General features: G+C 35.3%; 4 protein-coding genes, 1 long non-coding RNA gene and 1 pseudogene across 12 annotated transcripts; 2 read left to right on the top strand and 4 right to left on the bottom strand.

Moving 5' to 3' along the window:
* Positions 1–17,175: 17,175 nt before the first annotated feature.
* On the bottom strand, positions 17,176–21,012 carry LOC100790165 (probable xyloglucan glycosyltransferase 5). Its single transcript, XM_003550082.5, has 5 exons — positions 19,736–21,012; positions 18,795–19,103; positions 18,410–18,700; positions 18,145–18,258; positions 17,176–18,017 (listed from the first exon to the last, which is right to left on the bottom strand). The coding sequence occupies exons 1-5, from the start codon at positions 20,453–20,455 to the stop codon at positions 17,370–17,372; spliced, it is 2,082 nt and encodes a 693-aa protein (XP_003550130.1). The 5' UTR covers positions 20,456–21,012; the 3' UTR covers positions 17,176–17,369.
* A 23,721-nt stretch (positions 21,013–44,733) lies between these two features.
* LOC100788049 (DNA topoisomerase 1) lies at positions 44,734–107,892 on the top strand. Of its 6 annotated transcripts, none has more exons than XM_006601013.4 (23): positions 44,735–45,046; positions 45,160–45,690; positions 46,318–46,682; positions 48,405–49,056; positions 49,218–49,304; positions 49,630–49,676; positions 51,261–51,370; positions 51,463–51,563; positions 73,919–74,011; positions 74,682–74,765; positions 75,776–75,859; positions 76,359–76,427; positions 81,021–81,080; positions 81,353–81,424; positions 81,996–82,103; positions 82,273–82,349; positions 83,198–83,281; positions 94,155–94,266; positions 94,372–94,461; positions 104,024–104,089; positions 105,489–105,584; positions 106,256–106,385; positions 107,537–107,892. In XM_006601013.4, the coding sequence occupies exons 1-22, from the start codon at positions 44,951–44,953 to the stop codon at positions 106,382–106,384; spliced, it is 3,213 nt and encodes a 1,070-aa protein (XP_006601076.1). In that variant the 5' UTR covers positions 44,735–44,950; the 3' UTR covers position 106,385; positions 107,537–107,892. The 6 variants fall into 6 exon arrangements, with proteins under 6 accessions (XP_014625127.1, XP_006601079.1, XP_006601080.1 ...); XM_003551110.5 differs by having other exon boundaries at positions 107,461–107,892; XM_006601015.3 differs by lacking the exon at positions 107,537–107,892 and having other exon boundaries at positions 45,166–45,690; positions 106,256–106,773.
* A 1,091-nt stretch (positions 107,893–108,983) lies between these two features.
* LOC100787522 (U-box domain-containing protein 52) lies at positions 108,984–114,663 on the bottom strand. 3 transcript variants are annotated; one of them, XM_041010999.1, is made up of 8 exons: positions 114,415–114,663; positions 114,112–114,320; positions 113,915–114,002; positions 113,047–113,362; positions 112,020–112,121; positions 111,505–111,933; positions 110,138–110,893; positions 108,984–109,318 (listed from the first exon to the last, which is right to left on the bottom strand). In XM_041010999.1, exons 2-8 carry the CDS (start codon positions 114,227–114,229, stop codon positions 109,253–109,255), a joined length of 1,875 nt encoding a protein of 624 aa, XP_040866933.1. In that variant the 5' UTR covers positions 114,230–114,320; positions 114,415–114,663; the 3' UTR covers positions 108,984–109,252. The 3 variants fall into 3 exon arrangements, with proteins under 3 accessions (XP_040866933.1, XP_040866934.1, XP_040866935.1); XM_041011000.1 differs by having other exon boundaries at positions 114,438–114,663; XM_041011001.1 differs by having other exon boundaries at positions 114,490–114,663.
* Positions 114,664–117,912: 3,249 nt separating this feature from the next.
* Positions 117,913–121,377, top strand: LOC106796758 (uncharacterized). Its single transcript, XR_001385742.3, has 5 exons — positions 117,913–118,356; positions 118,444–118,510; positions 118,599–118,664; positions 121,108–121,186; positions 121,286–121,377. It is a non-coding gene; the product is annotated as an uncharacterized lncRNA (long non-coding RNA).
* Positions 121,378–124,218: 2,841 nt separating this feature from the next.
* On the bottom strand, positions 124,219–127,902 carry LOC102665958 (valine--tRNA ligase, mitochondrial 1-like; annotated as a pseudogene).
* Positions 127,903–128,640: 738 nt separating this feature from the next.
* LOC100786980 (pollen receptor-like kinase 5) lies at positions 128,641–133,232 on the bottom strand. Its single transcript, XM_006601012.4, has 3 exons — positions 132,525–133,232; positions 130,509–131,144; positions 128,641–129,543 (listed from the first exon to the last, which is right to left on the bottom strand). The coding sequence occupies exons 1-3, from the start codon at positions 133,171–133,173 to the stop codon at positions 128,876–128,878; spliced, it is 1,953 nt and encodes a 650-aa protein (XP_006601075.1). The 5' UTR covers positions 133,174–133,232; the 3' UTR covers positions 128,641–128,875.
* Positions 133,233–144,179: the final 10,947 nt, after the last annotated feature.

Below are 144,179 nucleotides of genomic sequence, written 5' to 3'. Positions count from 1 at the left end.
TTTGTGAATAATTACTTCTAGTTTTTCATGAGGGAAAATACTTGTATTTGGGGGCATGTCACTCGATTTGGAACTCCCTTGTGACTCAGGCTAATCACCATGGGAGTGGGGGGGGGGGGGGGGGGGGGGGGGGGAGGGGTGCCTGTGCATGATGAGGTGACCTCGACACTTACTGCCTATTTTTCCTAAGTGTGAGTGTCGCGTAGACACACTTAGGCTATTTCCTAATAAATGGTACCACATTGCATTTGAAAGTTAGGTCAAATGCATGCATCATATTGAGCATGATTGATTGGAATTGTGGAAACATTGATGACTAGTTGTTAAGTGTATGTTGAACTGATGGATATTTGTGTATGATTATGGTATTTGTTATTGTTTTCTTGCTAATCATTGTTAATTGATATTTTGATGATTTCTTTTATAATAAATTCACCCTTGCAATTTTTGTACCGTGTGGTTGGTACCTGTAATGATCGCGAACCTTCATTCGTGGGAGCAGATGAACAACAATAGATGGTGTTGAGAAAGATTCTTTTGTTGGAGCCACTAAGACGACGTAATGACGTTGAGATTATTTTGGGAGAGAGTTGTGTTTTGTTATCAACTCCTCTGTAGTTGGTTCCGTAATTCTCTTGATTTGGGCATGTAAATCACAAAATTAGATATATGTATAAACTAATTTACTTTTTGTCATGTCAATGATGTATACTGGTTAATATATATACATATTCATTTATAGTGTGTTTGGATGAGAGAATTTAAAATTTTGAAAAATTTTAAATTCTAAGAATTTCAAATAATTCAATTGAAATTCTTTTATTTTCAAAATTTTGTATTTGGATAAAAAAATTAAAATTGTGAGGGTGAAAGAAAATGAATGCAAAAAGAAGAGAAAATATGGTTGGTGTGCTTCCAAAGAAAAGAATATTAATGTGGCAAGGGGAGTCACAGGGAAACCAGGACACAACAACGTACATCACCATACCCAACCACAACATTCAATCAATGACGCAAGGCATGGCCCAGGCCCTCTGTGTCAGCGAGCACTTCCATCACGTGATAGGTAGTGACGACTGCTTCCCTGACTGGCTGGTGCAGTTCTATGTGTCCCACTACCCCCACACCCGATCAACGCTCAGTGAACTCAGACGGTGTTTCTTGAAGAAGATGATCATCAACGTGAGGGAAGAGTCGCGAGTTCGAGAACGGAATTTCAAGAACTTTCAGGCAGAAGAGAGGATGAAGGTTATAAAGAAAATACACAAACATTTTAGAAGGTTCTTCTATCAAGAATACAATTTCAATTTCTCACATTTTAGAAGGAAATTAAAATTCCACATTTTTAGTTGCTTAAAATTCTGTTTTAAAATTCCAAAAATTTAAATTCTTCATAAAAAAACATCCAAACAATGAATTTTTGATTGAAGAAATTTAAATTTTCTGATAAATTACTTTTCTCAGTTAAAATTCTCTATCCAAATGCACTCTTAAGTATTTATGCATTGTTTTGGTGAAAGTGTCGATGCAAATGTCTTTGGTGTTTTGATGATGATCATGATGATATGATGCAATTGATGCAAATGGGCTTTTCAAGTTTAAATTCAAAACAATACTTCAAGAATACAAGTCACAACATCAAGATGATCACTAGTATATTAGGAAGGGAATTCCTAATTGAATTAGCAAAAGGTTTGGCCAAGTAATTAAATTAAAAAGTGCTTTTCAAAGGATTTACTCTCTGGTAATCGATTACCAGAGGATGTAATCGATTACCAGTGGCCAAATATGCTTTACAACAGCTACCAAAAATTTGAATTCAAATTTTAGACTGTGTAATCGATTACACAATCTTGGTAATCAATTACCAGCAGTTAATAAACGTTTTAATTCAAATTTTAAAAGCTGTAATCGATTACACAAATCCTGTAATCGATTACCAGACAAGATTTTCAGAAAAATATTTCTAAGAGTCACAACTTCTCAAAAAGTTTTTACATGACCACCAATGGTCTATATATATGTGACTTAGAACACGAATTTGCTCAGAGTTTTTCAGAACAACAAGTGTTTTTTTCAGACCAATCTTTAATGGAGAGGGTTACCATTACTGGAAAACCCGAATGCAAATTTTTATTGAGACAATAGACCTAAATATTTGGGAAGCCATAGAAATAGGGCCTTATATACCCACCACAGTAGAAAGAGTTACAATAGATGGCAGTTCATCAAGTGAAAGTATAACAATAGAAAAACCTAGAGATAGATGGTCTGAAGAGGATAGAAAACGAGTACAATACAATTTAAAAGCCAAAAACATAATAACATCTGCCCTGGGAATAGATGAATATTTCAGGGTTTCAAATTGTAAGAGTGCTAAGGAAATGTGGGACACTCTTCGATTAACACATGAAGGAACTACAGATGTTAAAAGATCTAGGAAAAATGCACTAACTCATGAGTATGAACTATTTAGAATGAATGCAAATGAAAATATTCAAAGCATGCAAAAGAGATTTACATATATAGTAAATCATCTAGCAGCCTTAGGTAAAGAATTTCAAAATGAGGATCTCATAAACAAGGTGTTAAGATGTTTAAGTAGAGAATGGCAACCTACAGTAACGGCCATTACTGAATCAAGAGATTTGTCTAACATGTCCCTTGTCACTTTATTTGGAAAGTTACAGGAACACGAGATGGAATTATTGCGATTACACCAACATGAAGAAAATGACAAGAAAAAGAAAGGAATTGCTCTTAAAGCATCATCCTCAATTCAAGAAGAAAGTGATCAGGAAAATGATCCAGATGATGATGATGATCTAAGTCTTTTTGTAAAAAGATTCAACAAGTTTCTTAAAGTAAGAGGAAATCAGAGGCGACCCAATTTAAAATCAAAGAGAAGGACAGAAACTTCATCCTCTACGTTAAAATGCTTTGAATGCAATCAACCTGGACATCTGAGGGTTGATTGTCCCATCTTCAAGAAAAAGATGGAGAAATCTGAAAAGAAAAATCTTAATGAAAAGAAACTGAAGAAAGCATACATCACATGGGATCAAAACGATATGGAATCTTCTGAAGATTCAGAAAATGAAGAGATAAATCTCTGCCTTATGGCTAAAAGTTATGAAAGTGATGAAGAGGTAACATCTTCAAATAACTTATCTATTTCTTTTGATGAATTGCAAGATGCATTTGCTGATCTGCATAAAGAGTCAATTAAACTTGCAAAGTTAGTTTCATCTTCTAAGAAAACAATTTCAAATTTAGAAAATGCAATTTCAAAATTAAACAAAGAATTAGATCATCTTAGAAATGAAGTCTCAATTTCTAAAACAAATGAAAAAGTTAATATCTCCACTATTTCTGACAAGAAAATATCAGATTCTTGCAGTTGTTGTGAAAAATATGAAAAAGAAATTAAAGAGTTGAAAAATTCACTTGCAAAATTCTTATAGTAAAAATAATTTAGATGTTATATTAAGTAAACAAAGATATGTTTCCAATAAGAATGGACTAGGGTATAAATATGAAAAACAACAAAAGTTTCATAAAAACTTCTCTACTTCCACACAAAAATGTAATTCTAATTCTATTACTTGTTTTTACTGTGGAAGAAGAGGACATGGCATATCAACTTGCTACATCAAGAAAAATTACAGCAACATTAAAATGATATGGGTCCCAAAAGGATCCTCAGTTTATACTAACATACAAGGACCCAATAAAGTTTGGGTACCTAAGTCAAAAACTTGATTATGTAGGTATCTTTGAGAAAGAAGTGGTACATAGATAGCGGATGCTCAAAACATATGACTGGAGATGCATCAAAGTTTACACATATCTCTCCAAAGAAAAGCGGACATGAAACATATGGTGACAACAACAAAGGAAGAATCCATTAAGTTGGTAAAATAGGTACAAATTCTTCAAACTCCATTGAAAATGTTCTACTTGTTGAAGGCCTTAAGCACAGCCTGCTTAGCGTTAGTCAATTATGCGACAAAGGCTATCTAGTATCATTTGATTCTCAGAAATGTCTTATAGAACATAAGCATGACATTAATATAAAGCATGTAGGACATAGAGTTAATAATGTTTACATGATAGACTTAAGCATAAAACTAGAAAACAATCATTGCTTTCTTAGCAAAGATGATGATCCACGGTTATGGCATAAAAGAATTGCTCACATAAACATGAATCACTTAAATAAATTAATTTCAAAAGATTTAGTAGTTCGTTTTCCTAAATTGAAATTTGAAAAAGATAAACTATGTGATGCATGTCAAAAGGGCAAACAAACAAGAGTCTCATTCAAACCTAAAAATGTTGTTTCAACCACTCAACCCTTACAATTATTACATATGGATTTATTTGGTCCGTCTAGAACCATGAGTTTTGGAGGAAATTACTATGCCCTAGTTATAGTTGATGATTTCTCTATATATACTTGGACATTATTTATTATACATAAAAGTGATGCATTCCAAGCATTTAGAAAACTTGCTAAAGTTATACAAAACAAGAAAAATCTTAAGATTGCATCCATTAGAAGTGATCAGGGGGGTGAGTTTGAAAACAAAGATTTTGAATTATTCTGTGAAGAACATGGTATTGAACACAATTTTTCTGCACCTAGAACCCCTCAACAAAATGGAGTTGTTGAGAGGAAAAATAGGTCATTGGAAGAAATTGCTAGAACTTTATTAAATGATACTTCTCTTCCAAAGTATTTTTGGGCTAAAGCGGTCAATACTGCATGTTACATCATGAATAGGGTCTTAATAAGATCCATTTTAAAGAAAACCCCATACGAGTTATATAATGGTAGAAAACCTAATATTTCTCATCTACATGTTTTTGGTTGCAAATGCTTTGTGCTCAATAATGGTAAAGATAACTTAGGAAAATTCGATGCAAAATCTGATGAAGGTATTTTTCTTGGTTATTCATTACAAAGCAAAGCATATAGGATATATAATAAAAGAACTATGAATATCGAGGAATCCATTCATGTTACCTTTGAAAAATCTAATGCTATCTTGTCAAGAAAGAATATGCTAGATGATATTGCAGATTCTTTAGAACATATGAATATTCATGAACAAGATTCCAAAGGAAATGATAAAGGAAACAATAAAGATCCTCTAGAAGAAGTCAAATCCAATGATGAACTTCCAAGAGAATGGAAAGCTTCAAGAGATCATCCCCTCGACAATATTAGTGGTGATATCTCAAAAGGGGTAACAACTAGACATTCTCTTAAAGATTTATGCAATAATATGGCTTTTGTATCTATGTTTGAACCTAAAAATATAAAAGAAGCCATAATAGATGATAACTGGATCATTGCCATGCAAGAAGAACTGAATCAATTTGAAAGAAACAATGTGTGGAAATTAGTAGAAAAACCTGAAAATTATCCTGTCATAGGAACAAAATGGGTTTTTAGAAATAAATTAGATGAACATGGTATAATTATTAGAAATAAAGCCAGGTTAGTAGCAAAAGGATATAATCAAGAAGAAGGAATAGACTATGAAGAAACATATGCTCCTGTTGCAAGATTAGAAGCCATTAGAATGCTCTTAGCATATGCATCCATAATGGATTTTAAACTTTATCAAATGGATGTTAAGAGTGCTTTTCTAAATGGCTTAATTCAAGAAGAGGTATATGTTGACAACCCCCTGGTTTTGAAATTCCGGATAAACCAAATCATGTTTATAAATTACAAAAGGCTCTTTATGGTTTGAAACAAGCCCCTAGGGCGTGGTATGAACGCTTAAGTAATTTTCTTCTAGAAAAAGAATTCTCTAGAGGTAAAGTGGATACCACATTATTCATAAAGAGAAAGCACAATGATATTTTGTTGGTTCAAATATATGTTGATGATATAATTTTTGGATCCACTAATGATTCATTGGACAAGGAATTTTCCCTTGATATGCAAAGTGAATTTGAAATGTCAATGATGGGAGAACTAAAGTACTTTCTGGGATTACAAATCAAGCAAACTCAAGAAGGTATATTCATCAATCAATCAAAGTATTGCAGGGAATTGATCAAAAGATTTGGGATGGAAAGTGCAAAACACATGTCTACACCAATGAGCACGAGCTGTTACTTAGATAAAGATGAATCTGGTCAGTCTATAGACATAAAACAATATCGAGGTATGATCGGATCTCTTCTCTATTTATCTGCTAGTAGACCTGATATTATGTTTAGTGTATGCATGTGTGCTAGGTTTCAATCCAACCCCAAACAATCACATTTGAGTGCAGTAAAGAGAATCATGAGATATCTATTAGGTACAATCAATTTAGGATTATGGTATCCTAAGAATTCAACATGTAACTTAATAGGATATTCTGATTCTGATTTTGCCGGATCTAAAACTGATAGAAAGAGCACAAGTGGAACTTGTCAATTCATTGGATCGGCTCTTGTCTCATGGCATAGTAAGAAACAAAACAGTGTTGTTTTATCCACTGCTGAAGCGGAATATATTTCTGCCGACAGTTGTTGTGCACAGATTTTATGGATGAAGCAACAATTATCTGATTATGGTATTCTTCTTGATCGAATACCTATTAGGTGTGATAACACTAGTGCCATAAATCTATCCAAAAACCCTGTACAACATTCTAGAACGAAACATATAGAAATTAGGCACCATTTTCTAAGAGACCATGTTCTAAAGGGAGATTGTTTGCTAGAGTTTGTTGATACAAAGAATCAGCTTGCTGATATCTTTACAAAACCTCTCCCAAAGGATATTTTCTTTTCAATAAGAAGAGAATTAGGACTTTTAGATCTTAGTGATTTGGATAGGTAAAGCTTTATGATTGATTGATTAATTTACTCTTTTGATTGATTGTTTATATGTTACTTTGATTGATTTTGTTTAATTCTTGTTATTATGATAGAATTTATGTATTCCTGTGTGTTTTATAGTTGAATAATTGATTTAAGTGCATTAGTAGTGATGATTAATCATATTAGATGTGTTTAGAATAGACATAGATATTTTTTTTAAGAAACTAGCCTAAGTTATGGTCTGGTAATCGATTACCATCCATTGTAATCGATTACACAAGAACAAACAGCTTGTAATCGATTACAACATCCTGTAATCGATTACCAGAGGGCTCATTACTCCTGTAATCAATTACCAAGCCTTTTAATCGATTACAATTCGTCCTCATCTACAAATATTCACGAAATCAGAGCTGCTGCGCAACCACAGCCTCCTTTCACGTCTCCTCCATACCTAAAACTTCAAATCTTCGAATCTCACTCAATTCTTCACCAAATTACGTCCCGTAAAGCCCAATCTTCCTCTTTTTCACTCCTCTTTCACTTCCACCGGTTAAAATCCACTAAAACTTCATCAAATGGCAGAGCCATCGAAGAAGAGAAAGGGATCATCCTCCACCACCGCTGCTGCTGCCCATCGCCGCCACGGACCATCCGAAGCACCCACAACACCTATTCACCAATCTTTATCATCTCCAAGATCATCCACATTGTTTTCTTCCGATGATCAGCGTCTACGGTACCTCTCTCAATTTTCCTCTAGGATCATCTTAGACCCTAAGTACCTAGATGTAGAGTTCTTTAATGATGAAACGTTTGATTGCTATCAAGTGTTTCAAAATTCTGGCCTTATTGATTTCATGTCATTAAAATTGCCATATTATCCTGAACTTGTAAAGGTCTTCTACTGCAATTTAAAAATTCAGGATGGCATTATTATTTCTGAGGTGCATGGTATTCCTATGGTCATTGATCAGTCATTGTTCTTTTCTTTAACTAATTTACCCAGTCAAGGTGCACCTTTTGAGGGCACCATTGTTGATGACTGGAAATTTGATTATTTGAGTCATGATGCTCATCGTATGGTCTGCAATGATCAAGCTGAAATGACCGGTAGATTGCTGGCCGGGTCATTAACATTTGATAATCGCATCATGCATTATATAATTGTTAGAATTTTGCTTTCTCGATCTTCAAATTTAGCACAAGCCTCTGAGGAGGATTTGATTCTTATGTGGGCTTTTCTTACCGGTCGTCAGATCGACTGGGCCCATTTGGTTCGGTACCGAATACATAAGGCATTACGGGCCAATGCACCTCTCCCTTATCCATATTTGATTACTCTGTTTCTGCGTCATTTTCAAATTCCGCTTGATGATGAACCATTTGTTCAAGTCAAGCGTTCCTTTGCAATTGGTGCTGGTGCCGTGACTTCCTTTGGGTACCGTAAAGATCGGAATGGTCAATGGCTGAAGAAGGATGCACTCCCTCCTCAAGATGAACGTACTCCTTCACCTCCTCCTCAGCGCGATGATTCAGCACTCATGAATGAAGTCCTCTCCGAATTACGGGGTCTTCGTTCTTATGTTGGTGACCGTTTCGACTCATTAGATACACGCTTTGCCGGCATGGACATTCGCCTCACACAACTCGAAGAGGATGTAGGATACATTCGTCAGAGTTTCGATCTTCCATCACCACCTCCACCTTCTTAGAATTTAGTTTCTAATTATATGTCTCTTATAAGCCGTGTATTTTGGCTGTTTGGTTTCTTAGAGTTTAAATTATTATGTTAAGTACTCTATTTATCTTGTAGAATTTGAATTTCCAACTTTTATGCTTTGATACTTTGTGGTTTGGTTTTAAATTATTTGGATTATGGTTTGGTTATTTCTCATTTGTGAGTTTAATTGCTTATGCCTTACACTTTGATGTTCATCTGTTTCTATTCCATTATTATCTCTAGTTTACCTCTCAAGAACTTTGGCTTTTTGATGTTGCCAAAGGGGGAGAAAAATGGGGAAGAAAAGCTTAACAAACTTTGCAAGCAAGTGATCATAAATTCCAAAACATAGGGGGAGTAAACGTAAATTTTATATATATACAAATGTTTGTTGCTTGCTCTTGAATCTTGATTTCAGGACTTGTATTGTCATCGTCAAAAAGGGGGAGATTGTAGATGCAAATGTCTTTGGTGTTTTGATGATGATCATGATGATATGATGCAATTGATGCAAATGGGCTTTTCAAGTTTAAATTCAAGACAATACTTCAAGAATACAAGTCACAACATCAAGATGATCGCTAGTATATTAGGAAGGGAATTCCTAATTGAATTAGCAAAAGGTTTGGCCAAGTAATTAAATTAAAAAGTGTTTTTCAAAGGATTTACTCTCTGGTAATCGATTACCAGAGGATGTAATCGATTACCAGTGGCCAAATATGCTTTACAACAGCTACCAAAAATTTGAATTCAACTTTTAGACTTTGTAATCGATTACATAATCTTGGTAATCGATTACCAGCAGTTAATAAACGTTTTAATTCAAATTTTAAAAGTTGTAATCGATTACACAAATCCTGTAATCGATTACCAGACAAGATTTTCAGAAAAATATTTCTAAGAGTCACAACTTCTCAAAAAGTTTTTACATGACCACCAATGGTCTATATATATGTGACTTAGAACACGAATTTGCTCAGAGTTTTTCAGAACAACAAGTGTTTATTCTCTCAAAAAGCAAAATCGTTTTATCCTCTTAAGAATTCCTTGGCCAATTCAATAGCAATTCATTAAGGAATCATTTGAGTGCTCTGATTGTAAAATCTATCTCTTTCAAGAGAGATTAATTCTTCTTCTCCTTCTAATTCTCTAAGGGATTAAGAGACCGAGGGTCTCTTGTTGTAAAAGAATTCTAAACACAAGGGAAGGATTGTCCTTGTGTGTTTAGAACTTGTAAAAGGAATTTACAAGATAGTGGAACTCTCAAGCGGGTTGCTTGGGGACTGGATGTAGGCACAAGGGTGTGGCCGAACCAGTATAAATCTGAGTTTGCACTTTCTCTTCCCTTAAACTTCTTTATTTATTATTGCTTTATATTCATATTCAAATTGTTTTATTTGAATCAATATTTAAAAAGTTCATTGTTAAGGGAATTTATAACTTGAATAAAAAAGTCAAATAGATTTTTAATTGGGGAAGTAGTTTGGGATATCTTAATTCAACCCCCCCTTCTTAAGATATCTGAGGCCACTTGTCTAACAGAAAGTATATCGTGAAAAATTTACTCTCATTTTTCATAAACAAATTAATGGAGTTTTCATTTAAAAATTGAAATTTATGCGTTTTAGAGTTATGATATCGTAACGATAAGGCGGGTCATTACAACTCATGCAACACAATGACGACTTTCGCAAAGCAACGTCAAGACCTCTCATGCTCGCAATGTAGTGACTACTAAATGGAGATTCATGCGGTCAAGTGATAAAAGGCAAGAAAATCCCTAAATTATAGCAAAATCAATAACACCCCAACTGGGTAAACAACATTGGCAATTGCCAAAAATCATTTGGGGATCCCAAACAACTTATCTATGAAGCGATATAATGGTCTGGTCATGATAGAAGTATGTGGGTAGTGGCTTATTGTAACACAAGATTTGCAATCATCCTGACCTAAAATGCGGAGTCACCTATACTTCATCCATACCGACAAAGTCCATCCTCCACTAATCTCTCCCACACTAGGTATAGGGTCCCACCAAGCAACCCCAAACTCACGTGTGTACTTGCCAACACAACCGAAACTATTAGAGCACAACATGCACTGCAACAACAACATGGTCAAAGCCGCGGACTCATGGATGTATGCCTCTACACATCATCATTAAAAACAACAAGAGCCACAAGACAAATAACTCTTGTTAGGTCAACAAGGTGCAATACTTATCATCTTTCCATCAACAACAAAGTCCTACAAATAGAAATCCCAAATTGAGGATAAGTATAGGTTCTCCCATAGCAACCCCTCAACACAAATTAAGTTCTCAAAACAACTTTTCCAACAACAAGTTGAGCCACCACTTAGAATAATATGACTCAACCAGAGGGTGTAATTAATATTTATTAATCATTAATTCACTTGAATTATATTACATTAGTTAATATTCTCAAAATGATTGAAATATAGTTAGAAATCAACGAAATTACCAAAAAGTCAAAGAAAGTCAACTTTTACTTAAGTAGGAAAAGGATTTTAACTTATTTTCATTAATAGAATGTCTTAATAATTATAAAAACATAAATCTTACTTATGAACTTTAAAGATCAGATTTCCATTGCAATTTATGGATTATTTTTCTATTGCGATTTTTGGATTATTATATAATGATTTTTCAACTTTCCATTTTCTAAAATTTTCAATTTATGAGACTTCAACTTTATATGTCATTTATTTCACAATGTATTTCTACATTACCAGTAGCCAGACATGTCAAATTTCTACAAAAATCTTTATAGAAATACACACAAAACATAACCACAAATTCTTAATTAATATTTTATCATTTAAATTAAATTAAATTTTCTTTTCAATTATTCAATCGATTATTCACAATTTAAAAAATACAGGTCTTACAACAACAAATGACAGACCAATTTATACTTCAATTGCTCACCTTTTTAATCCTTTTCTTTTTTAGGTAAATTATTTTTTGTTTTATTTGGTAACATTCAAATTTTATATTTTTCTTAATCCTTTGCATTTTAGTACTTGAATTTTGTAGTTCTGGCCAACATATTCATTCGATAGTTAAACTTTGCATGAAAGTAAAATAGGAAATTTGTTTGCCCCCAAATGGTAAATTTGTTCTTCTATGACATCCATATCGGCTTAACTCTCTTTAATAATTTGAAATAAATTTGATATATCCAGCAAAATTTCATTTATGTTGCAAGTTGGTTTTTCTTTATTCATATCTCTTTCAACCACTTTGGTTGACTCTAGGTGCAAAAATGCTTCAACTATTTTTTTTTTTTTTTTTGCATTTCTCTTTCTTTATTTCTTTTGCTTTTTCACCTCAACCTTGTACTATTATAGTAACAGAAATGTGAGGCTACTTTTTATTTTCTTTCGTCTTTTTTTTTCTTTGTATTGTTCTAGGTTGTGTGAAAGCTTCCTAGTATTTTTTTTAACATTTGGGAATGTGTGTAAGGCTATTGATATGAAATATGGGGTTTGATTCATTTTCCATCTAAAGTTTAAGAATGGATGAAGTTACAATTATTATGTTTGGTATTGGTTGTTATAGCACAAGGAAAAAAACCATTCAATAAAACAATTTGACCCCTGGATTCTATGTTGAAATTGACATAGGTTGGGTTTTGGTAGCATTTGTAGTTAAAATATATTCTTTGAACTATTTAAAGATTTTCCATCTTGACAATGCTTTTGTTCTCTATATTTGCCTAGAACTATTTCTTTTTGTACATATATGATTTATGTTTTGTGATTGGAGCATTGTGATGAAACAAGTGTATTAAAGCAACGTTAGGGCAGGATCTTGGAGTGGGTTCTTACACTCAAGATCCATTTTTGCTAAGATCCAATAGTAGAGACAAACCTAGGATCTCCATGGTGTAAGAATGGGTCTTGCACAAGAACCCTCAAGAACCCTATTAATGTGACTGGTTGAACAGGTTTGGGAGGGAAGTAACGAATTGAAGATGCAAGGGAAGAATAGCAAATGAAATGGGTTGAATCAAAATAAAATAAGAACAAAAAATCAAATCCACTAAAAAAAAACAAGATTAGTTCATCCAATAAGATTAAATCAAATAACATGAAAAAAAGGTTCATGAAATGGGTTGCATGCTACATTCCGACGAACCACCGTAACAAGAGATCTTCTCCGGTATATGGCTTTGTTGCATCAGCGAAGGTGTGGTGATTTGACAACACTGCCGCATTACCTAGAGAGAGAAAAAAAAGGAAGGGGAGCAGGGAAGAGGAACGGTCTTGACACGGATTGGGAAAAAATGTGAGGGTGAGGGGAAAGGGAAGGGGAGGCGTAGAGAAATAAAAGGAAAGGGAGAGGGGAAGAGGAAGGGTATGGATGCGGATTGGGGGGGAAAGGCGAGGGTGAGGGGGAGGTTGAAGAGAAAAAAAATTAAAAAAAGTAAAATTGAACGTTGCATAAAAATGAACATTGGAGAACTGAACGTTGGCTTCCAAAAAAATTATTGCTGCTTTTCAATCAATAGACAACTAGTATTGATAATTTTTTTTAGTCTATTTATAGTAGATTGTGTTTTTTTTAATATATATATATATATATATATATATATATATTATATATATATATATATATATATATATATATATATATATTATAACCTATAATTGAACATATATTGTTGATATTTTGCATACCAATTCTCCTTATCATCCTTTATTTCTCAATCTCTTACTTGCAATCTAATCTCTTACTTGCAATCTCAATCTCTTGCTTTAGTTTCATCCTTAATGGATCCAAATCAGTATAATTGGCAAGTTTATTACAATTTTTTGCAAAATTATTAACTTCTTCATTCGAACGAAAATTTTCAAAATTCTTCTTCATTTTTCCCCTACTTGCCACCACCACCATCAATGAATGCTATGCAAAATAATCAATTCCTTTTCATCGGAAATTCTCAAAACCCTCCTCCATTTTTTCCCTACTTGCCACCACCACCACCAGTGAATTTTATGTAAAATAATCAAACCCCTTTCATCGAAAATTCTCAAAATCCTCCTTCGTTTTTCCCTATTTGTCACTACCACCACCAATGAATTTTATGCAAAATAATCAAACCCCTTCCACGGAAAATTCTCAAAGTTCTCAAACTTTTCCTTCAACACCACAAAAAAAATCTTCCATGTTTCGTAAGCCTCCCAATAGTTCTAATGGTCCATAAATTCCTTCCAATGATGACGTTGAAACACAATTTCCATAATTTTCTACTCAAATTGGGCTACAAAACATCACACTAATGGAACGAGGAAAGTATTCTACAAAAAAAGAAGTTGAGAGTTTTCTTTTCTATTGAAGAGGATACACATCTTATTAGTTTGTGGCTTAATGTCTCAATGGATCCAATTATTGGTGATGGTCAACCAAGATGTTATTTCATAAGAGTAACAACAAATTTCGAGGGGAACTATGGGAAAGAGCAGTGAATCAACTAAAATCACGATAGCAAAAAATTAATCTAGGCGTGCAAAAGTTCAAGGGTCATTACAAGCAAGTTGTATCATTGAAGAAAAGCGGTTGCACATATAATGATGTCATGCTTCATGCATATGCTATTTGGAAAAGGAAGACGAAGGAATCGATTTTTGTTTGGAGCATGCTTGACGACTTCTAAAAGATCAACCGAAATGGTTGGACCAGTTTATTGAAAATGACTTTAAAAGGACGAAGATTTCCGCATTTGGGGCATATTCATCGTCATCTAATTCAAAAACACTGATAGAAGATTCTAAAGCTGACATGCCGTCTTTAATTGTTCGTCCAATGGGTCGAAAGGTAGCCAAAAGGAAGAGCAAGGGGAAATGGGTAGGAATATCTACCAATCTTGTGGACTTGACTAGTGTGAAGGAAGCAATAAGGGAAAAAAATATTCTCAACGTCAAACTAGAGTCTTAAGGAAGAAAACATTGAAAAATAAGTACTACGACATTCTAATGAAGGACATATCTACAATGTTCGAAAGTCAACTCCAAATACTATCAAGCATTTTGTAAAATAATTAGACGTAAACTAGGTATGTAGTATTAATTTGTTAGGTAGTTTTAATTTGTTGTAACTGTCTTTTTAAGTTGTATTTTTAGGAATCATGTTTGATTTGTCTTTAAAAAAAATGGTAACCGTTTTTTCATTTGTTTAACTTTTTTTTATTTGTGAAACTTAATCGTTATAAAACTAGCTATAATGAAACTATTTGTTGCATAAGTAGACGTTATGAAACTAACCGTTATGAAACTAGTCATTTAATTTTTCTTTGATATTAATGTATTGCATTTTTATATTATCAAAGTTATGTATTTTTCATTTTTTTAATATTTACTCATAAATAAAAATTAAATTTATGTTTATTTTCCCATTTCTTAATATTTATAATTTTTTTCCTTACATGTTTTATTAATTAAATTTAATTACTTAATTAATTATATTTAATTAAATAAATATTTAAGGTAGAGTTCATGTAAAACCTATTAAAATTTATCTAAGATTCTAAAATAAGATCTATTAATAAAAAAAATAAAAGAGATATTAAAAAATCTTCAATCCTGCGTGATCTTGGAATAAAAAAAATAATATAAGATACTAATTTAGGATCTCCCACTATGCTCTTATCCAAGTCCAACCCAACACTATACTTTTATGTTTGCCTGCCAAAGTCGTAAGAATATGCATTTGCTCTCATTTTTATCATTGAACGTAAAATATATGATTTTTACAATTTTAAATTAGCATGTCTATGGTGGAGACAATTATTTTCAAATAAACAATCACAAGAAGTCAAGTCAGAATGACCTTGAGATTACGTATGTCACAATAAGTGTTTTTAAATAATTAAAATATCTGATTCAATTTTTTAATAATTGAAAAATTGAATTGAAATTTGAATTATAAAAAAAACTAATTATATAGTTAATCCAAACTAAAAATTTGTCTTTAATTATTAAATAATATAATAATTAAAGAAACAATATCATTTCGATTCAATATAAAAATCATAAAACACCTTTGTAAAATAAGAAAATGCATGTTTACTAGAAAAAAAAGAATTTAATGCTCATGAATTAGTTTTACACCATTATTTAATCATAAATTATTATTTATATGATTTTTTAAGATAATTATTATAAAATTCAATAAATTTATCATATATAATATTTTGTAATTGAATAATTATGTAAAATTACTTTAAAAAGTGTATAATATATTTTTTAAAAGGATATATATAAACTTATTTCAATTTTAAAATGAGGAATGAAATATAATATATGGTGGATTTTTTTTTCCTTTTGAAGGTAATTCGATGTCATGTCTTAAATATCCTTTAAAGGTAGTAAGCCAATTCCATCCTGAACCGCTCATCACTCACGTGGCATCATTACCATACAAGCATAGCAAGTACCCCTCATTTCCTACTTAGCTGGGTCAGTGATGTAGGAATCGGTTTAAAAGACAATGAATCTATTAGTGGGTCCAAATAAAGTATCAAACCACATGAGCTTGTCTCTTCTATTTGCTTGCCTACATCACTTTGGTTTATAGAGCCTTGATTCGTGCATGTAAAACAGGCAAATTGCATGTTTACGAGAAAAATAATTAAAACCGTTTTGTCATGAATCTAATTCAGCTGGTTTGGTTGATTAAATTATTGTTGTGAATCTTGATACTATTTATGCAGATTGCATGAATTGTTGTGAACCCTTTAACACTATCTTAGATTATTATGGACTAAAACTGTTTTTTTTTTTTTTATATAAGGTGTTTTTTGTTTAAAAAGTACTTATATTCATTTAAAAAGTGTTCTTCCAAGCATACATACATGGAGATCAAGTATTTGATTGCAAGTTGAAACAATTAGGTTATCTATTAACTATGTTATACTATGTTAATAACTAAAACTGTTTTGATTAATAAAGAAAATTTAAAAAACAATCAATTGCTTAGAACTAAATAACTAATTATGAAATAAAAAATTATCAATTAATTCGCAATTGAATTTTCCTTATTTGAAACACATTTGGTTAAAATAATTTGCACCACTGGTTAAGAATGAAATGAATTAATGGTATTTTATAATATGTTATACTACCACTAATGATGTGACTTTATATACAAGGAACGAATAGGATGGGTAAAATGGTTAAACTAATTTGCACCATAATAAAGACAAAGGGTAAGCTGATAAAATTAAATTATTAAGACTAAGATTAATTTAAATCAACTATACTTAAATTCAAATAAATTTGGGTGAATTTATATAAACATAACTAAAATTAGAACAAGATTGAAATAAAAAATAAATCAATTCACAAATTGTGAGTAGGGGGAATTAAAATTTACTTTTTTTTAGATAAACAAGATGAATTGACCGAAAGATGTAGCCTTTACCAAATAGAAGGCACCTATGGTTCAAGAAGCATCAAGCAAGTTTGGGTTACACTCCACTCAGACCTTCGGAATTGTAAAATACTAAACTTGAAGATAGACTCCCAAATCTCATTAAAAAAAAAAAAAGACACTAACTATAACACAACTTACAAAAATGAAAATTTTTCCAGTCTTATCTATAAGCAAGAATTCAATATAATGACCAGGTCTATATTTGAAATTTGGGATGAATGGTGTGAGAACAGAAATGATAGAATTCAATAAAAGAGAACCCCTTTCTTTTACAACATTGCTTGTTTTGCAGCAAGAATATGAAGCTTATTTTCTTTCCATTTATTCTCCTTTTTTTCTTGTTTTGAATCAAAACTAGCTCATCTGCTGCCCAATTAGATCAAGACCAACAAGGAGGAAAGTCACTCCTTGGAAAAGAAGATAGTAAAAGTGAACTCCTTGTGCAGACAACAGACTCTTGACAGAAGCTGTGAGTAAGAGGAATGCCAAAGTCAACTCTTTCTTATATATTTTGTTAGCTTTCTTAACAGGTTTTCCACTTGTTTCTTTATGTTCCTTACTTTGGTTTGACTCAACAAGTACACGGTCAGAAGCTCCTCTATGGATCTTTTGTTGTTCTATTATTGACTTGGCTTCCCTTTCTGCTGCCGCCACTAAATCGGACTCTGATGACCTGCCAGCCTTCTTTGTGACAATCCATTCATAAGAACTACCCAACTGGAAGAGTCCAGAGATCATGGCATTGAATTTGGTGACAGACATGGTGTTTTCAAAAAGAAGGTATGGAACAAGAAAAGGAAAAGATTTCGGGGCAGGAAGAATGTTGAGGAATGACATAAATACAGGTATATAGCAGATCACCCATAGAGGAAGCTTGGCCTCCGGGACGAACATGGTTAAAGGAAGAATTATGCAAAATAAGGTGAAGGAGTAAAAGGGAAGAATGAGTTTTCTCAACAGAAAGAATAGCAGTATTAAATTCCCTTTCTTCCATGGTGATATCTGCAGTTAAAGAGAATTGAGGTCCTTTAGGTTGTTGTGTATATTTAAGGAATACTTGCAAGTTAGCAGAATTTGTTTTCACTTATCATTATTCTATTTACTACCTTTAGCTGAGTAACAGATATACCTTAGATCTCAAAATTGCTGGAAGACACAATCTGAAAAGTTGCATTGGACCGGAATGCCACCGGTGCTGCTGCTTCCTATAAGCTTCATAGGACTCAGGAACTTCACAAAGTACCTGAAAATTTACGAATTTGAAGATTTCAAGAGTAGTTTAGTTAAGCAAAATGTCACATTAGCATGTATATGAATACTATTCTAGTAGCACTATAGTATGTACTGCAAAGAATGGAGATATTAATGGACAAACAATTCTCATCTATGATTACCTTAACATCATTTACAAAGATAAATTTCCAGCCATTGAGATGTGCTCGGACGGCAATATCCATATCTTCTACGGTGGTCCTCTCGAGCCAGCCCCCGGACTCTTCTAGGGTCTTGATTCTCCAAACACCAGCAGTTCCATTAAATCCAAAAAAGTTGAGAAATGCCCCATTGACCTGCTGTTCTACCTCAAAATGGAAGCATAAGTTAATGTTCTGGAGACGTGTCAACAAGTTCTCATCCTTGTTCACAAAAGCCCATCTAGCTTGGACAAGGCCTAATTCAGGATTGTCCTGTAATAGAAGACGGGCATATGCATTAAAAATTACGCTAAACACAGATTTACCAAGAATCTTTGTTGAATATGTTTGGTGTTCTCTTCTTAACCTTGAAATATGGCACGGTTTGCTTAAGAAAATCAGGATTTGGTTGGAAATCTGCGTCGAAAATTGCAACAAACTCATAGTCTTTCACATAGTCACAGCTCATTGCAGACTTGAGATTCCCAGCTTTATATCCCGTCCTGACTAAGCGATGCCTGTAGATTATGTTGATTCCCTTTTGGCTCCATTTTGTGACCTCAGTCTTAATTAACCACTGTATGCTCTCATCATCCGAATCATCAAGTACTTGAATTAGTAAACAGTCCCTTGGCCAATTAATTTGGCATACTGCAGAAATAGACTGCTCATACACCTGCATGAAATCAGCACAAAGGCATAGGATTAAAATTCTATCAAGTGAAAATCATGTGTTGTCACTGATTGCTTATTAGAGTGACATACTTACAAATGCCTCAATACTACACATCACCCCCAACACTAATAAGATAAAGACTTATCTTGTCAATTATTAAGTAATGCTGTGTATTACAGAAACTGAAAATAAGGAGCTCATTACTCTAAGATGTGTAGGCTTAAAAAGCATTTTTTCTTCTAATTCGAGATGACATTTGCATAACAAGTTATATAGCTTCTTGAGACATTTTCCAAATCTATTCGAGTAAATAAATACAACAATAATCTTATCTCACTAAGCAAGGTCTGTTACATGGATTACATGATGATGTCATTAAGCTTAGTTACAAACTAAATTAAATTCTTAGGGATATTATGCATCATGAGATCTCTTTTAATAATTTCCTTTAATGTCCTTCCTGATCTCCCTCCACCCCTTTTCATAGGACTAAAAATCATGTAATCTAGTCTCTTCAATAAATAAATAACTAAATAAAATTTATATATTGAAATTTGCTGCTACATTAAATAGTAGCAACAGCTTAAACTACCATATAATGGACAAGAAGAAACATAAGTCTGAAGTCTTACCTCCCTCTCATTACACATGGGAATCTGAACTAGAACCATGGGATGGTTACACGCAGATCCTTCAATATCATCAACCTTGAGGGCATCCCCGTCAATCTTAGGCTTAATCCTCTTGTATTTTATCCAAAAGCACCCAAAGCAAAGCATCATACGGTCCACTGACTGTATAAGGAACAGAACAATACAAAACTTTGAAAGTGCCTGCATTGGTGGAGCAATGTACTCGCCACGAAAGGTCAGCCAAGCAACATAAACCAAGTACATCAGTCCTTCCAAATCCACAGGGCGAGGAATGTGCAAACTTGGATTCCCAAAATGCCAGCCTTGCAAGTAAGCCACCACCTCAAACACCATAACCACCAAAGAACTCACAACGAACACCTTGATGACCCTAAACAGAATCTTCCCCTTCTCCAACTTCTCACTCTCCAAGGCCAAACCCTCCCTATGAATCAACCTCTTCCCTATAGCTCCCATGAAAGACCACAAAACTGTGGCAAACCAAGTTACACAGCCAATAGCATGGTAAGCCTTGAGAAACAAGAACCATGTGACTTGCTTAGCATTCTTGCCACGTGTTTTCTCCACTGGCATGAATGCAGCATCAGCACCATTAATCTCCACAACAGAGAAAGTAGGGTTCTCCATTGTGACCACAACTGGGGTACCCTTTTGAGTCTCCTTCATCCACCTATTGGCAAAATCAAAGCTTGGAGCCATTTCCACACAGATTCACACTTCCACACAAAAACGACTCACTACAAGTCTACAAGCACACATAGCATTTATATACACATACATACAAACAAGGACTCAAGACACCAACTTTATAGATCTTTTTCAGTGAAAAAGACTAAAGACTCAGATCTCAACCCCCCCCCATGAAAATGAGACCAATCATTTTGTGGCAACAAGTAGCTAGAAATTCCAACTTGGTCCAGAAGGAGAACCACCCTCTTGGAGGTTCAGCATTTAATAAGTAAATGCTGCTGCAGGCACACAAAAAGTGAGAAACGTGAACTGAGTGAGAAGGGGCTTCTTTTGTAGTGTGGAGGGTCTCTAAAAGAAAGAAAAGGGTACCTAACATGGGAAAGCCACCATTATGAGGGAAGGTATCTCTATCTATCTGCAGCTGTAAGATGCTAGTAACATCAAGTGGGTTTACTCCAGTTAACTAATTCCACATTCCCTTACCCTTTTGAGTTTTGACTCTAAGCATAATTTTTTTTTAACAAAAATTTAGGAGAATTGGGTCTTAGGAATTCAGCAAGGCGACGCATGCCTCAAGACTAAATGCTTAGAAGAGTATTTATATATTGTCTTCCAAGAAATTTTTTACATTGGCAGCCAGATTTGAATCAACATTCTTGTAAAATGAGTTAGTCAGCATGAATTTATTTTACAATGTGAGTTTTATGTGAAAACTGCAAAAGTAATAATCCAAATCAACCAAGAGTTAACTAGGGGAAAAACACATGGAGGAAGGAAGTTTTGAGAACCGAATGAGTAGAAGAGAACAATTCTTTTCTTTCTAAGGAATTTAATTCAATTGAAATAAAGACCATTGGTCTACCCACTAGCTAGAATGAGTTGAAAATTCTAAGTACAATTGATGAACTTTACTAAAAGTGGCACCATTCTTCTTCTTTATTTAATTAGGATATTTCTTAACTTCTAAAAGTCACGTACTGATGGCCTGTTCGGATAAGTTATTTTTAAAAACAGTTCTAAGAAAAAAAAATAAGAAGAATTAGATGAGTTTTTTTTTTATAAATTAAAATGAGATTTTCATTAATGAATTTATAATTTTTTTTCATATAATTTATGAAACGAGAGGAGATCCACAAATTAACTAAGAATTCATTTTAACTTATAAAAGAACTCATTAAAAAAATTCTTATCTTTCTTCTCCTATAAGTAATTTTTAAAGAAGCTTCCCCAAACAAATTTATCACTAATTTTTTTCTGAGAGTAAAAACCATACGTATTGCATTCCTTAAAAGTTTTTTCTATACCCACACGATAAGAAATGAAATCTTTCACACCCAATATAATTAAAGAATCCGACTATCTAATAGTTGTGTCGAACTTTGTTGATAATTAGGGTATAATAATTAATGATTAAAGATCAGGAGATTTATGTTAAAGAAGTACTAAGTTTGGATTGTATAAACACGCATAAATGATTAAAATAGAAATTTCTTAAATTTATGTTATTACTTAAAGAAGTGATATAACGTGACTACATAACTTAATCATCAATAATAAAATATAACAATTAATATTTATTTGTCTCACTCTTATGTAAAAAAAATCTTCTTATTTAATACTACTCTAAAATCTAGGTATATAAACATGTTAGTTATGTTAGTTTGTTTTATTTAATGTTCATTATATAAACTAATTTTAAAATTATTATCTTACCAATAAATTCATTCTATTAAAACTATTAGCTTTCGATTTTTTAAACAAATACTTTGATTAAACGTGAGTTTAATATGAAAACTGCCAAAATAATCATCAAAATCAACCAAGAATTAACTTTGAGAAATCCATTAGATTCGGCCAGGTAGTAAGGAGTTTAAGTAATAGCAAGAGTGAAGAATTAAGTTTACTTCGCAAGAGTGAAGAATTAAGTTTACTGTTACGCAAAATTATATTTTTGGTCCTCCACTTTTACTCCAGCTTCGCATTTGGTCTCCTGCTAATTTAATTTACAAATTTGGTTCCCCATTTTTATAAATCCCTGCAATGTTAGTTCGGGACGTCCCAATCGGACATTGATCATTAGCCGCAGACGTTGACTCTCACGTGTCAACGTCTGATCGGTTCTCTTGAAAGACTTGCTTTTTTTTACCCAGCTGTGGTAAAATTTATTTACGCTGACAAGAACCCTAACCCTAAATGAAAACCCTAAAACATATGTAATTACAACAAAGGTTGAAGACAAAGCAAACTAAACCCTAGTGGCAGTCTTACTCGCCATCGTCGTCCCTCTTCCGGTTCCTCTTCGCAACAATGGTTGCCGCCAAGAAAACCGTAAGCTCTCTCTCCCTCTCTCTGCAACCGTAAGCAAGAAAATCGTAAGGGGAAGAAGCAGAAGCAAACAGGGGTGAAGAAGCAGAAACAGAAAGAGACCCATCTTTAGTTTTTTCTCTGAAACTATTTTTCTCGTGCGAAGAGGTGTACCCAGAATCTGGGTTCTGTTTGGTGGTGAAAAATTAGGACTTTGGGGGTTTGCTGAAGAGAGATTGGAAGAAAAGGTGCGAGCTTTGGCGATGGTGTTGGGTTTGGGTTTGGTGGGAGGGAAGGATTTGAGGTTGCGGAAACGGGTTTCAAGGTGGGAGGGGAGAAGGGAGTCGTCAGTGAAGGCGGAGGAGTTGATGGTAGAGACTTGGTCCAGAACAACTGCGTCTTGGGCCTGTGAGATTATTTCTTCGATGGCAGAGTCGTTGTCGGTGTCGGAGAGGTCGTAGAATCTCATCATTGTTGTTGTTGTGTGTGGTTTTGTTTGATTAAGGTGAGTGAGTGTTGTTGTGAATTGTGATCATTGGAAGTGTGTGGGAAAAGGAAATGGAAGAGGGCAATAGCAACAAGCAAAAGAAGATTCTAGACATTAAAGAGCAACTCGAAGACCCTCACCATGCCTTTTTTCTTTTAATTTCATGATTTATGACTTTTTTTTAAGCTTCATTGTGTTTCTGATTTTTTCTTTCCTTCTCATTTATCAGTCTGAAGATTCGTTGGTGGAGTTGTTGCGGAATCTAGCAGACATGGATATCACATTCCAAGGGTTACAGGATTTGGTTAGGGATTTTTAAAAAATTGGTTTTAAAATTTGTGGGACTGGGTTAGGGTTAGGGGGAATTGGGTAAGCCTAAAAAATTTTCATCACATATGGGTAAAAATTTTCAAGAGCCTATCAGACGTTGACACATGACAATCAACGTCTGAGGCTAATGGTCAACGTCCAATTGGGACGTCCCGAACCAACATTGGAGATATTTATAAAAATGGGAGACCGAATTTGTGAATTAAATTATCGGGGGACCAAATGTGAAACTGGAGCAAAAGTGGGAGACCAAAAGTGCAATTTTGCCTTATTGTTATTAGGGGAGAGATACACTCCTGTCTCTTTGCCTTTTTTAAATAAAAGTTAAAAAAAAAAAGTAAAAACATCATAGTAGTAAATAGTTATTAGAAAGGAATAATAAAAGTTTAAAAATAATAAATGATAAAATTGTCTATGGACACAAAAAAACATCTATCCTTTATTAACAGAATAGAATAAAAAAATATATGAAGAAAACACCTGATGGAAGAAACTTTGGAGAAATCAATGAGTGGAAAAGAACAATATTTTTCTTTCTGAGATACTAATTCATATGAAAGTGGCACGATCCTTTTTTATTTATCTTTAAACAAAGATAACTATTTCATTGCTTGAGTAATAAGATGAAAGAAACAATTTGAAATATTATCAAAATGATGGACACAATTAAAAAAAGTCAAGAAGTCTTTACAAGAAAATGAGTTACTTAATTTATCTGTCTTATGATAAAACTCACCAATGAATTAGGAAATACATTCAACAAAGTGACAAGATATTTATTAATACATTGATATACCAAAGCATAATAATTGATTATTAATAACTATAAACTAGATATAGATAAACATGTTGGTTGTATTAATTTGTCTTTCTTTGGAAAATTTCCATTTTATGAATAAAACTTAAAATTATTAACTTGTTTACAAGTTCATTTTACTACAACCACTAACTAACTAATTAATTACTTCATCCTTTTAAAAATCAATTTAATTACAAAAAATTAAAATAAAAACAATATTCTTTTAAGACTTAAGATGTTACCCTTTACTCAATACATAAACGTAAAGAAATTAATTTTAATTTATTATAAAAGCGAACTTTTTATATTATAGCCAGTCTTACTTTTTATTTATAATTAAAAAGTTGTAGTGACAGCTCGTTAACATACTAGATTATTTTAATAATAATTAACTAACTATATGTAACAAACTCTAATGATAATAGAACAATCAAGTAGGGACGTGAAAAAAAACTAACAGTGTGCAATGATCAGGAAGGGAAGATTGGAAAAAAAAATCTAACAAATTCACTCTTTTTTTAAGCTTCTACCAAATTGAGTCCTACTTTAACAATCAAATAGAATCATTATTAATAAAATTGATCCAATCATCGACTCAGTCGAGACAAGATCAACTAGTGGGATAACTTATTGATCCGGTTGCTTTAGTATATATATTAAAAAATTAAAATATATATAAAATACCTAACAAAATGTGATTAATCCATATTTTTATATTCTAAAATTAAATTCATTGTTATAATCGAACTATAAATATTATATAATCATTTATTACTATAAATTATTTTATGGGCATTATCATTAAATAACGAAGGAAATTATTATTTTTTCAAGACTAAATACAAAAGTTATCAAATGATCATAAACAAGTTTGGTGAAGACGTATAAAACACATAAATATTAAATCATACTATAATTAATGTTATAATTAGTTATTATATATTTGTTGTTATCAAGAAAAAAGAAAATAATATTATAAGAGCATATTATATGTTATTCAATAGTTAGTTATTAGCAATTTAACATGTTATAGGAATCGTAAAAAAAATTCAACTAGGTCAAACTGGACCAACCCGAATTGGGTCATTGGATTTCACCAAACTAGGCCAAATTAGGTATATCGCATTTTTGTTCCTACAACTTAACTAGACCGTCTAGGGTGCTGAATTTTAGTTGAATCAGTCCGACCAGTCGGACTGATCTAGTTTTTATAACTATGAGTTGTTCAATTTTTTTTTTACAAAAGTTTATTGTTCAAGTATTTTTTAAGGAAATATACTTATGCAATTTCATTAATAATCAATGAGAAAATATAATGTAGTACTTGATAGAAGACATGACTACTAGCTTGTAATCTTGACATTCTAGTTAGGTTATGAGCAACATGATTTGTTTGTCGTCTTATAAAACTCAGTACTGGGTTTGGAAAAGAAGAAAAATATTTTTTTACACTTATTGATTAAAACTTGAAATTCTGAAGCTCCGTGAGAGTTGTTGTGTAAGGCATCTACTATTATCCTTGCATTCATTTCAATATCCACCTATTGGAAATTATAATCTTTTAGCCATGACAGTGCATGTAAAAGGCTCCAAGTCTCTGCTTCAACTGGGTTCAGTGAGTTATACCTGATTGCGGTCTTGGCCACTTCGAATTTTCCCCATTTGTTCCTAAGGCAAAGATTCATCCCAAATTGATTATGCTCCTTGAAGAGTGCAACATCAATGTTACACTTCACATGTCTTGGTGGAGGTGGGGTCCAAACTACATATTGTTCTTGGTGTTGGTTGATTGTTGGTGCAGCGAGGCATGCTTGCTGCCATTCAAATAGGTTTTGGTAAGCAATGGATACTGTCATAGTTGGAGAAGTGTCAATATCATGCCACACCTTGTCATTCCTTAGATGCTAGATAGTCCACAAGATAGTGGTCAACGTGTTGTAGTCGCTATCATCTTTAAGGGAGGCAATGAGGAGAAAAATAAGCTCATGTATACCTTTTGCCTATTGAACAAATTATTGAATTTTTGGCCAAATTCCAAAAGCTAGCCAAACCAAGATAACAATGTCACAATCAAAAAATAGATGCCAATTGTTTTTTGAATTATTTTTTGCACAAAACTCATATTGATGGGCATTGTACTCCTTTTGAACGTAATCTCACTCTTGTAGGAAGGCAATTTCTTTCAATTCTCCAAATGAGGTGCTTGACCTTTATTGATAGAATAATCATTTTTAGTTACAATTTTCAGTTAGAGTGTTAGTTAGTTTTGTTAGTTATAGATGAGTTGTCATTAGCTCTTAAGTTGGTTGCAGTTAGTTATAGTTGAGCTCTATAAATATATGTGAGCAATAACACCTTCAGTAAGAAAGCTTCTATTAATCTAAGATCTAACACTTCTATGAACTATGTGTATCTTTTCTTCTTTGCAAAGTTTTCTTGTTTTATCTTCATCATGAACCAATATAGTTTCATTATAGTATTAGAACTCTTCATCTTCAAATGAAGAGCTCTGCTGTGTCACTCTAATTCCTTTATCCATTGTTCTTTGTTTTTCATTTTTGAGCTTCGAAAAACCTTGATTCACTATGGTGAAATCAATCAAACCATAAATGTTCATAGTCCCTATTACCTACATCCAAGTGAGAATCCAGCGATGGCACTTTTTTACTAGTTCTCAATCCACCAGATTAGAATTCATGGAGTAGATCTATGTTGACAGCCTTAAGCGCAAAGAAAAAAGTAGAGTTCATTGATGGAACCCATTTGCAACCTTTAATGACCAATCCTCTACATTTTTCATGAAAGAGATGCAACAATATGGTGATTTCATGGCCTGTTCATTTAGTCTCAGCTTCAATCAGACAAAGCAATAGATGTTAGGAAACACTTGAAGTCGCGATATTCACAAGGAGATTTGTTACAAATTTTGGATTTGCAGCAAGAGGTTTCAACAATTAGACAAGATGATTCTTCAATTACTTATTACTTTACAAAATTACGCATGATATGAGATGAGTTAGAAAATTATAGACCAAATCCAATATGCACATGTGCAACAAAGTGATCGTGTGATGCTTTTACTAGTGTAATGGAAAGAATACCACAAGATCAAGTTATGCAATTTTTGCGTGGTTTGAATGATCAATACAGTAATGTTAGATCAAATATTTTGATGATGGATCCTTTGCCTCCAATACCTAAAGTTTTCTCATATGTTGTTCAACAAGAACGACAAGTGCTTAATTCCAGTTTAATTAGAAATTTGAATTTTGAGGTTAAAGGGAGCACAATTAATGTTGCTAGCTCAGGTCCAACACCAATATGTAGTTATTGTGGTGGAGTTAAGCACACTATAGATGTATGATATCAAACGAATGGATTTCCCTCTTCTAGAGGACGTAAAGGATGTAGAGTTTCATATGGTAGAGGAACCAAAATGTGTAGTTATTATGGTAAAAGTGGACACACTATTGAGGAATGTTACTAAAAGCACAACTATCCTTCAGGACACAAGTTTTGTAATAACAAAGCTACAATTAACAACATTGTAATATGAGAAGCAGAAAATAACAGTGATGGTGAATAGCTAAAGCAAGAAAATGATGATCTTTGTTTTACAATTACACAACAATTATATGAGGCTTTGATGGCTTTAATGCAGCAATCCAACCTTAGGGCTTCATCCTCTACAACTCATGTTAACCAAATTAGTAATTTTCCACAACTCAATGTATCTGTTGTAGGTAATGTTCTTCCTTTCATTTGCACCATATACAAAGAAAACATTGCGACCTAGATATTGGATTTAGGAGCAATCGACCATCTTTCTTCATCTTTGTCCTTATACAACACATATAAACAATTAAACCTATTATAGTCAGATTACTTATAGGGCAACAAGGCTTAGCCACACATTCAGGGACAATAAAATTGTATGAATCATTATCACTTGTTGATGTCCTTTACCTTCTCAGTTTTTCTTTTAATCTCATTTCTATCTCCAAGTTGGTTCACCTTTGAATTATGAACTAACTTTCCTCTTTAATAAGTGTTACCTACAGGAAACGAGCATCCTAAAGAAGATTGGTTCAATTGATGTGATTGACAGATTATACAAGTTGGTCATGCTTTATGTTTCTAACATGATAACAGCTAGAACCACCAACGATGTTGTTATGACATCTTCTGTAATAAAGTAGCAATAGATTTATGACATTTTCATTTAGGGCATGCATCTTATGATAGATTACATGTTATGAAACAATCTTATCCCACTATCTTCAATGATAAATCATTTGTATGGGATACATGTGATCATGCTATACAAAGAAAGTTACATTTTCCCGATAGTGATTCATATGCCTCTAATTCTTTTAATTTGATACAAGTTAATATCTGGGGTCCTTGTGCCAATCTTTCCATGCATGGTCATAGATATTTCTTTACTATTGTTAATGACCACACTAGATATGTTTGGGTCTTTCTCATGAAAACTAAAGCCGAGACACAATCTCTTTTAAAAATGTTTACTACTCAAGTAGAAAAATAGTTTGATACCAAAGTAAAATCCATTCGGTCTGACAATAGTGTAGAGTTTCTTATGTGTGAATTTTATGCTTCAACAGACATTATTCACCAAACATCTTGTATTGAGACACCTCAATAGAATGCTTTTGTTGCGAGAAAGCATCAACATCTTTTAAATGTCATTCGTGCTCTATTATTTCAATCACACTTACCCCTTATGTTATAGTCTTTTGCAGTAATACATATTGCTCATTTAATAAATTATTTGCCAACTCCTTTTCTAAAAAATATTTCACCATATAAAAAATTCTATGATAAGCCTAATTATATTTCCCGTCTTAGAGTTTTTGGTTGTCTATGTTATGTTGGCACTTTACCTGCTCATAGAAAGAATCTTGATTCTTCAACTATTCCTTCCCTTTTTCTTGGGTTTAAACCCCGTACCAAATGATATGTTACTTTTAGTCTTCAAACTAGAGCCATAGAAGTTTCATAAAATGTGATTTTCTATGAGGATTGTTCTCTTTATTTAAAAACATCATCTGTTGATTCCTCACCCTTATCTTCCTTCATATTACCTTCTTCCAATATCACATATGATGATTTATCTACTGAAGATACTTGCCAAAATGACATTCACCAATGACTCACCTTTACCTTCCCAATCCCATGAACTTCTTCCTTGTTGTTCTAATCAATAGAAACAAAGGCCAACAAGGTACAATGACTTTCATACCACTTTCACATTTGTTATTACCACTCATACTTCAGGTATTCACTATCCCCTCTCCTTATTTATTTCTTAAGACAACTATCATATCATAGTTTTGTTATGTCTATTTCCTCCAATGTTGAACCCAAGTCTTATATTGAGGCTTCCAAATCTGATTGTCGGGTAAAAGCTATGCAACAAGAACTTACTACTTCAGAATTTAACCATACATGGGTTTTATCTGATATACCTTCACACAAAAATGCTATTGGATGTTGTTGGGTGTATGAAATCAAGCACAAACCTGATGGTTCAATTGAGCTCTACAAAGCATAATTGGTAGCCAAGGGCTACACTCAAATGGAAGGTCTTGATTACATAGATACTTTTTCACTGGTGGCTAAAATAACTTTTGTTCGCTTGTTACTTGCACTTGTGGCTATGAAAAATTGGTACCTCAAGCAATTAGATGTCAACAATGCATTCCTAGATGGTACCTTAATGAAGAATTTTACATGATGCTTTCACCAGGTCTCCTTCAAAACTAGGCTAAGTTTGTCGATTACAACATTCTATTTATGGCCTTAAGCAGGCAAGTCACCAATGGTATGCAAGTTTGTCTTCTTTTTTTATTTCTCATGGATACACTCAATCTCATTCTGATCATTCTTTGTTCTTAAATTTTTGGGACTGAGTCTTATATGGTTGCATTATTAGTCTATGTTGATGACATAGTACTCACTGGCAATGATCCGTCTGAAATAGTTCACATCACTGAAAAACTTGGCAAAGCTTTTAAGATTAAAGATCTTGGAGATTTAAAATTTTTCCTTGGATTTGAGGTTGCCGAAAGTAAATATGGTATCAATATTTTTCAATGAAAGTATACTCTTAAGCTTCTATATGATGTTGGCTTTCTAAGATCTCGTCTTGTCAATACTCCAATTGATCACAACACTAGAATTCATCATGATTCTAGAACACCGTTGTTTGACCCCTCATCTTATAGGCATTTGATTGATAGATTAATCCACCTAACTAATACTAGGCATGATATCACATATGTTGTGTGACACCTTAGTGAATTTGTTTCTCACCCAACTATTGCTCATCAACAAGCAACAACTCATATTATTTTCTACATCAAGGGTGCTTTTGGTTCTAGTTTCTTCTTTTTAGCAACTAATATTGCTCGACTCAAAGCTTTGAGCAATTTTGATTAGGCTGGCTACATAGACACTAGAAGGTTTATTACTGGTTTTGTTGTTTGCCTTGGTTCTTCTCTTATTTCTTTTAAATATAAGAACCAAGCAATTATCTCTCAAAGCTATTGAAAAGCAAAATATCATGCTCTTGCTAGCACTACTTGTGAACTACAGTGGCTGACTTACTTATTGGAAGACCTTTGAATTCCTTTTGTTCGACCAGAACTCCTATACTGTGATAATTGTTTGGTTTTTACATTACTATCAACCCTATGTTTCATGAACATACAAAACATATTGAGATTGATTGTCACATTATTCAAGAGAAACTTAATTCTGGTCTCTTGAAGTTACTACCTATTTCTTCTACTCATCAACTTGTTGACATCTACACTAAGGCTTTTTCTCCTAGTGTTTTTTAGTCTTTTCATTCCAAGCTAGGGATGTCTAATATCCATTCCTCAGCTTGCAGGGGGATATTGATAGAATAATCATTTCTAGTTACAATTTTTAGTTAGAGTGTTAGTTAGCTTTGTTAGTTATAATTGAGTTGTCATTAACTGTTAAGTTAGTTACAATTAGTTATAGTTGAGCTCTATAAATACATGTGAGACATAACACCTTCAGTAAAAAAACTTTTATTAATCTAAGATCTAACACTTCTCTGAACTGTGTATCTTTTCTTCTTTGCAAAGCTTTCTTCCTTTCTCTTCATCATGAACTAATACAGTTTCATTAACCTTTGGTGAGATATTTAAGGACCAAAGTTGCTTCCATTTACCTGAGACTTTATTTGATTCATCATGATAGGGAAAGTCCATTATAAAGTGGTATGTAGAATGCACAGTGTAGTTACCATCACGTGTGAGCTTCCAAATCCTGATGTCATTGACATTGACATTAATGAGGGGGATATTTTTTTTATCTGGTGAATTTCATCAATGTGGAATAACTGCTACAGTAGATCATCCTATCAAACCTTATTGTCATGGTAAATGAGAAATTGGACTTTCATTTCTTCAAGACCATTTGGTGTTGGGGTGGTTACTAAATGATTGTCTATGTTTTCAACCAAGGTTGTTTCCATATTGTAATTGAATTGCCTCTGCCAAGTCTCCATCTAAAGCCTTCCCTTATCACAACCTGTGAAGCAAAGACTCTATGCCAAACAAAACTTGGATTGTGCCCAAGATTGGCATCCAATAAATTAACATTAGAGAAATATTCAACTTTGAACACTTTAGTAACCATAACATCTGGGTGTGAGATAAACCTCCAACCTTGCTTCCCTAGCATAGACAAGTTAAAAATGTGTAAATTCCTGAAACCCATCCCACCAAATTCTTTTTTAAAAGTTAATCTATCCCAACTTATCCAATGTATGTCTCTTGAATTATTTTTTGATCCCCACCATAAAGAGTTCATCATTTTTTGCAATTCATCTTCTAGAGTTGAAGGTAAAAGAAAAACACTCATGCAAAATGTGGGAATTACTTGAGCACAAGACTTACTAAGAGTTTGTTGTTCAAGATTATCACAATAGAAAATAGAACACATTTCAACCTATAAAGTGAGAAAATAAAAGTGTATTTATTTTTATTTTAATTAAAGCATTTTGTAACTTTAATTAACTTTAATCAATGATGAATATTTATTTGTTCTGTTACACATTTGTCTATTATATTCCCTTAGGTCAGCGACAGTCACGCACCGCAAGCGGAATTAGTCTATAACCTAGTAGGTTAAAGGACATTTGTGGTCTTTGACCCATGACAAAAATTTGTGTACTTACTGTATATTTTTAAAATAAAAAAACACACTTTTCAATATAAATCTATTATTGAGATTAATTTGAATATACATAATATTTATGATTAACAGTTCCAATTTAATTATAAAAAAATACACTTTTCAATATAATTATGCACTTTTAAAATAATTGGAGTCCGAATTCCTTAATTATGTATGTCGTTACCAACAAGTTTAAGTTACACTAGAGATTGATAATGTCTACCCGAACCTTATAGGTATCCGCAAAAATATCTACAAGCAAGATGGGTAATTACTCGCGTATTGGGACTAGGTATGGGGATGGATATTCACCAATATTTTTTTATTCGTAGGAATTGAACACGATATCAATGAGTCTACAACACTCACACACCTACATGAAAACTATGGAACACAACTAATGTAAAAACCAAAAAGAGACATATGAAAAAGTGTCTCACGGACAACTTTCCATTTGATTTCAAGAGATGTTTTATTTTTTGTTTGTCCATAGGACACATTTTTCATGCAAATTTCATCTTGTTTATGTCCCTTTTAGGTCCAAAGATAAAGTTAAGGAACCATATGAGTAATTTAACCTAATAATAATGATATCCTTTTATCAAACATTTGTCAAAGAAAAGAAATCTCCATTGTTCAAAATCCTCAACTCTTAGTAGAATAATAGTGTTGGTGGAGAGATTATAAATGGTCACAAAACTTACTCAAATGAAAGCTTCTATTAAAAAAATCATTCAAAAAAAAAGATTCTCTTAAAAAATATAAACAATACATTTTTTAGCATTCTTTTTAATATATTTTTATTACTAATATTAATTAAAATTTATTGAGATTTATGAAATGATGTGAGTTTCACAAAATTATTTTAAAAACCTTGCTTGTAATTTTATGTTTTCAATAACTTCAGTAATATTTGTAACGACCCATCTTCGTTACAAAATTATTATACTAAAATAATTTTATAACTATTATCATCATATGAAAATACCTACATTTTTCCCCACATATAACACATAGACATATACAAGCCTTCCCTTAGTGGTCATCATTATATCATAAAGGTACTAAGTCTAGCTTACAAATTATAAATATGTGTGTTTTGCATACAATATCAAAATGGTCTTCTTTTAGAGGACATTCTCAATAAACAAGTATTTATGCATATGTCCTAAACTAGTCTCAATACTATATACATATTGATGTGAATCTTACGGGGCGGATCACTTGATAGAGGCTATGGAGTTTTGGATGACGCCACTTCCAATGAAGGAAGATAAGCCAGGGTAGAAGAAACAAGGATTATCTTGATAAGTCGGATATTGGTTCAACAAGGAACTCAGAGAGAAACTCTCACCAAATTTTATCAAATGCCAAAAGTTTTTTTATTCAAAACAAAAACCAATACTTATAGTGTATCTGAACAAAAAGATAAAAATAGACATGGGCCTTCTAAACAGTTTGGGCCAAAATTACAATAAATAAAAATTATAACTAAAAAACATATTTAACTTGGGCCTTCAAATTAATCTGGGCCTTTAGCAACAATTAATAGTCTTAGTGTCTCTACCTCTGGGCCTGCATCATTCTCCACTTGGACATTCATCCTTCTCCACTCGGGGGCTTTGTCCTTCTCCACTTGGGCCTTCGCCCTTCTCCACTTGGGCCTTTAGCCTGTATTTGTCCAGTTTCAGAATCCTCATCACATATGTATATATAAGAACATATCAAAAAGTGGGATCTTAGTTTAAAAAAAGGTGGGATCTTATCCCATCTTCAACATCTACTTTTGCTTTAGTCACGGGTGACCCGAGAACCTGAAACATCACCACTATATGTTCATGTGACATCCACATAATCATTGCAGTCATACAACACAAACACAAGGCACAAGGATAAGCTTATATACAAAAGGAATATAGATTGTTTAAAGAGGTAAAGTTATGAGATAATTCGTTTAAAAAGGAATTTTTATTAATCAAACAAATCATGAACTAAACAATATCATTCCATAAGGCAATCACAACTATACTTTTATCTCATATGTATTTACATCATGTTATGTCATGCAGACTCCACTCAATGGAGATTTCTACAACTTTTGGGCGGTCCCCCATAGGCCCAATCCCCTAACATGGTCCCACTTTCTAACAATTTAAAGAGTCCCTTGAGTTGACCTTGTGAAATAAGTATGATTTTATTGAATATAAATAAGTATGGATATTGACATACCCCTTTAAGGTTTGCAAGACCTTCTGTTAGCCATCACGAAAACCTCCAGCAGTAAGTTGAGAGCCCACCAAGCAATCTCAACTTGAGTGTCTACCCACATGCAAGAACATGTATGAATATATACATCTAAACAATTTTAATACCACAAGTTTCCACTATGTTATAAATGTTGGGGTTTGATGGTCTATTTTTTGAAATTTTCTAAGAGACCATGAGCAGAAAGTAAATCTCATCCCATGGATCATGCCTTACACATAAATCAATTAGGCATTAGGACATACCTTTGTAGCGTGCTTTCAAAGAATGAGTTGCTCTATATCACCAAGCGTCGAAAGTACGATGCCTTTACTCATCCACAAGAGCAACAATCGAAACGGGAAGGGGCAAAACCAACCAATATTGTTTGGGGAAGAAAATATACATTCTACTTATGAATAAAAAAAAATACTATAGGGGATTTATTTATTTTTTTCTTGTAATATTTAAAGACATTTTTCTTTGGGGGGGGGGGGGGGGGGGGACACCCATATAGGGTAATGCCTAGTTTTGCCCTTGGAATTAGGGTCTCGTTGGTGTTAGTCGATGGTAAATGCGTAAGAATTTGGTGTGACACACTTTATATCTCAATAGTGAATAATGAATTTCATGTTGTGTATCAGTTTCATCTCTCTCATATATATAAAAGAGTAATTTTATCCAAATTTCAATTAAATCTTATCTTTATCAAATCTTATTTAATTTAAATCTATAGATAATTATCTTACAAGATATATATAGATAATTAATTAAAACATATCTAATTAATTATCTCATCAAATTATGTCTTATTTAATTAAATCTTATTTTATTAACTAATTAATTAACTACAGAATAAATTAAATCACATTTAATTTATTCATTTGCTCCAATTGATTTCACTCTGTGTGTGGCCCTATATGCTCCCACTAGACTAATAATAATATTATCTTGTGATATTATAGACAATGATTGACATCTAGGAGTGCATCATTGCCACCTAGCCCATGAGAAAAATTTGTGATTCAATTTCAACATTACCACAACCATTTTTCTCCATATAGTCTTTGTCCCATCATCCAAATATTTTGATCGAACACGAGGCATAAAAGTATCATTCTCGCTAAGTTTGATTATCAATTTCTTGATACCCAAGTGGACATGTAAACAAAAATAGATCCAATATCTCATATTGGGTCATTTTTGTATGGCCACGCATATATCGCGTCTCATTCTATTGAGAGGCCCACAAACATAACTCTTGTTATGTAGGAGGGACAAATCTTATCTACATCACTTACATCGCTCAATATGATGATTCATTGCAGGGCCAAGTACTACCTTTATGATCACCCTGTTACGGATGACATTTAATAACATTAAAGCTTACAACTCTACATGCAGGAATCATAGTGACTTCAAGTCAAAGGACTACTATCACCTTATGGGTGCCATGAGAAGCACTTATGACACTTACATAACTATTATGAAGTTTTCTCATAGTAAGTCTATCCAATATAAATATTACTCCTAAGGTTTATAACTGTGTGTCGACTTGATATATCATATCCAAGACCTATAAGACGTGTTCATTAGTCTACTCACACAATAGCCTTAATACATTATTGTTGTCTTTGTCAACAATAATACTTGACTACGAATACTTTTAGAACAACATTTCATTGTTCAATGAATCTCACAATCAATTCTTGGTTTATTTTCCATCGAATGAATCACCTATTATGAGGACAATATTATACTATAAAACTAATAACATAATAATTGACATGCCTCATATATACAAACCATAATCATGATACAAATATAGTCTAAAATGGATTGACCACTAGGGCTAAGTCCAACAATAAATTCACAATTTTCTTAACAATACACTTACGAACCCATTTAGCAATTCCATAAGCTCTATGATGCATTCCACACTCTAAATCCTCACTCTCACTTGTCATCAATCCTTAGAAGATGTGAATTTCCTACCATAGTTCTAGAATTCAATTGTGACATTTTCATAATCCTCATATAATAGTGAAATTTTCAAATAAAATTAATTTTAAAAACAATTTATAAAGTATTTTGGTTTTTATTTGCTTCTACTTTTTAGGCAATGGTCGGTACTAAAAATATTTAATTGAATAAGGTTTTCATGTTGTTGGATTTGACAATCAATTCTTGAATTTTTTTTATTCTTTTTTACATGAGTACTTAATATATTTTTTTATAGTAACTCAAAACTCATATGCTTCAAAGCTTTAGGTGAGATTCCATTATAGCATTATGAATTGATGATCCTTTGAAATGAAATGACTCTTTTGAGATTTGATTTCACTAACAAGCCTAAATTTTTAAAATCTTTTATGAGGTTGAAATACAAGAGATTGAACAAAGTTAAGAAGATAACTAAGTAATTATAGGATAACTTGGCAGTTAAGAAGCCACCACTGATTACTTCGAGTTTTTGTCTGTTAAGTTGGTAATAACTCAGGTTAGAAGTTTTGTGGATAAATTATATGTGCTTGTTTACTTTCAAAGATGCATTTTGATTGTATTTTATTTTCTTAATTTTTCTAATGTTGCTTTTAAACTTTAACTGTCTTTTTAGAATTGATTTCATTTTACAAATTTGATGTCAAAGTTAGTTTATTAGTGTTGTGTTTGAAAGTGAATAATTTCACTTGACAATGGTAGTGTTGATAACAATTAATAGACTACCAATGTCTTTTATTACCTATTAGTGTTTACATGTCTTTTGGCCTTTTGAATTTTTTCTCCCTTATTAATATATCAATTATATGTAGCTTCTAAAAGTGAAGGTTGAGATTGTGAAAGCTTCCAAAAATTAAATTTAAGAATGGGACACCTTCACTACTCTTTTAACACCTTCACTACTAATGAAAGCATGGATCATAACAGTAATGAAGCGAAGATCAAAAGTACAATTTTACACCATCTCTATAAGAAGCAGAGACAAAGCCCTTATTATGAATATCTTTGTCGCCCTATTTTAGATTTGCTTTCATTTATTTCCAATGGAATCATAGGTGTTACTACCAACTCAAAAAAAATTATTTATTTTGTGTTTACCTCACATTACTTTGTAATGGAATTAAAGCCTCTGATGCACTATTACACTATTATTAGTTGCTAAAGATGAAGACCTATTTTCTCAGGATGATGATATTGGTGATAGAATTGAGAATCTCAAAAGTAAAATTTCTAAGCTTTACGCAGCCAAAATGGCCCATCCCTGATGCAAGTAGTTGGAATTAGAAGAAGAGCAAGAAAACTATGTTAACTATAGCAATTGGAATGTATTTTTTTTCTTTAGTTAAGATTGTATTAACTTATTCAATCTTAAACTTGTTATCCACATTTGTTGACTTATAAATAGTCATTAAGGAAGCATTACTCTTGGATGATTTTTTTTCTTTGTTTATAGCGTAAGGTCTTAATACTTTTTAGGAAAAAATGACAAAATCCTTTGTTTTAGAGTAGAGTCTTCATTTATGTGTTACATTATATATTTATGATTAATTGAATGTTATTTTGAGGACAACCATGTGCGTATAATGGTTGAATTAGAGTAACATCAAAATAAACATTTGTCATGTCATTTGATGAAATAATTTTACTTATACCAAGAAAATCATGCACACTACATTTACTAGTTAGTTATGCGCAAAGTTAATGTTACATTAGTAACTTAAGTGTTTACATTTGATTGAATTTCACTTTACATCCAAACTTTTATTAGAAACTACAAAAAAAAAATCTTAAATGATTTGATAAGTGTATAGTGCACATGTTAACTCTTCCTATTGTTTTAAATTTATGTACACCATATGATGAATATTTGTGTTCATGTTATGAATAAGGTGGTTAAGTCTAGAATAAATAAATGTTACCTTTTATCATTTGTTGTTGACTCTAACCTTTCTAATATTATTATTCAAAAGTTACATATAAATAACATTTTCTTTAGTCCATGCCTAAAAAACTAAACTTTTATGAGCAAAGCTTGTATCACGTCATCTGAGGGAATAATTTTACTCATACAAAGGGAATCATCTAAGCTATATTTATTGGTTAGTTATGCGCAAAGTTAAGGTTACATTAATATTTAATTGTTTACATTTGATTGGATTTCATTTTAAAGCCAAACTTTCATTATAAACTACAAAAAAATGATGATCCTAAATGATTTGATATGTGTATAGTGCACATATTAACTCCTACTATTGTTTTAAATTTAGGCATATCATTTTATGAAAAATTGTATTCATGCTATGAACAAGGTGGTTAAGTCTATAATAAACAAAGATTGTCCTTTTAGCATTGGTGGTTAACTTTAACTCTTATAATATTATTACTCAAAAGTCACATGTTAACATGATTTTCTTTGGTTCATGCATGAAAGACTGAACTTGTATTAACAAAGCTTGTATAATAACATTGAGAGAATCATTCTAATGTACCAAGGGAATCACATAAACAATATTTATTGGTTAGTTATACGCAAAGTTAGTATTACATTAGTAGCTTAAGTGGTTACATTCCTTTGGATTTCATTTTACATCTAAACTTTTACTGGTTAATTATGTCCAAAATTAAGGTTACTTTAGTAACATAAGTGGTTACATTCGATTGAATTTAGTTTTACATCCAAACTTACAATGGTTAGTTATGTCCAAAGTTAAGCTTACTATTACATTCAACCGTGTAGGTTGCTCTCAACCAATTATTGCATGACATATATTGTGATACGCATGGTCAATATACTTACTAATTGAACCAAAACACGTTAAAGAACTTTGCAGAAGCAAATAACACAAGAAGGGGGGATTCAATTATGTTTTTAGCAATTTAAAACTTTTCTAAGATTAAAAACATGTTTATCATCTAATGTAGTTAAACCTAAAATCACTTAGAAAAGTATTGATTCAGACTTTATTAGATAATGAGAAAAATAATTTTCTTTGTAAAACAAAAAGAGATATAAGATCTAAAAACAAATTCAAACCCTTTGTCAGTCCAAGCAATATAAATAAGCATACAAAGAATTATACTAGTTCATCTTAATCCTGAGACTACTTTCAGTTCTTGATAACCACAAAGTTTTCACTAACTTATCAAAGTTACAAGTATTGTTCATTGCCACTTTTGGCTCTTAAACTTGCAAGTTCTACCATAAGCTTGACTTAAAACATAGTTTTCTTTGTCCTACCAAGTCAATGTTGCCTCTAAACAAATCAACATGATTTGTTAGAAGATTGCACACTTTCTAAATATGTGATTGTCTTATAGACAAATATATCACTCAACACTTTTAATCTTTTCTCTCAAGGTATATAAGGTGTTTTGAGAGCATAATATTTTTACAAGAATTTATAGAAAGTTTTACATGAAAGAATGAAAGAATAAGATCATATAGTTGATTTATGTTTTGTTTCTTATTCAATATATAGCCTTCATTTCCAAGTATTTGTTATCTCACAACAGTTGAATTCTTCACTCTGATCATTGTCTAAAGTCTTGAGTTCTTTAAAACATTTAATGCTTGCATTAAATGCATGTTTCTTTTTCATGAAAAGTCCATGCTGATAGGTTATTGCGCCTTGCACTCTAGTAAGAAATTCATTCTTGAAAGATTAAAATTCAAAATTTAGTCCCAAAAGTGTAAAAGTGTGACAAACTTATCCATCTATTATAGTTAATAAAATAGCTTACGTAACACTAAGGGACAAATTTGTCACAAAATTGATTGTCGATGTGAGCATGCTGAATAGATTGGATGAAAATGTCAATAAGTTATCATTATTGGATCTAAATGTCAATAATTTTTTGTTGTACGCAAATGTCAATAATATTTTTTGGATAAAAAATGTTAGTAATTATTTTTTGGACCAAAACGTCAGTATGTTTTATAACAACCCGCCTTGTGGTTACAATATCATTAACACTAAAATATGACATTTCAGTTTTAAGTGAAAAACTCCATTAATTTGATTATGAAAAATGGGGGTAAATTTTTCTTTCACAATATACATACACCAAAAATGCATAAATGCTTATATATATATATATATATATATTATAAACCATGATACATCATTCACATGACATGTAATTTAGTTTATACATGTATCTAAGCCTAGGATCTACATGTACAAATAAAAAAGAATCAAGTAACCAACTACAGAGGAGTTGATAGCCAAAACATAACTCTCTTCCAAAATAATCCCAACATCATCACATCGGCTTGACGACTCCAACAAAAGAATCTTTCTCCACTTCATCTACTGTTGTTCATCTGTTCGCATAAACGAAGGTTCGCGATCATCACAGGTACCAACCATAAAATACAAAATTGCAAGGGTGAGTTTATTATATAAAAAGAAAATCAACAAGCATCAGATGATAATGATTAGCAAGAAAACATTAACAATAACCATATTCATTCCCAATAATCTATCAATTCAACATACACTTAACAAACTAGGCATAAACTTCTACACAATTCAAATCAATGATGCATGCACCTAACTCAACTCTCAAATATAACATGGTACCATTCGTCAGGAAATAACCTAAGCGTGTCCACGTGACACTCTCACTTAGGAAAACTAGATAACAAGTGTTGAGGCTGCATAGGAAACTTCCCCCCATGGTGGTTAACCTGAGTCTCAAAGAAGTTCTAAACCGAGTAACATGCCCCTAAGTATAAGTATTTTTCCTCATGAAAAACTACAAGTACTTTTTGACAAAGTTTATACTATTTTCATGTAGTATGAAGTTTGAAACATGAACACCATTAATGCATTGACCGTGAATAATTAAAGATTCTAAGTCATCCCCTTCTCTCTCTAGGGATGCTTAAAACTCTTTAACCATTCTATTTTCCCACCAGGGATATCTAACTTGGTCACTGCACCCCTCATATACGTACACAACATACATCCATCATAGTGGCATTATCAACATCAACATCATCATCAACAACATCAACATTATCTCATCTCAATATCATCATCAACAACATCAACATTATCTCATCTCAATGATATTATCAACATCAACATCATCTCATCTTAATGATATTATTAACATCAACATCATCTTATCTCTATATCATCATCAACATCAACAACATCTGATATCATCATTATCATAAACATAAACATCATCTCATATGATTATTATCATAAACATCAACATCATCTCATACCATCATTATCACAAACATCAACATCATCTCATCTCTATGTTATCGCATTCCACATATATACATATAAATTTCATGTATGAGATTCACACTCCCTAGTTCTTCAGACATCACAAGTCTCATACAACAACAAATATCATTCGCAAATTCATTCATTAATAACAAATACATCACATCCCATTAGTAAAAAACTCAGTTTTTCTTGAAAACTAGAATGCACAAGGACAAACATACATCTCCATAGTTGGGTTCCATAACCCTAACTACGGTATCAAAAGTTGTAAACTAAAAATAAACCACCCTCACTTATCGATATCTCTCTGTCAGCTCTTCTTTGTGTCGCTCACATGTCTCTCACGTTCACGTCCGTCGGTCCAATCATAGAGCTCTATATACCAAATCAAAGACAATTTAGTATAGATTTCAAGGACAAAGTTATTATTAATTTTTAGGGTCAAATATCCATCTGAATTAAAAAGGGGCTAAGCGGTGTTTTGGGGTCTACATCAAAGAGATGCCATTTTGAAATTTCGATCACACTAATGTGACCGGGGTTCAACAAATGTCACAAAAACAACATCAATTTTATAAAATGGTAACTTTTACAACGTCTCATTTCCAAAGTTTTTTCAAAGGAAGTGTAAAAACATCTTATTATGGTGCCCAAATCACAAGAGATACTGAAAGAAACTCAAACTAACTAGGAAAATACAAGGGATTCATGGTTACCATGAAGAAACCACGAAGGAAGGGTTGAGAGCTATGTTCTCTACTGAATCCTTGAGGTGAATTTTGAAGATTCTGTTCTAATTAAAGCGCTCATCTCCGTGCGGTAGTCCGGTGGCAAGCAATAGCGACTCGTAGCAGTCACCGGTGGTCGTGGGTGGTGGTGGAGGAGTTTCTAAGGTTTGGGTGAGAGTCTAGAGAGAGATGGGTGAAAATCGTATTTTTCACGCTTGAGAACATATTTATAATTTGCAGATCTCGCTTAGTGAGCTTGTTTCGCTGAGCGAAATTCAACTTTTGGTGTTGAGTGCAATTTCTCTGCTAGCTGGAATTGTGCTTAGTGCGCTAATCTCACTAAGCGAATTATCTCCTCGAGTTGAAATTGCGCTTAGCGCACTTGTCTCGCTAAGCAAGATGTTATTTTGCCAATTCCAACGGTAAAAGCATGTAGACTTGGGTTAGGATCCTACAATGCAAATTTGAAGGTGATTCAACGATTAACAACTCTAGGATTGTGATTTTATGGAAATAAGTTTTGGGTCACACTTGAATTATCACATTTCCAACATAGGTTAATCAAACTCCACATAACCTAACATCCACACCAAACAATCGCACAGAGATAATTCACACAACATCTCAAGTAATTCAAATTAATCAAATAATACAAGAAATACATCTAACATCTATTAGTTATTGAAATTTCAGGGCGTTACATGTTTCCATCGGACAAAAATGTCAGTAATTTTCTATTGTATCAAAATGTAGTAATTTTCTGTTGTATCAAAATGTCAGTAGTTTTTTATTAGACGTAAGTGTCAGTAATTTTTTTGTTGGACCTTAATTCAGTATATTTCTATTAGACTAATTTGTTAGAACTCAAATTACGTTTCATTTAAGGGTAAAAAAACATAATTTTAGGTTAAATTTCCCCCAAAATTTGTATTTTAATATTTTAGGGACAAATTTTTCAATGATTTACACATTCAAAGACAAAATTGACTATTTACTCTTTTTTTTATTTATTTATTGGTAACTCAAAAGGCACAACTCATTCAACTTGAATTTGTGAAAGTGATATGATATACACTAAACAAACTTGGGAAGGAATGAAAAAGCTTTAATTATGACTATATTTAAAACAAGATTGTAAGGTTATTTTTTAAGAAAAAAGATATACATGTGCATAAAAAATTGCCTAAAAAACAAAAAAAAGTAAATAGTTTCAACAAATTTACTTTTATTATCATTTAGAATGTAAACGTAGTCATTTATTTAAGGTAAACTAAAATGATAGTTAAAGAATTGTAAAATTTAAAGATGAATTTAATATTCAATTACTTTATGAATGTATTTCATCTTAAGTATGCTATACTTTCATTTGGAATACTATATATATATATATATAGCTTTATTAAAAAAAGAGTGGTTTTCTTTATATTTAGTTTTAAAATTTGCATCTATATTATTTAATTTATTTTAAAATTTACAATAATATAAAATACCCAAAGAAAAGTGCTCGATGACGTTAATTGGAATCTTATTAGAATAAGTCTCTTATTTAATGTATAATATTGTACCATATTCCAGTTTTAGGTTAATTTTTTGAACGTTTTATATAATCATATTAATATATTTGTTTTACTAATAAACATTTGGGGTCTAATAAATTAGTATAATTAAAACATACTGATATTTAAGTTCAACAAAAAATTTGTTGTACTTTTTACCCTTTTAAATATTATATTTTGAATTTTAATTTTTCATAGACGAATTTTTATATGATTTATACATTAAAGGATGAAAATGACTATTTATCTAAAAATTAATAAAAATCTAAGTGTTGGATGACCTGTTTTCCTATTGGGATGTTTGACTATCTTTTTTTAAAAAAAAATTGCAAAAATAAAATTCCACATCTCTCCCGTCCGAAAATAGCCCCGGCCCATCTTAGGCTCTTCTCCCCGTTCTAAAACGCAGAGATAACATAAACATAACCAAAAACCGATGATGTATATACACCTTTCGCCTTTATCCCTGGCCGAGACAGCTCCATGTGCCGTTACTCTTAAACCCTCTCTTTCACTTCACTCATCGCATTAACAAACCAAGTAACCAACAATGAAATGAACAACAACAACAATGATTCTTCAACTTCACCGAACCTTCTTCTCCACCACCACCACCTCCTCCTCCTCCGTACCTTCCTCACACCCCCTCTCTTTCTGCCACTTCATGGTCTCTCTCTTTTTAATTTTCCCTTAAATTTTCTAATTTTCCTTATTTTGATTATCCTTTCAATAATAACGTAATTGTGTTTTTGCTTGCGAAACGACGTCGTCGCATTGTAGTTGCAGTTCAGGGCGATCCAGACTCCACCAATCGCTCTCGCGCCGCACGCCACGTCATCTCTCACCGGCGCCACCGTCCAATTTCGAACTCGTCTTCTCTTCCCTCCAAGAGTTACCGCGAAGTGCCACGCGACGTCGTTTGGTAATTTCCGTTTGCAGTTTGCTTTGAACTCCACGACGCCGTTTGGCGGCGGCGTTTTCTCGAGGAGGTTCGCCACGCGCCCCGCGACTGATGGTGGCAAGCAGAAGAAGCGGCAAGTAAGGGCTGCCGTCGTTCGCGGAAAGGAGAAGGACGGAGGTGCGGTAAACGACGCCGCGTCGAAAGAGGTTGACAATGCGGCTGCTTCTGAGGGAAGTTTGGGCGAGAAGAAGAAGAAGGGATCGTCACGCGCCGCTGCGAGTGGCGAAGAGGACGAGAAGAGTGTGAAGAAGAAAACGGCGAAGCAGAAGAAGACGACGTCGACGCAAGAGGATGGTGCTGTTGAAGCTTCTAAAAAATCTTCCAAAGGGAACAAGAAGAAGGATTCGAAGGTTAGTAATCGATAGTTTGGATAAATTTCTCGATAAACACTTATAGTAGACAAAAAAAAAAGAAAAAAAAAGAAGGTAAACTGAATTAAGCTTTATTCCATGAGTTAAAATTAGCTTATGCATTAGTTAGATTCAGCTTTGGGAGAAGTTACACAAGAGAAATTTTATAATAATTCAAGGGTATAAGTATAAGTTGTATAAGAAGGTTTTAGCATACGAGAGGACATTAATTACCAACTCATTTTCTTCTAACTATAGTTCTTATTGTCTTAGACATTTACAGCATGAATACTTTGAATACTTTTAGTTGTATTATTATAAATTTTTTACTTTTATTTTTTAAATTTTTATGCAAATATATAATTGAAAATACAATAATAATATGATAGGTTTTAGTGTTTTATTATGTCTGCGACTAGTGTTTATTTTAAAACATTAATTCTCTCTTGTGAGCTAAGTTTTTTTTTTTTTTTTTTTTTATGTTAATGGTGGATAATTTTTTATGTTGTGTATTATGGTTGTGTTTGTATCCTATGGATTTAAAAATTTGCTGTATTTTTGTCATCAAATTTGTGTCCCATGTTGTGTTTGTGCTTCCTAGAATGACACTAAACTGTGGTTCTTCAGAAGAGTTTGACTGAGAGTGCTATTGAAGAAATAACAGAGAATTCTGCTTCTGCGAAGGACAAAGTGAAGAAGAAAAATGGGAATTCTAGTCTAATTGAAGAGGCAAAACCCCTATGGAATTTTACGTACAAGCCATTGTATCCTCCCACTGGAAAGTCTGTGGTGGTTGTGGAGTCTGTTACAAAGGCGAAGGTTATTAAGAGATACCTTGGTGATATGTATGAAGTCTTGCCAAGCTATGGTCATGTAAGAGACTTGGCTGCAAGGTCTGGATCAGTGCGACCTGATGATGATTTTAGTATGGTGTGGGAGGTTCCATCGCCTGCTTGGACTCATCTGAAGAGCATCAAGGTTGCACTGAGCGGGTACATTTTCCCATCCCTCACATCCACTTGCTATTGTTTTTTGCAGCATTGGATGGTTATAGTGGTGATTTTGTTGGTGTATGTCTGTGTGTGCGTTTTGGTATATAATCTGTTGGGAGCTAATGTTGGTGTTAGTTGTTCTATATGATGTTATTAGAGTAATGGAGATGTTTCATGATTACTTGTATGGTGTATAAATACGGTATTATTTTGTATGCATGGGTATGGGTAAGAGTATTGGGTGCATTATGGTGTATAAATACGGTATTATTTTTTTGAAAACTGAGAGCACAGGCACAGCACAATATATTATGAAAAATATAATTATTTTTATAAATCGCTTAGATTTTATCATTTTATTTTTCTTTCTTTATTTTTTTAATATTGCTGACATTTATATTAGCTTTCCATCATCATTGTCTTACTATCGGTCTTTATCCTCCTTTTTTTTTATCAGCAAAGATAAATTAGATATATATCAGAGTACCAGAGGTACAAAGGTTACATATTTGGGATTGTCCAGTCATTTGGTTCCAAATATCAGACTTGAAACAGTCTATATAAGAACCAAAAGCTAGATACATTTTAATATAGGCTAATCAGATACTATAACTGCTATCCTCCACTGATAACAAAACCTTCTCTAAGGTTACTTGACCATTGATTAAAATGGATTACAAAATCTTTCTCCATATTTCTGAGCCATGTCCAAAGTAAGAATATTGCATCATCCATCAGTTTGCTGTTGAAGGTGTCGTTGGAGAAAACTATCCTGTTCCTATGCTGCCATATAGTCCATGTTAGAGCCATCCACCAACACTTCCACCTGTTAACCCTTATTCCATCATCCAGCCCACGTACATGTTGAAGGAAGTGTTGCCTCGGATTTTGCGGGAAAACACCTAAGATGTTCACCCAAGACAAAGATTCCCACCATATAGGGAGGATTTTGCTGCAGTGAAAAATTAGATGAGCTACATCCTTCTCCTTGTTCCTGCAGAATGGGCATAGCATATCATTAGTCTCTACATGTCTCCTTCACAGATTTAATTTTGTTGACAGTCGATCTCTAATTAACCTCCATGCAAAGAATGATGTTTTGCTTGGAATCTTTAATTTCCATAATTCCTCATAAACTCCATCCTGATTCTCCTCTATTGTTTCCCCCATCAGCAGATTGTTAGCACTTTGTGCTGAGTATTGACCATTTGGGTCTTTATCCTCTTGAAAAGTTTATTGGAAAAACATAATCATTGTGAGGAATAAGAAATGCAGAGAATTTTCTGAATTGGCTCCAGTGATTAGCATTAGCAATGTTTCCATTTATAGGCAGGAGGATTACAAGATAATAATGACAAATACAATTCACAATCACAAGACACAAATTAAAATAACACTATTTCCTATGATACATTGATTTACTATTAATATGATTTAAATCTCAACAACATACTTCAATCTCCAACAATCATAATCAAATTTAAATAAAAATATTATATTTAAGTTATGATAATCCCTTTATCATCCGTATATAAAATGTATGAAAAGATTTGAACGTAACACAATCAAGTGTTTATACTGAGACAGCCATATAATAATACGCATATCGGGTTTCCAGTAGTACAGGTACAGTATGTATATGTTGCCAATTTTGAAGTATATGTGCATCATAGGTGGTTGACAGCATTTATCCTGTTTAATTCATTTTATGTTATTTGACAGAGCAGAAAACCTTATTCTTGCATCAGATCCTGATCGTGAGGGGGAGGCTATTGCTTGGCACATCATTGAGATGTTACAACAACAGGGTGCTCTACATGATAATATTTCTTTAGCAAGAGTAGTCTTTCACGAAATAACTGAAAAATCTATAAAAGGTTCCCTACAAACACCGCGAGAGATTGACATAAATTTGGTTCAAGCTTACCTTGCACGGCGGGCTCTTGATTACTTGATTGGGTTTAGCATTTCACCATTACTATGGAGGAAGTTACCAGGTTGCCAATCAGCTGGAAGAGTTCAATCTGCTGCACTTTCTCTTATATGTGATAGAGAAATGGAAATTGATGAATTTAAACCAAAGGAGTATTGGATTGTAGAGGTTCAATTGAAAAAGAAAGAGCTGAGATCAAACAAGAACCTTACTTTTCCTGCTCACTTGACCCATTTTGATTCAAAAAAGTTGAATCAGTTTTCGATTACTTCTGATACTGAGGCTAGAGATATTCAAAGCACTATAAACTCAGCTGATTTTCATGTTGTTAGCTTGAAAAAAAGCAAAAGTAGAAGAAATCCTCCTACACCTTATATAACATCGACACTTCAGCAAGATGCTGCAAACAAGTTGCATTTCACGGCAAGTCACACAATGAAGGTACTACAATTTTTATTTATTCCTAATTTATTTACTTACTTATTCACAGCTGTAATGAATAAGATTTGCCTTTCCTGTGTAATTAATATTTAATTATGTTTAAATTTTAAGTCTTCTAGAATTACTTTTATCATTAATCTCAATTTGCCTTCTGAGTGCAGCTTGCACAGAAGCTCTACGAGGGAGTTGAACTGTCTGATGGTATAGCAGTGGGTCTGATAACATATATCAGAACTGATGGACTCCATGTAGGTATCACTTTGGTTGCATGAATGTGATGGAATGTTGTAAACTACTCTAGATGCATTCTATATCCATATATCATTTATTTGTCCACCACCCCCCGCCCCTCCCACCCATTTCTCTTTTGTAACAACCATTTCATGAATCTTATCTGTTTAAACGTGATCACTAATCTCCCACGATTCTTCCTATACTAGATCACAATTTTGATTTTTTCTCGTGGGTTTGCATGTGTGGATGGCAAGTTTAAACCTTCCTTATGTGAACCCAGTAATTTTGTTTACAGATGATTGCTTTTATTTTAACAACTCACTGTATTTTCTTCCATAGATTTCTGATGAAGTTGTTGCTAGTATACGCTCGTTGATCATTGAAAGGTGATGTGCATTTCTCCATACACCTTTATAGTTTCTATGTATGTTTGCCATCAAAGTTTCGTTATTACTAATGTATTATCATTTTATCACTATGCGAAGTGTAATAAGGGGAGACAATCCTCACTTTAAAAGTCGATTTTGTAGGGTTGAGTTAGGCTAAAAAGGCCAAAACCCACAATTTTAAGATGAATATCTCTGGAGCTTACCCAAAAGACCCAAGGCAACATTTCCTCCAACATGGCTTCATCACATTTGGAGGGATAAGGATGACTAGATGGAAATGTTGGTGGCTGGCCGTAACATGGACCGTTTGGCAGCAGCGGAATAAGATCATCTTCTCTAACGACTCCTATGATAGTAACAAAATGATGGATGAGGCATCCTTTCTATTGTGGACATGGCTATCGAATTTGGAGAAGGATTTCTCAATACCTTTTAATCAGTGAACTAGTAATATTAGAGAAGGGTTTTGGTATTAGGAAAGTCAATTCATATAAACTAGTAGCAGCTTAATGGTAGTATGGCAGGGTAGCCTGTTTTGGTTCCACTCTAGACTCTATTTAGTCTGATTAGGAACCATGTGTAAGGCTATCCAATTACATATGTATTTCAGTACCTCTGGTACTGTGTTTCATTAATATAATTACTTATCTTTGCTGAGCAAAAAAAAAAAAAAAACAATTTTAAGATGATATCAGAGTTTATCCTAGATTCATTAATGGACCACTCACCATATTTTCCACACACCTAGCCCAAAAGTGTTTGCCGTGAGGCGGTGTATTGGGAAGTCCCACATCGGCTAGAGATAGTGCCAAGATAGAATAAATAAGTGGGGGGAAACCCTCACCCTATGAGCTAGCTTTTAGGGTGTAGTTAAGCCCAAACCTACATTCTATGATGGTATTAGAGCCAATCCTAAATCCATTGGTGGGCCACTTGCATTTGGCACGCTACAGGCTGGATGTCTTGGGCGTGAGGGAGAGTGTTAGAAAGCCGCCTTAATTGTAGACCCTGTAGCCTCCCTTAGTTGCGGCCTCTTTGGGGTTGACTTAATTGAAACCTCAAGGGTGGTGGTTTAGTCCCACATCGCCTAGTGGTAAGGCCTAATTATAGTATATAAGTGGGGATAACCCTCACCTTACAAGCTGGTTTTGTAGGGTTGAGTTAGGTCCATATCCCCTTTCTAAAAATTTCATGTAAGGTACACTTTGCCAACAAACATGCAAGTTGGGATTTAAACCTTACAGCTACAGTGATGTTAGTGTATAACATACTATATAGTCTTCAAAATATTTTGATAGATGAATTTTAATTTGAAAGGAAGGCAAGAAGGTTATGTGGGAATATAATAGTTATGCTCTTAAAACTTCAAAAAGTACAGCCAATCTATAGAATATAGCATCAGAGTAAAAGCTCTTCAATTCTGCTATATAGCAGTAATAAACACATCTGAAGACAGTTAACTAAACAGCCTTACCTTGTCTGATGTTGCATTATTATTTTAAATTTGAATGCTTAGTTTATGTGGCTTAAGCAATTTTTGATTGTTTTTCATGTGCATGAACAAGAGTTTACTATATGCAGGTATGGACAAGATTTTGTCTCGCAAAGTGCACCAAAGTATTATAAAAAGGTGAAAAATGCACAAGAAGCCCATGAAGCCATTAGACCAACTGACATATGCAAGTTGCCATGTATTATGACACATGCTTCCTTTTTGAATATTTTACTTGAATGGTTTGCCTAGGGTGACTGCTAATAATATTACTTGTTGATGATTTGTCAGCAATGCTTTCTGGGATACTTGATGGAGAATCCTTGAAGCTCTACACACTTATTTGGTCACGAACAGTTTCATGTCAAATGGGACCTGCTGTCTTTGAGCAGGTTAGGTTACTAAATATCCTTCAACATATACTGCGTGAACCTTAAATTATATTCTAAACTTGCTGTTTTTCTAGTTTGTACCTAGTGTATTGGCTGTAGATTCATAATTAGAAATCAAAATTGTGCCACTTTTTTGTTTTATTGGTAGGTGACAGTGTAAAATACATCCGTTTTTTTTTTGGAAGGCAAACATATATATATATTATTAATGAGATCATAGCAGTACCAGAGGTACTGATGAATTATACATAATTACAGGACATTTAGAGTGTCGCCTCCCAACATAAACAAAACCCTCCATTAATCCCACTACAGAGGATAAATATATCCAACCCATTACAAAAAGTCAATATACCCAGCCCATATCAACTAAAATAATCCACAAGGTTAGAAGACCATTGGTTGAAAGAAATACTAAAATTTTTCTCTCTGGTCTTTAACCATGACCATTTGAGGAATAAAGCATCATCCAACACTTTAGATGGTTGGAAGTGATTGCCCTCGAATACCAACTGGTTTCTATGCTTCCATATAGAGTTAGTCAATGCTACCCACCATCCATATCGATGAGATTGCTTTTGCCCTACGACATAACCCTCACAAAATTGGACAAAGTGTGATGCTGGAGATGATGCAATGGTGCCAACCATCTGATTCCAACTCATAGATTCCCACCAAAGCCCTAAAGTCATTTTACAATTGAAGAACAAATGATCCACCTCCTCTTGAGCATTCCCACACAGAGGGCATGAATTATCCTGCATCTGCACATTTCTTCGAAGGAGATTTCCTCTAGTGGGCAATCTATCTAAAATAAGTCTCCAAGAGAAAATCGCAGCCCTTGGGGGTACATTCAGCTTCCATATAGTCTTTAAGATGTTGGCCTCCGGAATTGGATTGCTGGTCCTCAATAGTCTGTAGGCTGACTTAGTAGAATATATACCACTGGGATCAGCTTTCCAGACCCTAATATCTTGCATATGAGGCTGGATTTGAATGTCAGTAATTGCTTCCATGAATGTCACAGCTGTATGTTGCTTATAGTCAAATAGATTCCTTCTCCACTTTAGGTCCCAACACCAATTGCCTTGGGAGAAGGTTCCCATGTTGGATATGGTACTATTCTGCTGATCACTAATCAGAAATAACTGATTGAATTGCTGTTCAAGTTTATAATCTTCCCCCAACTAATTATCTTTCCAGAATTTTATTTTTTCCCCTCCTCCCACCTTCCATACCATCTGCTGCTGAATAATACTGAACTCAGGCTGTTGATATATCTTTCGAAGGTCCCTCCACCATTGAGAATGCCACGATTTATCCCTCCCACTACTAAGATCTGACCATCCACCGTATTTTGACAATAAAATTCTGGCCCACAGCTGATTATGATTAGAAGAAAGAGCCCATACCCATCTACCCATCAAAGCTGTATTGAAATTGGAAATATCTTTGACCCCAAGACCCCCATCCTCCTTAGGGAGACATATTACTTCCCATTTCACCCAAGGAATTTTCTTATGCCCTTGATCACCCCTCCACAGGAAGTTCCTTTGCAAGGAGACAAGTTTGAGAGCTATTCTTCGTGAAAGCTTGAAAAAAGATAAAGTATAAATGGGTAGAGCAGTGAGGACAGAATTGATGAGAGTAACCTTCCCAGCCATAGAGCAGTGAGGACAGAATTGATGAGAGTAACCTTCCCAGCCATAGATAAAATTTTCTGGTTCCATTTAGATAGCTTATCTTCATATTTGCTGATCAGCGGTTCCCACACCAAACTGCTGGTAGACTTTGCCCCAATGGGGATGCCCAGATAATAGAAAGGAGTCTCCATATGTCTGCAGTTCAAAAATTGTGCTGCCTCATGAATCCAGTTAGCCTCAGCTCCAAAAATCCCAAATTGGCTTTTTGCAAATTTAATCTTCAATCCAGATGCCAATTCAAAACCCCTCAGCATAGCCTTCAAAGCAATGACATTATCCCATGAAGCATGCCCCACAAATACTGTGTCATCTGCATATTACAGAATATTGACCTGCTCATTTTGCTTCCCTACCTGGAAACTTCTATACAAGTTCTTAGCTATTGCAACCCTCATCATTCCAGTCAAGCCTTCAGCCACTATGTTGAAGAGCAAGGGGGCTAGAGGATCCCCTTGTCTCAAACCTCTAGTGGGAACAAATTCCTTTGTAGGGCTGCCATTTATTAGGATTGATATAGTGGCAGATTGCAAACAAGCATTGATCCATTTTCTCCATGTAAAATTGAAACCCATCCTATCCAACATGTAATCCAGGAATGACCATGAAACAGAATCATATGCTTTCTCGAAATCTACCTTAAATACCAAAGCTGGCTTCTTACATCTTTTAACTTCCTCCACAACCTCATTGAGAATCAAAGTTCCATGAAGGATATGTCTATCCTTTATGAAAGCTGATTGTCTTTCATCAATAAGGCCAGGCACCACCATCCTCAGTCTATTTGCCAATAATTTGGCTATTATTTTATACATGCAACCTATAAGGGATATAGGTCTATAGTCATTGAATGACTGAGGTTGATTTGATTTTGGAATTAAGGCCAGAAAAGAAGTATTACTGCCTTTAGGGAAGCTACCATGCACATGGAATTCATCCACAAATCTCCTAAATTCTGGTTTTAGCACCCCCCAAAACTCGTTGATAAAATTAAAATTAAAACCATCCGGTCTAGGGGATTTATCTCCTCCACAGCTCCACACAGCTTCTTTAAGTTCTTGATCAGAATAGCCAAGGGATTCTAAAAAATCGAGAGAGAATGAGAGAAGAGAGAGGAGAGAGAGATAGTGGGTGGGAGAGTGTTAGGAATAGATGGGAGAGGAGAGAGAAGGGTCCTCGTCTGAGCACTGATCGGAAAAGGAACGACGACCATCACTGCTACCAGCGAGCTAATTGGCGAGAACGTAACGACATAACCTCCTTTTACTTCACTCGATTCCCTGAAGAGACAACGGAAAAAGACCTGTGGTGGCATTTCAAGCAGGTGGGCGATGTGAGGGAGATTTTCATATCTCCAAAATGAAACAAAATGGGAAAGAGATATGGGTTCGTTAGATTTAAAGGGGTGCAGGATGTTCATCAGGTGGAGAAGAAGCTCGACAACATGGTGTTTGGAGGATTAAAAATGTTCGTAAACACTCTGAGGTTTGGGAGATCAAAACGTGAATACTCACAAACAGAGGGTAAAGGAAGAACTGGGGGTAAGTATAATCTGGAGGGGTCTCGAGAATCATACTTGACATTGAAACCAGAAAAAAAGGCGCACATTCAGCAAGGGACGTACGCCGAGGTAGTGAGGAGACACACTTCAAGAACAGTACAGAGGGGAACCCTATCTAAAGGGGAGGTTAACTGTTATAGCTCGAGGTCATCAGTGAACCTTGAGATTCAGGGGATAGGGCAGCAATGGCTCAAAGGGGCTTGGATAGGGAGACTAAAAAATATGGCAATGTTTGATAGGGTAGAGGAGTACCTGTGGTGGGATATTGGAGAGAACATATACCCGAAGTACATCGGGGATGACATGGTGCTACTCCATGGTCTCACAAAACAAAAAGCTAAGCGAATGTTAGAGGAAGACAAAGAAGGGTGGGGAGACGTTTTCAATTCCTTAGAGCCATGGAATCCACAAATTCGTGTTGGCTCTAGACTGACGTGGGTTCATTGCTGGGGAATACCACTGATTGCGTGGGACATGCAGCACATTAAAAAAATAGTGGCCTCTATCGGTGAAATGGTGGATGCTGACGATGATGTAGAAGAACTCAAGAAGCTGGACATGGCAAGGATTTTAATCAGGACATCATGGAAGCCACTCATACAGCACATCGTGAATGTCCACATACAAGGAGAGTCATACGAGGTGCACATAGTGGAGGAAAGCGGGAAGTCGTGTGCCAATTGCCAACGTCGACAATGGAGTGATCATAGCTCATCGGAAGAGATACAGTCGGACGAAAGTGAAGATGGAACAACATGGGAAGATATCACGTCATCGTGCTGGACTCGCATGCAACAGCAAAACAAAGAGGACGATCATGGGGAGTTGACAGGAGAAGCCTCGATGTCGGGGTCAAAGGAGGAATCGAGGAGATCACTGGGAGGAAACTTTCCTCGCGATGGCAACTCGCGCGAGGTCGGGCCGTCATCCAAACAAGGCAGCGCGGCGGGGGAGGAAAGCGTGAAGGTGACGAACACGCATGTCGGAGAGACGCAGGAGCCAATGGCAATCCCAGTCGCGGGTGACACGTCTGATGGTACCAAGGGAGCGTTGCAGACAACGGAGGAGCATGAGAAGCCGTTGTGGCCGGAAAACTTGATTCAAAGCCATAACTACGGCACCGAGGGAGACGAACCGATACGGGTAACCATAGGTTTGCATGATGGACCAGAACCAAGGGACAACGTTAGTGACTGCCAGGCAATACCGCAGTCTGTCATAGCGCAGACAGAGGATGTACAGGTGCAGATGCATGGTAGGGAGGCGCAGGGGACAGAACAGCTACCTGTGAACCATAAGGAAGGTCTTCGGCAAAAGGGAACCTATGCTCCAGGGGAAAGTGCAGAGAACAATCACGAAAGAGGAAAGGGGGGGCCAGACATGAACGTTGAAGAGAGGAAGAGGGGTTTTAAATATGAAAAATCACGTGACCAGCACATGGGACGGGAAGTGGATGGGGCTTTTAATATTCACACCCTCAATAAAATGTGTAACCCCCAATTAACATACCCAAATAGCCCCACTCAAGCCCAATGCAGTTCCTGGCAAGCCTACTCCCGAAAAGGAAGGGGCAAAAAGAAACAAGCCCAAACGTGTGAAGCTAATAGCCCGCGGGATGTCATAGCCTCTGAGTCAGTGGCCTCTCAATCACAACACCAGAAAATGATCGAAAACCCAGCAGAAGGACAGCTAAGTGATTCCTTGCAACAACACACAGCCCAACAACAACTGAAATATGATGGGGATTTCCAACAACTAAAACATGATAGGGATTTCCAATCAGTAAGCAATTATCAAGAGGCAGAAAGCACTTGGAGAATGGTCACAGACTTAGGGCTGATTACATGCAATTCTCAAAAAAATTACGTTCAGCAGCTGTTGGAATTGGAGAGCAGAGATGTTCAAGAGGTTCAAAGGTTGGGAAGCAGGAGGCAGAATCAATGAACATTATTTCATATAATGTAAGAGGGTTGGGGAGGGGGGTAAAGTGGCCTGCAATCCGTAGGATGGTCAGGGAGAATCACATAGACATGTTATGCCTACAGGAGACCAAAAAGGAGAGTGTTGACAAGTCCATGTGCACTGCCTTGTGGGGGATCCAGATATTAGCTGGGAAACACAACCTTCGGTCAACTCGGCTGGTGGCATTCTATGTATATGGAATGAGAAAAGTTTCAAGGTAGAAAGAAGAATCTTAGGAGCTGGATTCATAATGCTGACAGGCAAATGGCGCAAGGAATCACAGTTAGTACATTTAATTAATATATACTCACCATGTAATCTTCAAGATAAAAGGACGTTGTGGGAAAACATTAAACAGCTGAAAAATCAAAATCCTGAAGGCTATTGGTGTATTCTGGGGGATTTCAATAATATAAGGACAGTTGCAGAGAGAGTGGGTTCAAGTTAGAGGGGGCTAGAAGAGGGAAATATCCGGGAATTTAATGACTGGATAGCGGAGTTGGAAGTAGAAGAAGTGCCTTGGGTGGGGAAGCGTTTTACTTGGTTCAGACCAAATGGCAGTGCTAAGAGCAAGCTGGATAGGTTTTTGATTTCTCCAGAATGGTTATCCAAGTGGTCTGCTTCATCACAATATACACTCAAGAGGAACTTTTCAGATCATTGTCCTGTCATGCTCAAATCTCAGAGTATTGATTGGGGTCCTAAGCCTTTCCGCATACTAGACTGCTGGCTTAAAGATCAGTCCTTCAAGAAGCTGGTTCAGCAAACCTGGTCCCATAATAATCAAAGAGGGTGGGTAGGATATGTGTTAAAACAGAAAATTAAAGCTCTCAAAGTCAGCATCAAGGAGTGGAAAAAGACACATTTTGGAGACACTTTAAGTAAATACAAGAAAATAGAAGATCTAAATAAGTTGGAAGAGGAGTCAGCTGATAGGGTGCTGAGTCATCAAGAGCTGGAAGTTAGAAGGCAGCTGCAGCAGCATTTATGGGAGGCAGCCCAGGCACATGAATCATTATTAAGACAAAAGGCAAGATCAAAGTGGATTAAGTAGGGAGATTGCAATACTAGATTTTTTCACTTGATGATAAATGCTAGGAGGAGGAATAATTGTTTGAATGGGGTGCTGATTGATGGTTTGCGGAGAGATGAGCCTACAATAGTCAAAGAGGAGGTGCGGACTTTTTTCATGCAGCGTTTTCAAGAAGCTGATCAGGCAAGACCAAGACTTGACGGTATTCATTTCCAGTCCATCGATTTCCAGCAAAACCAAATGCTGGTGGAGCGTTTTAACGAGGAGGAGGTTAGGAGGGCGGTGTGGAGCTGTGGTAGTGATAAAAGTCCGGGTCCGGATGGACTCAATTTTAAATTCATCAAGCTTTTTTGGGATATCATCAAACCTGATTTCCTAAGATTCCTAGATGAATTTCATGTAAATGGAGTAGTGCCAAGGGGCCTTAATGCATCTTTCATAGCGTTAATTCCAAAGGTAGTTGATCCTCAGGTGTTGAACAAATACAGGCCTATCTCACTGATAGGATGTACCTACAAGATATTGGCTAAGATTTTGGCAAATAGATTGAAGAAGGTTATGCATTCCATCATAAGCGAGCGTCAATCAGCATTCATAGAAGGCAGGCACATGCTTCATAGTGTGTTAATAGCAAACGAAGAAGTGGAAGAAGCTAAAAGAGGTCAAAAGTCATGTGTTATCTTCAAAGTTGATTATGAGAAGGCGTATGACTCGGTGTCGTGGGATTTCCTTAAGTACATGATGACAAGAATGGGATTTTGTGCTAAGTGGATTCATTGGATAGATGACTGTCTAGAATCAGCATCGGTATCAGTCCTTGTTAATGGCAGCCCTTCATCTGAGTTTGTGCCTCAAAGAGGACTTAGGCAGGGAGATCCTCTATCACCTTTGCTATTTAACATCGTTGCTGAAGGTCTTAATGGCCTTATGACCAATGCCATGGAGAAAAGGTTATTCAAGGGATTTCTATCAGGCTCAAATAATGTGGAAATCAGCCTCCTCCAGTATGCAGACGATACTATATATTTCGGGGAGACAACTATGGAGAATGTTAGAGTTATTAAAGCAATTTTGAGGACTTTCGAGCTTGCATCGGGATTAAAGATTAATTTTGCAAAAAGTAGTTGCGGGGCGTTCGGTGTTTCAGAGGAATGGATAAGCGAGGCAGCCAATTACTTGCATTGTAGCTTGATGGCCTTTCCTTTCACGTATCTTGGTATCCCTATTGGGGCCAATCCGAGAAGATGCCAAACGTGGGACCCTATCATCACTAAATGCGAGAGAAAATTAGAGAGATGGAAACAAAGACATCTATCTTTCGGGGGGAGAGTGACTCTTATAAATTCAGTGCTAACGTCCTTGCCTATTTACTTTTTCTCTTTTTTCAGGGTCCCCAAAAAGGTGGTGAACAAGCTAGTGAGACTTCAGAGAAACTTTTTATGGGATGGTGCATCCGAGCAAAATAAAATCGCTTGGATCAAGTGGGAAGCGGTGTGCATGCCAAAGGAGGAAGGAGGTTTGGGGGTTAAAGATATCACATCTTTTAACGTGGCACTTATGGGCAAATGGAAGTGGGAGTTATTTCAAAGCCAAGGGGAATTGTGGGTAAGGTTACTTAATTCAAAGTATGGTGGATGGAGAGGATTAAGTGAACATCCGAGACCTGCTAAAGAATCTATATGGTGGAGGGATTTGAAGAAATTGTGTCAACACACACAGCAGGGGCAGCTTTTGAACAATTCAATAATATGGCAGGTTGGGTGTGGAAACCAAGCAAAATTCTGGGAGGATTCATGGACAGGAGGTGGGAATCAACTATCAGAGAAGTATCCTCGGCTATATACCATATCGGAACAGCAAAACCAATTAATACAGAACATGGGAAATCACAAAGATTCAGGCTGGGAGTGGGAATTTAAGTGGCGAAGATCATTCTTTGATAATGAGATGGAGATGGCAGTTGCATTTATTCAAGAGCTGGAGGGAATCAGAATTAGATGTAGTAATCATTAGGAGTGCAGGGCAATCATATGTTATAGGGCCTGCTCTGTAAGAGGGCTGATTTCAAATGTCACACTTGTGATTTTACTCATGTACCTTTTCAGCACCTCTGGTACTCACTTAATATAATTATATATTTATTTTGGCTGATAAAAAAAAAAAAGTTCTTGATCAGAAAAAGAGGCAGTCAACTTCTCCCTTTGGCTGTGAGTAATCCTATTGAAGTGAACCCCATCCAAAGTAGGTCTAGAGAAGTTCTCCTTAGTGAATCTTCTAACAAAAAATTTGACAGCTTCATCCTTGACCAATTTAGGTTGCTGGACCCATATCCCTTCACTGAAGATTCCATGGATAGTGTTATGATGTCTTCTGAAATTGATTGTTTTGTGAAAATAGGCTGTGTTACTGTCTCCTTCCTTGAACCACTTAGCCCTGGATTTCTGCCTTAAGAGGGATTCATATGCATTTGAAGCCATCCACAGGTCATGTTGAATGGACTTCTTAGACATAAGTTCAGCCTCAGTCAAGCTTCTATCACAGGCAATAGTATCAATATCATTTAACTGCTGTCTCAGCTGCTGTACTTTCTTGAATTTGACATCCCCAAACTCTCTACTCCATTGTTTTAAGCTGGATTTTAAATTCCTCAGCTTATTTTTAAGCACAATTCCCCCCCAACCAGTCTGCTGATCTCTGATCCATGATTCCTTCACCAGTGTTTGATATTCTTTATTTTTGAGCCACCAATCCAGCACCCTAAAGGGCTTAGGGCCCCAATCCACCATATCTGTTTTCAATAAAATTGGACAGTGGTCTGAAAAGTCCCTTTGAATTACATGTTGTGAGGAATCCGGCCAATGGGATAACCACTGTTCTGAGACCAGACATCTATCTAATCTGCTCTTGACAGATCCATTGGGTCTGAACCAAGTAAATCTGCTACCATAGGATTTGATCTCCTGCAGTTCCATATCAGAAATCCAATTATTGAATTCAGAGATATCAGAGCTACTTCCCATTCTTTGAGATGTGCCTATTCTTTCTTCTTGACTTTTGATGCTATTGAAGTCCCCAAGGAAACACCAAAGACCATCAGTGTGAGAGGTTTTTAGTTGCCTCAACTCTTCCCACAAAGCTCTCTTCCCCTGTAGGTCACAGGGGGCATATATATTAACGATGTATATCCTCTGATCATCCTTTATCCATCTATCTGCAAGCATTAGGAAGTTGCTGCCTTTCACCCTGCTGTCTACCTCAAAAGCAGAATTATTCCATAAGCATAGTAATCCACCAGAAGTGTGAACTGAGGGAACACTGTCCCATGAAACATTAGAGTCCCCCCATATGCTCTGGCAGGTAAGCTTGTTGAAGTTTTCCTTCTTAGTTTCCTGAATACACACAAGGTCCACCCTGTACTTTAAATTGAGCTTTTTAATAGCAGCCCATTTTATCCCCCTGCCCAAACCTCTGCAATTATATGAAAGAATTATCATTATCAGTGATGTTTACTCCCTTCTCAACTGCCATTGTTTTGTCTCTGTTCTCCATATCAACCAACACCCCTTTGATTTGTTGAATTTCACCCCCATGAGTCAGACCCATTTGATTTATAAGCTCCCATTGTTTTTCAGAAGTGAATTGTTTCTCAATGTCTGAAAATTCCTTCTCCATGTCTTCCATAACCTCCTGTTGGGCTTCTTTCTTTCTGCACCATTTTTTTCTTGTGTACACTTGTAAAGTATTAGTTGACTCCTGCTGTTGCACTTTAGAATTGGCAGATATGTTATTTTGGGCCTCGGGGGTGTTATATGTGGAAAAGTCCAGACTGGTAGTAGGCCCAATAAGTTTGAAGTTGTGAGCTGGTGAGTAATCTGAAGAAATCATATTTGGACCGTTGGAGCTATTAATGTTATCCACATTTTTGCCAAGCTTAGAATCTGACGCAGGCTCATTATAGGATTTTTCAGAAGCTCCTGCTGCTGAGCTGGTGTCATCCTCCCTTTTTCCATCTATGTTGACCCGTAGCTCTGCTGTAGCTATTTCCTTTTCCTCGTCATCTGCCGGTTATGGTGTGTGTTGACCGTCTGTAGTTTCAAAACCTTTCCTTTTAAGGTCTGGTGTGCTTTTCGAAGTGTGAACTAGACAGAGGGCCTTTTCAGAGTGGTCTTTACCCACTGGGTCATCAGCTATGTCGAGACCAGTGGGTAAGAGGATTGAGTGTGGTTCGCGCCTGTCGCCTACGCGGTTTCCGTCCAGTGATGACGGCGTCGCTGCGCATCTCCATGATCGGACACTGTCAATATCATCATCGTCCGATATAATCTCCTCCGAAGACTCCCATCTACTTTTCTCGTGACACCTGTTATTCGACCCGTCACTGCCGTTTCTTCCACCATGTGAACGTGATAAGTCTCTCCTCCGACGTGGACTTCTACTACCTGTTGTATTAACGGTGGTCGAGGAGTCCTAACCAAGACTCTAGCACAGTCGAGTCTCTGCATGTGCTCCACATCGTCGTCTACCTCAACAAGATTGCCCACCGCCGTCACTATCTTACGGATGTTGTCTATTGTCCACGCGACTAATGGGATACCCCAGCATCGAAGCCATGTCAGCCTGTTTCCAGTACGAAGCTGTGGTTTCCATTTCGTCAACGAGTAGAACAAGGATGAACCTTGTTCGATTTCTTCCGCCATAATCTTCGCTGCTCTCGTGTCGGAGAGGCCGAGAAGAAGGGTCATGTCATCACCCAAGTACTTGGGCGACACACCTGGGCCCAGTTTCCATGAGACCTCGTCTTCTAGTCTTTCGAAGATCTCTAACTGCTTCAATCTTCCCACCCAAACATTTTCATATCGCCGTATATCTTCCTCCGATATATCCAATGTTATCGATGGTTGTGAGCCCCCATAACTAACCAGCTGAGCACCGCCAGTTCTCGTGTGTGTATTTTTATCTGACGACAAGGCCACTACTTCTGCATATGACTTCTTAGGTGCCTTGTTCTTTGTTGTTCTGAACGATACTTCTTCCCTTTGATCATGAGCAACCACACCTTCCCCTTTCTTCGCAAGAACGACCTTGTATTGGTCCATCTTCGTCTTTCCTCTTCCATATTTTGGAGTGTTAACATGGAGTTTAAGGCCTCTTACGATGCTGTTATCCAGTTCCTTTTCGATTCTTCCTTTATCAGAGATCCCTTTGTAACGGACGAAACCATACCTCCTCCCTTCTCTGTTTCTCCCTTAGGAATGAAAATCTCTTTTACCTCCCCCCACTTACGGAAATGACTTCACAGCTCCATTTCTGTTACTTCATCAGTGAATCGAGTGAAGTAAAATGAGGTAATTTCTGTTCTATCCCTCCAGTTCCTTCGGTGAGGATGGTCTTCCTGGCGTGTCCCACTCCTTCCATAACGGCGTGGTGGCAGGTTCTTATTCTTCCTATGTCTCACGGTCATCCACTCAGTCTCACTCACATCATCATGCACTCTCTCAGTGTTTGGCTCTCTTCCTATGTTCCGCTCTCTCACAGTGTTTGGTTCTCTCTCTAGGTGTCGCTCTCTCTCACAGTGTCGCTCTCTCTCATTCATTCTCATAAGCATATAATTATTAGCAATGTATGTAGCAGAAACAATATTACAATACAAAATCACAAATCAGCAGTTTGTCGTTTAAATAATTTTAATCCCAAAAATATATGCATGACATTAGCAAAACAAAAACTTAAAATAGAACATAACTCAGCAACAAATCCTATCAACAAAACAAAACAAAGAGTAAAGTTGAAGCTTGAAATTTGAGTGAGGAAAATTGTCTCTCACTTAGCTTAACTTTATTACATTCAAATAACACATATATATACACCAAAAAGGAGAGAGACAGCTTGACAAGACAAGACATACTGCTGTCTTCTACAACAAGCTAAGCTGGAAACTAAGAAAGCTAAAAACAGAAAATCTATCAAGAGATACACATAATTATAACAAGTAAAAATATAACCTAGGAGACTGGGAATGTAACACTTTTTTGTTTTATTGGTAGGTGAAGGAAATTATATGAAAAGGACAGAGTGTATTACATCCTCTCAAGAAAACAAAACAAACAGAGCAAAACTAGAATCTAGGAGATTGGAAATGTAACGGAGCATGCCAACCTCTCTGCATGTCAGAAAAATAAATGTCTTTATATAATAAATACACCATGAACTGAACACCTGTGTGGCTAAAACAATAACCCCCATCTCAAATGACAACTAGAATTGAATAAGTTCCCTTAAATTTTTAGCATTCCTCTCCAACCGTAAACACTGCTGTATCACAAAAGACATAACAGTGTCACAAAATTTTAGCCTCTTTGGCCATCCAAAACATAGAAATTAATCACAAATCCTTTGGGCAGGCCCAAAGTTTCCTAAATCCACATAGTCTATTCCAAAAACAAAGTAACTGCAAAACAATGCATATTTTGCTATAGTACTATTAAAATGGGATTTTTGTAATTGTGTGTATGTATCACACAAATGATCCTTTATTTATAGTGAGATTGGTTTACAATATATAGAAATATAATATTCCTTAACAATGATTATAATCCCTAATAAACATCTGCAGATATTTCCTAATTACAAATCATATCTTTAATACTCCCCCTCAAGCTGGAGCATATATATCATATGATCCAAGCTTGTTACAAATGTTGTTAACACGAGAGCCCTTGAGGCACTAGATCTAGCAACTGTTTTCTGCTTCTTGCTCCTCCAAGAGATCAAGTTTCCTCCAATGAGAACACAATATTCAGAAGTGGACTTCCTATATTAATGTGCGACTTGGTGCATTCTTGAGATATCGAAGGATATGTATGATGGCATTCCAATGACTAACACATGGTTCCTTCAGGAATTGGCTAACCTCATTGACTGCAAATGTGATATTTGGTCTATTGATAGTGAGGTAATTAAGTTTGCTGACTAGACGATGATATCTTCCGGGGTCTTTCAATGGCTCCCCTTGACCCTAAAGAAGCTTCACATTAGGAAACTGCCTGAAGTATATGTTAAAAATGAGAGAGAAACACCTTAGAGAGAGAAACACCTTCGACAGAGAGAACCTCTTGAGAGAGAGAGTGCCTGTGAGAGGAAGAACTTACGAGAGAGATAGGCGGAGAGATAGTCCGAGAGTTAGAGGGAGAGGTACAGAGCCTTCCAATGACTATGGAAGAGTCTGTAGTCATGGAAGGGAGAGGGGGAGGAACAGCGAGGCATATTCCTCATGTCGTGGGTGCAAAGTCAGACACAGGAGTTACGGAGGTTTGCATAGTACGAGTCGCAGCGATTCTCTAAATAGAAGTTTAGGTTGCAGCCGAAGGGAACATCAACGAAACGACAAGAAATGCCTCCACAACGAAGTGAAATCTGAAGAGTGGACAAAGGTGACCAGCAGAAGGGAGGCAAGGAAAAGGAAGAAGTCGTCTTCAGAGAGTAACGAACTTCACAAGAAGGACTCGAGAGATAACTTGTCACCCAATCACCTCAGCTGGAGAAATAAGGAGGATATTACGTCCTATTACTTCTCTAATTTCACAGACGGGGTAAACGAAGTGAGGCTCTGGGAGAAGTTTAAGGCATGGGGTGACGTGCGGGAGATATTTATCGCAAAACGTCGGAACAAGGAAGGCAGAAGGTTTGGGTTCGTGAGGTTCAAGGGTGTTTCGGACGTAAAGTTCCTGGAGACGCAGCTGGACAACATCTTCATAGACGATCACAAGCTGTTCGTCAATCTTCCAAGGTTTGCTAGGTCAGCTACGCACCTTGAGAAAAATACAAAGACAGGGAATGGAGGGAAGCACAGAGAAGCTATCATTAATGGCCTAGAAACCAATAGAGCTCCTCGGGTGAGATCATATGCAGAGGTGGTGACAAAGAGAGGAGGTTCGGGAGGAAACATGAGTGGTGTAGGAGACACTCCACGTATTACCATCACACCTCATGAAGGTCGTGATTTCTGGTGCAATGGGGCATGGGTTGGTAGACTGAAGAAGTATATGTCTTTGGAGATGACGGAGAAGTGCGTATCATGGGAGTTAGGGTATAACATATGTACCAGACTCCTTGGCGATGACATGGTTCTTCTCACCGGCCTCACAGAGGACAAAGCTAATAAGCTTATCAAATCGGAGACTGAAGGTGGTAGCTCCCTCTTCTACTCCCTTGAAAAATGGAGACCGGGTTGTAGACCTATTAATCGGGCTGTGTGGATTCAAATATGGGGGTTCCCGATCGAAGTGTGGGACGTTCAAAATATGAAGCGAGTTATCTCCTTTATCGGAGACGTCATTGAAGCAGACGAAGACACGGAGGACCGGCACCGGTTGGATCGTGCGCGACTGCTGGTTCGAACACCATTGCCGCCGGCGATTATGAAGGAGGTCATGGTCTCTTGTGGGGATGAGGAATACAGGGTGCGCCTAATAAAGGAGATCAGCGACGGTGGACACGCCAGCAGAACCAGGAACCCTCTGGCCGGAGAGTGGACGGACGAGATCACGTCGGAGGAGGACGGCGACGCCGGAGAAGACGAAGACGATGACACTTCCTTTTCCTACTCACCGGAATTGTCATCTGCCAAAAACCGGCTACCTTCCGACCATCAGGTTCCTGTCTTACCCAATGGATCCTCCGACCAAGCTCCTGACCACCCACATCTGTTGGGTAATAACCCACAGGTCCAAAATTACACCGAGAAGTCAGCAGAGGCAGGGAACGCTAGTCTGGGGTATTTTTCGGCAAAGGTTAACCCTGGCTATTGTTGTGCAGAGAAGGCTCAGGGGATTGCTTCCTCAGAAGTGATAACCTCGGACTCTGATAGGCCTGCGCCTTACCAGTCTGACGCAGACCAAATTGGAAATTTTTTGAATCCTGCTCAGGATCCAAAAAAGATAGATAACCATGCTGGGGTATACTCGGGCTGTGCAACGGCTAAAGGTCCTCAACAAGCTAATCCTTCGTTGCAGACTAAAAAGCTTATCGGGCCAAGCCACAATCCGGGCCCAATAAAAAATACAGAGGGGTACAAATATGAATTTCAACCAGTCTTGGCCCAGTCAACAAAAAGGGATTCTGGACTATTCCTTAAAGTGTACGTGAGGCAGAGACACGGCCTAGCTAAAGCTTGTCTCCTTGAGCTGGAACCTGAACAAGCTAATAGCTCCAAGGAGGATAATACTATGGGTGGTTTAAATGATGCGTCTTCTGAAGGCCCAAATACCACTAAGTTACAGGCAGTTGAGGGGACTATTAACCAAGAAGAAAATCAGTTTGAAGACTGCGAAGAGGCCAAGCAGCAATGGATTCTTGCGAAGTCCATGGGCCTGAACCATGAATCAGATCCTGAAGGCATACACTCTTTCTCAGCTATGGAGTCTCGGGACAGGAGAGAAGCTTTGAAGATGGAAAACAGATATATTCAGAGATGAATATTCTGTCCTATAACATCAGGGGGCTAGGTAGAGGCCTTAAATGGGCTTCTATCAGGAATTTGGTGGGTAAATTTAACATAGATCTTCTGTGTCTGCAAGAAACTAAAAAGGATGTGTTAGACAAAGCTTCGTGTCAATTCTTATGGGGGCAATCTGATTTAGATTGGGAATGGCAGCCTGCCTTAAATGCTGCAGGGGGTTTGTTATGTGTTTGGGACAACAACAAATTCCAGGTTGATGTAAGGATTTCAGACAAAGATTTCATTATGCTGGGTGGTATATGGCTACCTCAAATGCAAAGAGTTGTAGTCATCAACATTTATGCTCCCTGTGATCATGCTGGGAAGAGACACCTTTGGCAGAATCTTAGCTCTAGAAAATTACAATTCCAAGACTCTTGTTGGTGCTTGGTTGGGGACTTTAACTGTATTAGGCATCCTCTAGAAAGATAGGGAGCTAACAATACTACTTCAGACTCTCAAATCATTCAAGACTTTAATGAATGGCTTGCTGATATGGAGGTGGAGGATGTTCCTTGCCTGGGTAAGCCTTTTACTTGGGTGAGGCCTAATGGAACTTGTAAGAGCAAGCTTGATAGAGTGTTGGTTTCAGATGGGTGGCTTGAATTATGGCCTGATACCTCTCAACATAATCTTGAGAGGAATTATTCTGACCATTGCCCTGTTATCCTCAAATCGAAGATCTCTAACTGGGGCCCAAAGCCTTTCAAGGTTTTTGATGGCTGGTTGCAGATAAAGGAGTACAATCAAGTAGTCAAAGAGTGTTGGTCTGCTTATCAACCCATGGGATGGGGGGGCCTTGTTTTAAAAAGCAAGCTTAAGAACCTTAAACAAAGGTTGAAATTGTGGAGTAAGGAGAACTCAGCAGACATATGCACCCAAATAAAGCAGCTTCAGCAGCATATGAATGAGCTGGAAAATTCTATGTCATCTCAACCTTCGGAGCAACAAATTAAGCAGTTGAGGGAAGTCCAATCTAAGCTTTGGGAGAAGGCTAACCTCCATGAGTCCATCTTGAGACAGAAAGCTAGAAGTAGATGGGTTAAAGAAGGGGACAGCAACAACTCATTTTTCCACAAACTTATCAACTACAGCAGAAGGAGAAATGCAATTAGGGGGCTGATGATTGATGGTTCTTGGGTTGAAGATCCTCTCTTGGTCAAGGCTGAGATCTTACAGCACTTTCAAAACAGATTCCATGAACCCCAGCTGCAACGACCTAGCTTAGATGGAGTTCAATTCAGTGTGTTGAATGCTTCTCAAAGGGACAGAATGGTTGAGCCTTTTTCTGAAGAGGAAATTACGCGAGCTGTGTGGAGCTGTGGCAAAGATAAAAGCCCTGGGCCTGATGGGTTTAATTTCACTTTTATCAAGCAGTTTTGGCAACAGCTCAAACCTGACTTTCTTAGGTTTCTCGATGAGTTCTTTGTTAATGCCTCCTTCCCCAAAGGCAGCAATTCCTCCTTTATCGCCCTCATTCCTAAACTGAAAGATCCCCAAGCTATCAATGATTTCAGCCCTATATCTCTCATAGGCTGCATCTATAAAATTCTAGCTAAAGTGCTGGCTGATCGGCTGAGAAAGGTCATGCCTTGTCTTATAGATGAAAGGCAGACAACATTTATAAAAGGCAGACATTTGCTTCATGGAGTTTTGGTGGCTAATGAGGTGATTGAGGAGGCTCGAAGATCCAAGAAGTCTTGTATGGTCTTTAAGGTAGACTTTGAGAAGGCTTATGATTCTGTTTCGTGGCAATTTCTCATTTATATGATGAAGAGAATGGGGTTTCATGAGAGATGGATTAGATGGATAAAGGCCTGCTTCTCTTCAGCTTCCATCTCTATTCTTGTTAATGGAAGCCCTACTTCAGAGTTTAAACCTCAAAGAGGGCTGCGACAAGGAGATCCTTTGGCCCCTTTTCTCTTTGATTTAGTGGCTGAAGGCCTAACAGGGCTTATGAGGCAAGCAGTATCTCAAAACTGTTTCAAAAGCTTCCTGGTGGGGAAGAACAAGGTTCCTGTGGATATCCTGCAGTATGCTGATGATACTGTGTTCTTTGGAGAAGCTTCCATGGAGAATGTTAGGGCTGTGAAGGTCATTCTCAGAAGCTTTGAGATGGTCTCTGGGTTGAGAATTAATTTCACTAAAAGTCAGTTTGGTGCCATAGGTCAAGCTGATGGGTGGTGCAATTCTGCTGCTGCTTATCTTAACTGTGATATGTTACAGCTTCCTTTCTGTTACTTAGGGATTCCTATTGGTGTAAATCCAAGAAGAAGGGTGGTTTGGAATCCAATTATTAACAAGATTGAGGCAAAGCTGAGCAAATGGAACCAGAAGAATATTTCTATGGCTGGTAGAATTACTCTTATTAATGCTGTTCTAACAGCATTACCTCTGTTTTTTATGTCCTTTTTCAGGATCCCCTCAGCTGTTATTAATAGGATCTCTGCCATTCAAAGGCAATTCCTTTGGGGAGGTAATCCAGAAGGGAGGAAGATTGCTTGGTTATCTTGGAGTCTTTGCTGCACTCCTAAAGATAAGGGAGGTCTGGGGATTAAAGATATTAAAACCCTCAATAAAGCACTTCTTTTCAAATGGAAATGGTTGCTGTTCCACCAATCGGATCAACTCTGGAACAGAATTCTGGTATCTAAATACAATGGCTGGAGGGGATTGGGCCGGGGACCTCACAAACATTTCTTTTCTAACTGGTGGGCTGACTTAAGGGCCATTACTCAACATCAGAGTATGTCTGCTGCTGATAATCAAATCTGTTGGAAGTTGGGTAGAGGTGATCAATTTCTCTTTTGGGAGGATCCTTGGGGCGACGAGGGAATTCCTCTTAAAGATCAATTTCCTGAGCTGTTTAGAGTTTCTTCCCAAAGACATTCCAAGGTGGCTGAGATGGGATCTTGGACTGAGAATGGTTGGGTCTGGAACCTGTCTTGGAGAAGGAATCTCTTCGATAATGAGCTGCAGTCAGCATCTAACTTCATTGACCAAATCCATGCTTGTAGTCTAAATACCAACCTGGAAGACACCTGGACTTGGAGAGCTGAAGCTAATGGAGAGTTCACAACTAAATCTACTTACCAAGTTCTTCAACCTCAGCTGGATGATCAAGGTCAGTTCGAAGGGTTCTAGCAACTCTGGAAGCTGAAAATTCCTCCTAGGGCTCTTTCCTTCGCTTGGAGGTTGCTTTGGGATAGACTCCCTACCAAGGATAACCTGGTTAAGAGACAAATTCAGGTTGAAAATGACCTTTGCCCTTTCTGCCACAGTCAACCTGAATCTGCACCTCACCTCTTTTTCAAATGTGATAAGATTATGCCTATTTGGTGGGAATTCTTCTCTTGGGTCAATGAAGACAAGGTTATCCACTGCAGGCCTATGGATAACTTCCTCCAACACTATTCTGCAGCAGCTTCAAAGGCTTCTAACAATAGATGGAAAATGTGGTGGGTAGCAGCTACAATCTCAATTTGGAGACTCAGGAATGATATGATATTCCATAATCAATCCTTTGACATCTCTAAGTTGACAGATAGTATCTTATTCCTTTTATGGACTTGGCTGAGGGGTTTGGAAAAAGATTTCAAGACTCATTTCCATTGCTGGTCTTCAAGAATGTCTCTAGCTTTTAGCTAGTGTGACCCCTAGTAGGGTGTTGTTTCTGTAGGGTGGTTGTTTTTTCTGTTTTACAGACCTAGCTACTTGTATCTTGTAGTAACTCTGGTACTTTTTTAATCAATATATATATATCTTTGCTTTCCAAAAAAAAAAGCTTCACATTAGGATCCACAAGAGTGTCGCTTGGGCGACAATCGAGCATACTAGTCTCAGTCAGAATGTCTATAGCATACTTCCGTTGGGAAATGACTGCCAGATGAGGATTGGGTAACTTCAATGCCCTGGAAGTACCTGAGCGGACCCAAGTCCTTGGTCTGAAACTGATTGTGGAGGTGAGACTTGAGGCGAAGAATACCATTAGAGTCATCGCCAGTGATGACGATGTCATCAACATAAACAACTAGATAGATGCATAGGCTAGACGGTGAATGGGGGGAAAATACCAAGTGATCAGTTTCACGAGTCATTCCAAACTCAAGCAGAGTGGCGCTGAAATGACCAAACCAGACACGGGGAGATTGCTTCAAGCCATAAAGAGAAAGTCAAAGTCTATAGACAAGGTATGACTCGCCGGAAACTGTAAAACCAGGGGCTGATCCATGTATAGTCTTCTTGCAAGTCACCATGTAGGAAGACATTTTTGATGTCCAACTAGTGAAGTGGCCAATGTCTGATGGTGCCCATAGCAAGAAAAGGACAACCAAGAACAAATAAGACAAAATTTAATGAAAGTTGTGGAAGAGGATGTGTTTGTTTGATGCCTTGGACTTTAATTTGAGAGCTATTTGCGAGAGTAACATAAGGCAAGATGTTCGAAAAAGTCAAGGAAGAAAAAAGAGTTCAGTTACTTGTCATATGATCAGAGGCACCAGAATCAAGAATCCAAGATCCAATAGAGGAGGACTGAAACAAAAGTTACAAGATTACTAGATTGAGCCACAGAGGTAACAGGTGATGCAGGTTCGTTGGCTGCTCGAAGCTTATTATATTCAACAACAGTGATAGTAATATTTGAAGCAAAGGTGATGACTTGGGCTACATTAATTGACCGGGACAGTTCTCTAGCTTTGATGTGGCAATCAGTTTCAATATGACCCCAATTCTTGCAGTAGTGACAGCGAATACCACATCCACCACCACCACGTCCTCCACGATAGGAGGAATGAGAGACAAGGGCAGAGGAATCTTCGACAGACGTGGAAGAAGGTCGAAAGGTTTGTGGAATGGTGAGACGCAACAACTGGTCCTGATCTAAGTCATAGTTATGAATCGTGGGAGTCAATAAAATCGGATTATGGACTGCCTGAAGGTCCGGTGTGAGTCCAGCAAGAGCAATCACCATGAAGAACTGTCCGTGTTGTTTGTAAAAGGTCTCTGCATCACTAGTAAAGGGCATAAGAGTGGAATATTCCACAATTAAACGGTCCAACTTACCAAGGTATGATTGCATGTCCATGTTCGCCATCTTAATGTTAATTAGGCTGGTGAGTACACTGTAGAAGCGATGAACATCGTTGGAATAAACTTTCTTGGCCTTGGTCCCCACATCATAAGAGGTTGTAAAAGCTTGGTATTGTGCTTGGAGATTAGGAACAAGAGAAAACCAAAGAACATTGCATGAAGAAGCACCAATTTGCTTCCAACGAGCTCGGTTGTCAGTTGGAACATCTGTCGATTTTGTTGTCAAGTGATCGGTGCGGCCTTGGCCTTGGAACCATAACTGAACAGCAGCGGCCCAAGTGCTATAGTTAGTCCCAATGAGTTTTTCGCACGGGATCAGTGGAATAGTGGTAAAGGTCACAACGGAAGTCGTGGTAGATTTGGTAGTCATGATAAAAGTACCAAAAAGCAGTCAAAACAACCAAATGTCGTCAAATGGTAGCCAAACGAAGGGGAGAAGAATGGCGGGAGGGTCGACGGAGGAGGGTGAGTCGGAAAAACACGTCATGGACGGAGATGGTGGAGGCGCGTGAACTTCACGCACTGGAGTGTGGCGGCAAACATGGTTGCGATAGTCGACGTTGGGTTCACCGGAGAGGGGTGCTCCTGGTCAGAGGGTCTCACTGGCGTGATGACAATGCGGTGCCAGGGCAAGGGCGCTCGCAGCCTGTGTGTTACTGTTCACACGGAAAAGGGGGGTTGTGGCAAAGAGAAGAGGAACCCTAAAGCTCTAATACCATATAAAACGGGTTTCTGTAATTGTGTGCATGTTTCACAGAAATGATCCTTTATTCATAGTGAGATTGGTTTACAATATATGGAAACATAATATTCCCTAATAATCAGCTGCAGATATTTCCTAATTACAAATCATATCTTTAATAGGACTAACAACTTGGGCATATTTTTGTTATGGAGTATTCTCTTCTGTAGTTTATGGATACATTCATAGTTACTGCAAATGGCCTAGGTTGCTGGATTGCCATTCTAGCTTTCTGGCATGGTTTGACAGTATGTGATTGATTGACTGTGGTTTGATGGGTTGCAAGACACTTTTGAACTAAAGCATTATTCATGTAACAAGGTGATGTTCCCCCGTATTTTTTGATGGGAAGAGTTATATTAGACATATGCATTATGTAAGCATATCATTAGCAGCTTAGCTTTCCTCTGTGATTCAGGTTTCTCATGTATCCTGGTCTTGTGTGCTTCAGCCAGTGGTTGTTTTAGCAAAATATCCACTTTCTATCTCTTTCTCCTTGTCTTTATAGCAGATAGCCAGATAGGATCTGTTTGATCTGTTGTATGGAACTTTGGTTTGTTAAAATGTTAAAGTTGTTCATGGTATCTTCATTATTCCAGGTCTACTAAATACTAATGGTAGACTGTGTCTGTGTGCTAGAGAATGATCATGATTCATGAATAATTTCTGATTGTTGAAATTACATTTGTGTTCATATAAAAATTATCTGCTTCCATCTGACATTATTATGTTTGACCAGACTTTTTTTCATAACTTCCTTTTGATTGCAGATACAACTTAATATTGGAAATCCTGATAAGTCTATTATATTACGGTCTTCCAGCTCAAGGGTTGAGTTTCCTGGATATCGGGCAGTTTTTACGGTATGGTTAGTTGCTGATGCTGGCAGCTTATAATCTGTAACTACTTATATACCAGTTGACAATACCCAAAATAATAATGATTTTACATTTTGAATTTTTTATTACTATTGTTATTTTCTATTAAATAAATTGTTTAATTTTACTATTAGGATTGTTTTGAGTGTAAGTACCATTTACTTGCTACTGGGAAAACATATATTGCAATTTTATTGTTTTTTGTGTAAAAGTAAATTTCCAAAGTTACATGATATAAAGTGTGTTTTCTACTTAATAGATAATATCATGTTTTGATGTTGAACAAGATCTCAAAAATTGGAGTTAAAATGTTTTGGAAAGACTTTCTTTCTTGTTTGGTATATGCATGCAAGGTTACTCCAGAATTTCCAAATCCCGAAAGAAACATATAATTTAGCATGAATATGCAGGTGGTTCTATTTTGTATGCATTACCTGATAAAAAGAGACTGAATGATTTCATTAAGCTCATATTTGATTCAAATCTATATAATTATGAGAGGTTACCTGCTATTTAGGTCAAGTTGAAGGCCCAAAAATGGTTTTGTATCTCTACTAATTTCAGCTGTGGTAGAGAATGTCCACATGTACCTTTAATATAAGAAACTAAAACTGATGTGTTTCCTGACTTACGTGTGATTTTTCCTTCCTTCTAGGACATTGTTACTGAAGCTGTTCAAGATAAAGACAGTGATGAATTCAGCCGTGATCAAACATTTGGAGTACTAAATTCCTTGAAGGTAATATTTCTGAAAGCTTAATTTATATAATTTATACTATTGAAAACAATTTCATGCCTTCTCCATATGGCAGTCTGCCCTTTCTGTTTATTTAGATAGGATGCTGTTCTTGGCTTCCTTATAACAGTGTCTTATGTTAGAATGTAGGCTTGTGCCTAACTTAATCTCGAAAGCTAACTTATAGGATGAGGGTTACCTCTCACTTATATATTCTATTTTGGCCTTATCTCTAGCAATACACCCCCTCATGTGTGGATAACATGGTGGATGACCTTTTGAATGGATCTATGATAGACTTTAATACCATCTTAGAATGTGGGCTTGGGGCTGATTCAACCCCAAAAGCTAGTTCATAGGTGAGAGTTGCCTCTCACTTATATACTTTATTTTGGCCTTATCTCTAGTCAATGTGGGACTTGGGATTTTTCCAATACAAATCAAGTCACTAATTATAGTAACGACTATCTTATAGGTATTAACATGAGTCTTTCAATTATAACCATGTCTAAAACATGCTATTTAACAGTGCTGTTAGGTGAAATCTCAATAATATTTTATATCTCTATCCCTCTCCCTCACGCAATTGCCCTTTGGGCTTAAAGTGTGGACGTGTATAGGTCCATTATCCCTTGTACTGAAATTTGCTTTACTTGGAACAATGAGGGAAACAATTATCAAACTCTTGACCACTTACTCCATAGAGGGATTTTGACACCATGTCAAGGATAAACTTCCCTAAACCTTTAGATATTAGATGGTGGCTCAAGAATGTTTTCATGTCTCTGAATAACCTTTTCCCTTTGGTAATTGCTCTCACTTTTTCTTAGGCTAGCTTTGCTATGCATCTGTTTTGTTTCTTTAATCTGTGAATACCATGTATGATGCTGAAAGTCGTACAAGTCAACAGGACATGAACATATTTGTGACATAATTACTCTCGATTTATACCCTAGCATTTATTGATGCCATAATCTTTGCAATACATCCCTTCATTAACTTTTATTTTATAGACAGGGGATCCATTACATGTGGTTCAGACTGAACCTAATCAGCACCATACACAACCACCACCACGGTACTCTGAAGCATCATTGGTAAGTCATCTTGTTTCTGTCTTTAAGATTAAACTGTTTACTTTTAGAAAATGTGTTTTTGTTTCTTGTTTTCACTTTTAATTGCATATTTGCCACTTTATTTTCATTTTGTTCTTGTTTTCAAACACAAGTTACTGTTTTAAGCTTATCCATCACGTTGTTGGCTATAGCTAATAACTCTTTGTCAAGCCTATGCTGTCGGCTTGTGCACAGGAAAGTTATAATTGGAATTTTGTTAATTTGTTATAAAGGATTCTGGTTCATGATTTCATGTTGAGACCTATTTTTGGCAGCATATGCATATGGTAAAACTTTCAACATGTTCATATGATTTATAATATTGACTTATCTAAAATAAATAGATTTGTTGCAACATAGTTCACCATGAATTGGATTTCATTAAAACATTATTGCTGGCAAGGAGGATGGCAGACAGCGTTCATTTCTTTTGCTCTGTGTCTTGTTTTCTCTCTTGAAGATTTACCCAATTATATTATAGGTTAAGAAACTTGAGGAGCTTGGGATTGGAAGGCCATCAACATATGCATCCACAATAAAAGTTTTACAGGTATTTTACTTCTGGAACAATGTAATACCATGACCATTCCATAGCGTATCTCATTTATCATATCACATCAATTCTAACAATTTAAATTGTAAGTTGTGACTTAGTAAGATAATTGTATAAGTTGTTTAGGTCTTTGATTTAGCGAAATTGTTAGGACACAGGGTGGAGAGTCAGACGATTTTCCCATCACAATTGGTTTGCATCAAGGGTCAACCCTTAGCCCCTACCTTATTACCTTAATTCTGGATGTCCTCACGGAACAAATCCAAGAGATAGCGCCGAGATGCATGCTTTTTGCAGATGACATAGTCCTCCTTGGAGAGTCGAGGGAGGAGTTGAATGAGAGGTTGGAAACTTGGAGACGAGCTCTAGAAACACATGGCTTTCGCCTAAGCAGAAGCAAATCAGAGTATATGGAATGTAAGTTCAACAAAAGAAGGAGGGTTTCTAACTCAGAGGTGAAAATAGGAGACCATATTATCCCTCAAGTCACACGGTTTAAATATCTTGGGTCTGTAATACAGGATGATGGGGAAATTGAAGGGGATGTGAATCATCGCATTCAAGCAGGATGGATGAAATGGAGAAAAGCATCGGGGGTGTTATGTGATGCAAAGGTACCGATCAAGCTAAAGGGAAAGTTTTATCGGACTGCGGTAAGACCGGCGATTTTGTACGGAACAGAATGTTGGGCGGTCAAGAGCCAACATGAGAATAAAGTAGGTGTAGCGGAGATGAGGATGTTGCGGTGGATGTGTGGTAAGACTCGACAGGATAAAATTAGAAACGAAGCTATTAGAGAGAGGGTTGGAGTAGCGCCTATTGTAGAGAAGATGGTGGAAAATAGACTTAGGTGGTTTGGGCATGTAGAGAGAAGACCGGTAGACTCTGTAGTGAGGAGAGTAGACCAGATGGAGAGAAGACAAACAATTCGAGGCAGAGGAAGACCCAAAAAGACTATAAGAGAGGTTATCAAAAAGGATCTCGAACTTAATGATTTGGATAAAAGTATGGTACTTGATAGAACATTATGGCGGAAGTTGATCCATGTAGCCGACCCCACCTAGTGGGATAAGGCGTTGTTGTTGTTGTTGTTTTTTTTTAGGAACTCAGGGTTTGATTTTTTTTTTTAAACCTGTTTGATAAGCAGTTTTTGAAAATTGTTTTAAAAAATATCTCCTGTTTTTAAAATGAAAAAATCAGAACATCTCTAAGCTGTTTTAGTTTTTTACTCGTGGTTTTCTATTACTTATGTTCTTTCTCGTAGTGTTTTTCATCTTCTTCTCTCATTCTTACTTTCTAATATTAGTTATAAAAATTGCTTTATAAAATAGCTTCTAAAAACTAAGAAACAAAAACACACCCTTTGTTGTGACACCCTCTACCCCTCAAATAATACTAACAAAGGAATACAAATTCAAATATTAATTAAAAGTATTTTTTTTTAAAACATTTTTAAATACAAGCCTTTCAAAGGGATAAAAGGTTCACAATCCCTTTCTTCTACATCATATTCAAACTTGTCCGAATAAATAATAAAGTGATCGGCTCGAACAAGGCCGTCTGAGACTTCATACAATTAATATAAAACCTTATACCCCAATGTCACATCCTATCAGAGCGTTGTGTCTCGACGTCCTTTAGCACAATATTCCTTAAAGCAGTTCACCTAGTCATCTGCTCCCCCGAACACAGAGTTCAAGATCATCACAGGATCCAAACACAAACAATAAATCGGGAGTGAGTTATCACATTCCTAACTAATAGAGAAACAAGACAACTAGATATACATATCATATAAACCAAATAAAACTTACTTACACGTAATTCCACCACTTTGTCATTCAAAATTCACTTTTCATCAATCAATCACACTTTTCAATCATCAATCACATTACATAGGAATCACACGCTCTGATCAAGACATAATAACACCTCAATTTCATAATAAACAATTAGCAAGCGCAAGAGACAGTTATGCTAAGACTCAAGCCTATATGCAATGTGGTACCATGTCAGTGAAAAACCACCCTGAGGCGCTTAGGAGTACATAACAAGACACACCACACAATGGGTTTGTCAGGTCACTCTCACTAAGTAAGATCATAGGGAGACCAGTCAGGGTCACGATGTTTTGCGAGAATGCTCCAACCATATGGGATCAGCATAGGCTTAAAGGAGCACTCAAACCCGATGACCCCCAAGGCCTACACTCCGAAGAGTCCGTCAGGGCCTCTCCCTCCTGATTCAGGTCCAACCCCTAAAATCATTTTAGCACACAGACACTGCTAGTGAATTATACAATACCCACGACCTCACACTCGTGTCTTAAACACGTACAACATATTGCGCTACAATTTAACACTGGTTCCTAAACAAGAACCTACACTTTCTCTTTAACACTGGTTCCTAAATAGGAAACCTACACTTTCTCTTTAACACTGCGCATTTACACTTTTCTCAAGATAACACTGGTCGGGTTATTGTACAATTCACAGCTTACAACACAAATAATGTCACATCAAGAATTAATCACACATTTATTCACAACCAAAACTCATTCACAATTTCACATCTCATAATGTCACAATCCACCATCACATGTTTACACGTATCTCACAAATTAACACATGTTCAACTTTACACTTATACTCAACCTCAATAACAATATTATAATCTCAAAGCAACATGTTATTCTGCAATTCATCACATACTCACAATTTGAATCATCATTTCATATCCTCAATATAACAATTTATATAAAAGACCATCACAACATGAGGATTAAAACCCCTCAAATAATATTACACAATTATATCAAAATCATAGGTCGAAACATACAAATATCAAGAGCACAATTTATCAAGCAATCTTCATTAGGACATCAATATTTTATTTATAATCATAAAGGAAAAAATTGTAATTTAACAAACATCCCAAAATAAAACCCCAATTTAATCCTCTAAGGATCCCTAGACATGTTCTCACTAATCCCCAATTGTGAGTAACTCATCTCTTACCTCTGAGCGGACTCACGTGTCTTCAGCCAGCGATAGCAACATCTCTAGCGGTTTCCTGAAATTCTTTCAATTATTCCTCTGACTGCTCCGATAGAATTCCCAAACGTCAGAGAGACGGAGAAGAGATTGAAACCTCCACTTGTACTGTCTTCATGCGATTCCTTTTTCTCCCTCCACGAATATTATATCGCAAAACCCAACGGTGGAAGCGTGCGGAATTGAATTTCGAACAACATATCCAAATTTCATGGAAATCCAACGGCTAACGAAACCGGGATCGTAGTTTTACCGAGACAGTTTTTGGGTTTCTGCGGGAAATTAAAATGCTACAATGCGAAGGGTTTTCCTCTAAGCTCAGATATGATTTTGAAATTCCCAACGGTTAAAATGTTCGGAATTGGGTTGCGAACATGATACTCAAATTTCACGACGATCCAACGGTGAACGGGTTTGAGATCGTCGTTTTTCTGAGACTGGTTTGGTGGGCTGCGGGAAAAAGAAAGGGTTTTGAGAGGAGAAGGAGAAAAACGAAAATGAGGCCAAAAGGAGGTAACTGACTTAACATAACTATTTATACCTAGGGTACTCAGCCTATTATTTACTCTATATTTATTTATTTATTTATTTTTACTAAAAAGTTTTTTTAAATTTATTTACGAAAAATTGGGATGTTACATTTGTCACTTAGGCTTAGCTCAGCTCCTTTGCTCCATTATTACTCTGCACCAGATCAGAAATTTGTAGAGGTAGAGGCTCAATTAACCGATGAATCCATCTAATAGCATGTTTAGATTAGATTATTTCAAGGTGACTAATCACTTATTTTTCAAAAGCTCTTCAAAATAAGTTTAGCCAAACACGCTCAAATTCCATTAACAGTTCCCATCATAGGTAGTTTGTGCTCATAAAATTTCTAACAGTTGCTCATTCCTTCATGTTATTTGGTTAAAAATAATTGTGACTTCTGAATTCATGATCATTTGGTATTTGTATGATCAAAGAAGTGTTGCTTCAGGTTTTCAGCCATTATTGATAGCTTAAGGTTGTGAAATGAAATGATTGTGTACTGCAATAAGTGTAGTTTTATTTAAACCTGACGTGAGTAATTTCTCATCCATTCATTATAGAACACATTGGTGTCATATAAAACAGAAGCACCCTGAACACAAAAGAAACCTTCAGCATCCAACAAGCAGATCCTTGTACTAAGACCACAACTAAAGTAAAAAAGTCATTTATCAACACTTACATATTGTGGTTTGTGACTTCTGATTGTATTTGTTGAGCTTGTGGTGCAGTGATAGTTCTGTATTGAAACAATTAATGATGTTCCAAAGTAGAATTGAGAATTCAACCTAGTATAACAAACAACTTACCATTTTTTTTTTATTATCGATCCTCCTCAAAAACTTAAATTTATGGTTTTGATGCATGTGAGGTTCTCTTGTTGCTTTTGTCACTTTGTTTCTATATGTATACTGCATCTTGCATTGAAAATTTATCAATATGCAACTGTTTACTTCTCAATCTATGTTTGATAGAATTCTGAGTCCTAAATTTTTTGTTCCTCCAGGATAGAAACTATGTGACAGTAAAAAGTCGAGTTCTGTCTCCAGAGTTTCGTGGTTGCATGGTAAGCTTTGGGCTATTTTCGAATTTATTGTTTTGTTTGGATGAAAATAATAGTTACATTCTTGTAATATTTAATTAATATACCCCCAGAGAATATTCCAAAGTTTGTCCTACTACACACCTCTTCTGCTCCTGACTTATAGGGGAATATGATAATTTTTCCTTTTCTGTTTCAAATCTAGGTTTGTTCGTTGCCTATTTTTCTTTGCAGAAATTTTATATAAGCTACAATATGTGATGTGTATTTTATGCAATTTTTTGGGTGATGTTTAGGTTTCAGCTTTTCTGTCGCATCATTTTTCAGAGGTCATGGACTACGGTTTTACTGCCGATATGGAAACCGAGGTATCTACTATGATTGTGTCCTGGCCCCATTTGATCTCTGTATTGTTTTTGTATTTTAAACGAAGATGACAATGTGATTAAATCCAATGGTATTCACAGACATTGCCTAGATTGGGTACAACCATTGGGTATGAACATGAACATTAAAATTTCTATTTGCATGGGTATGGTTACTGTTCGGGTCCTTTGTTTTTTAAATGCCCGTATGAGTACAGATACTCTAGCACCCTACAAGTACCTATCCAATGGTACCCACAGACATTGCCTAGATTGGGTACAACCATTGGGTATGAACATGAACATTAAAATTTCTATTTGCATGGGTATGGTTACTGTTCGGGTCCTTTGTTTTTTAAATGCCCGTATCTGTACAGATACTCTAGCACCCTACAAAAACCTATCCATTGTCATCCTAAATTTTAAAGCTCAGAAACTGTACCGCTATTGTAATTTGACAAGGTCCCTCACTATTTTTAATTGATTCTTTTGTCTATGGTTTGATCTAGTTGGTTGTTGTTATTTTCCTATTATTATTTTGTATTTTTTAATTTATCTCTCATTCTTGATTCAGCTGGATAATGTTTCTGGTGGATTAACTGAATGGAAAGGCCTCCTTAGAGACTATTGGACACGATTTAAATCATATTGTGAGCGTACATCTAATGTTCATATTCATCAGGTGTGACTTCTCTCTTTGCTCAAGGCTTGAAATTTGGATATCTAAAATTTTAACTTTGTTGCTATGCTCTATTGGCAATTTCAAATATTTCTCAATGCACTGTTTATGCTCACGTATTCAGTATTTTTTTTTTTGGTTATCTACTAATGAAATGGTTTTATGTTTGCAGGTTGAGAAGATGTTGGAAAAAAAATTTGGCGATTATTTATTTGCTTCTCTCCCAGATCAGAGCCGGGTGTGTCCAAGGTAAGTTATTCCATGTATGGATTGAATTGAATTAGGGAGGTTATTAGAAAATGTTGCTAGATCAAGTGCTAAAGTAGAATTTTTTTTTGGAAGGCGAAATATATATTATATTATTGATTTAGATAAAACAGTACAAGTGCTAAAGTAGAATACTGAGCAATGATGCTCCTTGCATGTGAGTTCTTATGATTAAGTCTTAGAAGAGTTGAAATTTTGTGAGATTAGGAATATGAACTCCGGAATGCATTCATTTTAGCCTTCCATGAACAAATAAACCAAATATAGAAATTAATTGCCACATCATTTGTAGGGGAATTAAATCGGGTTCAGTTAGCTATCATCTCATTTGTAAATTCAGATGACCAGCTGGTTGATTTACTCGCTGAATATCTTCAAGAACCAATAATATCTTATATTTGCATCTAGCTGGATGCTTTTGACATCTATGCTTCACCTTGAGGAGTTTTGGAAATTACACTTCAACTAAAAATGCTCAAAAGATAATGAAACTGTGATTTTGTTAATAAGATTGCAACTAAAAACTGTTTCAGTTTTACAGTCTCTGTGATTCATTTGTAGTTGGGCTGGTGGCAGGTAACTAAAACTAACTCTGCTGATTCAACACTAGAGCTGTGCCAACATTTGACAGAGAAGACTCTAATACTGATAACTGAGGGACATATGAACTTGTTTTGGAATGTTATCGTTATACTGGGCCAATTTTGTACTGTGATTATGCTATGCTGATTTATTTATTTGAAGAAAATGATGTTGATTGCATTCATTATATGGTTCTGAGTTTGTTGGTCAGATTTCCCCTTGATATGTTTTGATTGAACTTGTTTCAGTTGTATGGAAGGCACACTTATTTTTAAAGTAAGTAGATTTGGTGCTGGCTACTTTATAGGCTGTGATCAACATCCTAGGTGCAAGTGAGTATTTTATTGCATATTTATTTTGTAGGTTCTTGTTCTGACCTAACTGATATGTGATTTATGCAGTGTTGTACATGTTATGTACTACATTGCACATGTTATATACTGTTAGTTACACATTTGGAAGAATGGAGTATTTAAAAATTGTGTTCTACTGATGTGAGGAGATAATATGATTTCAGTCCTGTTATGATTCTTATAATAGAAATAAACTATAAAGCAAAAGTCTGTGGCATTGCAAAGTCTTAAAATTTGGGCTTAGGGCCTAACTAAGCCCCACATTGGCTTGTAAAGTGAGGACTGCCCAAGCTTTATAAGCTATATTTAAGCCATATCTCTAGTCGTTGTGTGTTGATGAACTGATATTATTGATATCATAACAGAAAATGTAATTGGCCAATTGAATCTCTGAGAGCACTAACTGATACTTATAGTCAGAGACTCTAACAAACTCTAATTATCTATTATCTCTAAATTATCTATTATCTCTAATTCTAAAAGATTATCTATTATAACTAACTGACAGCTGTACTAACTTACAGGGGTTGACTCTAACGGATAGAGTTAACTTACAGAGTATACACTCACACCCCCCACAAACTTAATGGGACTGAGAAAAAAAGGGAGCTCAGAAACATTAAGTTTGGAACTTAGAAAAGAAAATCTAGCAGAATACGTTGAACAATCAGCTTCTTGGACAGGACTTTTTCTCTGACAGAGAAGAGATCCAACTCCATATGCTTAGTTTTAGCACGAATAACTGGATTATGAGCCATCTGCACAGCACTGGAATTATCACAAAGCACCATAGGAGTAAGATGAGGAACTTCAAGTTCACTGAGTTAAGTCTGAATCCACAAAATAGCAGCTGTAGCAGCTGCAAGGCTCCTGTACGCAGCCTCAGTACGTGAGCTAGAGACCACTGTTTGCTTTCTAGACCACCAAGAAACCAAATTGGGACCATTATAAATTGCAGCACCAAAAGTAGGCCTTCTGTCATCAGGGTCAGCTGCCCAATCAGAATCACAAAGTGCTCTAATGGAGAAGGATTGATGTAGTCCAGTGACGAAAAACCAATCAGAATCACAAAGTGCTCTAATAGAGGGGCAGGACGAAAAACCAAACCATGATGAAGGTGACCATTGAGATACCTGAGAATCCTTTTTACAGCAGTCCAGTGACTCTCAAGAGGAGAAGACATGAACTGGAAAACCTTATTTAAAGAGTAGCTTAGTTCAGGATGAGTTACTGTGACATATTGTAAAGCACCAGCAATGGACCTGTAAAAGGAACCATCCTTCATAGGTTCAGAGCCATGCTTTGACAGTTTGCAGCTGGATGCCATAGAAGAATTATCTTAGAAGGGGTTTTTTTGACCTTTTTTGTTCAGCTCCTGTGCTTTTGTCTTCTCTAGTTGGGTTTGGCATATCATTGCCTCTGTAACTTCTTGTTCTGTATTTCAGTACACCTAGTACTGAATCTTACTTCTAATACAATATTGATTTTTGCTGTGCAAAAAAAAAAAAAAGATCCCTGATATATGTTGACCGAGTCATCATCAATGACCCATTGGACAGAGAACGAACCTCAATGCCCAAAAAGTAATCCAATATCCCAAGATCTTTCAGAGCAAAAGTACCATTAAGCTTGTCCACTAACTCCTGAACCAGGGAGGTAGAACTTCATGTGATGATGTCATCAACAAACACCAGAATATACACACTTGCTGTGATGATGTCATCAGATTTAGTGTTGTAGATGAAAAGAGAAGGGTCACACTTGCTGTCAGTAAACCCAAACTGAAGCAAAGTGGATTTTAACCTCTCAAACCAAGCTCGGGGAGCTTGTTTGAGACCATATAGAGCTCTTTTTAACTCTCAGACCAGAGATTTGTCTGAGGATTCAAATCCTAGTGGTTGAACCATATACACATCTTCTAGTGTTGTAGATGAAAAGAGAAGGGTCACACTTGCTGTCAGTAAACCCAAACTGAAGCAAAGTGGATTTTAACCTCTCAAACCAAGCTTGGGGAGCTTGTTTGAGACCATATAAAGCTCTTTTTAACTCCTAGACCAGAGATTTGTCTGAGGATTCGAATCCTAGTGGTTGAACCATATACACTTCTTCTAGGAAGCCATTTAGAAAAACATTGTTGACATACAATTGCAAAAGAGGTCATTTATAAGTGAGGGAAAGTGTAAGAATAATTCTGATAGTCCCAGGTTTAATCACTGGAGAGAAGGTTCCATGGAAGTCAAAGCCAAACTTTTGGTGGAAACCCTTTGCCACCAGCCTAGCCTTATACTTATTGATACTGTCATCAGAATTTTCTTTGATTCGAAATACCCTTTTACAGCTAATAGCAGTTCTGTTAGAGGGTAAAGAAACTGGAGACCAGGTGTTGTTGTTTTCAAAGGCATCAAATTCATCTTTCATAGCAGCAAGACACTTAGGATCCTGTAATGCTAGTTTAACAGATTAAGGTTCAGCATGTGCTAGAAGCGAAGTGGGATTAATCCTAGGTTGAACTATCTATTATCTATTATCTCTAATTCTAACAGATTATCTATTGTAACTAACTGACAGCTGTGTAACTAACTGACAGCTGTACTAACTAACAGGGGTTGACTCTAACAGATAGAGTTAACTTACGGAGTATACACTCACAATGTGGGACTAAACCACCATCATTAAGACTACAACCCCAAAGATGCTGGAAACTATGGTGGGCTATGGGTTGACCTCAATTAAGGTGGCTTTCCAACACTGCTCTTCATGCCCAGGGCTACCGGCTTGGAGTGTGGCAAATGTAGGTGGCCCAACAATGGATCTAGAATAGGTTTTGATACCATTTTAGAATTTGGGCTTAGGACCTAACTCAACTCCACAAACTGACTTTTAAGTTGAGGAGTGCCCCAACTCTATAAGTTATATTTAAGCCATGTCTCTAGTCGATATGGTACTAAATCACTACCATTGAGCCTGCAATTACGACATCCCCCAAAGAGGCTGCAACTAAGACAGGTTAGGGGTTGACCTTAATTAAGGTGATTTTCCAACACAAAGATATTTACTTATGTAATGTGAAGGGAAATTTGAGGATACAAGTCGACATCATGATCATACATAAATCCACCCAAAACTGAAAAAATAAATGGATGAAACTTTGCATGTGAACCCCCATTTGATCTACTATTACAAGTCAAATTTGTTCCTAACGATATGCTTAAAATTATATTGTTCATTGCCTGATGTGTTGTTCCCTTTGACAAGCAAAACATTTTGACTTGAAATAGTAAATATCAGAGTTTCACAACAGGGAAAAGAACAAAACAGAGAATAGTAAAACTAATCTTATTGATTCAGAAAAGGTTTTTTCTTAATACAATTACAAAAGAGGTATTTATAAACCTCTAGACCTTGAAGCTAATCACAAACTAACTAACAACTAACAAAATTCTGTTAGTGAAAGTAAAGTAGTTAGCTTATACTAACTGTCCTAACAGTCCTTCAATAACTGTTTGTAACAGTTATTTTTATACATTTATTCTAATACCCCCCACAAACTGAAGGGGAAGGTTTTTCTAAAGAAAAAATGCTTCACATTGAGTTTGTCCCTCAGTACTTCAAATCTTGTTGAGGAAAGTGGCTTGGTTAAGACATCTGCCCATTGGTCTAAGGCAGGAAGATGCACAAATGAGAGCTGTTTGGCCAAAACTTGTTCTCTTACAAAAAAGACATCAATTTCCATATGCTTTGTTCTACTATGGAACACTGGATTGTGAGCTATGGACACTGCACTTTGATTATCACAGTAAATCACAGGAGTTTGAAGAGAAATGTGTAATTCTGTTAGAAGAGTTCGAATCCAGGTCAATTCAATAGATTTTTGGGCCCAGCTTCGATATTTAGCTTTAGTGCTGGACCTTGCCGTGACTTTCTGCTTCCTGGACCACCAGGATATCAAGTTTGAGCCAAGAAAGATAACTGCTCCTGATGTGGAACGTCTGCCATCAATATTCGATGCCCAATTAGCATCACAGAAAGCATAGAGTGCCATAGGTTTTGAAACAGAAGCAGGTTGAAGGAATAAACCATGAAATATAGTACACTTGAGATATCTTAATATCCTTTTGACCACAGCCCAATGAGAATCCAATGGATTAGCCATATACTGACAAACCTTATTAACATCATAACTAATCTCAGGTCTAGTAAGGATAGCATACTGTAGGGCACCCACTACTGATCTATAGAGAGTTGGATCATGAAATAGATCAGCTCCATGTTTGGACAATTTGCAGTTTGTAACCATAGGAGTAGAGATAGAGTGTGCCTCAGCCATTTGAGTTTTATGAAGTAGATCTCTAACATACTTGCTTTGAGACATCAAAATAGACCTGTTAGAGAGATACTTAATCTCCAGCCCCAAGAAATAGTCCAAGTGACCCAGCTGTTTGAGAGAAAAGGCTGTATTCAATTTCGAAGTTAACTGTTGAATGAGAGAGTTAGAACTTCCTGTGATGATGATATCATGTACATAAACTAGAATGTAGACATTGTGCTGTTGACGTGTATAAATGAACAAAGAGGGATCACACTTGCTTCCTACAAACCCAATCTGTATTAGTGTTGGCCTTAACCTATCAAACCACTGCCTTGGAGCTTGCTTTAACCTATAGAGAGCCTTGTTAAGTTTACAAATCAAGGATTTTCCTTCAACTTCAAAACCTGCATGTTGAGTCATATAGACAGTCTCCTCAAGTAATCCATTTAGAAATGCATTGTTGACATCAAGCTGAAATAAATCCCAGCCTTGTGAGAGAGCAAGAGTTAGAACTACTCGAATTGTAACTGGTTTTACCACATGAGAAAATGTTTCATGAAAGTCAAAGCCATGAACTTGATGAATCCCCTTAGCAACTAGTCTAGCTTTGTACCTATTGATTGAACCATCGACATTTTCTTTTATTCTAAAGACCCACTTGCATCCAATAGCTTGTCTTCCAGCTGGTAATGAAACTAAATCCCAAGTTTTGTTTTTCATTAGAGCATTATACTCCTCCTGCATAGCTACAAACCATTCTGAACTTTCTAGGGCCAGCTTTACACTTTTAGGTTCAGAATGAGTAAGAAATAATGAAGGATGTAGCCTAGGATTATGTATTCCAGATTTAGACCTAGTTTGCATAGGATGAGTGTTAATGGGAATTAGAGTTGATGTAGACACAAATTCACTATGAGACATAATATTTGGTGATTGAGGATGAGGGGGAGAGGGTGCAGTTGGTATAGATTCACTAGATGACACTGTATTGGATGATTGAGGATGAATGGAAGTGGATTCAGATGAGGTCTGATTTAAGGCAGTAGCAGAGAAACCAGGAGGAACAGAGGGAGCTGAAAGGGAATTGGAGGAAGGTATTGAGAAAGTGAAGGTGTAGAGGCTGAAACAGTAGGAGATAGGTCAGGATTGAGACTGAAATAGGAAGTAATATTCTTTGTTAAACTAGAGGAAGAGGAAAATAGATCTGAATATGGAAACCTCAACTCATTAAACAAAACATCCTTAGAAATATAAATTCTACCAGTTGAAGACAGACATTTATAGCCTTTATGTGAAGAGGAGTACCCCAAGAAAACACACTCTTGAGACCTGAAATCTAGTTTGTGAGAATGATAGGGTTTCAACAGAGGAAAGCATGCACAACCAAATGTTTTAAGAAAGCGAAAATCAGGCTCTTTGTTAAAAAACAAATGGAATAGCAAAGTTGAGTGATGCAGTGGGTAGCCTATTAATCAAATAGACTGCAGTGACAAAAGTATAATCCCAAAACTGTAGAGGTAGAGTTGCATGATGAAGTAATGTGAGACCTAGGTCAACTATTTGCCTATACTTCCTTTCAACTACACCATTTTGGTGATGAGTGTGTGGGCAGATTAACCTGTGTGAAATGCCATAGGAAGCTAAAAAAGCAGAGAAGGGTCTATATTCACCACCCCAATCAGATTGAACACTTTTTATTTGTGTAAAGTTGAAGTTCAATTGATAACTTGAAAGTTTGGAAAACAGACATAGTTTCAGCTTTGGTTTTAATAGGAAATATCCAAGTATATCGTGAAAAGACATCAGTAAATGATACATAATATTTGAAACCAAAGTAGGAGGTTAAATGAGAAGGCCCCCATAAACCTGTAAAGACAAGCTCTAAAGGAGAATGAACTGAAGTGGAAGCATGAGAAGACAACCTATGAGATTTTCCCACACAACAAGAGACACAAAAATCTGTAATCACTTTATTAGATGATGAAATGTTACACTAATCAAAAACAAGTTTTAGTACATGACTATTAGGGTGTCCTAACCTAGCATGCCAAAGGTTAACAATGCTAGGAGATGAAAAACCAGAACTAGATGTTACAGTAGAATCTTTATTAGAAGTAGATGTTGTTGATAATAGCTGAGGTCTGTGATCCTAGAGTTTGATGTTATGAAAAGTGTTGAATGTTATTGTATTGTTTATCTACTTTTGGTAGCTTAGTTGGTAAGCTTGTTCAGAAGGGCAACAGTGAGCTGTCACTGTCACTGCCCTTCTCTCTCTCTCTTGTATTCTCTATATATATGTAACCTTTTGAATTTAATAAAGCTAAGAGGGAAAAGGAGGGTGTTTTTCACTCCTTTAGTTTCAAGTTGGTACCAGAGCAGGTTTGTCCACCGTCCGCTGTCCGCCGTCGCGCCCGCTGCCGGCCGCCGCCATCTCCGGCCAGTTTTCACTGGCGAGACCAGGGTTAGGATCGCCTCGAAAAGCGCGACCTACCCCTGGAAGTTGTGCCTCCAAAGGAGCCTCCACGCGCTGCCACGCGCCGCCTTTCTCACGCACGTTTTTCGGCGCGTGAAGTCCACGCGCCGCCGTGCAGTCGCCGGAATGCCGCCGCGTCGCCGCCAATCTGCTCGTCAGCTTCTTATAAGTTTGTTCCAGCCCTCGGTTTCGGGTTTTGTCGCCTGGAACGTATCACTCCATTCTTCTCTTCTTTTTACCCCTTTAGGGTTTCATTTTGTGGGTCAAAATGGCTGTCTCTGGACTTGTTTTCTCCTTCTCCGGGACTCCGACCATCACTACTGCTAAACTGAACTGGAAGAATTATCCCTCATGGTCTGCTTCTGTGAAACTTTGGTTTCTCGGTCAAGGACATCATGACCACTTGGAGAAAGCTTCCGATTCCATTCCAATGACAAGAGATCTGAATGGGAGAAGCTTGACTACCAGCTCTGCGCTGTATTATGGCAGTCAGTTGAGCCAGATATTTTGAAAATTCTTAGGTCCTTTAAAACGTGTCGTTCTTTTTGGAAGAAGGCCCAAGAAATTTTTGCCAATGATATCCAAAGCCTGTTTGACGCAACCATGAAGGTTACAGCCCTCAAGCAAACTAGTCATGACATGATTGCTCATGTGGGTAAGGCTCGGGCTGCCGTGGAAGAGCTGAGGAAGTTCCTTGTAGCTGATTCATTGGAAGAAGTGAACAGGAAACTTGATAAGTTCTACATGGTCCTTATTCTGAGGAGCCTACATTCAGACTTTGATTATGTTCGTGATCAAGTACTTGCTAGGGACCAAGTTCCATCTATGGATTCTTTCATCACTAGACTTCTCCGCGTGCCTCATTTATTGAAGGATGAGAATCTTGCCGATGGCGTGGAGACGTCAGCCATGGTTGCGTCTCGAGGAAGAGGAGACAGCCACAACAACAGAGGAGGTCGCAGTGGAAGGGGTGGATGTCCTCATTGCACTTATTGCAAGAGGATGGGTCACACCCAAGATAATTGTTATTCGTTGCATGGGTTTCCCGACAAGGTCGCACAGGTCTCTAGATCAGAGAAGACAGAGTCTAGATTTTCTGATGAGGAGTATCAGGAGTATTTGAAGCTTAAATCCGAGAAACCCAGCAACCAAGCTCAATCCTCATCTGTACCATGTTTTTCAACAGCCTGTATCTCTCAATCCATTGAAGGTTCTAGTCCTTGGATACTTGACTGAGGTGCCTTTGATCATATTTCTGGTAATAAGTCTTTCTTTTCATCCTTCTCTTTTCCAAAAATTCCTCACCTTGTTGCTGTGGCCAATGGTTCCAAGGTTGCGTCTCAAGGAAGTGGTCAAGTTTCTTTATCTCCTTCTCTGAAATTGAATTCTGTGTTTTTCATTGCTCAGTGTCCCTATAATCTAATTTCATTAAGTCAGTTAACTCGTTCGTTAAATTGTTCAGTAACCTTCACTGCTAATTCGTTTGTTATTCAGGAACATGGGACGGGGAGACTGATTGGAGAAGGACATGAATCACGAGGGCTTTCCTACTTGGAATCTAGTCCACCTGGGGCTTGTTTTGCAATATCAAAGCCCAAACTTTTGCATGATCGTCTAGGCCACCCAAGCTTACCAAAATTGAAGATGATGGTTCATAGTCTCAAGAATCTTCGAGTCTTAGATTGTGAGTCTTGTCAACTAGGAAAACATGTCAGGTTGTCATTTCCTCAAACTATACAAAGATGTAACTCGGCTTTCTCTACCATTTATTTTGATATTTGGGGATATTTTGTAACCTTCATTGATGAATTCTCCAGATGTACTTGGGTTTATTTAATGAAAGACAGATCTGAACTTTTGCCTATATTCGTGTCATTCTATAATGAGATTGAGAATCAATTTGAAAAAACAATTAAAATTTTCAGGAGTGACAATGCTAAAGAATATTTCTTTCATGACCTTTCTTCCTTTTTGTCTTCCAAAGGTATTCTACATCAGTCCACATGTCCTCACACACCACAACAAAATACCATAGCAGAAAGGAAGAATCGTCATCTTCTTGAATCTGCACGTTCCCTAATGCTAAATTCAAAAGTTCCTACCCATCATTGGGGTGATGCAGTGCTTGCTGCCTGTTTCCTAATCAATAGAATGCCCTCTTCTTCTCTTGAAAATCGAATCCCCCACTCAATTGTCTTTCCTCATGATCCACTCTTTCATGTCTCTCCTAAAGTGTTTGGTTGTACCTGTTTTGTCCATGATTTGTCTCCTGGTTTAGACAAACTCTTTGCTAGGTCAGTCAAATGTGTCTTCTTAGGTTATTCTCGTCTTCAAAAAGGTTACAAATGTTATTTTCCAACCATGAGACGATACTACATGTCTGCAGATGTAACCTTCTTTGAAGACACACCCTTCACCCTCCTTAGACCATTCATCGTCTCTCCAGGAAGTTCTTCCTATTCCTTGTCCTCTAGATGATTCAGACCAAAATGTCAGTGTTGTTCCATCCTCCTCACCCAATTCACCTGAAGTTGTATCTTCACCCTTGATTACAGATCAACCCAGGACAATGCCGATTGGATCTCCAGTTCCTGAAGCTTCTCCTCGTGATTCTCGTTCTTCTTCAACCAGTCCTCCACTCATGGACCCTTCCACTTCTTCTCCTTCTGACTCACATTGGCCCATTGCCATCAGGAAAGGTACTCGCTCTACTCGTAGTCCTCATCTTATTTATAATTTCTTAAGTTATCACCGTTTGTCTCCTTCATACAGTTCCTTTGTTTTCTCATTGTCCTCCCTTACTATTCCTTCTACTGTCCGTGAGGCACTTGATCATCCTGCACTTCCTAGGCTTCGTATCATGATTAACCCAATCCATGATCCGATCATCCTCTGTGAGAAATTGAGGTGGAACAATCGGATTAATCACGAACCTCTACAGTTTATGCGATTAAATGACTGGCTCAACATATTGTCGCCAGTGTAGATAATTGGAATCATCCAATTTTGCTGCTATTGTCGTCGGAAACGAATGTGAATCAAAACCTTGAGATGCGAAAGCCATGATCGTGAAGATGAAGCTTGATAAACTGAGGAAAGTGACTTTTACGTGAAAACAAGCTCTGATACAATATCAAAGTTTCAGAACGGGGAAAAGAACAAAACAGAGAATAGTAAAACTGATCTTATTGATTCAGAAAAGTTTTTTTTCTCTTAATACAGTTACAAAAGATGTATTTATAAACCTCTAGACCTTGAAGCTAATCACAAACTAAGTAACAACTAACTAACAAAATTCTGTTAGTGAAAGAAAAGTAGTTAGCTTATACTAACTGTCCTAACAGTCCTACAATAACTGTTTGTAACAGTTATTTTTATACATTCATTCTAATAGTAAATGGGTCGAGTAGAGTTTATTTCTTTTTCCTAGTTCTTTTTTTCTCTTTTGATCTATCATGCCTTGAAAGAAACATTTAATATTATTCCTGGTACTGTTGTTTGGTTAAGCCACTGTTTTGAATTGATAATTGATTGCTATGCGCATTTTTGGTATCTTTTTAGCTGTACGGTTCATAGATATGATTGATTTTAGGAGTTAAGAAAATTGACTGGGACACTAATCATAGTTAGTTAGTTGAAGGGTTTAGTTTGTTAGAAGGGGTTTGTCAAGAATATGAATAGTAGGAGGACGTAAGGGAAGGGGACATCCAAATGAGTATCATTTGAGAATTGAGCATTTCTTTGTAAAAGGAGAAATCTTTTGTGAAGGGGAAATCTTTGGAGGAGATCTCTCTCCATTTTCTGCTCTTTTCATTCTAGTCAATAAAATGTTTCTTTTCTTTCCTATTGCTATTCTTTGTTCCTAAGAATTAATGGTGAGTACATTTAGTCTATAGTCTCTTAAAATAGTGGATGTGCTGAGCTTATGGGATCTCATCTAAATTTTAGGACTGCTAATTTTCTTGTATCCTATTACAAGTTACAGCATTGACTTATACCTTTTGTAGTATTTGTTGCTAAAATTTACAAATGAATCCATTATTAGTTTTTCTTGTGATTGCTGAAAACAGGTACATTGCTAAAACATTATACGGTACAGAGGAGGAAGAGGATGCATCTCAGCCAAACAGTAGAGTAGAGGAACCAAAACTCCTAGGTGTTACTAGTGGTTCATATGAAAAGGTTTGCTTTAGATCCTGGCCTTGGCTATATGCTGTAAAGGACTTATTTAATTTTCTTTTTGGGCTACTAATTATTGTGTATGAATGGGCATTATGTTTCCCTCAGGTTCTTTTGAAAAGTGGGCCTTATGGAGTTTATGTTCAGCTCGGAGAAGACAGGAAGGGATATATACCTAAAAGAGCTTCTGTCTCTCATGTATGTCACATTTCCATTTTCAAAGCTTCAAGTAATTTTATTTTACTAATTTTTGGGCTATGGATGCCAGGTATTTCAATAATAGTATGTTTCTTGAAAATTTTAAGAGGTAAATGTCTTAGATGTGCATTATATGTTGTATTTTAATGGTAAATATAAGTTTACATGATATGGTGTGTGAAAATGGGCCAAGCCCGATAAGTTGGTCGGATTAGCTAATGCATGAGTTGGGTTGGGCAATGACAATTCATGCCTGGCCTGATTTTGACTTGGCCTAGCCCAAATTTATATTAGCCAAAATCGGGGTGACATGTGTAGGCTGGGCCAGCCTTTTGTTCCTTTCCCAGCCTTTTGTTCCTTTTTTTCTTATTATTTACTTTTTTTTATAATTACTAGAAAATGATAAATTCAATATTATATGTGCTGTTCTTAATGTCTATTTTAAGGCTAATATTTCTTGTACCTTGAGTTTGGTTTTCAATTTCTACTTGTTTATTGTTACAATTAGTGCACTACTTGATTTCTATTATTGTGTATTATGTATTGCTATTTGTTGGAGTACAAGTGTGAGATGAAGTCACACATCATGTAAGAATGAGAAGATTGAACACCATATTAGTGAAGGAAAGATCCATAAACCTAAGCCTTAAGGTTTTGGGTTAAAGTGTGGTGTCAAGTTCACTTATGTGGTTGCTCATGACTCATTGGTATAAATTTATCTGGGATTTACCCCTTCTCGGTTGCACAACACTATTTTGTTGTACAAATGGCACCCTATATTTTATTTATTTTAGTTTACAGCGATAAAAAGTATTTTATTAACTTGTTATATACAAGTTAATTTCTTTTGATAATTTTTAACTTTCTATTTTTTATAAAAGTGAGTGGCCCATGGGCTAGTGGCTCGCTAAGGGCTGGATTGGGATAGCAAATTTCTAATCTGCCATTAAATTGGCAGGTCCATCCCAACCTGGAAATGAGTTTGGCTTATTGGGGTTGACCCGGAGTAACTGCTCCATATATGATTATTGAACAAGGACAAAATCCCTGAGATTTTTTTAGGTAGGAGATTTATTAGAGTATATGTAAATAACTGTGATAACAGTTTGCAAGGGCTTTTGCTAACAGCACTACACTTGTATCAGGATGCTAGATTACTAACAGAATTCTGTTATTCTGTTATAACATAATTCTGTTATTCTATTTTGTGCTTAGGCTGAAGGTCTAGAAGTCTATAAATACCTCTTTTGTAACTAAGTAACTAAGTTTCAGACTCAATAATATCAGTTTCATTTGTCAATATTTTTCTCCCTTTCCCTGTTATCTAAACCTAAAAAGATTAAAGCATAAGGGTTCAAATTGATAGGATGATGAGGTTTATAATTTGATGGTCAAATCTTGTTAATTGTTGTCGTTGCGGCCACAATTGTGGCCCTGCACTGTGACGACGAGCCTTGTTGAATGGTTTAATGATGAGGTTGTCGTGCTTGTAGTCGCGGTGGAGCGGGGCGGCATGATTGCGGTTCTTGGAGCAGATCCTTCCCTGCGATCTGAAATTTGAACGAAAACCCAAAAAAATCCTCACTATTTCATATCTGAAATGCTATATGAATATAGAAGTTCTTCACTTTGCGTTTTTGCACAAGATCACTTAAATTTCAGCGGCGGCGTTGGCTAACAGACACGTCCTTAGTGACTAGGGTTACATGACCTTTTGTCTTTTTTGATTTGTTGGGCCTTGAGCTTTAAATTGTGTCCAAAATTTGAGTTCAACATGAGTGGGTTTTTTTAACTGTTGTTTATCTATGAACTTTTATTTATGGTATAATATAATAAACTAATAATAATAATAGTAATATTATCAGTATATGTCAATGTATAACTATGAAAATAGTTTTGTATTTTGTCTATAAGGGTTGTTAGCCTTTGCTAACAGCACCCATTCTGTACTGAGTATCTACTATAAGGGCTGTTAGCTTTTGCTAACAACACCCATTTTGTGGTAGTTAGTAATTCAGGGAGTACAAGGGCTTCTCTAGAGTTAGTTAGCTTTCTGTTAGAGTTAGTTCTGTTGTATAGAGATTTATAAATACCTGGACTGTAACTATCTCTAACTTAGTTTTTCAGATCAATAAAAATCAGCTTTGTTCTTCTCCTTTTTCTTCTCTGTTTTCTCTCTATTTTCCTCTTAGTTTATCAAAATGGTATCTAGAGTCATTTTTTTGTAATTTTGTGCTTCTTCAAGGTCCTGATATGTGCTTTCATGGCTTCCGCTCCGTCAAATTTCATTTCTCAGTCGTTCCCTAACTCTGTTGTTCAGAAGCTTGATGATTCGAATTATCTCCATTGGCGACAACACGTCGAACCAGTGATCAAATCTCACTGAGGATGATCATATTGCTGATCGCGTCAATGCAGAGTATGAAACCTGGGAAGTTCAAGACCAAAAGCTTCTTGTTTGGCAGCTATCTACACTTTTGAAGTCTGTGTTGTCAAGAGTTCTAGGTTCCAATTCCTATCAGGTTTGGAACAAAATCCATGAATATTTCAGTCTCCACACTAAATCCCGTGCACGTCAACTCCGCACCGCGATGCGTGCAGTCACTCTTGATGAAAAATCAATTGATGAATATTTGCGCAAGGTCAAAGGATACGTAGATGAACTGGCTGGTGTAGGTGTTCCTGTTCGTCATGAGGAGTATGTTGATGCGCTCCTTGAAGGATTACCGTCTGATTATGCACCGGTAATTTCTGTCATTGAGAGTAAAAAGCGCACTCCATCAATTGCAGAAATCAAAGCTCTTCTCTATGGTCATGAAACCAGGCTAACATGATACAATCGAGATACTTAATTGGTTAGTTCTACGTCGTTGAACTACACCCAAGGTTATGCGCACCCAAACACTTACAAAAACAATGATTTTGGTGGCTCTCGAGGCTCGTATGGCCGTGGCAGTGGTCGCGGCACCCTTATATTTTTAGTGTTTATTTAGTTTAAATGTTCATATTTTGAGGATATTATTCCATGCAATGAATAAAGTACCAAAATGTAACACCCTTCATTAAAAAAAGTAATCTATGCTAAAAGAATATAAAATCTCAAAATTATAATAATCTGAAAATACCTCTTGTATAATATATAAAGTCAAATAAATAAGTTTTTACATAAGTAAAAATATTATCCTCAAAATATGGGCATCCAAACTAAATGAACACTAAATGTGAACATCTATACTAAATGGACACTAAAAATATAACGAAAGTGACCCCATCCGCCGTCTTATTTTGAAGTACTAATCAAGCTAAAATGAATGTAACTAAGAAAATTATGTCTTCGAGTCTCGTCAAACTCAACAACTTCTTCCTCGAGCTCTTAAAACAACACTTATAATGAGATGAATCTCGGTGAATAAAACAGTTAACAGGTGTTCGCAAATAGTATTATTCTCAGTTGACACGGTAATACGAAAAATCAATCATGGTATCAACAATGAATTTAATATAAAATTATATATGTACAAACCAGTAAAAATCATGATAAACAATAATAATTCATGAAATTTTGAATAAATAATATATATTTAAATAAACGGAAACACCTCAACACATCCAAGTAAATATAACAGACATAACTTAGTGATTTCCAAAATTACAATGCTCAATTCTTTGGTTCCGGGAACCAGTGTAGATCTCAGATTCTTCAAAGGATCTATGAGTTCATATTCCATGCAATGGCGTCCCATTGACTTCCCCACCTTCGATGCAGATATCCAAAATCTCTTCCCTAGATAGAGGCATCTAGACCCAAATGAGTCTTTGGAAAACTCGTCTCAAAATTCATAGAGATTCGTTCCCATTTTCACTCCAGAACTTCTAAAGGTTGCAACAAATCTGAAGGTTTTTGATGTTCAATCTTAACCCTCTGGCATACTAAACACCTAGATACAAAGCTAGCCACATCTTTCTTCATTCCTAGCCACCAATACATTTTTCTTAAATCTTGATACATTTTGGTTATCCATGCATGTATGGTGAACTTACCCTTATGGGCTTTCTCTAAAATTTTCTCCTTGAGACTCCCTTCCTTAGGGACTACAACCCTTTCCTTAAATAACACTAGGTCATTGACAAATAAGTTATAACCTTCTTTGTTCACCAATGACTATAGTTCTTAGTGTATAAGTTGTTCCTTCTTAATCAGGTCTCTAATGTTACTACCAACCTGCAATCTATTAAACTTCATGCTTAATGCAGTCAGAGACACATTCAAATTCAAGTTTTAAACTTCTCTATCAAGTTCATCTCTTGCACCATCGAACTAGACATGTGCAAGGACTTCCTATTGAGAGCATCAACCACTACATTGACTTTCCCTACGTGGTTCTTTAACTCGAAATCATAATTCTTGAGAAACTCTATCCACCTTTTTTGTTTGATATTCAACTCCCTCTGGTCAAACAAATATTTAAGGCTTTTATGGTCCCTGAAAACCTCAAATTTTGCACCATAAAAGTAATGCCTCCAAATCTTTAAGGCAAACACCATTGCTGGTAGCTCAAGATCATGGGTGGGGTAATTTCCTTCATGAGTCCTAAGGTCCTAAGTTGCCTAGACGTATATGCCACTACCTTGCCCTCTTGCATCAACATACACCCTAAGCCATTTTTAGAAGCATCACAAGGCTCACCAAGGGATCTAGAATAGTCAAGACCGCTGATGAGTGTGACATCCTCTACCCCATACATATATGTACTAATAATAAAAGGAATAAGAATTCAGAATTAATTAAAAGTTTTTAAAACACACTTAAATAAAATCATTTTAAAATGGTAAAAGACTCACATTTATTTTTCTAACATCATAAAATGACTTGTCCAATAAATACTAAAATCATCTTGGCTTAAAACAAGGCTGTTCAAGACTTCATGCAATTAATATAGAAACTTATGTCCCAAAGTCACATCCTATCAGAGCATTGTGTCCCGATGCCTTTCAGCACAAGGTTCCTTAAAGCAATTCACCCAATCATCTGCTCCCTCAAACACAAAATTCAAGATCATCACAGGATCCAAACACAAATGACACACGGGGAGTGAGTTATTACATTCCTAACTAATAGAGAAACAAGACAACTAGATATACATATCATATAAATGAGATACGACTTACTTAAACATAGCTTACGTAATTCCACCACTTTGTGATTTAAAATTCACTTTTCAATCATCAATCACATTACACATGAATCATACACTCCGATCAAGACATAATAACATTCATCAATTTCATAATAAACAATTAGCAAGCGTTATGCAACGGTTATGCTAAGACTCAAGCCTATATGCAATGTGGTACCATGTCAGTTAAAAACCATCTTGGGGCGTTTAGGAGTACATAACAAGACACACTACAAAATGGGTATATCAGGTCACTCTCACTAAGTAAAATCATAGGGACACCAGTTAGGGTCACGCTGTTTTACGAGAATGCTCCAACCATGTGGGATCGGCACAAGCTTAAAGGAGCACTCAAATTGGATGTATTTACCCTGAAGGCCTACACTTTGAAGAGTCTGTCAAGGCCTCTTCCTCCTGATTCAGGTCCAACCCCTAAAACAATTTTTTGCATGCAGACACTGCTCATGAATTATACAATACCCACGACCTCACACTTGTGTTTTAAACACGTTTAACACATTGTGCTACAATTTAATATTAGTTCTTAAATAGGAAACCTACACTTTTTTTTTAACATTGCGCATCAACACTTTTCTCAAGATAAACACTGGTAGGGTTATTGTACAATTCACAGCTTATAATACAAGTAATGTCACATCAGGTGTTAATCACACACTTATTCACAACTAAAACTCATGTTCACAATTTCACATCTCATGTTGTCACAATTTACTTTTAATCAAAAGGGTTTTAGAAACACACACACACACACACACACACTGTGATCATCATCGTGGGAAAATACAGAATACGATAATAATTCGTGTAAAATAAGCCATTAAAAAGAATACTATTTAAAGTATAATTCACGTTAATAAAAATAATTCAATTTTTAGGGTTCACACTCAACACAAGAACACATCAATTGGTTTGTCAAACATATATAATTCACGATTATAATTATAAAGATAGAATCAAAATTTACAGAAACACCCCGAAAATCCATCTAATTGATACTCTAAGGATCCCTACACATGTTCTCTCTACTCCCTAATTGTGAATAGCTCATCTCTTACCTTTAAGTGGGCTCACGTGTGTATTGTGACAACAATAACGGCATCTCTAGCGATTTTATGAGATTCCTCAAGTTTTTTCTCTGACTATTCTAATAGGGTTCCCGAACATTAGAGAGAAGGAGAAGAGATTAAAGCCTCCATTCCATTGTCTACGTGCGATGAGTATTTCTCTTTTCACAAACATTATTTTGCAAATCCCAACGGTGTAGATGTGCGGAAATGAATAGCGAATCACATATCAAAATTTCATGACAATCCAATGGTTAACGAGTCTGAGATTATAGTTTTATTGATACAGTTTTGGGTTTCTGCGGAAAAAGAAAAAGTTACGATGCAAAGGGTATTTCTCTCAGCTCCGACATGTTTTCGTAATTCCCAACGGTGAGAATGTTTGAAAATGAGTTCCGAACCTGGTGCTCAAATTTCCGACGATCCAACGGTTAATGATTCCGAGATCATTGTTTTTCTGAGATAAGTATGGTGGTATGCGGGAAAAAGAGAGGGTTTTGGGAGAAGGGGAAAGGAAAACGAAATTTAGAGGAAGAGGAGGCGTAGGAAATATCGTCAGTCTCAAAACTGACCTAAGATGCCTCTATTTATAGTTAGGGTACTCAGCCTAATATTTATTCTATTTTTCTTTGTTTATTATTTTATAAACAAATACTCTATTTTATTTCCTATCAAATGAATAAATCAAATATCTTTCCTTGTCTTTTTTCCTTCAAACCATTATTTTAATACACTTATTTCTCTTTATTTTTTTTAATTATAAAATCTCACCATTTTCTAAAACTCTATTTTTTTTTACTAAAAATATTTTTAATTTATTTACGAAAAACGGGATGTTACAATGAGACCAACTGCTTTTTAAGCTCCTAAAAACTCGCTTCACACTCCTTATCCCACTCAAAAGGTTTCTCTTTCCTAGTCAGCTTAGTGAGGGGTAAAGCTAGTCTAGAGAAACCCTTTATGAATTTCCTATAGTAACCCACCAATCATAGGAAACTCCTCACTTTTGTCACTAACTTAGGTTGCCCCAATCCTAATACTGCATCAACCTTACTAGAATCAATTGCCACGGTTGGGGCATTACTAAATACTTGTAGTGCCCATACCTTGTCCTAAAGGCAGTACTAGGAATGCCTTTGCTCTTGACTCTAATTTGGTGATATCCTGACCTTAAGTCTATCTTAGAGACCATTAACGCTCCAAGCAATTGATCTAGAAGGTCACCCATCCCATTACTACTCCAAGCCAAACACGTTTAACTATGAATTTCTTAAGTGATGGACTACCGAAAAGTAAATGCATCTTGTTAGTATATATAGTATTAGTGTATTAAGTAAGTTTTACTTTGTGATTCAGTTAGAGCAGCTGTTTTTCTGTTAGAGCAGTTATGGTTCAATTAGAACAACTGTGATTTTGTTATTCTGTTAGAGCAGTAATTAACTTTGGTTAGTTAACTACCTTAGTCAGGTTATGTGTAACATCCTTAGCTGTATAGTCTCATATTTGCACAGCCTTTGGATCTCTCTTATTCTGGTGTGATTTGATCGGGATGGTACATGTCCACCAGCTTCCGCCTGGTTCGTCCTCGAACCACACTGTATTGGGAGAGAGGTTTGCTTTGATACCATTTGTGATATCCCTGATTTTCAACTTCTCGGCGGCTCTCACACTATGACACTTCACACGATGATACTTTACTCAACATCCTTGTTGGTCAGAACCTTCCACCGATCAGAACCCTCCGTCGGTAGCCTTTTCCGAGACCTCAAAAATTAGGGATGTTACAAGGAAGGTTGTTTACTACTCTACCATTGTCACTTGAGAAGATTTTTTGGTAGAAATCTGGATCTGCAGCTTTTGAATAGAACACACTCTGGTGCACGATGGTGACACCTATGGAATTTGCGTAATGAGTTGAGGAGGATTTCACACGTATGTGATTGACGGTGAAGACCTTAACATGAACAAATGGATTCGAAGCTGTCTATACGGTGGAAAGGTTGGTGAGACATAAATGTAATGTGCCGAATTATAGGGAGAGGTTGGTGGGGCTTTAATTCTGATCTTTTCGTGATTCCTGCTGTTTATTGGTTATCCTTCATTTATCTGACATAATTGCTCATAAATGGGGAGTAACCGGCTATTGGGATCTTGGTGATGGATTTGTATAACTTTATTTGGATGGTTGGGTATAACTTATTCCCCCTAATTAATAGAATACATGCTTATTTTGCTTATAAAAAAAATCTTTGCATAATATTGGCTAGATATTTCAATAAAGGAGAATAGTAAAAACATATCAGAATCATTCCGTGGATCAGTGGCATTGTTCATTTTACAGAATATTGGCGTCACAGTTCACACCTTTAAATATACTGTAACTTGGAATCCTCGAACCCAATCTTCCAGGAATCTTGACAAAAAATGATAATCAGAAATGTATTTCTGATTGAATTTATGATTGATAAAACTCTGGAATTTGCTTGACTTGAAAGCATTCTGAAACTAATGCGATTAGAGTTACAGTTCATATTCCATAATGATACGGAGATATCAGACTGTAATATATAAGCATTACATTTTTGTTCTTCAAACAAGATATAAATGTATAGTTAAAGGACAAAAAGTTGTCTTAGCAGAAAGGGAAATATGAATAAGACTTTTGAAAGTCGTAATGCAGTCTAATGAATAGTCCAATTGACGGTGAAGTTGAAAGTTATTTGATTCACAAACCAATTTCCCCTAGAGTTTTTAATGCACCTTTACTTAACCTGATTCTCTTTTGAGTCATCTGTTAATTTTACTGCACTGAAGTCATTTGTCTAGTCCCCCCCTCCCCTGTTTAGGGTAGCATTTTTGTTTGGGCGGACGGACCGATTTTTTGTGTGAAATTATTTTCTTAATATGATTGTTAAAATCAAATCGGTAGAATACACTCTATATTCGAAGTCTGTTATATAACGTGGTTATTTGTTTCCATAGTGCATGAAATTCTTCTTGTTCCTCTATGAATGTGGCTGCTGAGTGAGTATGCTGCGCATGCATTTGTGCAACTTCTGGTTGATGTCTTGTCTTTTTTTGTGAGTTAAGAGCTGCTTGTACAAATATTTTTTTTTTTTACTCAGCGAAAATAATATTGTATTATATCTTAATCAGTACAAATTGTACTGTTGAAATAACACATTGGGCCAATTTTAGCAGGACTATGGTTCCCTAATTACACATTGCTGCCTGTACAAATATGACCAATTATTATATCTTCCAATTAAAGGAGAGAAGTAACAATTTGGGTTGTTTCAGATCAAGGATGTGGATTCTATCACCCTGAAAGATGCACTTGAGGTGCTACAATACCCATTGACATTGGTATGTTTCTCACTTTTCAATTTGAGCCATAGGTACTTATCATGTTTGATAGAATATGTACACTGGATTCATTTATTTCATGTATCCGCATTTTAAATGCATTTAGTGTTTGTATGAATTAGTATCTCTTAGCATAGGAAGTAGCATATGAATTAGTATATATATATATATATATATATGGATGAGCTGCATAAAGGATATATTGCATAAGAAAGCAACTTCATTCATACTATTCTCACTAAATTCAACATTGTATCCGGGTGGTACCACCCTTTGACTTGTCCCGTCACAATTTCACTGCCACATTCCTAAAACGTTTATCTTTTTTTTTTCTTTCCTTATTACTTCTCCTTAGCCTCATCATCTGGTGCAAATAGGCAATCGTCCTGCTGACATCCTCATCTGTTACTCTTTTCCTGCAACTTCTTCCGTGAGTTGTTATTGCTAGTTGAACTTTACAATGTCATCTCCAGCAAACTTTATAGTGACCTATTCTAGCAAACCTCTCTACTGGCGAAATTTGCAGCAATTTTTTCAATTAACTTCCAGTGACCTTTCTTGATGAATTTGGAGTATTCTAGTTGATGCTGTGTATAATTTGCTTGCCCAGAAATTTCTGCTGATGATTATTCAGTTAAACACTCTACTTTTATCTAGGCTATAAATGTCTCTTTCCTTCTCTGGTGCCTAAGGATTGGTATAATGCATCAAATGGTTTAGCTCTGGCTGTCTTGCCTCACTTAGTGCCTTTTTGGCATCTTTCTTAGCTGTCGCACATTTTTCCCAATTTTCAGCATGTAAATTTTAACTTTTCCCTAATGATATTCTTTGGACTAAAGCTTCTAATCCTCTCAAACTTTTATCTTTTGGTGTGTAAGCAATGATCATGTTAGTCCACAACAAACTTTAGAGCTATAACCATATCTCCTAACCTTTGAACCAGCAGAATATCAATCTCCAATACTTGTCTACAATTTTACTCACCCCTTGCACTTTTCATTCAAAAGTACTCTTCAAAATATTATCATCATCTACACTAGCCATTCCATTTTAAATCTCTCCCTCTAAATTCAACAATCTTGATTTTGCACTCCAAATTTTAACAATTATAAATATGAGAAAATGGTTGGTGTTAATACACACACACACACATATGCTTTAAAAAGCTTATTTGGTGTTGATTTTAATAAATACTGTTGGGTTACATAAATCATCCATAGTTAATGAGATTTTATGAACAAGACATGTACACTGTGAACTTGAAATCAAATGATTTTATTTGATCTATAAAATATTTTTCATTCGTATGATATTTTGATTTGTGCACTAACAGATCTGATCTCTATCCCTGTCTGCATTTTGTAGTCATTGTTGAACTTATTAATTTTCTTGTGGTTAGGGTAATCATCCTAAGGATGGGCAGCCTGTCATATTAAAGCTTGCAAGAGCTGGGCTTTGTGTTAGACATCGGCGCACGGTTGCTTCTGTTCCTAAGGTATGATTGTAGGTTTAAACATTTTCTAATTTTAGATATTTTTCATTCCATATTTGCCACCATAGCAACATAGTTAGTAGTTAAGCATGTGTTTCGGTAAGCATTTGCAAATGTGATTGTGGATGGTTTTGATTTTACATATTTTGGTTAAACTATCTTTTAGGATGTAACTACATTAATAAAGACATTAATTCTAAGAGAAAGGAAACAAAACATTTAGCATTGCTCTGTTTCCGATGTTGGTGCATGTTGGATTTGTAAAAATCTTGTTCCCAATGAAGCAAACACGCATCTAATGTATGGTAGAAATGACAATTGTGGATGGATATTTTTTTGTGAATTTTCCCCTTCGTTGTTTTAGAAATTGATTCTATGGCCTAGTCAGTTGGGGTGATAGGCTATTCTAAAGGACTTTGCTGTTTTCTTCCTTTTGTCTTTTAACACGTACATTGGTTTTTTTATTTTGTTTTCCGCTGGAAAAAAGACAGACATTTGATCAGTCGCAAAAAAAGTTTCCTTTCACATTTTTTCTTCACTTTCCAATGGGAAATAACATTTCAAAGCAAGTTTTTCCAAAGCTAAATTTTTTCACTAAACTTAGATTTGGCTGGGTTTACAAACTGACACTTGCTGTGTTTTTTGACCTTTTTTTTTTTGAAATTGACATTCAGAATGTGAAGCCAAGTGATGTTACCCTGGAAAAAGCACTTGAATATTTATCTGGTGATGATGTTAGACGATCTGGTCGTCCAAAAGGCAAATCTAAAGTTCAAGAAGTTGAAGTTATTGAAGCGTTTTAAGGTTTTGGCCTTTCTCTTCAGCATATTTATAAGCGTTTTAAGGCTTTGGCCTGTCTCTTCAGCATGCCTGCTTTTAACTAGTGGCAATTTCCAACAAGTTTCCAACCATAGTTTGCAAATCAAATCCCAGACGAGTCCTGGAAGATTCTTTTATGGAGCCAAATGTATATTTATTACTGTTTTAGAAATTTTGTTGCGCGTCTCTTTTTTTGGTTAACTGTCCATAACGTTTGGCCAATATGATATTTACTTTAGATAGAAATTTGTTATAGCGAATCCTGATTGAACTTGATTCCAAGCCCTGCCAGATTTTGAGAAGCCTAAGGGTTGATATTCTTTTATTGTATTAACAAATTCATAGAGACGCATATTCATTACATTGTCTTAAATCTGTCTCGTACCTTTTATTTTAATTTTTAATAGTTGACCTTGCTAGGGTTTAAGAGTGGCTGCTAAATTAGCTTTCTCTGAGCCCAAAACTTGCATAACGATGGTGTCTATTCTAATTTATGCAAGGATATACTAGTTAATAACATGATTATATTGTGGAAAAGTGTTAGTAATATTTATAACTTTTAAAACAGTATTAAAGTTAATACGATGAATTGTTTCTTATTTTTTTAGCAATAAGGAATTCAAAAAATAACTAAAATTCACCTGGAAAAACAATCGAGTAATCAGCTAACAGGGGAGCGTAGATAAAGTCAGACGATTTTCTAAAGGGATCATAATGATTTTCCTTAGAGATGGAATATTCATTTTCAAGGTTTTATTATTTTGCAAATATATTTTTCTAATTAGTTAAAAGAAAGGAATTGACCAATATTATGATACGACATATGGGAGTTGATCATTAAAATGATAATTGATATAAATAAATATATCTATTTTCTTGGATTGGAATCTTTTAAAGAAATACATGAGATTAAATGAGTAAATTTTAATATATTTATCTCCATTAATTAGTATGTATACCTCTCTTTCTATTTTTATATTTTTATCACTAAAATATCTTTTGCAGAAAAGTAATAGAAAATGCTGCTCTAAAGGTCTCTCTTGTTATTATACTTGATCAGGGTTCTCACTAAGGGGGTACCATATCAAATCTAAATCATTGATCACTCATATTTTGTTTGGCTGCTTCATATGTAGCTGAGCTGTGGGTGTTTTGGAAGGATTGCAGTTAGCTAAGCTTAAGGGATTTCCTAAAGTGGAGCTGCAGATTGATTCCCAGGCTGCTGTTATGAGCATCAAAGGGAGGAATGTTGGAAGTTCTAATGGCAGAAGACTGATAACAACCATTAGAAAGTTGATGGCGGATTTCGAAGGGACTCGTGTTGTTCATATATACCAGGACGTCAATATGTGTACTGATGCTTTGACTAATACTGCGTATGACAGTGAGGTAGATTTTGTGATGTTTAATCAGCCACCTGTATGTTTAACCAGACACATAAGATTAAACGTATTAATGTTTTAGTCGTTAAATTTAGGGAATGAATTTTTTTGGGGGTGTTTGGTTTGATTGTTTTTTGTTTTCATTTTCACTGAAAATAGAAAGCGGTGATGAAAATGTGTTTAGTTGGATTTCTGAAAACATGTTTAGTGAAAATGAAAATAGAAAACAACCAGAAAATGAAAACAATAAATTCTCGTTTTCAGTGTTTTTTGAGAACAGAAACTTCATTTCAGGTAAAATGAAATTGCGGTAGCAATAAATGTAATTTTAAGCAAATCTAAAAATACAAAAAGACAAGAAGTCAATATATAATAAATTTTCAGTATTTTTATTTCATAAAAATAGAAAACAAGAAGTCAAATCAAACATGTTTTTAGAATTCAAATATTTTGAAAATGAAATCAGTTTTCAGAAAATGAAAACAGGGAATGAAAACAAAAAATGAAAATACAAATCAAACATAGTTTTTCGAAATTTAAATTTTTTTAATTTTTGAATTTTGATAAATTATTATTTTTATTTCATGACATAATAAATTGATATTTTATAACGTTTTTAAAATGATTTGATAATTCTTTTTAGTATTGTGTGATAATTTTAAAATACAAATTTAAATAATTAAAAAATAAAAATTAATTTATGATAACTAAAAATAACTATAAAGTGTCAATTTATTATGTTAGAAACTAAAAAGTATAATTTGATAAAATTTAAGGAAAAAATAATTTTAAATTTTAGAGATTAAACTCTATTAAAATTTTTGTAAAGGACTAAAAGAAAACATGCATTTTAAATTCAAGGTCTAAAATAATAATTAAACCAAGTTAATTTCTCTTATATTTTAAATCAAACACTTATTATCAATAAAAAATATCAAACACTTGTCATAATATTACTGGATATTTTTTTAATTTACATGGTTTAAAATACTTCCTTTTTTAAGTACCAAAAATAAACTTCATTTTAAAGTTCACTTTAGTTCTAATTAAACATTGTCGGCAACCAAATAGCAACTTCTTCACTGTTAGAGGATTGTGGTGTTCAAGGTGGATGTTCGATTTCCCTGCACCCATTTTCCAATTTCCCACCCAACTACCGTAAATACATAAATAATTAAATAAAATAAATAAGTAAAGAAAATAAAATAACTTGACTGGATATCATTTCCGGACCAAATAGTCCCTGGAGAGAGACACGGTGAAGTTACTTGGGTTAATGATCTTACACTTCGACTCTTCTGTTTTTACAATCTAAATTAAAACGAGAAAACGAAATCAAATGAACAAATTGAAAGAATCAAAGAATCTATTACATCAATTCACCAAAGTAATTTTACATTTTATCCTCGGGATCATTTCCACCGAACATACTATCTATTTTACTGAAGAAGATCTTGTTTTGACTGAATGTCAAACAGGACTTGATGCGTTTCTTATGCTCTCCCCAGAATAGGCAAGTGGAGAACTGGCTCCATCCTGCAAAAGGGTAATGCAAATTATGTAAGGATGCTTAAAAAAACTAGTTTTTGAAAAATAATTATAACTAGTTATATAAAAGTAGGTATAGAACTATAATCAATTTTATAATTATGAGTATTTTAAATAACTTATTTTTATTGAAAAAATAGTTATAGTTGTAAAACTATATCAAGTTTGATAGAAATAATTTTTTCAAGTTAACTTATTTCTATTCATTCATAACTAGTTAGGTAAATGTTTTTAAATATAACTTGTCATATAATTGGTTATATAACTAGTTATATACCCATATTTAAAAAACAAGTTATGGTTATAATTATAATACCCACTTATAATATAGTTATTTATTAGGTATGATTATACTGATGTATAAATACCCTAATCATGACCACCCTGTGACATTTAGGTAAACAGATTAATCAATCCCTTGTGAACTTATCATGCACATGAGCTTATAGGAATTAAGCAGTAAAGAATTTGTAGGAAGGACATATATTACTCTCATGAACTTTGTGTTAGTGTTTGAGAAAGCTTATGAAAACAGTGTTTAAGATATGCTTATTAGCTGTTTTCTGTTTATTTCAATAAGCTCTTCAAGATAGTTTAGGAAAACAACTTATAGCTTATATGAAAACAGTTTAACTTTACTTCTTTCCACTTCAATTATAAAAAGCGCTTATACACAAGCGTTTATATGAGATATGATAAACACTTGTTCAATAAGAAGTTAGTTAAGTTGTTTACCAAAACACAAGCTTCATAAAAACTCTTGTAAAGATCCTTTAGTAATTCCTACATGAACTGAAAGAACCTTACCAGCTGAAGAGAAACTTGGCTCTGATTGGATGGGCTAGCATAGCCACTAAACATTGAATGATGATCATTGTTCTCAGCAAGTTCTCTTAGCCTGTTTAGTTCAGGCAGCACTTCCTTGCCAAGATCAGGTCTGTCTCTCCTCCTCAGTTCGGCACACCGGATACCGATCTTTGCCAAGCTCAAGGCATCCTCTACCGGCCAGCCAGACACTTTTGGATCCAACATATCAGCAAATGTGCCCTTCTCAATGGCTCTCCCAACATGATGAGTCAAACCCATTGGAGGGCTTGCTGTCAAAAGTTGCAAGAAAATGATCCCAAGAGAGTATATGTCAGATTTCACTCCAAGCATTCCTGTCTGCTGGTACTCAGGGTCTATGTAACAGAATGTTCCAGCTGCGGATGTCATCCTATACTGTGTCACAGTGTCTGCTACAGAGGGTGGAACCAGCCTGGCCAAACCTACGTCACTGATCTTGGAAACATAGTTTCGGTCCAGCAAGATGTTGGCTGGTTTGAGGTCTCTATGCACAAGAGGCTCGGGTTTGGTCTGGTGGAGGAACAACAAGCCTGTGCCAATTTCAGCTGCAATTCTGAACCTCAACTGCCATGGAATTGGGTGAGTGTTTCCTCGGCAGAAGAGGCGGTCATCTAAGCTTCCGTTTGACATGTACTCATATACAAGGCAGCCGTACTCAGGGCAGGCTCCTAGGAGAAGAACCATGTTTGGATGCCTAATGCAACTCAATACCTCAACCTGTAATTTTCATCCAAAAGTATGGTTTTAAATTGTGGATGCAATTGTTGTAATATTTGTGTTGAGTACTAAAATTGCAGAAAAATGTAGGCAAATGTGGCATAATTACAATTTTAGAGACCTTTCAAACCACAATATTACAACTGTAATGACAGTTACCAACCACAATTTTTAGGATAAGATTATTGATGTGAGGAAGTCTTTAACCCTTGCTAGTAAAGGTGAGTAGCTTAATTTCAAGATACACTTTAATTTAAATCAATTTTGGTTGCACCCTCACTTTTACATTTTAGAAGCATTAGAAGCCTTTTCACTTTAATGAAACTTCTTACCAATTTAAAACCCTGCGAGCAAGTCTAAACATACAAACTTTATGTTAATAACCAAGTCTCACATCACCAAAATGGACAAGCCCAAGAGAATGAGATGTTACTTATATGGATGTCTCATAAAAAACCTTTGTATATATCTTGGTCATATATCTTGGTCATATATCTTATCCATTTCTTGCCTGATTGACTAAATTAGTTGAATTTAAAATTTTCATTTATTGTATTGAATTTGAAGTCTTGTATATATGGGCAAGGAGTTTTGTTGGTCTGCTTAATTACCTCTCTTTGAAACTGTGACCTTCCTTGTGCTGCGTCAGGACGTAGAACCTTTACTGCCACGGGTGTATGGTCCAGATGGCACTTATAAACTGGACCATAACCCCCTTCTCCAATCTTCTGTGACTCAGTAAAAAAATTGGTTGCAGCTTCAATCTCCTCTATTGTGTACTTTCTATACCTCACATGATTGTTTGATAAAGCATCCACTGCTTTTCTTTTTTCTTCTGCTTCCTTAAATGCTTTCATTTCTGCATTGATTCTCTTCTGTGCTTCCAGTTCTGCAATCCTCTGCTGTGCCTCAGCACTCTCCGTGGCTGCTTTCGATCTTGCCTTCTCCTTTTCTGCAACTGCCAATGCAGCTTCTTCGGCGAGCTTTGCCTCCTCCAATCTCCTCTCTTCCTCTAATTTCCAGCGCTGGAGTTCCACAGCCTGTGATGCATTGCATAACATGTCAGAGTCAGATCATCTCGTGCTTTTAAGATGCAGAAGTAGAAGCTATTATTATTATTTCATACCTTTTGTTGAGCCGTGAGTGCTTCTTTGTAGGCATTGTTATACAATTCTATTGTTTGCTTGAGCTCCAACTTCAGTCTTCTCATTTCAGCCTCCACGTCATCCTACACTTGCAAGACATGATTATCCACAAGGTAGTACCAATCAAGAATTAAAATACTTAACATTATAAGTAACTGAAATATTTTACTATTTGATCACTTGTTTCCAGTATAAACTACATTCTACCCCTTTAGTTTAATACTTGCTCAAGTTATCCCCTTACTTTTTTCTATTAGTCATTAACCCTTTCAGTTAAAGTAAAAGTTGGTAAATTCCATCAACTTTGCTTAAACTGGTTACAGTTTTAGGCAATATTGACAGCATTTTTAACCACTGTTATGACTTTTGTCTCTGTTACTATATTTGGCAATATTATGAAAGTATGAAACATTTTGGTTAATTACATAAAGTTTTCTATGTTAAACTATAGTAAACTGTTATGAGACAGTGTATACTTTATCAACCATCATATTGACTGTATGAAACATTTTGCTCAATTTAGCTATAATTTAACGTTACATGGTTGCCTAATTTACCCTTGTTTATACTGATTCTTTACATGGACTGAAACATCTTCCATAAAGCAATTATAGTTTGCAAGATATGTTGTCCTAGCACCTTATTGATGTATTTATCATCATGATCAACATCTTGAAAATCTACCTTTCAAGATTTGACTCCTCTAAAGTAAGTTGTTGATGAAAAAAAATCAAGATATTTCAATATATCCATGATTTTTTCCAGTCCACGACTGTGATTTATTACTTTACCCTTTAAAGTGAGTTGCTCGCTTTAGAAGAGCCAAATCCATAATTTTATTTTCTCTTCTAAAGTGCAACTTCGAAGTTTAGAGAAGCTAAATTTATATAAATTATAAAATTATTTGGCCTCTTATAAGAGTGAGACTAAGAGAAGTACTAACTGCTAAGACATGCACAAATAGAGTAGGAAATAAAAATGCACATTCCCTTAATGTCTTCTGCTTACCACACCCCGTAATGCAGAAGATGACAAGCCCTCACTCTCTTGTGAAAAGGATGAGAAGTCGGAGCTGATATCCATAGACCTCCTTCCAAAATGCATAGACTCAAAGCTATAGTTATTTCCATCAGTGTCAGAGCTATAGGATAGCCGGGGGTTGGATATTCCTGTCTCCGAGTGGTTGTTGTTGTTGTTGTTATACAATGAAGGGAATAAGGGATCTGTGCTTGGCCTTCTAGAGCTTACAAAGCTTATGTCAGAATCTGGCACTGAAATTTCTCCATATGACTTGTCATACATACCTCTCCTAGTGAATGGTGACCTGCTTCCAATAATTAGTATTTCAGTATTTTGTTGTGTGGTTAACATCATGTCAGTATTATTAAATGGTTCAAAAACGTAGAAAGAAAAAAGTAATTCTGTTATCAAGTGTTCTAAGTATATTAGTTAATGAATTAGTAAATAAAGATTTGTTGAAAATTTTGAAAAAAATATATTAGTAATCATTTTCTATAAAGAATTACACTCTTAACCTATATATTCTGAGAACACTATTACTAAACTTATTATGTTTAGATGAAAAATCTCACAAAAAATTGCCAATGGATACTTCGCACCAATCAAATGGTGACCAAAAAACTAATTATGTTTAAATGGAAGAAGGACTAATTGAGAAATTGGTAGTTCCTGATGGCATTTTGGGAGTGAAAAGTTCAGACCCTAGATTCTCTTGTTTTTTTTTTTTTTTTTTCAAGCGAAGGAATAAATGAACTATGCAAATCAAGGTGTAAGTATTGTAAATTTCCTGGCATCGTGTTCAATTCCTACGGATAAAAAAATTAACCATGCAGTGTATACAATGAAATGTCATTACCTGAAGGAATCTGTTGTTCCATCATTTGATTTACGGGGTGCATCCTGTGATCTACGGGGTGGTGCCTCAAAGGACCTCCTTTCAGGTCCTAAATTAAAGAAACCAAATTTCTCATTCAGCAACATCATGGCAATTTACACTCACACACTCATATAGATAGATGATACCATTTTTGAAGAGTTAAAATTAAATGTTACCTTTGGCACCATTAACCAGAGGCCCACGTGGTTCTGAATGGTCTGACCTAGCACTGGCATGACTAAGCTGGTTTTGTAGAGGGGAGAAGGCAGGGGCAGCTCGAGAAGCAGATCGCATGGATTGAATCTTCCCTTTAGCAACAACATATACTGTGCAGAAATCTGGTGCCCCTTTTGATACTGTTCCAGGAATATCAGCTACCTTGAATCTGATTAAAAAAATAAACTTTCCTTACTAAATCACACACAGATAGATATCCAATATAGAGAAATTCAAGCAAATATTTGTGCTTAGTAATGTACACTTATACACTAAGGTATATAACCATAAGTTCAAATGAAAGAAAATGGAGTGGAATTGAGCCTAGATTCCTTAACCAAAGTCTCGGGTTCAAGCTGGATAGAAAAGAACATGGTTGGTGGGTAAAGGTCGTTAGCTAGATTCTCCGGTGGAGTTATGTTGTTGACAAAGTCAATCTATATTCCAACCAATAGCATATGGAAAAAAATGATAAGATGACACAAGCTTGATCACAGGCCAATTTTGCTTTATTTTATATGATTCATTGTTATTAAGTTCATTTATAAGATGCACTTTACAATGTTTATTCTTCTAATGACCGCATGTATATGTTATTATTGGTACCTTGAAAGAAGAGTTAGAAAGCAAATTTTGTGAAATTTCGTGGCCCAACACGGCCATTTGGCATGGATAGAGAAACAGAAAGACATACCTAAGAAAACCACCTTTGTTTGAAGAGCCTATGACCAAATGCTCAATTGCATATTGAGAAGCATATTCAATTAAAGCTTTAGATATGTCCACATCTTCTAGTACAACGTCCTTGCAGTGTATCTATGGAACAACAACAAAATAAAATTGATGAGATGCTCAAATAATGTCAAGAACTCCAAAATGAAAACCATTATTATTATTCTTACTACTACTACTATTACTTTTTTTCCATTTTGAATCCCAAATTCGGTAGTATTACTTTTTTTTCCATTTTGAATCCCAAATTCGGTTCACTTTAAAAAAGTCTATTGATGTAATGTAAAAATGTTTATGAACCAAAAGTCCAAAACATAATTGAGAGAACAGTAAAATCTTGTAGAGAAAAAATGGAGCAAGAGAAGGGACTAAAAAGAAAAAAAAACTTACATCTTTCCGTGCACAGAACACACGATAAGGGCGGAAAATTTCTTTGGTTTTGTCATCAGGGTCATGACAAACAAGTGCACTCGGCTCAGGATGCCCAATACCATTTGCTACTACCCCTGCAACCAACAATATTACTAAACAATCTAGTGCCTAGTAAATGCATGCATGCAAATATTCCTTTTTTCTCCATGCTTGAAACTTTTTTCTTTTTTTTATTTTTTTAAAACTAAACATGAACAATTCATATAACATTTTAGAATATTATGGGTGTAACTCAATCCTACAAAATCAGCTTGTAAGGTGAGCGTTGACTCCCTCTTATATACACTTATTTGATCATTTCTTTAGATGATTGAAATCTCGAACACACCTCCCTCACACCAAGGGTTGAACATGTCAAGTGTGTATTTGGCAGACCGAATATTTGCAAGTGATCTGATGACTACCCGATAGCATGTGGCCTGATAGGCCCAACAAATTTTGTTAAAATAAAATCTAATATCATCTTAAAATGCGAGTTATAACAAATAATATATATACATAAATAATCTAAGGAGGCATTCATGCATAGGCTATTATATATTGAGTTTTTATCATTCTCTTACTTGAACTTTTACAACACAATTTTTTGTATGATTTATTTGTTTTTTATTTTTATTTCTCTTCATTACATCACTTATCTTAATCTTACCCCAAACTATTTTTCATCTCTTCATGGTTCAATTTGAATAAATTTCTTTAAAAACATTTAAGCAAATAAAAAAAATAAATTCTTCTCAACTTTTTAAGAAACGCTCTCATCTAATGTCTCAGCAATTAGATGTGCATAAGTTAATTTGACTTACACGAAAAGTTCAATTCAATTCAGTTTATTTTTATTTTTTATAAGTACTTCCCCTTATCCGATTCCTAATTGTGCAAAGGGTAGTAAAAAATAATTGTAAAATTAGAATGTGTTATATATTATTATTTCATACCATGGGACTGAAAAGAACATGAATGAGGTATAATAATGAATACTTACTTGGGGTCATAAGAGAAGCTGATGCAGAAAGAGAAGATGGCTTATGCTTGACATAAAGGAGAACTACATTTGAACCTTTGGTGAGGAGGTGATCAATGGCCCATTTTAGAGCATTTTGGCTCCCCTTGTCTGAATCTATTGCCACTGCCACTATTCCTTTCACCACATCCTTCTTGTCCCAATGATTCTTTTGAAGCCACATTACTTTCCTTACTTTTCCTTTCTAAACACTACACTTTTTTTTTACTCTTCCAATGAAAAGAAACCAAAAACTCTTATCAAAAGGACCTAGCTCTAAACTTGCTTCCTTTTTTCTCTTCCTCTTTTATTATCTCTTTTTCTTTTCTTATGTTTGCTATTTTCAAAAGGGTCCTATAATGAAGCAAACGCCACGCCAATGTTTGCTCTTCTTCTTTGAATCTCCTCTGTCCCTCCTTCAATGCCGAGAGACAAAAGGACTTGGATGTGTTCTATTTGCGTACTTTGCTTCTTTGTATCTTTTCGGTGTTTGAAACAATGTATTCAACAACAAAGAAGATTAAGGATATACAAGTTCCTCTAACTAGAATTCGCAACCATTTTTGGCTTCCTTTTTAGCCAGTTTGAGCTTTTCACGGACGTAACAACCACACAGATCGAGCTCTCTCTTCTCTCTCCCAAGAGAGAATAACCAGACTTTGCGGTTTTCCTTTGACTTTGTCCCTTTTGACACGGAATGAGGTATCCGGACAAAATATATGCTTATTCCTTGTAAAACGGAATGGTGCATCCATTTACTTATGCATGAATTTTTTACACCTGAATTATAAATTGAAACTGAATTCCAACAGCTACGATGCATAAGTTTCCTTTGAAAATTTTTGTAATAATTATTGTTTTGAAAATTTGAGTAATTTTTATCTCATTAAAAAAATAATTAAGATAGACATTATGATTATGAATAAAATTGAGAGTTTATAATGTTATTGTACATTCGTATTTTAAATATGATTTATTTTAATTATATTTAATTTGTAAGATCAAATAATAAAATTACTTTTCTAAAAACTTTTGATATTTTCATCTTCAAAATTTCAAATTGATGATGAGACAAAGTCCCTTAAGGAACTGAATGTTTTAATAATGACAAATTACTATAAACCAAAATTGAAGTAGTTAAACTTAGTTACTAATAATTGTTTGAAGTGTTATTATTAAGATATGACATATGATATATTCAAAAGCATAACATTTAACATAAGTTGACAATGCTCAAGTGGAGGATGGTGGCCGAAAAAATAGTGTTGGAGTTTTGGAGATGGGAGAATAGAACTAGAAGAGTTACCAAAGAGAAGAAAAAGAGAGATTGGATAATTTTTTTAGAAGTTGTTTTAATTTAAAATAGTTTTTAATGACTAATATGATACGGTTAAATAGCTAACTTTTATTGGTTTGTGACGATACACGTATACACTACTAAAAAATGTTTATTTTACGACATATATTTAAAAACAGTTATGGATACACCGTCCTTGTTGATTGGTGGTGGTCCTTTTGTAATTAAATGAAACTTTTTAAAGACTGGTGCTGTTAACACCGTCTTTAAACTTAGATTTTAACATCGTTTCTAGAAAAACCCGTCCTCCCTGAGAAAATTTCTTTGCATCTGTTTCTTCTTAATATTTTTTATTTTCAACTTTTAATTCCCTCCATTCATTCCTTTCCCTTGCATTCATTTCTCCGCGTCTGTTCCTCTTTCCTCTTTCTCCTCACATCTTTTCCTCTTCTCCATGTCACTCTGTTCCTTTTCCCCGCATTCCACTCCATGGAAAGAGCTACACATTTGAATGGAAGCAGAATCGCATTTGGATGGAAGCGGTGGCGGAGGGGCTATGGGGACTCGCAGAGTACCATGGGAAGAGAGGGGAAATAGGGAAAGCAGTGAAATGCCTCGAGGTATTCCGCCGCAGAAATAGGTCTTGCACAAGGGACTCGAGCTCACTGCGTCCATTGGAGAAAGATCGGTCGTGGCGCGTTTGGCACCGTGATTCTCGTAAACCACAAAAGCGAAGAAGAAGAAGTGCATTTGCATCTCGATTTTTTTGCGTTTAGTTTGTGTTTATTCAAATTTTGAGAACTAACGGTTCGTTTGGTTTGTGGATTGCAGGTATGTGTTGAAGAAAATCAGGCTCGCGCGACAGACTGAACGATGCAAAAGATCTACTGATCAAGAGGTAGGTTTTTGGTTTCTTCAATTTCTTGCTTGTTGATTTGCTTCGAGTTCTGTGATTTGACCATTGTGGACTGTTTTGGGAATTGTAGACTGCTCTTATTGCTCGAATTTAGCATCCCTACATTGTGCAATTTAAAGAGGCTTGGGTTGAGAAGGTTAGAGAAAGCACCCTGTTTCAATTGTTATATTGCATATGCAGTAATGTACTTTTTGCTATGTTTGCATTGTTACTGGATACTGTGAAGGTGGAGACATATGAGTGTATTGGATAATACCTATGAAGTCCTAGTGTCATGTGAAGTTCATGGGTGGTGTATGTCCAATTACTTACTATTTTGTTATGTTTGGAACTTGCTACTTTCTTTTTCTTCTTTAAATCCATTTTTTTTTAAATGATGTTAGGATTCATGCTAACTATTATTCTGGAAACATCCATCATAGCTATTGTCTTGCTTGTGTTGCTAGGTTCCTTCTATGTGGTAATTGCCTATTATCATATGCAAATGTCTTCATCATTGGCATGCATTTGAATCTGAGCTCACAACCATATTTGATTACATAGTTGATGGAATTAATGATGTCATTAAGGTCAATAATTTGCTATTATATTACTGTATATATTTGAATTGTGGGATGGATGCTTCTGTAATTTTTATGAGATTTAGTTCATTAGAGTGACATCTTTTTTTTCTTATAATACTTTTTAGATAGTATCTACTTAACTTGTGCATGAGCTTTGGCACCTAAATTGTTAGCTAAAGTAATTAACAAAATAGCTACTTTGTTGAATGTCCATTAACTTTTGTGCACTTTGAATCCGTGGCTATTGGAGTTTCATGAATGAACATTGCTCCTAGAACAATGATCTTTCAAATTCGATCAAAAGGATAATTTATGAATATTGAATGACCTTGATCCTAACCAGCAATGTCACTCAGCAAACAATGAAGCGTGATGAGAGTTGAGAATGTTGTCTTTTTGTCTTCTTTCTAGAATAAAAGCAACAAACCTTCAAAATTGGTAGCAAACAAATCCCCAGTAATTATATATAGAGTTGGAAACTGAACTCTGGAGTTTTACATTTAGCTGCAATAGAACAAAATTATAAAAAAATGATTCAAATTAAATAGTCATGTATAATATTCAAATTAAATTTGTCCTATTTCAGTTATTCTTTCTGGTAATAATTCTGTTTCAAGTTGGTGATCTTAATTGCATTTTTGGCCATTTTGATAGTATTATCTCATACTTGTGTGACATGGCTCCTTAAGCTTATGATAAGCTTATATATCCTCTCAGGTGAAGATAATAGACCTTGTGCTCTGCTGTTAAAATGTATGTTTATGCATTAGTTTTTAACAAATTTTCTCATTGTTTCCTTGTTTCCTTGTTTTCTCATTGTCACAATTTGACATTGGCTTCTCATGGACGAGAAAATATCAAGTTGAGGAGTTCCATCATTGAAGTACCTTGTTTCCTTGTTAGCTATATATATACCAGAAAATGTTTATTATTATTATTATTATTATTATTATTATTATTATTATTATTATTATTATATATACTGCAAATGTATGATTATATAATTTTTTGATATTTTAAACCATTTATATTTTTCTTTAAATTTAATTTATATTTCAGAATTTTCTTAACATTTTAATTTGTGGTCTAATTTTTTAATTCTCAATTATAACAATATATTCATCAAATACATTTTAATGTAATTTGATGTTATTGAATTATGTTTAAATAAATGACTTTTTATCCTATAAAATATTGAAAAATAATATCTTATATTTTAATATTTTATCTTTAGTAACTAATACTTACTTTATATAGAATAAATACCATGTTTGAAATTTATTTGATTAAATTAATTTTACATAATTTTTTTTTTACAAATAAATTCTTTCATTTTTTAAGGGAAATAAATTTTTTCATTAAGCAAGACAATTGGATGCAAATCAATTTAATTTATCATTTTTTTACCACAACTTTTAGCTTAACTTTTTTAAAACTAAGATATCAAAATTACCAAATAACCAAGTTTATTCTTAAAGTTCTTATTTTGAGCTTTGACATGTTATTATACTTGTATTGTAATTGTTTGAAAAAATATGGTGCCTATATATTGTATTTAATACCGTAAATTCATATCCTTAAGTCAATGTCGTGGTTTAATTTAGTTTCCATTGATGTAATGAAGTGGTGGGTTGATTCACTAAATTGGCACTGTATGCTTTCAACAAAGGATCCTTTTATTCAGCATTAGGCAGTTGTATAAGTAGTGAAGTTTTGTGTACTCCTTTAAGTTGATCATGGGTGAAAGAGTTATAGTATTGATACTACTCTTTTTCACTCATTTGTTAATTGTATTCACAAAGACATCACCTCAGGATTGTAAGTTCAGTTTTAATCAAATTTTTTTCTCATCATCCAAATGGCATTTTTGGTGTACATATTTATAGTCAAATCAGAAATATTCAACTTGTTTTTTCAGTTGGGAAAAAAATTGAATACATTCACTCTTAGCTTCTATAACAATTTTTGTATGAAGATTCATTATGTATTTGATTGGCTTTTAAATTTCTGATGTAGTTGCTGCTCTATTGGCTCTAGTGAATGAATGGCAAAACACACCTAGTGAATGATGCAGCTGCTGCTCTACTGGCTCCAGGTATGTTGTTACTTTTTTTTTTGTTTTTTTAGCTATCTTCTATATGTTAGTTAAGTTTGACACCATCTCCTAAAATCTAAAATGAAGTTTTCTTTGCAGACCTCTTATTGGCTTTGTTTATGTGCATCATCTTTTTTTGGTTGTATGATTTGAACTGTACTTTGGCAATACCATGGATGGCGTTGGGAGGAGGCAGTTTGTTTTTTTAGTTAACAAAGCTTTCTACATCAGTCATAAAAGGGTCGTTGTAGAACACGTGACAAACTACATCGGTCGTAAAAGGACCGTCGTAGAACACGTGATAAATAAAGTCGTTCCTACGACAACACTGACTGCTTTCTACATCAGTGTTGTCGCAGGAACGACTTTGTTTATCATGTGTTTCTAAGACGGTCCTTTTACAACCGTCGTAGAAATATCCACCCTCTACAACGACATTAGTTTCAAAGACACGCGTCCACCGTCTTTGAAGGGCATTTTCCACCGATGTAAAATGCTATTTTTCTAGTAGTGATATCCTATTTTTCCTATTTTTATTTAATATTTTTCATAAAATATAATTAAAGAGAACATTGTAAGAATTTATGATTTTACTTTAGTTAACTAGAAGTAACATTTGACTTTTCTTTTATTTATGTTTATCAATATCATAGTCAGTCAGGTATTTTTAAAATAAGACAATTATTTTGATTTTTTTAAAAAGGTTAGATTAATTTTTAAATGATCAGATAAACTTAAAAGTTATGAGTAAATGTTGTGCGTACCTCTTTGGCGAATTATTTTTGTTGTTAGAATTATAGTAGATAGAATAATTAAGACAGTTAAAAATATTGAATAAACAAAGAGAACTAACAATAACTAGTAACAAACTAAAACTATTTCCTTCACAAAGTATGGTCTCTAGCTCCACCACTCCATTCATCAAGCTTTTGACAGAGATTGATTATTCCAACAGGAGTGCGCAAATGATGGTTAGTTGGATAGCTCCTTCGCATATGACATTGAGGCTCAGTGTTGATGGCACTTTAGCTAGGACTATAGGTTCCCACCAGACTAATAATGTTGGACAAATGGTCTCAGAAATTTTAAGAAGGGGAGAGTTGAATTAAGATTTCGTTAACTATTTTTAATTAAAAATTTTCCTTTCTTAGATATTCCCTAGATTTATTTATTTATTTATTTGTAAGTTACTCGAATAACAAATAAGGAGAAGTAAACTTAAAGAAATATAAACACAACATAAAGTAAAAGAGAGAATGCAAAACCAGATTTATACTGGTTCGGCCACAACCTGTGCCTACGTCCAGTCCTTAAGCAACCCGTTTGAGATTTCCACTATCCTTGTAAAATCCTTTATAAGCAATGAACCACAAAGGACTTCCCTCCTTTGTGTTCAGTGATTACAACCAAGAAGTTATTCCCATTTCTTGCAATGAACCCCAAGGAACGTTGGTCCCTTGTGTCCAGTGATAACAACCAAGAAGTTATACCTACTTCTTGCAATGAACCCAAAAGACGTTGGTCTTTTGTGTCCAGTGATCAACCAAGAAGCAAATCCTGCTTCTTGCAATGAACCCAAGGAACGTTGGTCCCTTGTGTTCAGTGTTTGTAACCAAGAAGACCTTCTCTTGAAAACAGTCACCAAGAATATGTCTCTTAAAAGCTTTTTGTAAGAATGGAGGAGAGGAAGAAAATAGAATAACACAAGTTTTTGCCCAATGAACTTTACTTGACAAAACAAATGTTGAACAAAAAACTCTTAGAAAGATGTTGAGAAATTGGTTGTTTGAAATTCGTGTCATGATCACATATTTATAGCCATTTGATGGCTCTTGAAGAAGTCATGTTAAAAGTTGTGACTTTTGGCAATTTCTTCAAAACCAGTCACTTTAAAAGTTGTGACTCTTGGCAATTTTTTTAAAACCAATCACTTTAAAAGTTGTGACTCTTGACAATTTCTTCAAAATCAGTCACTGGTAATCGATTACCATAATGATGTAATCGATTACACAGTTTATTTTATTAAAAGTTGTGACTCTTCATGTTGAGGTTTGAAATCCAACATTCAAAAACCACTGGTAATCGATTACACTATTTTGAAAATATTTTTGAACGTTACAAGACAATGGTAATCGATTACATGCCCATGGTAATCGATTAATACTTTGTAAATCAGTTATAAAATGTATTGGGCTTCTGGTAATCGATTACTACCTTATGGTAATCGATTACCAGAGAGTAAAAACTCTGGTAAAAGATATTTCTTGAAAAATTCTCTTGGACAATTTTGTGTTGTTCAATCATTTCTTTGAAAAATTCTTTTTAACTTACCATGATGCTTTTCTTGAGGTTCTTGCATATCTTGAGTCTTCTCTTGATTCTTCACTTAAATCTTCTTGATTCTTTAATCTTGTTTGAATGGATCTTTAATAATCTTTGGCATCATCAAAATAATCTTGGAAGCTTTTCTTCTACAAATAATAGTATTATCTTGCGTTAACGGTCAGGTATATTTGTTATATTTTTTACACTTTTGAGGACTAAATTTTGTATTTTCATCTTCCAGGGACGTATTTGTCAATGAATTATACATCTAGGGACAAAAGTGACTATTTACCTTTATTAGCTTAACTCACCTCATATATTTATGCCAAAGCAACATAACAGGAACTGAAACCTACCTGATAAATATGTGATAAATATTTTATAATGTATTTTGCTTAAAACTCTTTAACCACTCTATTTCCCTCACCAGGGATATCCATCAAGGTCAGTGCACTCCCCCATGTACATACACATCACACATCATCACAATGACATTTTCAACATCAACAACATCTCATCTTAATGTTATTATCAACATCAACATCATCTCATCTTAATGTCATTCTTAACATCAATATTATCTCATCTCAATGTCATTCTCAACATCAACATCATCTCATCTCAATGACATTATCAACAACAACATAATCATCAATAACAACATCATCTCATATCAGTATTATCATAAATAACAACATCATTTCGTATCAATTATTGTCAGTATCATCTTCAATAACAACATCACTCTCTATCAATGTTATCATAAACATCAACGTCACCTCATATCAATTAATATCATCAATACCAATGTCATCAGTAAATCACATTCCGCACACACATAGAAATATGTGTGGAACGAAATGTGATTTACTAATGATATTATTATTGATGATATTAATTGATATGAAGTGACGTTGATGTTTATGATAACATTGATAGAGAATGATGTTGTTATTGAAGATGATACTGACAATAATTGATACGAAATGATGTTGGTATTTATGATAATACTGATATGAGATGATGTCGTTATTGATGATTATGTTGTTGTTGATAATGTCATTGAGATGAGATGATGTTGATGTTGATAATGACATTGAGATGAGATGATGTTGATATTGATAATGACATTGAGATGAGATGTTTTTGATGTTGAAAATGTCATTGTGATGATGTGTGATGTGTACAGGGGGTGTGCCATGATGGATATCCCTAGTGGGGAAATAGAGTGGTTAAAGAGTTTTAAGCATCTCTGGAGGGGGATGACATAAAATCTTTAATTATCCACAGTCAGTGCATTGATGGTGCCTATGTTTCATACTTCATACTACATGGAAATAGTATAAAGTTTGTTAATAAGTACTTGTAGTTTCTCATGAGGAGGAATACTTGTACTTGGGGGATGGGTTTGGAACTCTTTTGAGACTCAGGTTGATCACCATGGGGGGGGGGGGGAGTTGCCTGTGCACGACAGGGTGACCTTGACACTTGCTGCCTAGTTTTCCTTAGTTAGAGTGTCATGTGGAAATGCTTAGGCTATTTCCTTGAGGATGATACCACATTGCATTTGAGAGTTGATGTCAGGTGCATGCATCATACTGAGCATGATTGATTGGAATTGTGGAAGGTTGATGACTACTTGTTGAGTGTATGTTGTACTAATGGATGTTTGTGTATGATTATGGTATTTGTTGATGTTTTCTTGCTAATTATGGTCATTTGATTTTTGTGTTAATTTCTTTTATAATAAAATCACCCTTGCAATTTTTGTACCGTGTGGTTGGTACCTGTGATGATCACAAACCTTCGTTCGTGGGAGCAGATGGATAGCAATAGATTACGTGAAGTGAGATCCTTGCAATATTTTGAAGAGCAAAACTAACCTCTATAGTTGATGGATAATCACATATCATGATAGATTTTGCTCTGTCATATTCCCTGGTTGAAGGAAGGCGCTGCCATAATTCTTCTATGAAAAAAGGTATGAAAGGATGAAGCAATCGAAGACCATTGCCCAAACAAAACCACAAAGTATCTTTTGCAAAGCATTTTTCGAAAGCAAACTTAGGATCATTACCAATAATGTAAGGCTTAATCACTTCGATGAATGCATCACACAATTGATACTGCCACCAAGAATACACAACAATGGTAGCTTGTGAGAATTCAAATGATTATAGCACCATTTGATCCCCCAACCCCTTGATCCCTTTATTGACAAAAAAATTTATAATAAAAAATTTATTACACCATTGGAGATACCCAACCACCCTTTGAATGTCTAGGTTAGTTTTGTCAGACTTAAATGAAGGAAAACAACACAATTAAATCACAATAGCTGACATACTTGGTGAAAAAATCAGCCATATAAAACATTGAAAATAGATTGACACCTGAGCTATGTATGAAACCAGTGCAAAACGGAGAGCATCAACACCACATTCATCAATACCATTTGGAAAGTCCTTCTTCTGACTCTCTATAGTAGTGGCTAGTTCTTTGGGGTCCAGGTTACCAACCTCCAACCTCTTATGTAGACCTTCAAGTGATATCCCATTTATCACTTCAATGGGATCAATAACATTTCCTAAGGGCTTGGACATCTTGTGTCCATGTGCATCACAAACCATGGGATGCAAATAAATCTGCATAGGATTTGTAAGTACATGAGAAGGTCATTGATCAAATTTTCTAAGTTATACATGAGTGCTTGGTTAGCTTTCCTTAAATGATAATTTTATTCTTTACTCTCTCTCTCTCTCTCTTTCTCTCTCTTTCAGAGGATCTCTTGTATCTCTTTGTAATCTTCCTCTATCTTAATGAAGTTTCTTTTATCCAAAAACAAGGAAAACAAAATTCTTAGGCATGCATGACCAGAATTCACACTTCACATGTGAGAACACAAAGTAACAACACATCAGCCAAATACTTAAAGACCATTATAGAGAAATGCTCTGTTGGATAAATTTTACCATGCTCATTACAAGAATTTGCAAAAAGCAAACAAAGATATAAGTATCTCTTCCAATCAGCCAAATATTGTTTTGGAATAATCTCTATCCTTTTGTTTTCCTCATCCACAACAGTAGGAAGAGCTTGTTTTTCCAAATCATTGCAATTGACATACCACCGGGGCTTTATCATAGGCTCCAATACATCATTTCTTCTTAAACAGACCCCAGGGCGCATCTCATTGTTTTCAGATCCTCTATAAAGGCCCTAAACAAAAGAATAAAACAAATGAAACAAGAAATCACCAAAATTGCATGTTCCATCATACACATACATAAATTATTTCTAAGATAGAGATAAATACTAGTCCAATGTATTACCCCTTGCAGGACTTTATAAGCTAATGATAGCTAAAAGAAGATCAGGTGCAACATATTAAAAATTAAAAATAATGATATAAACTATAATCCTCCCTTTCGTCACCAGAGAAGAAATCATTAGTTGGGTCTGGTTCCACAAAAATACAAGTGTACTTTCCAACAAAAGTATTGTAACCTAACATTTGTTATTTCTCATAAAACAAATAATAGTATAACGATACCTTCTTCTATAATGCATCTGCTATTGCCTCTCGAGCTTTAAACCACAACATGCCCAAAAAATAAGAGCCAACATTGGAATTTATTTTTCTGTCATGCGTGAAAACATTAATGAATTCAAGGTTGTGACGTTTTCCCACTTCAAAATCATTTGGATCATGGGCAGATGTAATCTACAAGGAACATAGAAAATACCATAATATGTCTAATATCACTTAAAAATAATTTCAACGGAAATTTTATTCAAACATATAGAGAATACCTTAACAACACTTGTCTCGAAATTTGGATCAACAAGAATAGCGTCAAAATTATAGGAAATTTTCTACCATTAAATGGATGAATAGCATATTTTCCATGAAAATGGTTGTATTTGCCACCATTAGGATGTACAACAATAGCAGTATCACTAAGCAATAGCTATATATGACAATACGATTGTACGCGTTCTTTTCTTTCAGGGAACTGCGAAATTGGAATGGAAATCTAAAAAAAATTGATTTGCACAAATTCTACACTGATGGAAAACAAAGTGTGAGATGCATGGGCATCAAAGTGAATCTAACAGCGACAAAGAATCTACAATGAAAGGAAAACATCTTGCAATTATTATGAAGAGTAATGAGAAAAGGGTTTAGAAACGAAAAAGTGGCGGCAAAAAAATGGAAAGGGAGAAAAAAAAGTGACGCCACCACCAGAAATCACCTTCTACAGCAGCGTATGACGAAGACGGCCTATGGAGGAAGTTCGAGTGATAGTCGAAAGTTGTTTGCAGGTGTCAATGTTCTTGAGAACCGCTTCATCGAGGCTAGAAAGGTGCTTATGGTCTTCCTTGATCATGGACTGAATCCCATAGATTGAATGTTGAAGCCCATGTTTTTGCAATTTGAGAAAACCTTAAACCTAAAACCCTCGAAATGACAAGTTCTTGCTTCAACTTTGAAAATTTTATGCCCACACTATATTGTCACTGCCCCACCACTATTGTCTCACTAAACCCTAATAACGCAAGTGAGGTGAGAGAGAGGAGAAAAGCAGGAAAGCAAGTGAGATGAGTTTGGAACAAAATAATTAAATTAGAATGACTACCATTCTAAGATGGTTTTGGCAAAACCGTAGTCGAATGGAAATTTCTAAGACGGTTATAAAAAAATCGTCTTCTTTGAAGAACTCAGGATTTACAAAATTGCCACCGCCTAATATAGTTATTGGATAACCCTCGTCGTTTCCACACTATATTGTCACTGCCCCACCACTACTGTCTCACTAAACCCTAATAACGCAAGTGAGGTGAGAGAGAGGAGAAAAGCAGGAAAGCAAGTGAGATGAGTTTGGAGTAAAATAATTAAATTAGAATGACAACCATTCTAAGACGATTTTGACAAAACCTCTGTCGAATGGAAATTTCTAAGATGGTTATCAAAAAATCGTCTTCTTTGAAGAACTCAGGATTTACCAAATTGCCACCGCCTAATATAGTTATTGGATAACCGTCGTCGTTTCGCTGTCCTAAAAAATGCTTTTTCTAGTAGTGTAAAAAAAACTATTTGTAGTCATTACAGTGCAACACAAATATAAATCTGATCTAGATTTTTCACTGAATTGATACAAAGTCTTAAAATGAATAATAATCTATATAAAAAAATCTTGACAATAATTATAAAATGTTCTTTACATTTGTGCAAACATAAAAACAATTTTAGGCCTCAAAATGACCTCAATCAAAATCCCAATAACCAAACCTACAACTGCAATGTTGAAGCCACCCCTTGATCCAATGTATGTCCCCACATTGAGCTATTGAAACTCATCATCAATTAGTGACAGAAATAGAGAACTCATCTTTAGTCATAGTCCTTGAATACAAATCCCCTTCACTGACATAAGAAGAGTAGTACTCCTCATCACTATCCTTCTCCTTTAACTCCTCAATCTTTCCCAATGCCTCCCTCCAATCCCACCTACTCTCCACACTCCATTTGCAGCAAAACATTCCAATCCTCAGTAACTTCAACATCTCACCCTCCCCATTCCTGGTCCCCATAATGTCTTTATCAAACACCTCACCAGTCCACTCTTCTCTCACTACTGAATCCACCCATGTTGCCAAGTCGGCATTATTGTTCCTACCCTTCCCATGCCTCAGATAATTTGCTGGGAATTTTCCTGTTAGTAGCTCTAGAATCATGATACCAAGACACCACACATCACTTTTCACATTAGGCCTCCCAAATTGGATCACCTCTGGGGCCTTGTAGGCTGCCATGAACTGCTGAGCGTGGCTCTTGCTCATCACTGGCACAAGGCCATACTCTGTCAAGTGTGGCTCAAATGAATGGTCCAAAATCACATTGGAGGACTTGAGATGACCATGTGGAAGGTTTTGGCTAGGGAGGCTTTCATAGAGGTAGGCTAAGCCTCTAGCTACTCCTTTTATGATTTTCAAACGGGTTGACCAGGTTAGCATTGAGTTATTTCTACCTGCATGTCAATGCAAAATATGGTAATGGTGATCAATTTTCTTTAAATTTGAAGTTATACTAAATTTTAATGAATAAATAGTTTATGCACTGATGGTGTCATCCAATTACAAATTGTCATATATATAACATGTATGATAAATTTATTGATGTTTACAATAATTACTTTAAAACTCTTACCAATGATGATTTCTGATTAGTTGAGAATTATTGCATAGAAATTAAACTCAACTTTCATTGAGATAAAAGTTCAAACTCTTGTTGAGTTATTCCAAAAGCTTAAGCTATTATATGAACATCTCTCCAACAACAACAAAAGCATTATTGACCAAATGAGATTGGTTACATATATCATACACCCTATTATTAGGCTTGGTTACTAATAAAATTTTAAACATATTATTGACCATAACAATAGAACTACTTCACCACCTACACCACCTAGTGTGTTTTTCATATCTCTAACAAAATGAATTGATTCAAGTGGTCAGGATTAATTAACATTTTTAATTCATTAATTGATTGAAGCCAATTAGAGTGACAAGACTCTGCCTATAACTATAATATATGTTATTATAATATAGACTTAAATATATTTTTATTCTTAATAAGTATTTGATTTTCACGATTGTTTTCAATAATTTTTTTTTGTTTTGCGTCTTTAATAAAATAATAATTTTATTTTTTATACTTAACACTTATTTTTAGTCCATGATAAATTAACTAATTTTTTATTTGCTCTCTGATAAAAAAATTTCATTTGTTATTAGTCAAGACTAAAACAAGATTCACTAATTTATTAAGGATCAAACACAAAGTTTGTTTATATATCATAAACTAAAACAAAATATCAAGAAAAAAATAAGTGTTATTCTCGTTAGGGACTCAATGAGAAAACACAAAAATTAGATATTTATTAACAATAAAAAAATATATTCAAGCCTATAATGTAAAACATTGGCATACCATGTAGATGACTGGCCAAGCTACCATTTTCAGCATAGTCATAAATCAAAAACTTGTCTTCTTTTCGGTAGTAGAATGCAGCAAGAGGGAGAAGATTAGGGTGTGTCAAACTTCCAAGCCTTTTCATGTGCTCAATGAACTCCTGTTTCCCGACATTGTTGTTCATGTGCCTAAACCTCTTCACAACGACTGTTGGTCCATTCAAAATCATGGCCTTGTATGTGGACCCGAAACTGCCACTACCAAGAACCACAGCTGAAGCTCTAAGCAGGTCTTGCAAATCAAAGCCCCCTTTCTCTTCCCTAACAAAGTTCAATTCCCCATCAGCACCCTTCTTGAAATCACTTGTCAGATCAATGGATGATTGTGACTCCTTGAAGCCTCCACTGTTCTTGGAATTCTCCTTCTTGCTTAATATTAAGGGTTCTAACCTTTTTCTCCTTTGGTTACGGATAAATAGAAGTGCTACTATTGAAGCAACAACAACCACTGCCACCACTATAATGACAGTTATAAGGATTCTATGTTTGTTTCCCTTTCTTTGAGGTGAATTAGGGTTTGGAACCTCTGATCTTGACTCGTTGCGGCCAATCTCATTGCACGGACTCATCGGTTTTCCACATAGGCCTTTGTTGCCTGTGTTGCACAAGAACAAATAAATTGAACATGTGAGATAAAATCCAACAACAAGAAGAAAAAGAAACAATATCTAGTAACCAGTCTTAGTAGAGCCGACTTAATAATAAAGCAGTTAAGGTTCAAGTTTTAGGTTCACCTAAAAAAATATTTTCTGATATTTTTTATATAGCAAGAATGTCTCATATACCGACAATATTAACAAAATATAGATCTACAGTATAAATATCTCATTGTAAAATGTTTATCTTAAAATTTGTTTTAGATCTTACTCACCATTTGATCGAGTCTAAGATATATATCTTTTCTAAGATAACTTTAAGGATTATGTGCACTTGAATGGACGATCAATGAATTACTAAGTCAAGTTGTGCTGATGCATAAATCTGAATCCAATACCAGTAAGTTGTAACTTTTTCTGTATCAGGGAGTTAAGTCTATAAAGCTTCACACGTATTACCCGTGTATTTATAAACCTCTAGGAATATTACGTGAACCAGAAACACAATACCTCATTGAATTTTCAAAATAAATGGTAATCCCTCCTGTCTCAAATAAAAGAAAAAAAAAAGTTTTCTTGGCTTTAAATAAGAAATATTTTAACTAACTTTATTTTGTTTAATTTAATGTTACTATCTTTAAAACATCTTTAATTTAATTAAGATTTTAATTTTAATGATTCTTTTTTATTCATAATATCAAGTTTCAATGAAAGATAAATTAAAAAAAAATTAATTTTTAATTAAAATTAATAGGATTAGTTAGGATGAAGATTATTTTTTTTTTCCTTTTGATATAAGGAGTATGTGAGTAATATTTACCCCTCCACCCACTCCCAAAACAGAAAAAGGAGAAGAACATAAAAGAGGGTCACTAATAGCAAAATAAATTGAAGATCAAACAAACAGGATGAATATTATAGAGAATCTAAACTAGGTTTTGGAAAACGATCTATAACTGTGTTTTCGGCTTCAACCGCAATTTTTATATCCATATTGACCGTATTTGTCCAAAATTTTTCAGAATATTAAGGAACATTATGAAACCACAATTATAATTTAAAACCTTGTATGTTGTATGTATCTAAGTCTAATTTAAAGTCTATTCTTAGGCTAATGATGCTGCTGCAAGATTTTTCAAATGTACTATATATATATATATATATATATATATATATATATATATATATATATGATCTATGCAGCAAAGAGTGATAGGAAGCAAGAGGCTTAGTTTGGCAAAGGAGTGAGGTTTAAATAAGTAATCAATAAACATGGATGTTCAAAACAAATAAAATAAATTAAATCTGCAAAAGATAAACAACAAACAAATTAAAAACTAAGTCTGTTGGTGAAAAACAGAAGATGACTATTAACATACCAGCAAATGAGCTTGGATCCTTGTTGCTTAAGCCTTTTGGTATTGGACCCTCCAATTGGTTATTTGACAAATTAAAATTTCTGAAAACCTTTTGTCGAAACTCTGGTATATTGCCTCCAAAACTGTTCCCTCGCAAGTCCAAATCCCAAAGTCTAGGCAAGTTAGCAAGTGACTTAGGAATATGACCCGTGAAGCCATTTTCTGCCAAGAAAACCCTTTTCAGTTTTGTCATGCCCTCAAAAGCATCATCTGGAATATCACCAGAGAACTTGTTATTGGACAGAAACAATGCCCTTAACTTCACAAGCTTTTTGAACTCAGGAATTGGACCCTCAAATGTATTGTTCATGACACTAAAGCTTGTCAAAGTTGGCAATTCAAACAAGGTGTCTACGTCAATGTTCCCCCCTAGACTCATATTCTCTAGTCTCAAACCATAAAATGTTTGGTCAGTGTGGTTGCATAACAAACCTCTCCAACTACATAAACTAGACTCGTTCACCCAGTTGTTTAAGGCATTGTTATTGGACAAGGAAGCTTTGAACCTCATCAAAATTTGAGCATTTGTGTCTCCCAACAATGGCACAAAACAAATATTGGCCAACACCAACAGCATAAGAAGGCAATAATATGCTCTTCTAAGAGCCATAGTAAGTTGATCACAGGTTGAACCAAAATGGGTTATTGGTTGACGAGAAAGGAAATAATAGAGGGAATAATGAAACTAATTAAGAACAAAGAACTATCGAGAAACTAATTAAGAACAAAGAACTATCGAGAGTTTGAAAGGAAGTGTGCATAGGAAATTATGATTCAATGGTTTAAGGGGTGACATTGACAAAGTCCTACATGCAAATAATAAGCTGGTTAGGCCGGCCATATACTATAGTATTAATTTGAATTTGGACCTTGTTTTCTATGGTACTTTTTTTTAATAGCATATATTATATCAAGAAGAGGGGTTAGTTTAAAGCTGTTTTTTCTTGTTATTGATGAGGATAGTGTCTTCTACTGCATTGGCCGTAGCTTGATTCATATAATTTTTATGTGAGTTTTATTTGTTTGGTGTGTGCTTTGTTGTTATTCTGATGTTACGTTGGTCGTAGTTTGTATGTGCCATGTGTTTTTATTTTGTGTCATACATGCATTTCTTTCCGACACATATTGATGAGAACTAAGAACTTCCCAATAGCGGCATTGTTATTATGCAATTACAATAAAGAACGTAGATATAATTAGTACCCAGTCATACGAGAATTTCTATATATAAAAAGACAGGTTATATCATGAGTTCAACATATTTTACGACACTTCTAATAATATTATTGTTTTTACCTATTTCTCTACATCGCATTACTCATTTTATCTCACACATTTTTTCTCTTGCATTCCTATTTGTCTTATGATTGTACAAAAATAATTTCTCAAAATAAAAAAGACTACATACATATTGGATTATTGGAGAATTTCTATATTAAAAGAGAGAGAGAGAGAGAGAGATTTCTCCACGTCGCATTACTCATTTTATCTCGCACTGCATTCCCGGTTCTCTTACGATTGTACAAAAATAATTTCTCAAAATAATAAAAAGAATTCATATTGGATTATTGGAGAATTTCTATATTAAGAAAGAGAGACTAGCAAAAATACTCTAACATGTTTTTTTATTAGGAAAGTATTATTTGCCTCTATTGTTAATGTTATTTGCCCACTTTAGAATGAAAAGTTTACTTTTACTAATCTATCAAAGGGTTACCAACCTTGGCTTTCAGTTTCTATTCGTCATATTTCTTATCTGCAGCACATAAAGTATCGAGGGTCTCAATATCCCATAATAAGCAACTGAAATTTATGGCATTGCTAAACCAAAAAAACTGATGTTTCTTGTTTTATACTAGAGATATAGAGATATATTATGAGTAATGATACACAAATTACTCTTAATTTTAAACATCTTATTCACAACTCTTATTTTTCTTTATCTCTCTTTTTATCATATCATAAATCTTCCTTACTTATATTTTGATTCTCTTTTTTTCTTTTCTCTCTAGGTGTTGAATAGCGTAATGAGTGTCTATTAAACATTTTTCATACATTAGATAGAGAAACTTCATCAATACTTTATTAATCTTCATGTTTCCTTTTTTTGAAAAAACTTGTAAATCCTCCCTTCACATGATCTCTCTCTTATCTAGAGTGATCATGTGGGGGAGATTTGTTTCACATCAAGAATTTCTATTTATAAACCTAACATCAACTATATCTTTGATGGATCACATTTTATATGATCCATCATTAATCACTTTTAAGAGTCCTTGGATTTATGAAGGTGTGCATAATAATATCATGGATCCTTCCTCATTGTAAAATCTCCTTTTTGTTCCTCCCTCTCTGAACACCCTGAAAGGAAGCTTCAGCGACGTACAACTCCAATGACACCTCCAATACAAGTAATCCTAACTGTCTTGATCAGGTTAACAACCGATTTAATTTTGAAAATTATAATTTTCGTCATCAAACATGGGTATGGCAATAGGAACATTTGTTTTTGTCTCCCTTCTTGATGTATATTTCTGTTCTCATAGACAAGAAAAAAGCTATGGTGCCAATTTGTGGTAATATGGAATAACAAATCAAAAGATAACATAGAAAATATGGAAATACATGAAAATATAAGATGAGAATTTTATAATTGCAAGCACGCACATAGATTATCAAAAAGTTATTGCTCTTTATGTAGAGCTAAAACATAACCGACAATAAAAAAGAAACACCACAAATCAGTGCTCTTAAAATAAAAACATACACTACTAGAAAAAGTATTTTCTACGACACCGTTTGTATATCAGACGGTGATATTTTTGTAAATAAATACAACCACTCCATGATGGTCTTACGAAAACCGTCTTAGAAGGTTTTTTCTTATTTTAATATTTGATATTCTCCCTTTACTCTCTCGCACTCCCTGTATTATGACTCTCCCTCTCACTCTTCGACTCCCCTCCAGGGTTCGAAGCCACAAATACAACTGTTGGTGCTCCCACTCTTCGACTCCCTCTCACTCTTCCTTCATGGCCGCTTCGCTTCTTCTTCTTCTCCTTTGTGTGGAAATGGTTCAGTCCACGTTTGCGTCTTCTTCTTCCTCTTTGTGCCTTCCCGAGCCACCTTTGTTTCGCTACAATCTCCAATCGAAGTGTCCAATCTTGATTCCATCGAATCCATTTCTTCAGGTACCTCGTTTTTTAGATTTTTGTTAATTTCCATGTACTTTTAGATTGGTCTGATGATTTATTTCCGTTTTCTCCTTTATGTTTTGCTAGTTTTTAATCTAAGATAAAGATTATTTCTCACATATCACATTATTATGGCCTCGTTTGGGGGTTACCATATTATTTTGGCAGAAGCATCTTGGATCCCTGAAGTAGAAGAGTGAAAAGTCGAGCACAAAGCCACCATTACCAATTAGTTTGTCTCAGTTCTGGAAAGGGGCTTATCGTGATTCATTGGAGTTTGTGCAGTCATTATGTGATACATCATATGGGTTAGTGGATGTATTTCCCATTAAAGATCGTGAAAGTGCTCTTCGTGAGGTTATTTGCTTAAATTTTTTGTAAATGCTTTTTCCATCTAGTTAACATTGTTAAAGACATAATTGCATAAAAATGTTTGTATTCTATGTATGTGTTTATAGTTTCCTTTTTAGACTTCTTACCTATTATTTCAACATTCATTGTGCTTTACTAATCATTAATGATAGTCTCCTTTGCATTTCTTGTTACTATGGCAGTACTAATACTTCTCATACTCCCTGATTGGAGTCTTGAACAACTCCAACATAACATGTGGTTTTGCATCTCCATATACTCTTTAATGCAGTTAATTTTACATGCATGTAGCTAGAGAAGATCTCTACACTAATCTTGAACACACAAATCATATTATATATTAATGCCAGAATAACAATAGAAGAACAAATTAAAAATAGGCCAAAAGAAGGCTGAAATCCTGTTGATGACCTACCTTTTGCCTTGCTCTCTAAAGGAGAGCAATTGGCATTACCTTCAATCAATAGCATATCCTTTTCTAGTTGTTCTATTTCTCCTTTGTTTATCACTTTCACCAATGCCTCGTATAACTCAGTAGCCAAAGTCAAAGCCTTGGGAAAAACCTACGTAATCTAAGCAATCCTATCCCACAAGGACATTGGATAGAAGACTCTAAAAAGATTGGACCAGAGATGCAAGAGAAGGCCCTAGGGTTCTCATGAGCCTTATAGTAGATTTCTGGCCCATGGGCTAAGTATGAGCCCGCTTATCTTTGTACATATTAGATTAATGTTTCATTATTTTTGGGCCTTGTATTTAGGGCTCCATAATATAGGTAAGGTACCCTAGAAATGTAGGATTTTTCAGCCCTTGTATTTTAGGGCACCTAGACTAGTTTTTGTATTAGGGGTAGTTTTGTAATTTCACATGCATTAAGTGAATATTTGATGTGTGTGGTTGGAAATAAATTTAATTGATTTGGGAGAAGCCCAATCCAATTAAATTTTAGAGGGGGAGGTGAGCATTTGTTTGCTACACCCCATTGCCACATCATCTAGTCACACTTTGTGCATGTCCTTCATGCTTTACATGCCTCATGACACCTAAGCACACTTAGTGGAGAATCTTGGACTTGATCTTGGATTAGTGGGCTGAACCATAGCTAAAATTCACTAATCATAATTAGTGAAATTTTGGCTCCACTAATTCAATTTCAAATTCAAGTGAAGTTTGAATAGAAATTCAAATTTTCCTCTAATTTTGGGTGACACTTAGGCTATAAATAGAGGCCATGTGTGTGCATTTTTTGAACTTTGATCATTTGAGAATTACACTTCAAAGTTCAGACCTCATTTGAGGCACTAAATTTCATGCTCCTTATCTCCTTCTCCCTCCACTCATCTTCTCCTTCCTTGAAGCTCTTATCCATGGCTTCCTATGGTGGTGAGCTTCTTCTTGACTCATCTTCTCCTTGAAGTGGCGTGTCCAATCATCTTCTTTATCCATTTTGCTGCCATTCATCTTCAAGAAGCAAAGGACTCCATTGATGAAGAAGATCCAAGGCCTACAAGCTCTACATGGAGCTACATCATGTGGTATTAGAGCATCTTCATCTAGGTGATGTTCTTTTGCTTCTTCTATCTTTTTGTTCGGTCAATTCACTTTAATGCCTTATTCTTCATCTTATTCTCCATGCATATTCTCCATTGTCTTGTGGTTTGGTGCTTTTTAGAGTAGATTCAAAAAAATAAACTGATTAAATCTTAGATCTACACTTGTTCTTGCATTTCTATGGTTTAAATTTTATAGTTCTACTCTTGAATCATGTATTTGTGTTGATTTTAGGTGTTAACATTTTTTAGTCATAATCTTCTTGTGCTAAACCTTTAGATCTAAATCTTCATCCAAAATATTGATTAGAAAAAAAAAACACAAAAATCTAAGTGTAACTTGATCCATGTTGTCTTAGAGTCATGTTTAGTCATAATAATTGTCACATTATGTTCTAAGTTTATGTTGAATTTTTATTTTGTTGATTGAATTCTAGATACATTTGTTCATGTATTCTTTTCATTCTTAGTCTATCTTTTGAATTTTGAGTCTAATTCATGCATGTTATTTAGTTCATAACATGTTCTAAATCAATTCCTCGAAGTAGTCTTGTTGTTGAACTTTTTTTTTTGTTTTCTAAGTTTTCTACATGATGCCTATGATGAAGTTGAGTTGTGGTGCTGAGTTGTGGCTGGATTTGTGAATCAAATAAGTCTTTAGCTCTATTGACTTGTGTTATTAAAGATAATTGAGCATAAGCAAATACAAATTATAACCATCCAAGCCTTAAGCAACATGAACACTACTCTTGATTTCTAGGTTGAAATCGCTAGTGCTGGTAGCTTGAACATACGAACTTGTATAAATTACTGGGAATTGGTTACTACGAATTTTGAGCTGAAATTTTTATTGAATTTTCTAGACATCTGGAACAAAATTATAAAAAAATAAAAAAACGATTTGGATTAAAGTAAAAAAATAAGAAAAATCACACAAGTTGGCAGAAAAATCAGTGTCCAGGAAAAAAAAGTGAAAGGGAAGTGTGCTTGTTGTTTTGGCTCGAAATTTGTTCTATAATTGTTGCCTATTTTATACCAATCTTAGTTCTGCAATTTCAATTGAAAATTAGTGTGAAAACAAGTTCCAAAACTAGAGGTTTCTTGAGTCTTTTTTTAGTTTTTTTTACTCTACTCTAGAGCCATTCTAAGTTTCTCTTTGAGTCCTAGCTTGCTTTTATGTGTTTTTCATTGCTTTAATTGTTGAATAATCCTTGAAAATTTGTCTTGTTAAAACTCTATTGGTTTAGCTTTCATTTCATTTTTTTGGTCTTTGGTTATTTCTTGTCTCTTTGTTTAAATCTTGTTTGTGAGTTGCCATATAGGGAATTGGGAAGGAGGATTGGTACCATCCCTTGAAGAATTTGAGTCAAGAAGCAAGGGAAAACCACCTTAAGAGCTATTGGACTAAGAAGCACTCCAAATTGAATGAATCATCAAAGAGAGAACAACCACCAAAATTGAGGACCTTTTTGTAATTTTGTAATTGACAATTGCTTACTTTTATTGCTTTCAAATTTTGTAACAAAAAGGCCTTTCATTGGAAGTAAGTTGGGAGCCTCCAATAGGTCACCCTACTTCCATTTGTGTGTAATAATTTTAGGCAATTTTCCCTTAGGATAGTGAGTGTTTTGTTGGAAACCTTAAATGAGGTCATCCAAACACTCTTAGGAACCGCCTAGTTTACATTTCTTTCACTTTAACCTGTTGCTTACTTTCATAGTTTATTTTCTTTACTAGTCACACCTAGCTTATCTTATTATTGCATAATACTTTCTTCTTGCTTATCACACTTATCTTGAGTTCTTTTGGAACCATAGCTTTTACCTTTTTTTCAAACCCCCAACAAGAAAGAACCACAACTTAGGAACCAACATGAGTCATCATTCATCTAGTGTTAATGGCGGTGTACTAGTCATAAGGACCCTCTATCTAGAATCTTAGATGAGTTGAGGTCCCTTTGTAACATCTCATTTTTTTGTAAACTAATTTAAAAAAAAGATTTATATATATAAATAAATAATTTTAAGAAAAATGATGTGGTTTTTATGATTAAATAGATAAGGAGAAATACTTTATTAATTAAAATAATGATTTGAGAGAAAATAAAAAGGATATTTTATTTATTCATTTGATAGGAAATAAAATATAGTTTGTTTTTATAAATAATAAAAATAAATAAATAGAGTAAATAATAAGTAGAGAGGTGTTAGGTCAGTTTTCACACCGACGATATTTTCTCTTCCCCTCATTTTTGTTTTTCTCTCTTCTCCTCCCAAAACCTTTTTTCCCACAAACCACCAAATCTGTCTCAAAAATATGATGATCTCAGATTCATTAACCGTTGGATCATTGTGAAATTTAAGCACCAAGTTCACATCTCAATTCCGAGTCACCATTGAGAATTACAAAAAGATGCCGGAGCTGAGAGAAATATTTTTTGCATGGTGACTTTTTCTTTCCCGCAGAAACCCAGAGCTGTCTCGGTAAAATTATGATCCCGGATTTGTTAACCGTTGGATTTTTGTGAAATTTCGATACGTTGTTAGAAATTCAATTGCACACACCTTTACCGTTGGGATCTGCGAAAAAGTATCCATGGAGAGAGAAAACCGAATTGCACAAAGACAGTACAAAATGGAGGCTTCAATCCCTTCCCTGTCTCTCTGACGTTTGGGAACTCTGTTGGAGCAGTCAGAGGAAAAACTAGAGGAATCTCAGGGAACCGCTAGAGATGCCGCTATCACTGTCGAAAGACACGTGAGTCCGCTTAGAGGTAAGGGATGAATTATTCACAATTGGGGATTAGTGAGAACATGTGTAGAGATCTTTAGGGTATCAATTGGAATGAGTTTTGGGGTGTTTCCGCAATTTTTATTTTATCCTTATAATTATAACTGTGAATTATATATGTTTGATGAACAAGTTGATGTCTCAATGAGAAATTGCTGTGAAATTGATGTGTTCTTGTGTTGAGTGTGAACCCTTTAAAAAAAATTGAGTTCCTTTTATAAACGTAAATTATATTTTAAATAATATTATTAAATGAATTATTTTATACAAATTATTATCTTGTTCTAATTTTTCTACGACAATGATCAACATGTTATGTGTATATATTTATTGTAATACTAGAATAATAAATTAAAGAAAATTGTAAGGTTAATGCCTAGTGGTAATTTCTTTTGATGTAATATTAAATTAATTGTTATAGAAATTCTTTGATTAAAAATAATGTAGTTTTATTTACTATATACATATACATATATATGTTTTGTGTCATGCAAATATTATTATTGTGTGATGTGTATATGAGTTATAAGGTGTAATAAGTTATTATAATGATATTATAATATTATTGTGAAGATTGAGTAGTACAAGTTGAATGTGTCAATTTGCAAGATACATGTAAAAATGAGATGATTGATGTGATATTATGAGATATTAAATTGTGGGCATGATATTTGATTGTGAATAAGTATGTGTGTTTGACCCTTGATGTGAGAATAATTATATTGTGAGCTATGAATTATATAATAATCCGACCAGTGTTGATATTGAGAAAAGTATTGATGCATAGTGTTAAAGAAAAAAAAATGTAAGTTTCCTATTTAGGAACCAGTGTTAAATTGTAGTGCAATGTGTTAAACGTGTTTGAAACACGAGTGTGAGGTCATGTATATTGTATAATTCATGAGCAGTGCTTATAAATGAAATATGTGGAATAACATGTTGCCTTGAGATTATGATATTGTTATTGAGATTAAGTATAAGTGTAAAGTTGAACATGTGTTAATTTGTGAGATACGTGTAAACATGTAATGGTGGATTGTGACACTATGAGATGTGAAATTGCGAATGAGTTTTGGTTGTGAATAAGTGTGTGGTTAACACTTAATGAGACATTACTTGTGTTGTAAGCTGTGAATTGTACAATAACCCGACCAGTGTTGATGCACAGTGTTAAAGAGAAAGTGTAGGTTTCCTATTTAGGAACCAGTGTTAAAGAGAAAATGTAGGGTTCCTATTCAGGAACCAGTGTTAAATTGTAGTGCAATTGTGTTAAACGTGTTTAAAACACGAGTGTGAGATCGTGCGTATTGTATAATTCATGAGCAGTGTCTGCATGCAAAAATGATTTTAGGGGTTGGACCTGAATCAGGAGGGAGAGGCCTGACGGACTCTTCGGAGTGTAGGCCTTAGGGGTCACCCGGTTTGAGTGTTCCTTTAAGCCTATGTTGATCCCATATGGTTGGAGCATTCTCGTAAAATACTGTGACCCTGATTGGTCTCCCTATGATTTTACTTAGTGAGAGTGACCTGACATACCCATTGTGTGGTGTCTCATGTATGTATTCCTAAGCGCACCAAAGGTAGTTTTCACTGACATGGTATCACATAGCATATAGGCTTGAGTCTTTAATAACTGTGCATAACGCTGCTAATTATTCATTATGAAATTGATGTGTAATTATGTCTTGATCGGATTATGTGATTCATGTGTAATGTGATCGATGATTGAAAACTGAATTTGAAATGATAAAGTGGTGAAATTACGTGAGTTATGTTTAAGCAAGTGGTATCTCATTTATATGATATGTATATTTAGTTTTGTCTTGTTTCTCTATTAGCTAAGAATGTAATAACTCACTCCCTATGTGTTGTTTGTGTTTGGATCCTGTGAGGATCTTGAACTTTGTGTTCGGGGGAACAAATGACTAGGTGAATTGCTTTAAGGAACCATGTGCTGAAGGACGTCGGGACACAATGCTCTGATAGGATGTGACATTGGGGTATAAGGTTTTATATTAATTGTATGAAATCTTAGACGACCTTGTTTGAGCTGAGATGACTTTATTATTTATTTGGAAAATTTTGAATATAATGTAGAAGAAAGTGAATGTGAGCCTTTTTCCCCTTTGAAAGACTTGTTTCTAAAAATGTTTTTAAAAATAATTTTAATTAATATTTGAATTTTTATTCCTTTATTAGTATATATGTGAGGGGTAGAGGGTGTCACACCCTCAAGTTATGGAAAGAAAAACTAGAAAGAAAAGAAAAAGAAAAAGGGAGGGTAAATATAAATCAAGATGAGAGGGAACAAATAAAGGAAGAAGAAAGAAGGAAAATACTAAAAGAGTTAAGAAAAGAAAAACATGTCTCCTATAGTAGTCATAACTCTTGCAAGAGTCTAAGTGAAGAACTTCGTGACTATTATGAAGGAAGACATAGGTCACATCTTAGACCTTACTCCCATAGGAGAGAAAAGGAAAGAAAGCCTCAAGAGGCTAACATTAACCTCCCATACTTCCACGGGAAGGACAATGTAGAGGCTAACTTAGATTGGGAAATAAGGGTAGAGCAACAACTTAAAAAGAAGTCTACTTCAAAATGTTATGGCTCTCACTCTTATCCAAAGAAAGACCAAGGTCAAGGCATCTTAGGGGTGACACCTTCTAATCCCAAAGATGATAAGGGGAAGACAATAGAAAAACAACCCGTTAAGGCTAGTATGCAAGAGAAGACTAGCTACATGAAGTGCTTTAAATGTCTTGGAAGAGGACACATTACTTCTCAATGCCCCACCAAGAAAACCATGATTATGAGGGGCCAAGACATTTATAGTAGCCAAGACATTTAAATCCTTGTGCTTTGTTGGTGCCCAAAATAGGTATTATTAGGCACCAAATCTCTAAAATAGGTGGTATGATGAATGTTTTGAGTGGAACAACCCTCTTTTGTAAAATTACTCGTGCACCCCACATCTTCATGATTTGTGTACATAAGAACTCATTAGGTAGGTTTGTTCTTATTTTTAGTTTCAATACAAACTTTGGTACTCATATGGGACACCTTAGGTTTGTCATACTTTTTGGTAGGAATAATCAACATGAAAATACAGAAAATGTATGTTTTATTACATTACTTTTCTTAATTTTTTAAATAGTGATCAAGGGGTTCCCATGAACCCTAAGAGAATAAAGGTCATTCCTGAGTGGCCCACTCCACCAAGTATAAGAAAAATTTGGGGCTTCTATGACTTAACAAACTTTTACAAAAGGTTTCTCCCATATTTTTCTATACTTGTAGCACCACTCATTGAGTTGCTGAGGAACCATGTTCCTTCATGGGAAGATGCCCAGGAAATGGGTTTTCAGACCTTACCTTACTTCAACATACAAAACACCACTAATACATATGCTTTTGTTCTTTTTATAGGTGTTGAGGAAAAAAGCCCAGAGTTTCAAGAACCTCGGGATTTGAGGTCAAATCCTTTTCAAGGAGGAGGGAATGATGCAATCCTACCCCGCAATAGCATTGGATAGAAGACTCCAAGAAGATTGTGACAGAGATGCAAGAGAAGGTCCTAGGGTTCTCATGAGCCTTACGGTAGATTTCGGACCCATGGACTAAGTATGAGCCCGCTTATCTTTGTACATATTAGATTAAGGTTTCATTATTTTTAGGCCTTTTATTTAGGGCTCCATAATATAGGTTAGATA

The sequence above is a fragment of the Glycine max genome, chromosome 17 (genome assembly GCF_000004515.6).
Source record: "Glycine max cultivar Williams 82 chromosome 17, Glycine_max_v4.0, whole genome shotgun sequence".
Taxonomy (NCBI): domain Eukaryota; kingdom Viridiplantae; phylum Streptophyta; class Magnoliopsida; order Fabales; family Fabaceae; genus Glycine; species Glycine max.
The sequence above is the reverse complement of the archived record's forward strand: the minus strand, read 5'-3'. Positions and strand labels throughout refer to the sequence as shown.

Bases quoted from the DNA above. Each gene is read 5' to 3' on its own strand.
- LOC100790165 (XM_003550082.5), bottom strand. From the start codon at position 20,455: ATGGCTCCAAGCTTTGATTTTGCCAATAGGTGGATGAAGGAGACTCAA. The intron at 19,104-19,735 runs GTAAGACTTCAG...GATTTCATGCAG, and splicing joins CCATGTGTAATGAGAGGGAG to GTGTATGAGCAGTCTATTTC. The intron at 18,701-18,794 runs GTTAAGAAGAGA...CTTCTATTACAG, and splicing joins AAACCGTGCCATATTTCAAG to GACAATCCTGAATTAGGCCT.
- LOC100788049 (XM_006601013.4), top strand. From the start codon at position 44,951: ATGATTCTTCAACTTCACCGAACCTTCTTCTCCACCACCACCACCTCC. The intron at 82,350-83,197 runs GTAAGTTATTCC...AACTTGTTTCAG, and splicing joins CAGAGCCGGGTGTGTCCAAG to TTGTATGGAAGGCACACTTA. The intron at 94,267-94,371 runs GTTTGCTTTAGA...TGTTTCCCTCAG, and splicing joins CTAGTGGTTCATATGAAAAG to GTTCTTTTGAAAAGTGGGCC.
- LOC100787522 (XM_041010999.1), bottom strand. From the start codon at position 114,229: ATGCGATCTGCTTCTCGAGCTGCCCCTGCCTTCTCCCCTCTACAAAAC. The intron at 110,894-111,504 runs GTAATTAAGCAG...TGAAAATTACAG, and splicing joins GGTCACAGTTTCAAAGAGAG to GTTGAGGTATTGAGTTGCAT. The intron at 109,319-110,137 runs GTAAGGTTCTTT...ACCCTTTTGCAG, and splicing joins GCCAAGTTTCTCTTCAGCTG to GATGGAGCCAGTTCTCCACT.
- LOC100786980 (XM_006601012.4), bottom strand. From the start codon at position 133,173: ATGGCTCTTAGAAGAGCATATTATTGCCTTCTTATGCTGTTGGTGTTG. The intron at 131,145-132,524 runs GTATGTTAATAG...TGTGCAACACAG, and splicing joins GGATCCAAGCTCATTTGCTG to GCAACAAAGGCCTATGTGGA. The intron at 129,544-130,508 runs GTATGCCAATGT...ATTGACATGCAG, and splicing joins CTTGGCCAGTCATCTACATG to GTAGAAATAACTCAATGCTA.